The sequence below is a fragment of the Lepisma saccharinum genome, chromosome 16 (genome assembly GCF_977018435.1).
Source record: "Lepisma saccharinum chromosome 16, izLepSacc3.1, whole genome shotgun sequence".
Taxonomy (NCBI): domain Eukaryota; kingdom Metazoa; phylum Arthropoda; class Insecta; order Zygentoma; family Lepismatidae; genus Lepisma; species Lepisma saccharinum.
This window is the reverse complement of record NC_139244.1, coordinates 65,362,286-65,506,464: the sequence shown is the minus strand read 5'-3', so window position 1 is coordinate 65,506,464 and position 144,179 is coordinate 65,362,286. Positions and strand designations below refer to the sequence as shown.

Here is a 144,179-nt window from a genome sequence, read left to right as displayed (position 1 = left end):
AGAATTTACCATCTGTATGAGAATGGTGTTTCACCTTGATATTTGTGTCTGAAAATTCAGAATCACATACCGGGCATTTTTCTGCATTGTTGAAATCTTCAAACTGTTTCTCTGTTAAAGGCAACATGGGTTTTGATTTTAATAAGATATTAGATGCTATGTCATGGCACTCATTTTCTATTCTATGTGCAAATTTTTTGATGGCATCTGGTCCCAAGTATAAATATTCTTTACTAACAACCCTATCCTGTACAACAACATAATAAAAACTAGAAGGTTCATGTAACTGGTATGGTGTAATTGAAGATTCATCAGGGTCTGGGCTACAGAATGCAAGAGGTTTGAGATTTGATTCAAAATCACAGACTATATATGCTGGGTGTTCCAACAAGGCTTCAAACTTTTTGAATTTGATATTTTCACTTGGCATTGGCATCACCATATGAACAGGTTTATGGTTGCCACAGTATTTTAAATGTTCAATTAACTTGTTTTTAGCAATTTCTGCATTCACTTCCCGAACCCCATTCACCATTTTTTGACCATCAAATACAGTTAAACATCTTCGGCACAACTTGAATATTCTATTGGATTTGCCTTGTTGTTTTCTGACTAAAGCTTCAAGACTGTGTATCAGAGTGTAATGATATGCCATCCCCTTCAATTAAGAGCAGATCAATCGGAACAGCAGAATCATCATCAAGTGTACTGATTCTGAGAGGTGCTATCAAGCAATTGCCACGGCCAGTAGAACAAATAAATACATTAATAGATAATTGTTTACCATTGATATCCCTGGCCTTTTTTTCAAATTTATCAATATTCTGAACAGACATTGGATATTCTAAGCCCTTCATTGCTTCATCAAAATTGTGTTCATGCTGTTTATAATAACTTATTATCTCAGGATTATCTAAAACTGGAAACAAAGCAGCTAAAATACACCACAGAAAACATTTCTCATCATTATTTTTTATATTAACCACGGCTTTTTTGTTTTTAATATTAGCAGGTAATGGCAGATATGTAGAACCTTGTAATGGGCTGAATTCAGAAATATTAACATAGAGCTTGTGTGGAGATCCGCATCCTGACTCTTTTGCTGCAAATTCAGTGTGTTTAATATTCAATTGATCTATCAAACTGCTTATTATTTTGTCTGAATTTGCATTTGAATATACAGGTACAGTTTCTGTTATGTGGGGCTGTGTAAATTTTGTGCCATTTGGTTTCTTATATTGTGTAAACAATTTGAGAGACAGCTTATAAGAGCCATTTTGTGCATTTAGAATTGCCTGCACATCAGGATTTACACTGTTCAAAAAATTCTTAATACCACATTTTTGCTCTGATACAAAACAGTGATCCCTTAATTGGCCATTAAAACTGCTATGGATAGGTGGTGCATAGCGTGGCTGCTTTGCTGCTCTAGCATTAACAGGTGCTTCATGAATCCTTTTCAGACCAGATGTAGATGGTTGTGAGGGAAATATTGATGACTGTTCATAACAAGTACACTTATGCCTTTTGTAATATGCCTTGCTTAATATTTTATGGCATCTTGGACATATTTTTGTGGCTTTTCTGCATTTCTTAGAGTCACAAATATGCCGGTGCCTAGACCAATTAGAACTAGATATATTTTTATTACACTGATTGCAATATTTTTGATTTGGCATTTTTATTGTTTATTTATATAAAATTTCCTGGTCCAAAAAAACAGAACTATGCCAAAACAATTATAACAGCAGTTAGTGGCTGAGCTGGTGCTTTTATACCCAGACAACAGCAGTAACTAGGTTCTGGTGATCCCCAATGTAGAGTAGTTTTCCTCTATTATGCTGTTGTACAACACACTTTGCCAGGTTTCAAACCTCAACTGTATATCAGCTAGCAGTGAATATTCTCAAAATCTCACGTGTGGGGATATTATTTTGCCACATGTATTTCAATCTTACACATTTTATCAGGACTCAAACCCAGAAGCCTCTTGATTACAAGACAATAAAAGCCATGGGGCTATGCACCACACTCTACTGGGTCTCAGAACCCAGGAGCTATGAGCTCTATATCAACTAAATACAGTCAAAATTGGATTTTGAACTGTGCAATGAATATTCTGTAAGTCTCACTTGTGTTTATATTAACAGAACAAGACAAAACCAGAATTGGATTCAGGCTTGCATGACAGCATACAAGAGGGCAATGTTCTTTTACTAAGAATTTCCCCCCTGTTACACAGAAATAATAATAGAAGTTTTATGCCCTTTCATTGAATTCTGTGTAGATTATATCTCTTGCGTGCCAGCATATAAAGCCACTAGGCATGCAAGCAAAACTTCCCGACCAAAACTTTTTGATTGCTGAGCTAAATAATTGCTTACCCCGGGCAATAAAACTGATCAAAAGATTAGAAAGAACATGAAACAGCCTGCCCTTGTCCTATTGTATTGATCTGTAAGTTGTAGAGCAAGAATTGTAGAATTCAAGATTCTTGGGATTTTGACAGAAAAACACACTGTAAACAATAAAATCATATGGGAACTTGGCATAGTTTTAAGTGTAGGCAAATCGGGCTGTTCAATCAAATAACCTCTTCATTTGTACGCTATAAGTGAGCCAATAATATCATCAATCCCACTACTTGCAACTGATTAAAGAGAGCCTCCACGATGGCGCAAGGAAATCGTCGCCGCATTGTAATCAAGGAGTTCTTGGTTCGATGCCCGGTGGAGGCACATAGTGGTTCGGATTCTAGTTTAAACTGTAGATCTCGTCCCGGTTTGCCTATCTGTGCATAAAACTCAGACTCAGAATGATTAAGGACTTTTCGAAATATTCTGTCCGTATCGGAATGGTAACATTCTTCAGAACGAAAATCGTAAAGCAATAATGCCCACAGCACCTCTAATTACTCACTGCCATTCAACACGCTACTATTCGTCAATTCAGAATTATTATTTTAGGATTCAAATCCTGGCATCTGAAAAAGGGACACTTGGCCCCAAAGATTTCAGGTTTGTTAACATTTACTAATTGAGGATATTTTTGTTAAGCTCCTGGGATCTGAGGAACAAACATATAGATATTTTAAAATGATTTCTCAAATCAAATGTAGAAATTATGCAGCACACTAGCCCAGGGACGCTATAGCTTATTCATGGGATGGAAAAATTGTAATTTCCGCCCATCCCCCTCGACAAGCTGTATATTCGATTGATTCGAGTGTTAATGTTGGTTATGATTATTGGTAAGGTGATAAGGGGTTACGTGATTCATTGAAACTTACGTAACTATGCTATTGGTTATACAGTATAAACAACAATAATGACAATTATAGTGCCTAGCATTCTGATTACTCTACTGGGAAGATAATTTACACTTGTAGGTTTTCCGAAACAAATGCACGTTTCACTTCATATGACAAGAATATGTGATCAAATTTCGTAAGTAGCATTAGTTTACCTTAACTTTCGTTTTGGAATTGTTGGATCGTAATGTCGTGACCATCCCTGATATTTTCCTTGCATATCAACGATATATATATATTTTTTAAAATAGGGTTAGCAACCTCCCTTACCCTCCGAGATCGCAGTAGCCCTCACCCTCCACCGCCCTCACCCTCACAAGTCTTCCGGAGGATGAGGGTGAGGTCTGACCTCACGAGGGTGAACACCTCTGGTTGAAAGAATCACGACGATGAGGATGAGTCATGATATGATAAAAGCACACAAGAAAACAATAACGAGACCGGTATTTTTTTTAAAAAAAGGAATACACCTATTCAATAGTATCCCCCGTCATTCATACATTTCTCAAACTTTCACACATGACCAAGCGGGAGAGTGAACGAATTAGCGTGTAATGATGAACATCATCGTCAGCAATGAGAAGCAGATTGATTTCCACGGCTTCGTCATCAACAATATTAGTTATCCTAACGGGATGCACAAAATGCTTAACTGAAGTATACGAATATACATTTATAGCTAATCGTTTTCCTTCTCCATTTCGTACCCTGTTTTCAAACTTTGTTATGTCAGAAATAGCAACAGGGTATTCGATGCCTGTCATAGCATATTCAATCTCATCGATATATTTCTTATAGTGACTAACCCGTTCCGGATTATCTATCCAATGAACCGGGTGAAGCGCCGCTAAAATGCACCACACAAAACACTTATTGTCAGTGTTATGAATATTCAACATGGCTCTCTTATGCTGAATTTCTACCGGAAGCAGAAAAAGGTGTAAATTTGTTTACATAAGCGATTAATCTGTGAGGACTTCCACATATAGACCAACCTGATCCCTTAGCCTCGAATTCATCGTGTTTCCTAATCAATTCACTAGTAAGATTAGAATAAAAAACGTTCAAATTATTAATGTCTGCCAAATAAAGAACTTGGTTTTAGTTTTGTGAAAAAATATTTCATATACCATTGGTTTTCTCATATTTAAAGATTAGATCAACATATACTTTTATGGAGTTGTTTTCCAGTTTATTTTTAAAAAAAAATGTTAGATGGATGTTTTAATTTCACTCAAAAAACTAGAAATATCACAGCCTGGTTTCGAAGTAAAAAGAAAATCTAGGAGTAGGTTGTTGAATGCAGATCTAATCGGCTTTTGGTCATTAGACATCTTAATTTGTTTGGAAGTAGAAGCTTCAGCTTCAGGATGATCAATTTTTCTTTTCAATGTTCCATGTCCGGTTGATGCCTTGCAAATTTTCAGGTGTTTACTTAAATATGCAATGCTAATTAGTTTTGGAGATTAATTTCCCACAAATAACACATTTGATGAACTTGGTAGATGACATTTTTTTAATATGCTTTAAGTAAATAACAATAAGACGCACAATCAACTCAAAATTCAATAAGATTCTATTTACTAGAAAAAAAAACACTTTTAAACTTACGATAATTGATAGAATGTAACTTAAAAAAACAATAGTTATAATTATAATATTTTTTCAGCTCTGGTATTTATATATAAATTTTCTCGGGAAAAAATACAAAATTCAATACAAATACAAATTCTTACAAATTCAAACTGTGTGAAGAACAACTTGATGCACCTTCAAAATAAAATAATTGTAACTATTACGATAAAATTTTCAGCTATATTATTTATACAGAATTTCAGGAGACAACAAGTAACATCTGATCACATCAAAACTCAATCTGATCGAAATTACTAACAAAAAAATCACGTGATACACTTTTTAAACTTAAAATAATAAAATAGTATGTAGCCTTAAAATAAATTAAATACTTAACTTTTAACAAAACAATTATGAGGAGCACTGCAACAACACGTCCGTACTCTTCAAACACTCTCACGATACTGACTGATCTGTAATGCGAAAACCCTTTAAGTAACCTAAGCGCGGACCGCGTTGAAAACATCCGAAATAGTGAGCCAATCAGAAGACACCACATCATCTCATTACGTCATAGCCAACCAATCAGAAGACACCACATCATCGCATTACGTCATAACCAACCAATCAGGAAACACCACATCATCGCATTACGTCAAAACCAACCAATCAGAAAACAACACGTTAGATACGGGTCATCATAATATTGCGTAATAACTTGTTGCGCAACATGATGCAATAGAAGCAGACCGGAAGTAGACCGAAAGTAAATTTGCGTGGGTGTGCGTGGGTGTGCGTGGGTGGGTGTGGGTGGGTGTGCGTGGGTGTGCGTGGGTGTGCGTGGGTGTGCGTGTTACGTACTTTAACTCGAAAGAAATTATGACACTCGTACCATGTGTGAGGTGAAAAAAAAACATCATCAAAATAGGTTTTCCATTGTGATTAAATTAATAAAAATAATAGGCCTCGTACCAAGTGTGAATTTGAACACCTCCAATCCCTCTACTCTTGTATTTAAATAACACCTGAGCATTCTATCATATTTTATAACTATTTGTTTTTTTGAATTTTGACTTCATTGGGTGTTACGTGTTGACCTCGAGAAACAAAAAAAATGGAATTCACTCAAAATCGTTTGTTACCTTCTAAGCGTTGTATTCGATGCGGGAAGATGATTAGCGTTCCTAATTTAAGTAGACATCTGAAAATTTGCAAACCATCGGCCGCAACGAAAAGGAAAATCGATAATTCAGGAACGGAAGCTTCTACTTCCAAGCAAATGAAGTTATCCAATAAACATAAACCAATTAGATCTGCATTCAACGGCCAGCTTAAGGATTTCTCTTTTACTTCGAAACCAGGCTGTGACATTTCTAGTTTCTTGAGTGAAATGAAAACATCTATCGTAAATATTCTGAAAAATAAACTGAAAAACAATTCAATAAAAGTTTATGTTGATCTGTTCTCCGAATACGAGAAAGCCGATGGTACAACGAAAATGTTTTATCATAGAACGAAGAACCAAGTTCTTTATTTGGCAGATAATTTGAATGAGTTCTATTCTAATATTACCAATGAATTGATTAGGAAACAAGATGAATTCGAGGCTAATGGATCAGGTTGGTCTCTATGCGGAAGTCCTCACACGTTAATTGCTTATTTAAACAAATTTACGCCTTTTTCTGCTTCGAGCTACGTTCCACTTCCGGTAGAAATTCAGTATAAGAGAGCCGTGCTGAACATTCATAACACTGACAATAAGTCATTTATGTGGTGCGTTTTAGCGGCACTTCACGCAGTTCAATGGAAAGATCATCCGCAACGGGTTAGTCACTATAAGAAATATATCGACGAGATTGAATATACTATGACAGGCATCGAATACCCTGTTGCTATTTCCGACATAACAAAGTTTGAAAACAGGGCAGGAAAACGATTAGCTATAAATGTTTATTCATATACTTCAGTTAAGCATTTCGTACATCCCGTCAGGATAACTAATATTGTTGATGCAGTGGAAATCAATCTGCTTCTCATTGCTGACGATGACAAGTTTCATTACTGTCTCATTCGTTCAATGTCACGGTTGGTGAGAATTCAAACAACCAAGTATGCAAACAACATCGAGGTCTGTCCAAGGTGCTTGACCACGTTCGACGATCGAAAACAATTCGACTACATAAAATACACCGGACATGAAATTGCTGCTCAAAAACTTGCCAAACATAAAGTCTATTGCGGTGTAAACAGACCGGCTCGCATGCTGATGCCCAAAGCGAATTAAGTGGAAGAATTTAAAATGCACAAGGCCTTGTTGGAACATTCTTCCATCATCGTTGCAGATTTGGAGGCATTCCTCAAACCTCTTTCGTATTGTAATCCAGAATTTTCTTCCACAACACCGTACCAGCTTGATGAACCAAAGAGTTTCGGTTACGTTGTCGTAATGCAGGATAAAATTAATAAACCACACACATACCGAGGACCGGACGCAATCGAACGTTTCCTGGAAAAGATGGTCGAAGAGGTTGGGAGAATTGGTACAGTGTTGAATAAATCAAAATCGATGCTTCCGTTATCTGCTACCGAATTGCAAAATCACAATGCAACCGTTGTCTGTCCGGTCTGCAATTCAGGTTTCACGGTTGATAACAGAAAAGTATTTCATCATAATCATTTTAGCGGAAGCTACATCAGTGGAATCTGTAACAAATGCAACCTTAAAATCCAGAAGCCTAAATTCCTACCAATATTTTTTCACAATGGATCCAATTACGACTTCCATCCATTAATTCGGAATCTTGGATACAACACGCAAAAAATAGATATTCTTGCTCAAAACGATGAACGATATATCTAAGTAAGTAGGTAAGAAAGCTAAGATTCCAGGAACAAAAGAAACCGAAGAGATGAGATTTCTCGACTCGTGCAGATTTCCCTATGCAAGCTTGGACGCTCTAGCGAGTAAACTTTCAGACGAACAATTCAAAATAACTAGAGCTAGTTTTCCTAAGGTAGACATAGAACGTATTAGACGTATAGGGATTTACCCATACGAATATGTAACCGATGAATCTAAATTTAATGATCATACTCTCCCACCTCAAAAACAATTTTACAGTCAACTGAAAGAAATCGGAATCACGGACGAAGAATACGAACACGCGAAATTAATGTGGAACGAATTGAGATGCGATACTCTCGGGGATTATCATGACGCATATATAAAACTAGATGTAACAATACTCGCTGATGTTTTTCAAGCATTCAGGAAAACGTCGGTGAATATTTACAAGTTGGATCCAGCATATTTTTACAGCCTTCCTGGTTTGGCGTGGTCGGCCATGTTTCTCCAGACCAGGATCAAGTTGGAATTGATATCGGACGTGGACATGTTGCTTTTCATCGGGGAATGGTTCAATGCTCGTAGAGACACGCAAAGGCAAGCAACATTCACATGTCTGAGAATCAATACGATTCAATACGTCCATCGAATTACATATTTTACGGTGACGTAAATAATCTGTATGGATTCGCAATGATACAAAAACTTCCCTACGGAGGTTTCAGTTTGATATTAATCATTTCGACGATCGTGAATTTGCTCTGTTCATTGAGGTGGACATTGAATTTCCAAAAAATTTGCATGATACTTTTCCGATTTACCTCCGACTCCCGAAATCAAATGTCCACCTGATTCTAATCAAAGCAAGCTTTTGTTAACTCTGGAGAGAAAAGAGAGATACGTCGTCCACTACATGAATCTCCGATTTTTGATTGGGAAGGATGTTCAAGATAGTAAATGTGAGAAGAATTCTCAAGTTCAAACATTCTCCATAGTTAAGACCGTACATTGAAACAAGCACACTATATAGGACCATTGCCAAATAAGATTTGGAAAAAGATTTCTTCAAATTAATGAATAATGCGGTATACGGCAAGACCATGGAGAATGTTAGGAATCATATAGACATAAAATTGATTTCAGATAAGAATAAATGTAGAAAATTGGTTTCTGATCCTAGATTCAAGTAGAGAAACATTTACAACGAGAATTTGGCACTTTTTAATCTAGATATAAAATTGATAAAATTCAGAAAAACCTAGTTACGTTGGCGCAACGGTTCTCGACTTCACATGTTCGAATTTCATTATGACGTAATGAAACCATTCTCCAATAATAATATATCACTTTTGTACACAGACACAGATAGTTTTATTTATTCCATACAATCACCGAACTTATACGAAGAGCTGAAACATCCTGTCATGTTTGATTATTTCGATACATCTGCATATTCTCAACCGAACAGATTTGGAATTCCTTCCCTCAACAAGAAGGTTCTCGGCAAATTGAAAGATGAATGCAATGGTGATATTATTGTTGAGTTTGCTGGCCTGCGTTTGAAGATGAGAACAGAGAGCAGGGTCACGAAGAAAGCAAAAGGAGTGGGCAAAAATACTGTGAAAAACAAACTAGCGTTCCAAGATTACATTTGTTGCCTATATTCACAGTCGATGATACTTCGAGACGATATGAGAATACAAATCTTAGACCACTTGATTACAACAAATAAAATTTTAAAAAGTAGCCCTGGATCCACACGACGACAAAAGGTGCATCCTCGAGTGTGGGATCCACACTTTGCCTTGGGGCCACTATCGTTTAGAAATATGTAAAAAATGTATGAAATGTCTATGAACAATAATAATATAAAAAAAACACTTTGACTGTCATTTCAAAAAACTTTGACCGTTTTCTTAAATAACCATCATGCCAATGAATTATTTTGGTTTCAAAAAACAGATCATCATGGCATCCATATCAGATAATGATTTTTTTCCGTCCATGTTATCCAAACTCAACGGTCTGTTGATCATTCACATGAACAGCATTTGGACGAAATTCGACGACGACGTCGGCAAAACTTTCTACGTCTTCAACAACAATTTAAATTTCTACTAAATTCCGATCGACGGGAAACATCGGATCACCGTGAATCCGGAGAACGCAGGCGAAATCAAAATTTCTAGCTGCAAGAACATTTACCGAATCAAGCACAACAAGATGGATTCCGCGACTACGTACGATGTTTTTGCAGGAGATTATCTTTACGTTGAACTTTTGGGAGATAACGACAAACTCATTCCTCTCTTCGTGGAATTGAAAATCGCGTATGCGATAATAAATAAACAATAAAAAATGCCTAACGACATTTTCGGACACACGAAGCGAGTGGACCATGCAGACGAAATTCTCATGCTGGACGTTCGAGTTAAAAAGTTGAGAAGCGACCTGGTAGCTTTGCAAAATACACTCAACACCAGTCTGCAGTCGGAAATTGCCAGACTTCAGTCACAATGTTTGGATCCCATTCTCAAAATCGATTCCGAACTGAAATCTCTGTTGAAAAATTACGTCGACGTGCCTTCATTTGATAACGTTCAAAATATACAGTTCAGCGTGAATTCGCTTCAGAACGATTTAGCTAACTTGCAACAGTTTCAAACAAAAGATTTGGAAAAATTAAGACTTGAAATCGAAGAGCGAACTTCCAACATAGAAAAAAATTTGTCCGAACTTCAAAACTCGATCGATGCAGAACAGATACACGATGCCATCTCTAAATTACGCGAGGCCGCAATCGAAGAGGAAGAAATTCACAAGACGCTGGAAGAAATTAAAAATATATTGCCGATTTTGGAAGACACCATCACGAACTTACCCGAAGAATTGCAAGTGATCAGCAAGAGCGTAGCGAACATCAAGATTCATCACGTACTGGACAACATACAGCGTGATCTACCCACGTCGAAAGAAGCATTTCGCGCATACTGAAACGATTAGAAAGTTAAGTGACGAACACGGACATGGTGTCCACTTTGCCGACATCGCAGAGTGTGAACGATCTCCACGCTTAGTTTACCGACATGAGAAGCATCATAAACGATCCAAATTGCATCTACTGGAAAATCTTCAGCAGATTTTCATCGGCGTCAGAGAACAGGTTGGCGTTCTGGAAACCAATGCCGCCACTCAGGAATCGACGCTGGCCGCTTGCGGTGCCAAGTTGCAAGAACTGAACGAAATCTACAAACAGATGAATGTCGAAGTAAAAATTAAACCGTCGTTTTCTTCCTTAACGGATACCATCGTCGAACATTTGTTGCCCATACAAAATACACTACGACAGCTTCACAGTAACCTCGTTAGTGTCGATACTAAATTTGCTAAACTGCATTCTCTGGATGCTATTGAAACCAACAGCGTACCGAATCAGCAGATAATTTCCACGTTCGTTGAAGGTAACAAACTGTACATGTTACATCCTTATCATCCGTATTACAAGTTTATCATCGATGGCACTATTCAGATACACGAATTTTCGTATTGGTCTCACGGCAGAAAAGCTAGTATTCCCACCATAACCTTAATATCGAATCGTGGTGTCCAGAAAGCAGGACACATTCCTTTGGCAAATTAGAACGAAACACATAACATATATGAAATACACCAAGACGAAGATCTTACTGTGTTTGATGTGAGTGCAGGTGATAAACTTATCATTCAAAACACAAGTTAGGTACCACCCTCTTTGAATCCCAACACGTAAGTTATTCTCTTCAAGCGAAATCTTGCACTCAATGTCTAGGCAAGCAATCGTTGAAGAGTTGCACAAACCTGCACGTCGCAACTATGAACGTTTAACTGTAGTAACAAAGGGTATCGACGACCTATGGCAGGCGGACCTCGTCGAAATGAGCAGCGGTAATTTGAAAAATGTACATAAATTAAACAAGGGTCGAAAGTACCTCCTCACCGTCATAGACACGATTTCAAAATTCGCATGGGCTCTGCCGTTTAAAGCCAAAAGGGGAACATGCGTATACCGCGTTTGTTACAACCTGTCCCGGTTCCCGCGCTAGCTGGTCGCTCCCTTTTCTCCGTGCTGGGGAAAGTCAAAGCCAGGCAGCCAATTAAAATACGCAACGTCACAACAGCGTCTACGTAAGCGCCTCTCTTCTGGCTTCCATTCGCTCCTCGCTGCCCAGCAGACGATTTTTTCCTCGTTTCTCATTGGCACCGAAACTGTAGAGCGCTCCCTAGCGCGGGAAACGGGACAGGTTCTACCAAACGCGGTATAGTGGAAGCATTCAAAACCATTTTCGATGACAGACGTCCTCGATTTCTTCAAACGGACAACGGAAAAGAATTCTACAATTCGACGTTCAGCAGTCCATTCAAATATATGACATTCGACATTATTCGACCTTCAGTCACATCAAAGTAAAAGATAGTAGCGGTGAAATTTTGAACTAACTAACTAACTCTCTAGCCTTCTTAAATCAGAAGGTTACTGGCTGCAGCAAGACAGGCCTTCCATCTTTCCCTATCTTGAGCAAGTTCCTTAGGTCCATCTCAACGTTGCCCCTCCATCTTTGTCTTGGCCTTCCTACAAGTCTCTTACCATCAGGTTTCCCAACAAGAATCCTGTAAACTCCTCTTTCCTCTCCCATTCGTGCCACATGGCCTGCCCACCTAAGTCTTCTTGATTTAATCATTTTAATAATATCTGGACACGAATACAAATTATGTAGTTCTAAATTATGTAACCTTCTCCACTCACTGTCTCCTCATCCCTTTTAGGTCCAAAGATATTCCTAAGGATCTTATTTTCAAATACTCTCAATTTATGTTCCTCTTTCAATGTAAGGGACCAAGTTTCACACCATATAATACTACAGGCACAATTACTGTTTTGTATATTTTAACTTTTAGTTTCTTAGATATTAAACGAGAGGACAAAACCTTATGAAGAGAGAAGTAATATGCATTTCCTGAATTAAGCCTACTTTTTATTTCATCTTTAATATAATTTTCATTTGTTAATATTACTCCTAAGTATTTGAATTTGGAAACTGGTTCAAACAAGTTGTTATCAATAATTAGTTTCGGCTTGTAAGCATATATTTAGTATTCTCTTTGTTAACTTCCAAACTTATCTCTTTAGCCGTTTTGAAAAATATTTTAGCATTATTCTTAATTGTATTTATATCATCCCCTAATAAGTCTACATCATCTGCATATGCTAACAACTGAGTCACACCGTTTAATTTAAGTCCTTCATTAGTTTCTTTTATCGTCCTAACAGCATATTCTAAGGCAAAATTAAAGAGCAATGGAGATAGTGCATCTCCTTGTTTTAACCCATCATGAATTGTAAATTTGTCAGACATATTAATACCCACACAAATTGTACTTTCTGTTTCACTGGTGCATACTTTTATCATACTAACAAGCTTCATAGGTATATCCAAACTCGATAAATATATTATATAATATATTATATTATATAATCTCTTTTAACCGAATCATATGCTTTTTTGAAATCAATGAATAGCTGATGGACATTTTGATTATATTCCAACTTTTTTTCAAGTGTCTGTCTGATGTGAAAAAATTGATCTGTAGTTGATCTGTTACGTTTAAATCCACATTGATAATCACCTATAATTTCATTAGCATATGGGGTTAGTCTTGTTAAAATAATGTTAGATAATATTTTATATGTTGTTGAGAGTAGAGAAATTCCACGGTAATTATTGCAGTTCATTTTATCACCTTTCTTAAACACAGGAACAATGATGGATTCTTTCCACTGTTGAGGGATTTCTTCTTTATTCCATATTAAACAAATTAATTTATGAATTTGATGTATTGATGAATTTCCACCCTATTTAATTAACTCAGCTGGTATTAAATCAATGCCAGGTGCTTTGTTATTCTTTAGCCTTTTAATAGCATCTTTAACTTCAGTCAAGTTAGGTTCTGGAACTAAAGGTTCTGCTGTGTGGATTTCATTTACTTCTGATTTATCTCCTACATGGACATTTAAAAGGTCATTAAAGTAGTTCTTCCATCTATTTAGAATATTTCTTGGGTCAGCTAGAAAATCACCGTCTTTATCTTTTATCAATTTTAATTTAGGTTGCCACCCCTTTCTAAACTCATTTACACCTTTATATAAATCTCTGATATTTTTATTTTTGCTGTTTGTTTCAATTTCGTTCATTTTGCTTTTCAAGTAATCTCTTTTTTTTAACTTCTAAATGTGCGGTTAACTTCTCGCTTTATTCTATTATAATTGTTTAGATTTGTATCATCAGAGTTATTTAACCACCTAAGTCTAGCCTGATTTCTTATTTCTATTAGATGTTTAAAAGTGGTACTTTTCACAATTAAATTCTTTGAGGTTGCAAAAGTAATCAATCTTATACCATTATCATTACTTAATTCATGAAGACTTTCTTTACCAATCGTGGGTTTAAATGTCTCTTCTTTGCCAATCTGTGCATTACAGTCACCTAACAGAATTTTTATATCATACTGAGAAAATTTATCAAAGACCTGTTCTAACTCTGTATAAAAATCATCTTTAGTATTATCATCTTTATCTTCCGTTGGTGCATGTATGTTTATTAAAATAATTTTACACCACCTACCCTGTAAAACTGCATATGATATCCTATCATTAATAAATTCTACTGTTTTAAGAGCCGAGATAATTCTATTATTTATGAAAAAGCCTGTTCCAAAATTATGATTTTCAGTACCACCATAGAAAAAAGTATAATTTTTAGTTTCACAATTCCCTTCTCCTGGCCACCTAACTTCCTGGACAGCTACTACATCTAATTTATACTTAACTATCTCATTAACTGTACACTGAAATGCCCCAGGTCGGTAAAGGCTCAGAACATTCCAGGTGCCTAAGTTAATATGCTTATTCCTAATGAAGATCTTATCCTTAGTCCAGGGACCTCCCAAAGTAGTCCCCAGACGGAGATCCGAACGGGGGAATATTTTACCTCCGGAATATTTTACCTTGGGAACATCCATGGCCTTTTATTGCTGTTTCTTGACATTTATTTTTTACAGTGCAGAGTTGTCAGTTCTACGCCTAACCCCCAATATGAATGGAGGAACTACTACACAAGACAAACATAAACACATTAGACAGCACAATTACTACACAAGACGAATACAAACACATTAGACATGTGAAGCTTGTGAGATGATTATTTCATCCCTGTATAGTTTGCAAGTAGCAAATCCTATGTGAGATTACCTGCTGAAATAAATACCCTACCGTCAATACTGGAAAAAAATAAGGGTGAACCAATTCATTTGTATAAGATATAACGGATTTTTTTCTTGGCAAACTATTTTATTTCATGATCATCCTTTAAGTACTTAAAACTAGTTTTGAGAGAAAGTAAGTTTGAGGTTAATCCTCGGATTCAATAACATATCTTCTCGTTATACTTAATAAAAAATAATTATAAATTTATATGTTATTGGTATTCTATACACCGAGGTACGTACATATATTTTTATATAGCTTTTCTTCTAAAAATATTATATACATTTTAGACGTAAATTAATCAGAATATATATATATTTGGGAAATATTTATATATACTGCACTGCTAATAGCTCAAATCAGTATCTACATGTGCATTTTTTCCTTTAAAAATACACACATACATTTCAGACGTAAATTATCAGAATATACATTTGAGAAATAATTATATATACTGCACTGCAAATAACTCAAAATCACTATCAACACATCTATTTCTCTCAAAAAATATAATAATTGTAAATGTATGCTTAAAAATATACTGATTTAGGCTCGTGGGGTGAATTTTGGCCTATAGAATTAAGTAATTGATCTTTAATAAAAAAATAATTATTTTTTATCCTATAAAAATAGTAAAATTTGGATTTTTTGGATATTTTCCCATTGGAAAATTAGCTGAAATCGGGGCAAAATGAATAAATACAAAATAAATGTTTTCAAACATACATTTCTCCCTACTATTTGCTTTTGGTTGATAGATCTTTTCCACAGCTTTGTGTTCACGGGAAGAATATCATGAGGTTAATTCACAGCTTCAGGCGACCTTGAGTATTGCTGTAGATGGATTTCCTTCCTGTAACAGGAAATTCTTGCCATCAGCACTGGAAGTAGATCTTTCCGAAAGATCAGAATTTTGTCTCTAAGTAAACTGAGGGTGTGTAAAGTTCTAAGTTTCTAATTATTAAAGATTTGTTAATATTTTTATACATTTGCCACAAAGAAGTAAATTTTAATTTTCATTGATCCTGATATATGGAGTGGCCGTGGTGGCTCAGTCGGTAACGTGTCTGACTACCATGCTAAAGGTCCTGGGTTCGATCCCCGGCCGGTTTAAATTCTAACGATGAAAACGGCCCCGGCACCCACCCAGCGTCGAATAACATGGGTACCTGGGGAAACTCTGGGGGGTAAAGGCAGTCAGGGGTGTGATGCTGATCACATCACCCCCACTCACGACCGGATCAAGAAAGCGTGGGGCGTTACCCCCACACACCCTATACGCTTTCATGGCGTTGTGCTATGTACAGGGGAGCACTTTACTTTTTTACTGATATATGGAACAATGAAGTATTTCGGAGAATAAAGACACAGGTAACAGTACCCAGACATGAACATGTTCTGTATCTCAAAATGCATACCCTTCTCATAACATGCTATATGGAATTAATACATACCCTGATGATTGTGTTATTAACTCTGAGTTATTTCCAAAGATCGGATTAGAATCAACAAGTACAGAGCCACTTTCTTCAGACTGACTGGAATCACTGTCATCATTTGAAGTTTCACTCACCACTGTGACCTGTTCAGACTGCAAAGAACAAATCACTGCTTCCTGCTCTTCTTTGGAGCAAACAGAGAATGGTGCAGCCATGTGTACCCTGCAACAACAAGAAAGGAAAAATGAATAATGAAGGTCAAATATGCACAAAACCAATGACAAATGCACACACTGTTGGCATGCGGGAGCACAAAGCAGTATGGTCAACCTCAAGAAAATTACAGCAGAAATGTGGATAATTATTTTCTCAGCCTAATGTATTACAGAGTTTGTTGAATCATATCCAAAATGATCGATTATTTTTTGTAATTATTATTTATTCTTATAGTAAAAATGTTAAAATGTTTTGATTCAAAAGATTCTCATACTCAAATATGTTCATGTAAATTTTTCATAATGTGATATATTCTGTGAAGCAATTTTTTTTTACGTTTAGATTGTCCTGTGGCCTAGAAGAGGAGAGAAATAAAACTTCTTATTTCCAGTTTAGTTCGTTTGAATAATGGCTTAAAAGTTAACATGCAGTATCAGGTTTGAATTATGGCTTCTTAAAATTTAACAGGTTATGGGCCCAGCCCAGGTGTTCATGAACTGTGCTGCAATGTACTTTGGAGTCGCTTCATCACAGTGAAAAATTTTATCGTAAATTTTTGTGATGTACTCATGACTGATCACATGATATGATAATGTATGTAGTGCTTGTGAAGCTTTGAATCGAACTTTGTGCAATGTAATTTTTTTTTGTACGAAAATTACGGTGTCAAGAAAATTGAAACAAATTCGATACTACAATGACGACTCCAATCGTGATTAATAGTGGACAGCCAAACATTGAAAAACTGGAAGGTGTTAAGAATTACGCCACGTGGAAGTTCGTAATGAAATTAACTCTGATCGATAGTGGTTTATGGGACTGTATCGAAGCTGCTACTCCAGTGGATCCAGTTCGAGACCAGAAAGCGTATGCCAAGATTTGTTTGTGCGTGCATTCTTCTTGCTACCCACATGTTAGAAATGCTGAAAGTGCAAAGGCAGCATGGAAAAATTTGAAGGCAGCTTACGAAAATCAAGGTATAAGTAGGCGCTTAGCAATTAAAAGAAGACTGACCAGAGTGCGTTATGAAGATTTTCCTTCAATGGACTTGTACCTTGGTGAAATCATCTCATTACAACAAGAGTTGGCGGACGTGGGTTGCAGTGTCGATGATGAAGAAATCGCCGAAATTATGTTGATTGGATTGCCTGAAGAGTTGAATCCTTTGGTAATGGGTATTGAAGGAACACAGACGAAACTTACCAGCGAGTTTGTGAAGTCACGGCTCATGCAGGGTGATTTTCGACGAAGTGAAAATGTTTCCAAGGATTCTGCATATTTAGCTTCAGATAAGAAGAAGGGTCCATTTGTACCTATTTGCCATCATTGCAAGAAGGAAGGCCACATAAAGCCTAGATGTCCTCAACTACAGAAGTCTAAGAAGCGGATGAAGAAACCTACAGTTACGAAGCAAGGACCAAGTTCTTCGCAACACAATAATTCGTTTTTGTTGACTACCCACAGTGCTTATGCCAGTAAAATATTTAATGATGATGACTGGTTACTAGATTCAGGGTGTACTTCACACATGAGTAAACGTAAAGATTGGTTTGATAATTATTCAAATTCTAAATCATCTGAAATTACCATTGCAAATAATCAAAAGGTGATCAGTAATGGAATTGGTGATGTGAAAGTAAAACTCAAAAATAATGTGCAGAAGTTAATATCTGAAGTGATGTATGTTCCAGATATTACTGCTAATTTGTTGTCTGTTAACAAAGTTACTGAAAAAGGTTATGTTATGCTTGATGACAAACGGTGTAGTGGTTACAATGTATCTGATATTGAGATTAAGGCTACTCCAAAATTTACAGCAACAAAGGTAGGTGGCATTTATAAGTTAGACCAGGCTGAAAATTTGTCCATGATGAATTTAAACAATACTACTGTAAATTCTCTTGAAAATTGTGAAGAGACAGTAGCTATGTTGTCAGTTAATGCTTCACAAGATGTATGGCATAAACGTTTAGGTCACTTGAATCTAAAAGGAATGATATCTTTGAGAGATAATTTAGCTGATGGAGTATGTTTTCATGATGACACCCCAAAACAATGTATCCCTTGCATTGAGGGGAAGCAGAAAACTGCATCCTTTCCCAAGGGAGTGGCAAAAAGAGCTAAAGAAAAACTAGAGTTAATACATTCTGATATTTGTGGACCAATGTCCGAATCAAGTTGGGGTGGTGCACGATATTTTGTTACTTTTACTGATGATTATACTCGCAAGAGTTTTGTATATTTTCTTAAATTTAAGCATAAAGTATTTGAAAAATTTGTAGAGTTCAAAGCTTTTGTAGAAAATCAGTGTAATTTAAAAATTAAGAAACTTAGATCAGATAATGGTACAGAATACTGTAACAAGAAATTTTCTGCATTTCTCAGTGAACATGGTATAATCCATGAGACAAGTGTTCCACATACTCTGCAACAAAATGGAGTTGCCGAGAGACTAAACAGAACAGTTGTAGAAAAGGCTAGAACCATGCTTCATGATGCTAATCTCAGTAAGAGATATTGGGCTGAAGCAATTTCAACAGGTGTATACCTGAAGAATGTTTGTAATACAGTTGCATTAAAGATGCTACTCCAGAGGAAATGTGGACAGGACATAAAGTTAATCTAAGTCATCTTCGTGTATTTGGTTGTACAGCATATGTTTTGACACCAGACTATAAACGAAAAAAGATGGATAGTAAGTCGAAGCCATACATTATGGTAGGTTACTGTGAGTTTACAAAAGGTTATAGATTAGCTGATACTTCTAATTCTGGTAAGGTTATTAAAGCATGAAGTGTTATATTCCTGGAAAATGTTGCAGGGTCATGTGTCGATAAGACAGATGTCAACACTGACATGTCTTCTGATGTAATTTTACCTCTGACTGTACAGATACCATTTAGTGGATCACAAGTTAAAAACAATGACAGTCAAAATATTGTAGGTGCTAGACAGAAATCTGAAGAAAAGTCAAGTGACACTTTATGTGTTGATAGTAATGCCGGCGAATTATCAGAAGTAACAAATTCAGAAACTGCTGAATGTTCTAATGTAGGTAGTGATTTTTCTCAAAATGTAGAACAAGAAAATGGTAGACCTGTTAGAAATAAGCAATTACCAATTTGGATGGGTGATTATGATTTATCCGACACATCCTTTATGAGTTTTGAGGAACCTGTAAGTTTTGAAGATGCCACAACATGCAAAGAAAATTCCAAATGGAAGAGAGCGATGGATGATGAATATAAATCACTCTTGAAGAATGAAGTTTGGGAATTAGTAGATCGTCCAAAAGACTAGAGTGTAGTTAAATGTAAATGGGTATATAAAGTAAAACAAGATGTAAATGGGGATGTAGATAGATACAAAGCTAGATTAGTAGCACGGGGCTTTACGCAATGATACGGTATTGATTATGAAGAGACGTTTGCACCTGTTGTAAAACACTCTACTCTCAGACTTTTGTTTGCTATTGGTGTGGAATACAATATGGACATAGATCATATTGATATAAGTACTGCATTCCTGAATGGTGATTTAAATGAGACAATTTATATGGAACAACCACAAGGTTATCAGGTTGATAATAAAGTGTGTCTACTCAAAAAGAGTTTGTATGGTCTAAAACAAGCAAGTAGAGCTTGGAATCAGAAAATACATGATGTATTAATCAAAATGAAATATGATCAATCAAAATGTGAACCTTGTGTTTATACAAAATGTATAAAGGGTAAAAAGATGATTGTAGCATTCTATGTTGATGATATTTTTGTATTTAGTGAAGATGCATGTGAAAAACAAATGTTGATCCTAGTACTGAAAGAACATTTTGATGTTAAACTATTGGGACCAGTAAGACATTGTCTAGGAATGGAGGTTGACAGGAATAAGAAATTGAATACTCTAACTTTATCTCAAAAGCAGTATACTAAACAGTTACTTACACGTTTTGGTATGAATAATTGCAAAACTGTTTCAACTCCCATGGAGCTAAATGTAAAATTAGAAAAAGCTGAGAAATGTGAAACCAAATTTCCCTATCGGCAATTGGTAGGTAGTCTCATGTATCTATCAGTTTGTACGCGACAAGATATTGCTTTTGCTTGTAGTAAACTCAGTCAATTCAATAATTGTTATGATGTAAGACATTGGGTTGCAGCAAAAAGAGTCTTAAGATATTTGGCAGGTACACTGGATTATAAACTTAAATTTCAAAAAAGTGGAAATGAAGTAAAAGTGTACACAGATGCTGACTGGGCTAATGATTTGGTAGATCGTAAGTCATAGAGTGGTTTAGTTGTAAAATTTGGAGGCTCAATTGTAAATTGGGAATCAAGGAAGCAACGAACAGTTGCAAACTCAAGTACCGAGGCAGAGTATTATAGTTTGGGTGATGCTGCCAAAGAGGCACAATTCATGAAAAATTTGTTATCAGAGATAATTGATATTAAGGTGACAATTACAATTTTTAATGATAATTTAAGTGCTCATAAAATTGTTGAAAATTCTCAGCACCATAGGCGTACAAAGCACATTGATGTACGACATCATTATATTAGGGATTCTGTTCAACAAGGAGATTTTCATTTGGTTTATCAACCAACAAATGATATGATAACAGATTTGTTAACAAAACCTGTATCTAAAATTGTGCATGACAATTATGTATCACAGTTAGGTATAAAATAATTATGGTCACATGTATGTAAATATACATATTTGAGTAAGGGGAAGTGTTAAAATGTTTTGATTCAAAAGATTCTCATACTCAAATATGTTCATGTAAATTTTTCATAATGTGATATATTCTGTGAAGCAATTTTTTTTACGTTTAGATTGTCCTGTGGCCTAGAAGAGGAGAGAAATAAAACTTCTTATTTCCAGTTTAGTTCGTTTGAATAATGGCTTGAAAGTTAACATGCAGTATCAGGTTTGAAATATGGCTTCTTAAAATTTAACAAAAAATAAACAATTAACAAACAAAGGGAATGATTCAACAAGCTATGTAATATACAAGTGTATTTTGAAAGGAAGGTTTTTACAAGAGGAACTCTCTAAAACAAAACACGCCGACACGTACCTCATCGAGAAAGTATTGCGTAGGAAAGATAAGAAACTGTTTGTCAAATGGCTGGGACCTCCGGAAAAGAGTTGGATCGACGCGAACGAAGTGATCTTGTGAGTACGTGAAACATGATGAAGCGTCTACCCGAGTCGGAACGTCAAACAAAAAGGAACGGCGAGTTGCTTCCCGACAGCATCTGTTGTCTAATCGTAGGTCTTTCCGATTGTGGGAAACCAACGTTGCTGGTGGACAATTTTCTTCTCGCGCCGAATTGGTTAGATTGGAAGAACAGGCACCTGTACGAGTTCTCAAAAAATTTAGAGCAATCGAAATACCAGCAACTGATGAAACTGTATGACGGACTGGACATTGCAACATTCGCTTCGGAAATAAAACCACTCGGCGATTGTCACGAAAATTCTGTCGTGGTGTTCGACGACGTCATCCTGGAAAACCAGGATGCAATTCGCAATTTTTTCACTCAAGGTCGTCACAAAGGAATGGATTGCTTTTACCTAGCTCAAACATTTTCCAAAATTCCAAAACAGTTACTACGCGACAACGCTAATTTCATTTGTGTTTCGTCAAGATTACACCAACTTCAAGCACGCATACGATGACTACGTAGGCGGAGACATGAACTGCAATCAATTTTCGGAATGCTGCTCTTCTTGCTGGAACAGTGACGATTTCGGATTCGCGACGATCGACATGACGAGGAAACCCAATGACGAAAAATACAGAAACAAAATCAACGACTTTTTAAACGTATAAATAACGTGATGACGAAACGAAGAATCGAATACGGCTATCTTACGCTGCGCGATTACCTCGCGAAACGCTTCAAAGGTTGCAAATCCGAGAATCGCGGATTCGACGAAGAGAACAAGCACGAAGGTCAACCTACCATCGAATCCATCAGCGGTCTCGGCAAGGAAATTAAAAATGTCACGGAACAGAACAAGGATCTGATCACGGAACTCGTACCTCTTGCCGCTCGAAATTATGAAGATTTTCCTCCGACGCCTCTCTCCAGCATTCACACCCCTCTGGAACTTAGACAACCGCCAAGACGTCAAGCCATAGGCAGCACTTCTTCGGAGAAGATCGAGTTGGGTCCGTTGGCACAAAACTACCTGAGCACGGGGAAATTCGACAAGGACGAAGTGTTCGGATTGTACCCGAGCATGGAAACCAACGAAGGTGTCGTGTGGAAGATTGGAAAATCGAAAGTTACTTTCGAAGGCAACGACATTAAAGTTAATTTAGGTGAAAAAATAGTTGGTGCAGGTATCCAGGTACAGTGGGATTGTGGGAACTCGTTGCCAAAAAATATCCGAAAGATTACACCGACGAAGATTACCAGAGTTTCAGGGAAATTTTAATCATGACGGATGCCATGTATCAAAACAATGATGCCACACAGAATAGGGTAAAATCGAGCAGCGGTGAGAAGTACAGGAATCTCATCAAACCCATTTGGAACGCTATCAAAAGTGGAAGCGGTGTCAAACGCTACAACACCTTACCGAAAGAATTTGTTTGGGTGGACGATGTTAGGAAACTCGTGGATCGTTTACTCGTCATCGCAGGCGAAGGGAATGCAGGCAATCCTAATTTTTTCAACAAGAAAATAGGAATCATGGACATGATCAGCACGAAACTCTCCAACTTCATTGTGAACGACAGCAAAGGAATAGGTTACCTGATCAAAATGATCAACACGCTTCCGCCGAAATTTTGGTACGTGGCCGAGGGCAAGGGAACGACATCATCAATAAATTACCTTTCGAAATGCACATCCCAGGTTATCAGTACTGCGGACCGGGTACCAAACTCGAGCGACGTTTGGAAAAAGGAGACAGGGGAGTGAATCCGTTGGACGCAGCATGCAAAGATCACGAGATCGCTTACAACGTACAGACCAATCTAGATGCACGTCACGAAGCAGATAAAAAATTGGAACATGCAGCCTTCGGGAGATTCATCAGCAGGGATGCTTCTTTGGGAGAACGGGTTGCAGATTTGGGTACGACCATCGCAATGAACACGAAACGAAAATTGGGATGGGGTCTATAAAAAAAAATATTATCGTAAAAAATTTGCATCGTTAAAAAAATGATGTATCGTCAAAAAAATATTGTCGTAGACATCGTCAAAAAATGTTGTCGTGGACATCGTCAGAAAAAAGTTGCCTTATCGTAAAAAAATTGCATCGTTAAAAAAATGTATCGTCAAAAAAAAGTCATGGAAAAATTTGCATCGTCAAAAGAAAGTTGGAAAAATTTACATCGTCAGAAAAAGTTGCCTTATCGTATAAAATTTGCATCGTTAGAAAATGATGTATCGTCAAAAAAAAGTCGTGGAAAAATTTACATCGTCAGAAAAAGTTGCCTTATCGTAAAAAAATTGCATTGTTAAAAAATGATGTAAAAAGTAAAGTGCTCCCCTGTGCTTAGCACCACGCCATGAAGGGGTATAAGGGGTGTGGGGGTAACGGCCCACACTTTCTTGATCCGGTCGTGAGTGGGGGAGATGTGATCAGCATCATGCCCCTGACCGTCTTTACCCCCCAGGGTTTCCCCCACATACTCATGTCATTCGACGCTGGGTGGGCGCCGGAGCCGCTTCCAACGTTAGAAAAGTTCCCGGATTTGAACCGGCCGGGGATCGAACCCGGGACCTTGAGAATGGTAGTCAGACGCGTTACCGACTGAGCCACTGCAAAAATGATGTATCGTCAAAAAAAAGTCGCAAAAATTTGCATAAAAAAAATGTCAGAAAAATTTACACCGTCAAAAAAAATGTCAAGGAGAAATGTACGTGTCACAAACAAATGTACGTGTCAAAACATGTACGTGTCAAAAAAATTACGTCAAAAAAAATTTACGTGTCAAAAAAATGTACGTGTCAAAAAAAAATTACGAGACAAAGAAATCTTCGATATATAAATAACACGGTGAAAAATCTACGAGACAAAAACAATTCTCGATATATAAATAACACCGTGAAAAAATCTACGAGACAAGAAATATCGATATATAAATGACACAAAGTGAAAAAATCTACGACCCAAAGAAATCTACCAGACAAATAAAAATTTCTTCGATATATAAATAACATACCTGAAAAAAATCTACGAGACAAAAAAAATCTCGATATATAGATACCCTGAAAAAAATCTACGAGACAAATAAAAAATTTTCGATATATAAATAACACCGTGAAAAAAAATGGATGAAGCTCGAGTATTAAAACAAATGCTAAATTTGTCAGTTACACGATAACTTCCGGTGAAATTGCTACAACCCAGTATGGTCCCAAAGTACGTCTGTTGCTCGACGGTCAATAGAGCCTATTTTTACCAGATCGATACGTTAACATGTAATCTGACCAGAAGCTATTTATTTTAATCGAGAACAAAACTCGAATCGTGTACAAGGGGACAAAAGAACTTCCTGGTAACAAAATGAAGCACGTAATAAAATTTGTTTAACAGCTGCAGTAAAAAAATCATAGAATATATATATACCGTGAAAAAATCTACAAGACGAAAACAGAAAATCTCAGAACATATATATAAATACGAGGGTCACTATTTATATTTTGAGCCTAACAATGAAAAAACAGGAATTTGGCATTTAAAACTGCTTTATTGTTTTTCGAAGTATTCTCCTTTATGGTCAATACACTTTTGCAATCGTTCGAACCATTTGTCAAAGCAGTTTTTTCAATCTTCTTGAGACACCTCCACAATATGGTTTTTGAATGCATCAACGGCGTCTTCCGCCGACGAAAATCGTTGTCCACGCAATTTATTCTTGACATTCGGGAACAAGAAGAAGTCATTGGGTGCCAAATCAGGACTGTACGGCGGATGACCCATCAATTCGATTTTTTGACTGTTCATAAAGTCGGTTGTTAGACGAGATGTGTGACAGCTGGCATTGTCTTGATGAAGAATGATCCGACGGCGTTTGTTTGTTTTCCGTATTTGACCGAAGACCTCTGGCAAACAAATTGTTGTGTACCATTCAGTGTTGACCGTTCTACGTTCCTCTAAAGGCACAGTTGCCACATGACCAGTTTTCCCAAAGAAACAGGCAACCATTTGTTTCGATGTGCTTCGAGCGCGAACAACTTTTGTTGGATTGGGTTCATCTTGAAACACCCATACAGTCGACTGCTGTTTACGTTCCGGCTCATATGCATATATCCATGATTCGTCACCTGTTACAATCTTATATACGTCTTTTGAAGCACCACGATTGTATTTAATGAGCATTTGTTTGCACCAATTGACGCGACAGTCTTTTTGAGTTTTTGTCAAATTGTGTGGGATCCAACGAGAACATACCTTTCTCACAGCTAAATGATCATGTAATGTTTTATATATGCTGGTGGAACTAATGACTATGGTTGCCTCAATCTCACAGTATGTCACATGACGATCTTGCAGTATTAGGTTATGCACAGCATCAATGTTTTCTTGAACAACAACTGATTTTGGACGACCTTCGCGAATCTCGTCGGTGAGCGAATGGTGGCCACGATTAAATTCGTTATACCAGCGTTTCACAATGGCAAAGGATGGGGCTTGATCGCCAAATGTGGAAGTAAGTTGATCGATGCACTCTTGTCTTGATAATCCACGTTGAAAATCGGAAAAAATCATCGCACGAAAATGTTCACGAGTTAATTCCATTTTATTGTTGTCGCGCAATCTCCAAGGCAACATAAACAACACAAATGAAGCTATTGACAAAACATTTGAAGTACGTTATGGTCAATAATGCCAGACGATTCCGTGCAAACGTCAAATCGCGCCTAACTTCAATCAGTGTTGCCAAGGCTCAAAATATAAATAGTGACCCTCGTAACATACCGTGAAAAAAATCTACGAGATAATTTTTTTTATCCCCAGGATGAAGCCCAAGGGTGTCGTGTACCAAGTACCGTACTCGAATCTAAAAAATCTGGGTGCCCTCGATGGTTTACTCACCAAAAAACAACGCGAGAAGAAACGTTCTGGCTTGACGAAAGGTCACGGAATGAAATTGCTGCTCAACACTCCACAATTGAAAAGATTGCAACAAAAAATCACACCACGTTGGTGGTTTCATATTCAGCATTCCGGCAATTTTAGCGGCTTTGGGTGCAGTGGGAAGTTTTTTCGGGTGGAAGTGCAGCCATCTCGAAAACCGTCATCCACTCGAAAAAGAACAAGGCGGAATTGGAAGAACAGAAACGTCACAACCTGGTTATGGAGAAAAAAGGGAAGGGCATCACGAACAAGTTTTAAAAATAGAAGAAGCGCTCAGTAACCGCGACATCGAATCTTTAATCAAACCATTACAAATCAAACACTTCAGAGGCGTTTTCATGTCAGATTCTTTACCCTCCACCGTAACGAAAAAAGAGTTTGGAGTCGTCAACTTGGACAATTACGAAAATCCAGGCACGCACTGGATATGCTACCTCAAAAATGCAAACGCTTTCGTTTTCGATTCATTCGGAGGCGTTCCACCGTCGACTTTAGTAAAATATCTCAAAGCTTCCAACCTCTTCTGCAACGACGAGAGAATTCAAGGTTTCGACGAAGTGAACTGCGGTCATCTCTGTCTCTCAATGCTCACGTTTCTCTCTAAAATAAATAACCCTAAGATCGAAGATTTCCAGAAAGCACTGTGGAACCTGAAACACGATGGGCGTGTTCCATCTCACGAGCGAGACTTCGGTCTTGAAACTCACTTTGCACGACGACATCGTCTATCCTAAATCCATAGCTTCACGTTCATTCTACAGGATGTACCTCATACCTAACGTTACAGAGCACAATAACAAAATTATCATCGAGAGTGAAAATATCATCATCACACCAGGTCAATACAATCTTTCTACTTTGCAAGCTCAATTACCTAGAGGCACATTCCTTTCTCAAAATTCCGTCACGCACAGAGTTGAAATTGTGTCCGCGACGGAGACGGTGGATCTGGGCAAGATAGGAGAACTATTAGGTTTCGAGAACAACACCAAACTCGGAGCTGGCATCAAGCACACAAAAGCAAACATTCCTAAATTTCTTGTCATCGAGACGTTAAACATTCACTGCAACGTCGCTGAAGGCATGATCACGAAATCTGAAGGGTTAGGAAGTCACAAGCAGACGGGAATCATCGCTACGTTCAAACCCAGTTCCGAGTTCATGGAAACAATCATCTACACACCCTCTTCGCCGATTTATTTTCCAGTATGTCGCAACAGGATAGATCAGTTAGAGTTAGTGTTCACGAACGAGAAAGGGGACGTGGTGGATTTTGCAGGTGCCTCAACTACGGTTATCGTCGAGATCAACATATAATAAATAACCATACATCATGGAACACATTGAAAGTTACGAGTTGCAATCTTTCCCTCCGAACCGTCACACGTTCGCCAATCTCAACGAAGCGAACCGGGAAATCGAGTACGTCGTGGACGTAGGCGACGGATTCATTCATCCTCACAGAGCGGACCTTTACGTTCAATTCGACGTGGTGAAAAAAGATAGCGGAGATGCATTCCCAGCCGCAGCAAATCTAAAACTCGTAGACAACTTCGATCCTCACCTGTTCTCGCTAAAATTGCGAATATCTCGAAAATGGAAAGAGACAGCGAAAAAATAAATCGAAAAATCTCCCCCGTTGATACCCTTGTCGATTTTGGGGATGTAGAGTACGTGTTCCGAGTTTGGTGCTCCAGGGTGGGTTCAATTGCCAATTTTTTTTTCGATAGGATCATCGTAGAGCATCGGCTCCTAACAAAAATGAACATAGGTTATCATGGTTGACCCCTCTGTCGAAAATTTTCCAAGTCCAGCGTTAAAAATTGCAAATATCTCGAAAACGGTGAGAGATAGAGCGAAAATAAATCGAAAAATCTCCCCCGTTGACCCCATTGTCGATTTTGGGGATGTAGAGTATGTATGCCAAGTTTGGTGGTCCTGAGTTCAAGGGTGAGCCAATTCGTTCGTAACTTCGAAGGTTGCATTGGCGTGTTCGTGTCCTCCCTGATTGGAAATAAAAATAAATAAAGTAGGCCCTGAAAAAATTTTTCAAGTCCAGAGCTAAAATTGCGAATATCTCAAAAGTGGTAAGAGATAGCGTGAAAATAAATCGAAAAATCTCCCCCGTTGACACCCTTGTCGATTTTGGGGATGTGGAGTACGTGTACCAAGTTTGGTGGTCCAGGGTGGGCCAATTGCCGAATTTTCTTTTCGATAGGATCATCGTAGAGACATGCGTTATCATCGGGTCCTAACAAAATGAATGTAGGTTATCATGGTTGAACCCCTCTGTCGAAAATTTTCCATGTCCAGCATTAAATTGCAAATATCTAGAAAACGGTGAGAGATAGAGAAAAAATAAATCTAAAAATCTCCCCAAACACCACCCCTTGTCAATTTTGGGGATGTAGAGTATGTATGACAAGTTTTGGTGGTCCTGAGTTCAAGGGCAATGTGGTGTGTGCCATGCGCGCCGACTACGTAGGTGCTCCGGGGCTCGAGCACCCACATAAATAATCTTGTGGGTGCGCCGGACTCACAAGATTTTTATTTTGATAAAAACAAAATAAAGTAAATATTTCTCACTTGCCATTATCAAAAAATAATAAGCAATTAAAACATTGAGATGGAAGTTAAAATTTCTAACCTCTAAAACATAATTGTTTCAAATGTGTTTGTGCAAAGGCAACCAAGCAACATATTCCCCCCTTCCTTGCCTGTCTCTGGCCAAGTCAAAGGCAGTCCCCACAATATCAATGGAAGTATATTGACATTACCAAAATTGAAAACAAATTCATAAGTGCAAATGACGTAAGAAGGAATGTGTTTTATATTGAAAGTTAACATGTCATGATTATCTTTATTATTATTTGGTACATAAAGTTAGTCATTTTGTAGTTTCTGTTCACAACAAAATCCTTGCATAGTTCTTTCTGCAATACAATTAAAATGATTTGCATTTATGAAGATTTTTTCATTTTAATTTGTATGAATGTGGTATTTTCTTTTAGTAACGTGTTGATAATATCATTGCCTCTTGCAATCATTGTGCATGTAAGTTGTTTAAAGTATACAATACTTGATAATTATAGATCTAACCGCCATTGATATGCACCCACAGAAATTTTGCAAAGTCGGCGCCCTTGGTGTGTGCACACCCTCCAAAACTTCGATCACTCGTAACTTCCGAACATGTAGTCGTAGAGAGGTCGGGTTTAGTGTGTTGGTCGAGTCTCGATGTCCTCTGTCCTCCCATACCAAAATTAGTATAGGTCATCATAGAACCAATTTTCATCAATGGAAAAATTTTATAAGTCCTGCCTCTCTGTCAACAGGTGGTGGGCCAAAAAAATAAAAGGTTTGGGGGGTACCTCTCTTTTGCACCATATGACTCGGTAACACTTAGGTTAATTTAAACCGAAAATAAAATAATCAGTGAATAGGTTAAGTTATATCACTTAAAATCGTGAGGTACGAAAATTTAGTTGCACGAAAAAAAAATTGTCATGAAAGGCTACGAGGCTAAGTCGTTAAAAAAATGTGCACACAGGGCTCATCCTTTTGTGAAAATTTAGTTGCCATGAAAATTGCACTAAAATGCCGTTGAACGCTATAAAATCCACAAAAAAATCGTCATGAAAGGCTATAACTGAGGTTCAATTGTAAAAAAAAGGGCTCATTCCTTTTGTGGCGTTGAAACAATCAACATTCACTACTTCTGATACAGTGCTTGAAGTGGAAATTCCTAGCTGTGAGAATGCTTGCTCGAGTTTTGGGATAGAAGGATGAATCCTTGTGTGGTTCAGCAAGGATGGAATGAAATGAGCTGGGTATGCCTAATACCTTTGAAGACTCTAATATTCGGTCTTATATCACCAAGTTTAACAGGTTCGAGAATATAACATAAGTACACATTACGCTCATGGTAGACTGATCGAAATTGGAATTGCAGTTTAAATTTCGAACTGAACCACTGTGCAATATGCCTGAAAAGAGGATCGAACCCGAGATCCCTGGAGGGATTAAATTTTTGTCTCTGTTTATGCACTTTACTCGTCGTCTTATCGTTCAGTTTACCGTGGCAATGACAATGAGGGACATTATGACAACGGCATACAATAACAATCTATTTCAGCCCTGGTCCCCTATCTTTGCAAAACAATACGCTAATCTCTAGAAGATGGAAGTCAGCTTGGATCCTGTTAACAGTACTATATCTTGTTTACATAATACAGTGCAGGTGTAGGTTACAATTGATTTTCGGTGAGGTGAGGTAACTTGGATCCGCCACTGGAAGCGACCCCTAGATATTTTCTTTGGGGGATCACCACGTGAATATAGATGCCACCATTCAACTCTGTACATGAGGTTCCCTGTTCGACGACGTCACGAAAACATCTCTATCATAAATCCTGTTTGATTTATTAGTTTGATGCGAAGTTACAGATTTACCCTGCATATAGATATATATATACATTATGCTTACTTTTTGACATTCTCTACTTGCCCCGACATGTTTTTCTCTGCGATCTATTTCCATAAAAAAAAAAAAAAGATCAGCGCTTGGTAGAGGGGGCTCCAAAGCACAATCCTGCCTAGGGCGCCAAAGTATCTAGTTACGGGGCTCGTATGTACGTGATATTGTCGATAATTTATTTTCACAAAGGGGGAAACAACATTTTACATGAGGAGACAAACTGCGCTACGCCACTGAATTATTCCCACTAGTCATAAACTTGCATTTTTCTCGTCTTCATCTGTTCTCAAGATTTGTAACATTTTCTTAGCAGACGTTTTACGTGGCAGGAGCAAATTTGACGCTTATTCTTAGTGCTGACACGCGCGTGGCTGCAGATTCAGCCAATTTTTTCCCCCGATCTCGGTCATCCCGCACACCCCTACGGGAGCATGTCTCAGACGTTGTACTGGCAGCGCTGCCTGTAACACGGCCACAGAAAAACAGATTCTCGACGACAGATGAAGAAAAGAAGAGGAAATATTGTATGTATATTTAATCTGTGTGTGCCTGTGCATTATTACAGAGAACGATAATTTGCTCTTGCTAGAGTGAAGTTCAAAGCAATTTTGTGTGCTTTACAGACAATCGATATTACTCTAACTTCCTTGAGACAATCACAATAAACTAGTTGAAAATGTCAGAGGATCAAGTGGAGAAGAAATCTTTTGCCGGAATTCCGGAAGCTGTATTTGTAGTAAGCACACCATTTACAATATATATTTTATGTTTACTTTGAAATAAAGCGAGGAGGGTTTTAAATATGCAGATGCGCAGAACTAATGCTATAGTTGATAACATTTTGAAATTCTAAAGTCGCAGTATTAGGGAAGTCTGAATACAACGTTAGAATTAGATAAATATCATTACGAAGCGTGGTGGAGGAAGTGATATCTTGACGCCTACCAGGATTCGTAAGAAAAATGAGATTGATGGACAAATTCCTTTATTTTATTACAACCACACCTTTGAGGATTGTATGATATTTTATGTACAACTTGATTAATATAGTAAAACCAATTTTTCGTAATCTTTTACAACGAAGTTTATTATTGTTATTTTTAAATCGAAACTGCAAATCAATAGCTTCATTAAGAACTACCATTTTACCAGTGGCGTAGCGTTATAGTACGTCCGTACGCCCGGCGTTCCCAAATTTAAAATGTTAAATGCTGTGATTATATAGTAAAACGTGACTAATTTCATATATGTTTGACCTTAATGGCATTATAATAGCTATTTTTCGCGATCCGCTTGCAACGCTCCATTCTCAACACTTGTTCTAGCATCTCTTTTCAATGCCTTTCCCGGCCGGACGCCGAGCAGGTTCGGCGTACAGGACTCCTATATTCCTTGCTGACTTTCTGGAGGGAAAGCTTCGATTTCTACAGCACGCCCGTAAATGCTCTCTCTTACACCATCGTACGGAGCAGAGAGGTCTACCGTGATTGGTTCGTGTGACCCTTCCTGCCTTCTGAAGCAGAAGACAGTGGTAGAATTCCTACCCGGTTCTTCGCTCTTCGCGCTCATGCAACTCGTGCTATGTGATGCTACAATACACAATATAGACTGACGTAACTTTACCAATCTCAAATATACTGCTTCTTAATGGCCACTGCATTGTATAATTTATCGCACGAACAGCGATGTGCATTAGAAACTAAAAGATCAACACAGTTTTTGTCCAATAAGCTGGTGAAGTAGAAATTCAGCCTGTGGCTGCTATACCACTTAACAAGCAAAACTATTATTTTTTTTATTGTATTTTTTCGTTATTATCTAACTACTTAATATTGTGTCAATGGAAATGTTTAGCATTCAGTTGAAAACTCTTAACATCAAATGGTCTCTGGACAAAATTATTTTAAAATGTTTATCAGCATTCTCAAGATGTAATAAACGTTCGCTGCGGGACGGCGTAGGTTCGAATCCGGCTCTGGTCGGAATTTATTCGGCCTACGTATAGGGCCGGTGGCAACCCACCATCGTGAGGAAATTGGGGAGCTTCGAATGAGTAAGTGTAATCCGGCCCCCCGACTATTCCAATCCTGGTTGAAGATCTCCACGCTTAGAGGTGACGAAGGAAAGCGTGGGAGGGAGACCGGCAGTCGGTAGGTACGCCAAGGCCCTTCATGGGCTGTTGCGCAAAGGATTATTATTATTAATAAACAGTGGTCTGAATTACTAATCGGCACTGTTACGTCAGTAGAGTGTATGATATTTGGATCATCCACTCTGCTTTGCACAGTGCGCCAAGACGACAGGGGTCCCTGATTCGAATCTCGGCGTGAGCATGGGTATTCTTTGTCAGTGTCCCTTCATCAATATCATCACTCATATTCATATTCGCAATTGACCAAAAGTGGTAGAAAAGCGAAATAAAATAAACCAAATCAATCAGTAGTTGGATCATCCACAACAATGATGTCTACTGTTGTGCAGAGGCGCTTGTGATTCAGGTATGTTTTTAATGACTTGCGTCATGCAGAAAGGTATAAAAAAAGGTATAAAACACCAGAGTTCAAAACAATTGTGGCATAGTGAGGCATCTAATTTTCTAGCTAAAACATGCATGGATGATGTTGTATTGAAAACCCAGCGACTTCAGGCAAATAAACAATACCTGTGGCGACTAATACCATAAGTAAATTATTAAGCAAGAAAGGGCCGACCCTTCCTTCGGACTTGGCGTTCCCACCTGAAATGTTCATGCTACGCCACTGCATTTTACACAGTTGTAGACAATTCCAACAAGTGCAGTAATAACTGAGTTATGACCATTTGAAGTTGACAAGATGCTTCTCCCTCCATACTACCAAAACTTAAAGCAATTCAAGCAAGGTGGTTTGATTTAAATCTGGTGATTTTTTTATTTTTTTTTGGTAAAAATTTACTATCCTTCGGACACCCCTAATTTTTTCGTTTCCTCAATTTTTGACATTCGTACTTACGTATCTCCTTCGCGGAACATTCCTGAATGTGTATCAACGTTGTTTTGTTGAAAGTAAGAGCAATATTTTCACATTACCAGTACGTCTTTCTCGTACGCCTTTTCGCTTGCCTGAGACACAATATGGCGAGTACACCTTCCCACACAATCGCGTGTCGTGCTTGACTTTTGTCAAATTTTTGACATTCGTACTTACGTATCTGCTTCGTGGAACATTCCTGAAGGTGTATTGACGTTGTTTTGATCAAAGTAAGAGCAATTTTTCACATTACCAGTACTTCTTTCTCCTATCCTTTCCACTTGCCTCACACACAATATGGTGCACACACCTTCCTAAATAATGACGCGTCGGGCTTGTCTTTTCTCGATTTTCAATTGTTATGTAGTGTTTCAACCTTCAGAACCCAAGAAATGCCAGTGAACAAACTTCATCTTTTTTTCGCGTTCTTTTACGAAGAAAATTATAATCTTTCGTCGCGCTATCTGTGAATCGTTTTTGCGGCTATCCGTCCTGGAATAAGTGGGAAACATCTAGAAATTACAAAATAAGCGAAAATAAGGCGTTAGTTTTCGGAATTGAAACTGTCGATTTTTGCGAATTTTTTTGTTTCACAACCAAATATATATATATTCCTGATACTACCACGACACCAAATTTTAACTATGTTTCCTAACCTAACTGAACTAACCTAACCACGCACCAATGGTTCGTAGGGCTAGCGTCAATGGTTTGCAATTATTTTCAATTTCTAGATCCTGATATTAACACGACACCAAATTTTAACTATGTATCCTAACCTAACTGAACTAACCTAACCACATGCCAATGGTTCGTGGGGCTAGCGTCAATGGTTCCCAATTATTTCCAATTTCTAGATCCTGATACTAACACGACATTCCTTTCCTTTCTTCACGACCCCGTGTTCAATTAGAAAACCCACTGGATCTTCCACACCCGGTACAAACTTCACCACGCATCCAGGACACGTCATGCTTCTAACTCTCGTTGCAAATGCAGACTGTTCGAAACACTGGATACCCAATGAACATGAACAAAACACAATCACGACGCATCATGATAGTCACGAAGGTGTACGTGCCAAACGCTATTCTCCGTCGGAGAATTAATTTTCGACGAACAATATGAATTTCAGCTATGAAACATTCCCACATCACACAAAACACCTTCCCGATGTTCGACAATCCTACAGGAACTTATTACGGTAAGTAGTTTCTTCCGTAAAAATAAATAAATGTGTCCGAAGGATAGTAAACAAGTACCGTATCTTGGGTTAACATGTGGGGGTGACGTGTTGATATTGTTATTTGACGCGCAGAAGTTGTATAATAATAAAAGAATGGAAACCATGTTTGTTAAAATCTTCCGGTAAATAATGAGTAATCGTGCATTGTCGGTTGCAATCACAGGCCACACACACACCATTCACTCATAGTCCCAAAAACCATTCACAGTAAGGTTAGGTTAGGCAAACATAGTTAAAATTTGGGGTTGTAATTTCGTTTCTTAGGTATAGGAAACACAAATCTTCCGGTAAATAATGAGCAATCATGAGTCGGTTGCGATCACGTACCCCCTTTTTTTTTTTTCGAATTTCTACATGTGACCCCCGAATATTAACTGCAGATTCGTGATTATGAACCCAAAATCATTAAGTATGCAAAATATGAACGAATTCAGGGAATGGTCCAGTATTGTAAAAAAAGTGTAATAACTTTTCACCTGAGATTTCAACCTGTGTATATAACCAGTGGCCACCCACCATCATGAGGAAATTGGATAACTATGAATGAGTATCATGACCCGGTCATGAAAATCTACAACAGCGACTGGGGGTTCGTTGTGCTGACCACACATCATCCTGTAACTGGTTGGATGATTGCCCACCTCTTCAAGTGAGGGTGAGGCTGGGAGTTTGTAGGTAGACCCTGACCCTCAAGGGGCTGTCGATCGATGGATTATTATTATTATTGTACTTAAGGAATTTGTAGATATCAGAATCATTTTTGGTGAAAGAACATTAATCTCATAATCGTTGAATGATGTTTATTAGGCACTAAGAAAGGAAACAAAATAGATGTTCTGATGCGGTGAAGCTTGTACACAAGGGAATGTGATATGTAAACTGGAATAATAATAATAATAATAAATAAAATATAACCCGACAGCTCTTGAAGGGCCTAGGCCGATCTCCCTAGTGCCAGTCTCCCTCCCACAATCTTCAACTGGTAATGGGGTGACGTGGGGTCAGCACATCAAACTCCTAGCTGTTATAGGAGATTTCCGAGACTGGATTACGATACTCACTCGCAGTTCCCCAATTTCGTCGCGATGGTGGGTTGCCACTGGTCCTATACACAGGCCGAGAACCCAGAAACTAAATCCAGGCTGACTTGAACACATTCCGTCCCGCAGTCTGAGTCCAAAGCACAGCACCTTAGACCGCACAGCCACAGAGGAGGACATGTAAACTGTAAACACACTTAAATTTCTCTTGATTTAAGATTCAATAATTTTTATTGATATGGCAACAGTGTCACCATTTATATAAAATGCCTTCATGGCTACAGCACGTTTTACTCTGCTCAAGTGATCCATGTCTGGCATACATTGCTGTTGCAGATAACAATCAATAAGTGTTACCAACACCATTACAGATACTCTCACAATGAAAGCAAAATGACCCATTTTTATGCCACACCCTGTGAATGTAAGCACAGTTCTTATGATCAGTGGTATACCCAAGGATGTCATAATCCCACCCCCTTTGGTCCAGTATTCCTAAAAGAGAATGTCAAAGAGAGGAAAAGATGGCAAAATGAAGGATGTACCCCCCTTTCGAAAATCCTGTACATCCCAGTGCATAAGATGTGAGTTAGCAGTGTTGTTGCTTCTGGAAGAACCTGGGAAGGCTATGTTGTGCAATCTGTAGAAGTAAATGACATTAATTAAAGAAATCAGCAAGCCATCATTTGTGTGCTCAGTCTTTGCCCGTTGCCCAATAATTTAACCGAAAGTAAGAAATATTGAGATAATTATGAAGAATATGTTTTATATTATAATTTGAAGAACAGCGTACTATAGTAAAAAGTTTTGTGTATTTGAATTTATGTGCATGACTTTCCATTCAGCTGAATGGTTGGCACTCTTACCTAGGAGTTTATCCACAATGTTTCATCGGGGGTGGAATTCATATATAGGGGTTGTAAAGGTAAATATAGAGTGAAAATGACCATAGATTGTGCATTTGTGAAAAAATTTAGGAGGGTGATAGAGGTGTGTGGATAAGTCACTGCTCTTTCCTTTGGTGCAAGCAGCCCTGGGTTTGATCCCAATGGAGTCTCTAAAATTGCTGTGTCCACCTGGCATTATGGAATCAATTGGTGAGCTACTTGAAAGCTATATTAACAGACTCTGTGGTGCAAAGTGAAAAATACATCAGCTATAGGACTAGATGAGCTGACCACATGGTTGGCTTGGCCCTCGAAGACTCTTGTCTCCCTGAGTTTATATAAGCCTGTCTAAAAAGTGTCTGACTTTATGCTGGGAAAAGACAGTCACTTGCCTGGTTTGGTTCACATCCTAATCCCCTTCAAAGTACGCCCCTTGGGTTTCCCAACAAGCCTGTCTTTGCTGGAAGCACTCCTGGAATGTCTCTCAAGTATGCCGTTGCGTTGCACTATGGTTGAAAATGATTTAATCATGAAAAAAATCATGATTTTTTTAATTTTGAATTTCTTATAACATTTTTTTGTCAGAAATTGGAATTTTTAATGTTATTAGTGTACATTACCCAACATGTTAAGTATTAAAAAATATACCAATACAGCATGTAGTCTTAGTTTCAATATTTTGAAATGTGGAGGGTCTGTAACATTTATGCAACTAAACATATTGACGAAAAACTGGAAAAACTTATTTGGGTACCTTACATTATATTTCCAGCATTCCAAATTATTGTTTAAAATAGTAGGTTTTTCAACACAAATACTGAGTTTATGGCATTTGTAAATTACTTTCATAATGATTATCCAAGCACCACACATTCCTGATGTGATCAGCAGCACTGTGCTCTGGCTGCCTTTACCCCCCAGAGAAGTACCCATTGATGAGAGGCTGTGTGATGCCCAAAGCCATTTATGCAGGGAGATCTCTTGAAAAATTCCAACCTGAAATAGCCCATGCCAGGAATCGAACCTGGGTCTCCTGCCTGGAATCCAATTTAATAACAACTAGAATTTAATACTGTGACTGGAGTCACCCAACTAACAAATTATCTCTTAATTTTCTTTCTCTACATTACATCCACTTCATAAGAAATCAATTCTTTTTAATGCCAAAAGATAGATCTTTGTTTATTGACTAAACCATAAAATCAGAAGTTATGGATGCACACATTAAGCGTTGTACTGAAGAAATGTTACACAACCTGAAGATTATAGCTGTAGCTTTGAACGAATTGCAAAATGACTCTTACAATATTGGATATTCTACTGAAATTCTGAAAAATTGTAACGGAAACTGGTGGAAGAAGTTTTGGAAAAGAAGCAATGGCAAAATTCAGTAAACGTATGTCACTTCCTGAGAAACATTATGAATCTTATGTACTTCAGGAATATTTTAACAGATGACAAAGTTGATTAGTCTGGGCATGACATGGACAAATGAGAAATTCCCATCTTAATCCAATCCCTTTTCTAGATATAAGTTTTCTGAGAGTGCTTGTGTGGTGAAAATAAAGTGGCCAATTAGAAAAGCTGGAGGAGAAAAAGTTTTCTCAACTTGGCATGATTTACTCAAAATTGCATAACTGTTTGGGGTGGGGGGAAAGGCAGCAAAACTTGTGTTCATATATAAAACAATGAATAAATTTTGACTTCCTGTGAAAGGAAATGACTGAAGACAGCAATAGATACCATCTGGTGTTCATCACATGACCTGGATTAGATCCATCGTATTGGCTGCTCAGAAGTCCTTCATTGTAAGACTGTTAGTTAATAGTTACGTTTGTTATAATATTTTGGAATTCAGCTTTTAAGGGAGTATATGTTTAAAAGTTGTGAAAGTATTTAATTACTTCAATGATTTAATGCTCGCTGAACAATACATTAATTAACCTTAAATTGATAAAAACAGCTTTTAAGTATATACTGCACTTTTTCAAAACTTCTTATTTCAATAATAAGGGATTATAGAACAGAAAATAAAATACAGATGCTTGTGCTTCACTAATTAATTTGCAGTTCAGAACTTGTAAAAGAGCATTTTCTTCAAGCTGTGACATTTCTGAATATGTACACATGATAATATGTCAATGTCATACAATCAAGTTTATTTTGTAACAGTAATATAGAAACATTTACGTATAACTGAACAGTTAGAAACAGATTTCATATTAAACTTCTTTTTGTAGTTGTTACCTTTTACTGATGTCCGTTCATTGAACTTTGTTTTAACTTTCTTTTAAAATATGGCAGTGTATGACAGATTTCTTGAAAAGTGTTTGAATTTATTTAAATATCATATAAATCACGTAGTACATAACAAATTTGAAATTTTATCTAAACATCTATATTGAAAATGTGATAAATATAATGGAGAAAGTAGTTTTGGTAAAAAAAAAATCAAATCAATAAAAAAATTGTGATTTAATCTTTACCACGAAATTCTTTATCAGGTGCGACTAATCAGCAGCTGCCATTGTCTTGAGGTCGACAGGGCCTGTCTTGCGACGAAGTTCATCACAGACATGACAGAAGACGTCTTGATAGTACTCCTTAGTTACGTACTGTTTGAGTTTCTGATGCAAACTCATGATACATGGCAGTTGAAGAAAATAACTGTCATCAGCACCTCTATTTTGCTCCGCATCTTCCATGCCTTTTGGGCCATGTTAAGGATGATGCTTCCACTGTGACGACTGGACCTTGGCTTCCAGGTTGTACCTGTATACCCACGTTTCATCTTCAGTTATCATGGTATTGAGTTACTCTGCCTCCCTGTTGACAGTCTCCAGATTTGTGGGTGCCCCTTCAGCAATTTCATCACTCATCATCATCTTCGTGATCAGCCAAAAGGGGCAGAAAAGCAAAGTAAAATCAATTAAATCAATGTTGGTTCTCGCTGATCCTGCGAAAACAGCTTTGGCAGAAGTTTTGCTCCTACCCTGTGCATGCCTAAATCATCAGCAATTTCCCTGACTGTCAAATGACAATCTTCCGTTATCAGGGACCTCAACGTTTTCTACATTCCGGCTTGTTGATGCTGATGTGCAGCCATTCTTGAAGCAGTTGTACCAGTCCTTTATTTAGGTGACCTCCATGGCATCATCACCAAATGCCTGTTGAATCTTGGGGATTGTTTCTGTTTGCGTATCCCAAAGCTTCTGGCAAAATTTGATGCAATATCTCTGCTCCACACATTCCGTCATCCCAGTGAACAAGAAAATGTGACGTTACACAGATATATTACCTCACTTGCCAGCTGACTCTCATCCGATTACGGGTCTGACACGTCCAGCAACATGCTTGCACAGTGTAGCGAACCTGCCATAGCTATTTTTTTGCAGGAAAAGAAAAAGTCTGATACTTTTTACACAGGTCACGTACACACATCTGCTTTTTCCACACACATATATATCTGAGCCTCCCCAATGATGCAAAGGTAGCCTTGTAATTATTATTATTTTATTATTATTTATTTGTTCTGCACAGGATACATTTCGATACCCGGTGGTGGCACATAGTGGGTCGGATCCCACTTTAAACTGTAGGTCCAGTTCCAATTAGCCTTACTGTGCATAAAGTGGACTTAAAACACCAGTTCAATAAAATCACACATATTTATCAATAATGGAAAACAAAAGTCTTATTTTTCCATCAAGAATAAAATCAAAGTTTTTTTAAAGCTTGACTGTCTAGATACTGATGTGATGTTATGTGTGGAAGACTATCCTAGTGTATAAGGCATACATTCGCTTTGAATTAATGTTGAGAATCATATTTTTGTTTCTTCCAGGATGATGTCGATCAGTTCATGGCCTTATCTGAAAATAGCAATAATGTTGAATTGGTATTGAGGAGACTAGATGAACAACACAGCAAGTATAAATTCATGGAATTAAATTTGCTGGCCAAAAAGAGAAGGTGAGTAATTACTAATGATATGTACAGGGATTTTTTTTAGTGCCTGTTATTCATCCCTTCAAATGGCCAAAAAATGTCACCTGCTGAAATCTGCTGAGCTTTATTTTGAACTAGAACAGAAATGAAGAACTGAAGCCACCAACATTTTGGGAATATGGAAGAATTACAACCTCTGCTCTGAAGATTTGTGACAGTAATTGCCCATGTAAAAATATCAGTATATAAAAGACACATTCAATTGATTTAAAGGAACATAAATACCAATCATACAAATATTAGGAAATTATTAACCATGGATTTTTATGAACTTCAATTTGTTTATGGATAGAATATTTTCCATTAATCTCCCTGCAAAAGAAGCTCTGGGGCAAGGTAGGTTGATATAAATCAGGTGATTTTTAAAAAAATCACTGATTTAAATCACTATATGAAGATAATTTAGATAATAATGTACATAAGGATTTTGTATACATCAGAATCACTTTTGGTGAGAGTACATTTAATCATTTAATGGTGTTTATTAGGCTCTAAGAAAGGAAACAAAATATTGATGGGGTGAAACTCATGTATGGTGCCAAAATCCATACAAGCAATTTTAAGCATGTTTTTTTTTCCAAATAAAAGAAAAATCTTTTTTTTTTCAATAAAAATCATAATTTTTATCCACCCTGCCCAATATCATCAGTATAAGATTAATACTACAAGTGTCCTGTAAGTTTTTCTTTTCTGAAAAAGGTTTAGTGGACATATAACTTTGTAATCCTTTTTAAATTCAAATCATTTTACTGAATGACAACATTATCACAAGAGTTGTTATTATTTTATGTATCCACAAGATCTATTGGTGGATATTATTCAGTTACATTAGGATTTCACAAGACAATATGTCATGGGTTTCTAACCCAGTTAATTAAAATTCAAAGGGTTGTACATCATATTAGGATGCAATGTTTGCTGGAAATATTTTGTACAGTGGTTCTGTTCTCTTGGACTAATTGTGATGACAGAATAATAATCATTGGGTGAAATTTGCAAAGGGACACCTAAACATTAACACAATTGTGTGTGTGTGTTTGTGTTCATTACAATAGCGAAGTGAAGACGTGAAATGTATTCATAATCAGAAAGTCACAGATATCTCTAGTGGAGTAGTTAAAATGCCAAGTTACTATCTTTTGAGGAGGCAGATTCAAGTCCTGAGTAAGACAAATCATAGAACTCGTTTTTTCATCATTCATTCTTATCTCAATAGCTCAAGAGCTGGTCATTGAATGCTGGACTTTAAATCTCACAACCAACTGGGAGGAGCAGTCAGTTTCCACCCCCTAGGTTGGTTGCTTTCTCTACAGCTTCAGAGCACATCCTGCCCTTTGTTTTGCTTCGAAGCTTTCCTTCTCTTTGCTCTTGGGGATCCCCCTACAAACTCACAATAAGCTTATCTGAGCATAAAGTGTACTTGAAATCTCTGTCATTCATTCTCATACACACACATATATTTCTCTGCCACTCTATTTCTTACTCTTTCTGGAGATTCTGTCCCTTACCACCTTTCCTTCCCTCTGTTATCAGCATCTCTCTGCTATTTTTCCTTTCTTGCATTGTGGTTAGCACAGCATGCTACGGAGCTAGGGGTCCCGGGTTCAAATCCTGGCCTGGGCATGGGTGTTCTTTGTGAGTGTCCCTTCATCACATCACTCATCTTTATGAGTAGCCAAAAGTGACAAGAAAGTGAAGTAAAATTAACCTTTGCCTTGTGAATTTACTGTGCTTTCTTTTCCCTCTAAATTATCTTCTCTATTCTTTCAGAGTTCTCTCTCTTCGCTGCTCTCCCAGTCTCAATTTTTCTCTTATCCCACTCGCTCCAAATTTCTTTCTGTCATACCTGTTTACCGGTTTATTTTCTTCCTGTTTACTATGTTTCCTATGCTTCTTGCATATGCATCTTCCATGACATTCTACATGCACTCTCTCTCCTTGTCAATCTGTGTCTTTGATTTTCTCTAATTTTATTTCCTTGAGAATTCTCTCTTCTGATTTCTTCCTTTTCGTTGCTTCTTACTGCATCTCTCAATTTATATTTTGCTACCCACACATTCAAATTTAGTGACTTGTGTGATATTTAAAATGAATGGAAAATTGCACGCTATAGATTTTCCACAGTAATAGCAATAGTGTTGCAGTCCTTGGCGTTCGGAAAGGGACATAATTTGAAAGATGTTATTTTCAAGAAATAATTGTGTGCACATTGTTCATGTATACATTTTATGTAATCCAAAGGTGCAATGTTTGTACTAGAAATAAAAAGTAAATGTAATCAGCAAATCATCTGTCTTAGTTATAAAATAGGTAGTCGAAAATGCTCCACCCTGTACATTCTTATTAATATTTTCCCCAAGAAGCATCAGCCTATTTTGAACACAACTTTGCATGGTTGTAGGAATGTACCACAATACAGTACAGGGTAAATTAAGAATTGATGAAGATAATTACAGGTAAACTAAACAAATGTTTATACTAAAGTATAAAAATGTGAATGTGTGACATGCGCAGTGGCATGGTGTGAAGTACTTATGTATTGCAGCCTGATTCTCATTTGCCAGTTTTTAGCCTTATCTAGAGGTCTGGGGGTGTGCACGTCACATGTTCGTGTTTTTAATACTTGTTTATTTTGCCTATAATTATAGTCATCAATTCTTAATTTACCCTGTACTGTATGGTATTGCTATGCCATGCACATGCAATTTTCAGGACCAAACATGTGAAATTTTGGCTACCAATGAGTTTTGTACCAGTGTACATCCTAAACAGTGCTTTGATACGTTGAAAATTCAACCACTTTAAATTGAAACTCACCTATTTCCAACAAATTTCCCCTCTTTCCATTTTTTGGTATGTTCACTAATAACAGAGTTACCTATGAGACCGGACTTTTGAATCACCTCTAAACATTAGATTCATGTACGTTAATTCAAACAATATTGTATTTCATTTCTGTTAGACTTTTGCTTTTGAATATTAGGAATTTGTCTATCAAAATATGTTATCATGCATTACCATACCTAACCTACCCTACCCTAAATCTGTCATAACTCCGGATCCCATTGGTGTCCCATTTTGAAATTTTTTACAGTTATTGAGTAATAGTATATGTATGACATATAACCATTTTTGAGAAAATGGCCCCCACCTTCAATTGTTTTTTTGCCCTGACATAGGCATGCAATATCTCGTGTGAAAGAGCCCTTCAAGACCTTTCCAATGCCGACTGAATCACTTTTATATGTCATGATTACAGAAATATTACAATTTAAAGTTAACAAGTTTTTGGACCAAATGGACAAAATCGCACAGTTGGCAACACTGTAATTTCGGAAATACAAAAGATATGGATCTACAACTTTGCATATTTTCCTACCTCATGTGACCCTTTCAGTATGCCAAATTTCAAATGCATCAGAATATGTGAGGTTGAAAAGTGCCTCTTCATTGGTTGATTTCACATGGAATGACCCACAACATTTACTGTTCGGAACAGGCTTTCCACTAAGTTATGGTATATTGCTGGTGGATTTTTTTTCCATTCGTCCTGTATACTCGTGAATAGTTAGTTCATGGATGTTTTTCGATGGAGTTGGTCTGGCACTCAACCAACACTCCAGTTAATCCCAAAGATGTTCTAGGGGTTCAGGTGGGGGCATTGAGCAATCCAGCTAAGCAAATCCACCTGATTCTCCTCAAACCAGGATGCAATGGACCCACCTTTATGGGCAGGGGCATTATCATGCTGATAGAGAAAAGGGCCCATTCCAAACTGTTGCCACAGTGTGGGCAGCATGCAATTGTGTAAAATGTCCTCATAAACACCACTGTTCATGTTGCCATTGACCAAAACTATTGGCCCCGAGCCCAAACCATGAAAAACAGCCCCAGACCATGACCTGCTGCCACGTTCACTTGGGTGTCCAGTGACTTTTGGCTATTAGTGTACATGAAAGTTCTAAATCACTATTACAGAAAATAGTTATATGCTTTCCATTATCTGGCAGTGTGTGTATGTTTCTTTAAATTCAAAAACAGAATTGCCATATAATACGAGGGGATATCAAAAAGTAATTGAGTAAATTTTTTACAGCCAAACTTAAAATTATTCACAAAAACTGAAACATACATTTGGAAGTACATGTGTTTCGCCACCTTTCCATGAGATGGCAGGTGTGTGCACCTTGCACGCGCCGAGAGGCAGTTGTTTCAAAATGGTAGCTACGCTTGATTGTGATTTGGTTTCTGTGGTCAAAGGAACAGAAACCACCTGAAATCTATTGTGAGTTGTGTGCAGTGTATGGTGACACGTGCATGACATTCACAAATGTCTGTAACTGGTGTGCAAAGTTCAACGCTGGGCATGTAGATATCTTCTGTGAACCCCATCCTGGATGGACTTCCACATCCAACACGCAGAGAAATGTTGAAGCTGTGGAGGCATTGATTCAGGAGAACCGGCAGTCAGTAATCCAAACAACAGCAGATGCAGTGGGCATTTCATATAACAGTGCGTACACCATCATCCATGAAGAACTTGTGTATCACAAAGTGTCAGTGAGATGGTTCCCCAGACAGCTCACACCATAGCATATGGAGGACCATATAGGATACAGTCTTGAGCATTTCCTCTGGTACCATAGGGCTGGAAATGCATTCCTCGACTGCATTGTTACCGGGGATGAATCGTGTTTTTTTTTTTCATTACACCCCTTTGTGTGTTTCCATACCATACTCCTGAACGAAAGCGACAAGAGTATGGTATGGAAACATACAAACTCGTCCTCACCCAAAAAATTCAGGAGAACCTCTTCTGCAGGAAAGATTTTCTGGGACAGCCAGGGTGTCATTCTTGCTGATTTTGGGGCAAAAGGAGCAACTGTAAATGCTGCTGCATATTATGCCACACTGGATCATCTACGAACTGCTCTACACCGTAAATGTCCAACAAAATCTTTGGACGAGGTCATCATTCTCTATGACAATGCTCACCCCACGTGGCTGCATCAGTGACTCAAAAAGTCAATTCCTGGCAATAGGAAATTCTCAAGCATCCAGCATATAGTCCAGACCTGGCTGCATCAGACTTTCACCTGTTTGGCCCACTGAAGGAACACCTTGCCGGCAAACACTTCAGCTGCGACACAGAAGTTGTGACAGCCGGGCGTCGTTGGTTACACGTCCAGCCGAACGATTTCCACCGCATGGATGGGCATCGAAAAATTGGTGTCACGGTGATACAAATGTATAAATGTGTATGAGATTGTTTTGTGGAAAAGTAGAGTAATGTTCAACCTTCAAAATGTATATTTCAGTTTTTGTTAATACTTTTCCATGTGCCTGTAAAAATTTACTCAATTACCTTTTGACATCCTCTCCTACATATTACTTAACTCTACATTAGGCACTTCATTTTCTGTAACATGCATAGATGCGTGGGATACACCTGTCCCCCAACACTTTAACTATCTTTAAGGTATGAAATACTTTGTAAATTATACTGAATGTTCTTGCTGAATGTTTTTTCTTTGTCTTCCTTCTGAGATCTGTTTCGATTTTCTGCTGCACTCTGTAAATTTCTTAATATTATAAAGTTAACATGACTTGAATGCTTGGGAGACAGTCATGCCTAAATATGTTGTAACCAAAGCAGTGCCATGTTCACTTTGTCACGTGGTCACTTTCATGTTGACCTTTCTAACTGACACATACCTACGTGTCCTCCCCTTCCTCACTAACGTGCTTCTTCTGCATAACATATGAATCTGCTGTGTGCTCAGTCTTTCTCATTTTGATATTTTCTTGTTACATAATTAGTCCCCCAAGCATGCAACTGATGTTAACTTTATAATATTACGTGGCTTAGAAGTGCAACAGAACAACCCAGCTGAGCTTAGAATGAAGGTATAGAAAGAATGTTCAGCTACACACAAGCCCATGTGCAGTAAAGTTCACAGTTTTGCAACTTCACAATGAATATCTCTGGGGGACAGCTATACCCCGATGCTCCTAACAGAGGGTTAACATACCCAGTGCTCGAAAAATCTTCTTCAGGGCTAGGCGCCAGCTCTGAAATTCAGGCACCAGGAGACCACCTACTGGCAATTGTGCATACTGAAAGAAGTTGAGCATCACCGTATTCAAAACATCGCTAAATCATGTGAGAAAGCAGAAAATTAGGGGTTGGGGGACAAGGAGTAAGGAATAGATACTGATTCTATGCAATGTTCACAACGTTGATAAAAAAACATTTGCTAACTTACGCCGTACTGCAATTTGAACTTAGAATCTTCAAAATTTTGTACATGCAAACTTAAAAAAACTGCAATATTACAGCAAAAGATCACAGTTGCCAGGCTGAAATTTTTAGTCGCCATGGCGACCTAGCGACTGGGATTTTTCGAGCCCTGAACATACGTATAGGTTATTTGTTGCAGTGTTCATCTTACAATATTATTATGTTTTGATTTACATTATACAAGAAAAATTGAGGCATTAGTATTTTTTGTTGTAAAATAAATCATTTACCTAATCAATTAATAATAAATCATTCTCCTTAAATTATACAGGGTGATCCATTTGGGTATGGATAAAATAAAATTGATGTGAATTTTTTTTGGTCAAATGTAATTTCCTGAAATATTGTATACAAAAGACTGAAAGATGGGAGTTTTTATTTTTATACACTACTAACAGTTTGGTACAGTTTTCAGTTTTCTACATGGCCTACATTGCAAACTCTGCACAACTCATAATGATTCAATTCATTCCACGTCTGGTGTAACATCTCTGGGGTGATTCTGTCGAAAGCCTGTGTCATTTTGAATTTCAAATCATGAATGTCTGTGAGTTTCTGTGAATAAACAGTGTCTTTAACGACACACCAGATGAAGAAGTCCTACTATCACATTTACGTTTCTATTAATGTTTTATTTTATCCATACCCAAGTGGATAACCCGGTATTTCCATAACGAAGTACCAAAAAGCAAATGTTAGAAGATGTACTGTACTCCTTAATTCCGATTGATAAATGGGTCCAATGAAGATTAATTTCTTTTTCATATTAATTTGAGATGTAATTTTGGTGAGAAGAAAGTTTCTTACTGAATTGAGGGTAAAATAATTCCTCACACAATCTTGGAACAGTGATCCTTAACTAAGATCATGTTAATTAAGGTTGTAGAAGATCCATAAGATGAATTTGAGTTGAATGTGAGACAGGTATAATGTTTTTCTAGAAAACGCAAATGCATTTGTAATGATGAACTCTCTCAAGTGATTTTATATTTTTCAGGTTGAAAACACAAATACCTGATTTAGAGCATTCATTGGAAATGATTAAGCTGCTGAAAAAACACCAACAATCACCAAGCGACATTGAAACGCAGTTTCTTCTGTCGGAGCAAGTTTTTATGAAAGCTCTTGTTCCTCCAACAGAAAAAGTTTGTCTGTGGCTTGGGGTAAGTTAACGTACATTGATAGTTGTTACATATTAAAGTATAACTTACGCCTTCTGCCAACTTACGTTCTGGTAAAAAATAATATAATTTTCACTTTGTTTTCTTTATTTTTCTGGCACATCTGGCATTTTCAATGTATATGCGGGTTGTATATCGTGTACCACACAGTGGTTCCATCACCTTGGGGATGAGGTCACAAATCTGGTGAATACGCTGGATGGTCCAACTCTTCCCATCCCCATCGGCGCAGTAGGTCCCGTACACAAGCTACCTTATGTGGCCTTGCATTATCGTGGAGTATGATTGCATTATGCAGTACGAGTAGATCTGGATGCTTCTCCCTAATGACACGTCGTAGATCACAAAAACTTTAGGCTTGGTGAAGAGGATGGTCCTGCCGATGGTATTTGACGTCTTCCACTTCGATGGCTGTGGACAATGTGGGAGATTATTTCAAAGGTTTGTCATAATCAGACAAGGTTTTGTAACATGTGCACATGTGTATGTCACAGGGTCAGACAGGTTTTGTAACTTGTACATTAATACATGTGTATGTCACAGGGTTGCTTGGGTTTTCTTTCATGATTTCTACCAACAAAAGATCCATAATGGATACTCTTTCAGTTGTATATAACATTTTTTTAATACATCCTTCGATTGTCGAATTATTACTCGGTTGCCATGACTTACTCCACAACCTTCGTATACACAACTTGGATGGCTCAATAGTAAGTATGAGCAGCAAGTGATGCCATTTGGAACAGTTGTCAGTTATCAGTTGTACACTATCAAGACATTTTTTTCAAAAATAACAATTCTGTAAGAGGGACCCATTGAAAGTTTAGTTGAAGGTTTCAACCTCTCAATCATCCATCCTGGCAGTTTGTGAATATTTCCTCTTGTGATAGCTGAAACATGGAAGTCTGTGCAACGTGGCCATCAGACTCTGACACATTGAATCATGGGTTTAGGGATGAAATTAATGTCATACCTGCCCTTGTCCATATCATGGTACATCCATTGTGATAGGTCTCATTTGACAGATTATTTTTATCCCTTAGACGACGGAGCATGTTTTGCCAGTAAACTCGCCAACGGTGGAGGTGTTTTCAGCATGAATTTTAAACTTTCGCATGTTTTTAAATAACATTTTATATCTCTGGAACTAAGAACGCTAGAGTTACAAATTACACCTCGTTTTGTTCAGTACACATGGGGCTGTAAGGCTATGCTATAAAAACAAAATTTTCCGTTATCGGGTAGAAGAAGAAGAAAAAATGTTGTTTTTTTTTTACAAAATTTGAAATTCGTCGGACCCCCATGCTAGCAATTCCAGGACGAAAAGTGCAAAATGGTACCTACATATTGTCTGATACGTTTTTCATTATTGTGGAAAAAATTGCGTACATATTGCAGATACTTTCCGAAAAAAAAAAAATCAAATGTAAAGCAAGAAAAAATCGAACGTGATTTCCCAAATATAACAAAAATGAAATTAATTTAACCTTAGTAATTGCTAATTACATATCTCAAGACTCATGCAGAACTCAAAACATGTCCGAGAGACAGTATGTCCAAAAAATCACATACTATGAGAAAAAGCTTTTTGTGACAATATGTCACAACCCGGCATTTAAGGGTTAAGAAGTGATATTTTGTTAATTGTGACATGTATTGTTTTTCATTAATCTGAATAACATTCATTTATACTGAAAAGCAAAATGATGTAGATTGATTTGGTTTATTTACTTTGTTGTTCTGCCAGTTTTGACTAATAGCGAGGATGAGGATGGGTGATGGATGATATGGTGAAATTGATGGAGGGACACTGACAAGGAACACCCATTCCCAGGCTAGGATTCGGACCTCTGACGCCTCTGCATGCTGTGCTAACCACTTTGCCACAGAGACCAGCTAATTGCCATTGTATTAATTTTTATTTGCATATTAGCTCATTTCTAGCACTTGGATGTCTATTACAACCTTAGTGACAATGAAGTTCGACCAGTCACAAATATAGGAGTGCGTTGTAAAAGAAGGAGAACACATGCATATGCTGAACATATTTTATTCAGCAGGCTACATGGAACAAAGGAAAACATAAATTTCCGCTGCAAGGCAGCAATGTATGGTGTCCACACAAAATAAAACATTTTCGTCCATCTACACATGACATTGAAGTTCGACCACTGTTAGAGGGGATCCTGTTTACCATGGTGTGACGCCGCCCCGTCGGCGAATAACTGTGGCAATGCATCGGGGCATGCTGCGGACGAGTCGTTCAAGGTATTCCACATCGATGCTGTGCCATTCCTCCTGCAGGTAGGCGATAAGAGCAGCCACTGTCGTGGGTCCCCTCTGTTGCACACGTCGCTTAAGAACACGCCACACATTCTCAATGGGCGAGAGGTCGGGACTCGATGATGGCCATGGCAGAGTTCACACGTGATGGCGAGTCAACCATTCTCTTGTCAGCCACGCTGTATGAGGCCTGGCATTGTCGTGTTGAAAGATGAGACGCCGCCTGTGGAACAGGTGCCTTCGCACTGTGGAAAGATGCCGCTCCAGTATGCGTGTATAGGTGTGTGCATTCACAATGCCCTCACAGACGTGTAGTGGGCCAACCCCAGATGCCGTCATGCATCCCCATACCATCACTGACGCAGGTTTCTGTACCCGACGTGCATACCATTTTGCTTCATTCTGTTCCTCCTTCCGACAAATGACTGTTTTCCGTATTTTCCCGTACACAACATTGAAAATGGATTCGTCCGTCCACAAAACCCTGTTCCACTGCCGAAATGTCCATCCCCGGTACATTCGTGCCCACCGTAGTCGATTGCCTTTGTTCAACATGGAAAGGAAGGGTTTACGTTTCACCTTGTACACTCGGTAACCGCATCGCTGTAGGTAACGGCGAATGGTTCTGGTTGACACTTCAATGTGAAAGCGTTCTCAAGTCCACAGTCGTAATTCGGCCACAGAAACATGATTATTGGTCTGGATATAGCGCCTAAATATCCGTAGGTCACGCACGCTCAGCAGGCATTTTCGACCGGGGGCCTTACCTGGCTCTGTAGTACCCGTATTTTGGTGGTGTTTGATGATGCAGTGGACGGTTGACTTGGGTAAGTTCAGTTGGCGCCCTATTTCCCCTTCACTGAGTCCATCCCGTTGCAACTCCACCACTCTTCTCCTCACGGTGTTGTCAATAGGTTTGCCCCTGGCCATGGTGATGATGCACTGCGGTTCCTCGGTGCACAGCACACGTTTATATACGGCGGACTCTTTTATCGTGTCCGTGACGTCATTCTTCCGTCGAATGCGCCACTATCTGGAATTTTCCGTATGGGCCTGGTGCCTGGTCGAAGTTCAATGTCACGTGTATAGTTCCCCGTTTTCGTTCTTTACGTGACCTTCGGTGCAACATGCTGGGATCACGATTCTTGCCTGCTCACACGCCTCCTCTTACACACATGCGTCACTTCTGCGGGTCACCCATTCCACCGCCTATGCCTCTGTGCATTTAATCACGTATTCCTTTCTGGTCGAACTTCATTGTCACCAAGGTTGTATTTTCAATGGTGCCATTTTTCTTCCCCTTTTAATGAACTCTTAACAAGTAACTGAAAAGAAATTTGCTCTGTGCTGCAAATCTGACAGAAATCTTGTTAGGCACTTGGCCATGATACTGTCTCTTCATTTGCAAGTTCATCCATTCCAATTCCAAATTACTTGTGAAAGTAACTAGCTTATTTCTTTTTATCCCTCAGGCAAATGTAATGTTGGAGTATACTCTTGATGATGCCGTTTCACTTCTCTCCAAAAACATAGAGACTGCCAAAAAGAATCTCTGCCTTGTAGATCATGATCTGGATTTTCTTAGGTATGTATTATGTATATGTATATGTATATATTTTGCATTAATATAGGTAAAATACAGTTTTTACTTCCATGTGGCTTATAAGGTTCTTTCTAAAACCAGCATTTTGGGTCCGTTGCTGGATCCTTCTTCTGGGTACATTAAAATCACATTAACTCTTTCCCTCGTGGCAAGATTACGAACTTTCTGTCTCAATCCTAGCGAGAAATTTAAACAGAATTAACCTAAAAGATCTATTTATTCTCTTTGGATCAATGAAAGCATATATTTATAATGTAATAGTTTTAGCATTTTAGCAATTTTAGTAGTTAGTAATTTGTCCATGCAATGTGTGTATTATGCACTGGGGTTAAGATCACAATATCTTCACTATCACTTTCGTCTGATCTATTGGAAGATATTTACATCTTGAATTTCATCAAGTTTGGGAATGTAGATTTCATTTTCACTTTCTTCATCAGCACAAATTTCATTCACTACTCTACTCTTTCAAAATCCTGCAACTTGATCGCCTGATTTCCCTTTCGAGACGCCATTCTTCTTTCCTTTGGTCTGCCGCAAACACATGGTTCTCTGGAACACAATAACAACAATGGGGATAAAAATAGACTTGCACCTCACAAAACAATGACTCAAGAGCGATCTTCCCTCAACACTTGCAAAAGATTTTGCAAGCACGTGTTCAGCTGCTAGGCGGCAGGATAGCTCGTGTGTCTGGGCATGAAAACACACTCACGCCAGAGAACGGTTGGCCAGGGAAAGTGTTAAAGAGATAATCAAGTTAAATTAAATAAGTTAAGAGGATAAAGGTCACTTGTTGTACTGAGTGCTGCAGCCAGTGGGCAGGTGATGCATGTTGTTAATGCAAGGCAGCTGATGACTATGAAGAAGAAGGTAAAGTGTTCCCCTGTGCATAGCACCACGCCATGAAGGCGTATAGGGGGTGTGGGGGTAACGCCCCACACTTTCTTGATCCGGTCGTGAGTGGGGGTGATGTGATCAGCATCACGCCCCTGACCGCCTTTACCCCCCAGGGTTTCCCCCAGGTACCCATGTTATTCGACGCTGGGTAGGCGCCGGGGCCGCTTCCACCGTTAGAAAAGTTCCCGGATTTGAACCGGCCGGGGATCGAACCCGGGACCTTGAGCATGGTAGTCAGACGCGTTACCGACTGAGCCACCGCGGCCACTTGATGACTATGAAGCAGTTTGCTTTTTAATGAAGTGGCTTTTATTCTTTTTCTTTTCCACTTTTTACTTGATTACCTTTTTAATCTGGTTTTATTGAAGCAGGAGGATCCAGTGACAGACCAAACATCAGTTTTGGAAACATACAAGCCACAAGTAAGTAAAAAGGGTATTTCATCTCTAACAACACTGTTCTACACACATTTTGTTACAGAAATGAAAGTACCCATTCTTTACTAATCTGAGGATGCTGAACACAGAAATGACATTAAAATAGTTCGATTGGCTCTCGTTTTTGGCATAATAGAGGGAGATGGGGAGAGGAGCACATTCAAGCTACCCAGCTCAACTCTAGTATATGTGGCAACACTACTGATGGTCTGGTATGTCACATTCCAGTATACCACACCATCCCTTGCTGTTTCAGATCCCCTCAACATTGGCCAGTTTGCATTCAGTTGGACAGTGTTTCCAGAGTAGTGTTAGATTTCGTATATGGCAACACTGGTGGCTGTTTGGCAATGTAGCATCCCAACAACATTATATTCAGGGAAGTATATCACCACCTTTGGCTGCTAGCGAACCCCACAAGATAACTAACTAACTCTCTAGCCTTCTTAAACCCGAAGGTTTATGGCTGCAGCAACACAGGCCTTCTATCTATACTTATCCTGGGCATGATCTATCCACTCTTTTCCATCCTTTACCTATTTCCTTTAGGTCCATCTCAATGTTATATCTCCATCTTTGTCTTGGCCTTCCTACAGGTCCCTTACCATCAGGTTTTTCAACAAGAATCTTGTATACCACAATATAACACAGACCAAATTAAATGACCTTATCAGGGACTTCGAACTTCCTAAAAATAATGCCAAATTGTTGGCCTTACGGCTACAATAATGGAATCACCTGGCAGATGATGTGAAGGTACTACTCCGTACAGGCAAATAATTTCTTCATTGCCACCCTGGCCTTCTTTTGCGGGCACTCTTAATATGTTTATCAAGTTATGCCCACATTGCTTATGATTAATTGCTATGTAACGTGAATTATGCTCATCTTGAAAATAAGCACCAATGCATTGCTTATGGATAACATGAATCATGCTGTAACTTCAAATTAAAAGCTAATCTTGGAAAATGAAGTGCATATTCGTGTTCAGGAGGTCAGTTTCAGTAAGAAACAGCTACTTTCCTTTCCGTAACAGAAAAAAAAGTGAAAATTTGTAGAACAGTCTAATTAGCACCTGTGTTTATGCAAACATTTAAGAAATTACTTGAACTTGATTCAGAAACATATACAGGGTGACCCAAAAGTCCCACACCTTAGGATGGATTACAATATTTGTTCAATGTGTTGGCTACCATTGTCAAAACACAACTGTAGGCAGTCAGTCACCCATCGCTCACAGGATATGGGTCACCAAGTCCAGCAAAATAGCATGCCACTCAGAAGCAAATCGCTCTCAAAGATGCTGTTTGTCCCTCATTTTCACACTGTACACCTATGCTTTTATGTAACCTGTGACGTCGCTGTGCGAGTAGTCTTCGCGTCCACACGCAAGCATTTCACATACTCCTATAGTGCAGGACTTTTGGACCACCCTGTATTTTGCATGTAATGTACATAGTAAAATTATTTTACCAGTTTGTATTCGTAAGTGACTAATGATATTGAAACAAGGGTGAATAATTGTTAACTTATTATAGCTAACATATATGTTCAATATTCCAATGATTGCTAAAGTTGTTAATGTGTCTGTAATTCAGTTTCAGTTCTTTACTAATCTAAAGTTTCAGCAAATTCTCCCTCTTAACCCTTAAACGCATGAATTATTTTTTGTCAATTTTTTTCTTGTTATTAGTCTAATATCTGTTATGTACTAATAAGTGATTTTGAATCATTTTTTGAAAATTTTCATTTGAAATTTTCGAATTATGCCCCGTTACCATATGGTAACGCTATGCGTTCACCCCTACAAATTGATTTATTTTTGAAAACTTTGAAATTTCTCAATTAACCTTAAAATTGCTTTCAACATTTGATTTTTTTATATATAATACAAATATTATAGATCCATTGTACATTAATCTCTCATTTTCTGAGCTAAAGCCATCCAGATAACTATTTAGTACATAATGATTACTCTATATTCACATATTGTATATCACCCTTGAATATTCAATTGTCATAGAAACTTTGAATTGATTTGAATTGAACTTTTAAGTCCACTTTATGCACAGAATAGCTTATCGGAAATGGACCTAGAGTTTGAAGTGTCATCGGAACCACTGTGCCATGTACCTCCACTGTGTATCGAACCCGGGACCCCTTGATTACAAGGCAACGAAGTTACTACTACACCATTGGGGAGCCCCTTGTCATAGAAACGTATGAAACATGGAACGCGAAGTCCAACAACATATTTGACATGTCCAATGTGAACACTACTGGTAGACCACCAGCATAACACACATCTTTCAAAACCTTCCTTGCGTGTTGTAATGGGCCGCCACGCCCCCTTAGGTGCAACACAAAATGATGCCACATAGTTTTGAGCAATTTCCATCCAAATCCAAGCTGGGAGAATTTTTTTCCTCTGAAATTCTTGTAGAATATGCATAAGAGAGGCTGCAGGCTTTCTAAATTTGTTTTCAATGTCAGTGGAATCTTCTTATACTCTTGCCTTGAGAGATGCCAAAATAAGTGAGGCATCCACGGAAGATTTTCAAGCACTAGACAGGCTTTGTAACCAAATCTTATAGGTTTACCTCTAATAAAAAGCTTGTGCGAATGTTTTCCATAATACGGGATCACAGACTTAACAAAGTTTAGCCAAACAGGTACAAAATGTTCCATGAAATGGTCATCAGTTATTACTTTTATTTTTATTATATTTATTATTGTTATTATTAATAATAATAATATTCAAATAACATATAAATTATAAGCAATAGAAAAAATAAACCATACAAAAGACGAAAGAGGCTATAAAACTTAAATTTCTCATTTTACATGCGATAATAATAGAATAAATGAAGTATAGTAACGCCACCGTTATGAGCAAAAATTGAACAAGTGATTCATATTCTTGAACAGAAAACATAATTAGTTTTAAATTACATGTGTTTACTAAATGCTGAAAACATTCACAACTCCATAATGAAAGACAATCAGATAAAAGCACCATATTTAGTTTCCAGCATATGACATTTTGAATAAAAAAATCGAAGGTCAAAATAAATACATTCTCTCACAACAATGCTGTTACCTTGACTGAAACTAATTGTCTCAAACACAAGCTGTATGCATCCTCGAACAACTTCTGGCACTAGATTTGCCTACACACTCAATTTAGACAAGCTTCTAGTACGAAAGTGTGTGAATGTTGAGCCTTACCATATGGTAATGCTATGTGTTTAAGGGTTAAGGAATGCTTAGTCCAGTATGTGTGTCCTTTTCCCACTTTGGAAATCCTTTATTTGGCCTCTTTCAGGCTCTGCTAATCAGGTGCCCACCTAGTTTGTTTGTAAAATGCTGCGGCTGTCTCAAAATATTTCTTTCAAATTGCTTTTGAAAGCTTGTGCTTCCAGTTTATCTTTTAAAACAAGTACGCTTGACTCTGTACACCCTCGAGAAAGTAAAATATGGTTTGTGAAGATTTTGTTGTTTATGAACATTTGCAGTTATTTTAACTTGCGGGTATGTGTTATTGTGGAGTGTTGTGTGTGTTCCCGTGAAGCAGAACAACCCAAAGGCTTCACACCAGTGAATATAGCACCCAACATCCACAACAGCAGCTATAATTTTACATCGTTAGGTTAGGATTGGGACTGGTACAGTGAGGATGCACTTACATCTGGCACGGAGACTGCCTTGATGGAAGTGACCCTCTGTTGCCGCATCTACTACGAAGGAACTCTCAGTCTAACAGCCAATTAGACCTACCGCTGCCCCCTGTTTGGGCAACAAGCGGCAACCTTTGAAACTCTCATTCCAGAAACAGCCAACAGGGAAACAGGATTTTGTCAAGATAACCCGCTCTGCACTGTGACTCCACACTGGTTCCTGGCTTGACTCTACTGTAGTTATTTTCATTGTGTTGTTTCGCTATTTTAGTAAGACAGTTTTCACTAATAATAAGCAGAGAAAGTGCTTCGAAATGGTAGGTATTTACTTATGCAGGCCATACTTTGGGATCAAATATCTATGTTATTTGTGTTTGCCATGTTCTGGAACCAACTTTACATTACATAAAACATCAAAATCTGTTGATTAAGAAAAAAAATTCAACATAATTCTTGAGGGGCTACAGTATTTGTTTCCTTCCCTTGGTTATATTTTACTCCTGGCAGCCAACTAGTACAGCTCAAAATGCTTGAGCTTCAGATTTAAGTACCCTACATTGGCCACTGTATAGGATTTTAATCAGGCAACCAAGAATCTACACTTGTAATTTTATATACTGTGATGAAACTATCACTATTAAATGTAGAAACTTTGAACTAATGGGAGTTCAAAAGAGGAAACTTGGGATTACCTAATGTTAACAAATTGTCTTTTTCTAAGTAATTTGAGGGGCCTCCCCGATGGTGCAGTGGTAGCGTCATCGCCTTGTAATCAAGGGGTCCCGGATTCGATACCCTGGGGAGGCACATAGTGGTTTGGATCCCACTTTAAACTGTAGGTCCTGTCCTGATTAGCCTTTCTGTGAATAAAGTGGACTTAAAACAACAAATCAATCAATCAATCTAAGTAATTTGTTACATGAAAGTAGAAACCTTACATTCGAAATAGATTTTTTAAGTAGAAACCTTACATTCGAAATAGATTTTTTAAACTTTGGTACCATACAAGGTCCATTCAAAAAGTATAAAACAAATGAAGCATGTGTTGAGGAGGTGGTAAACACATTCATGTGACAGAAAGAGTTGAGCAATGGTATTACATCAAATTTTACCAAATGCTTGATGATAAGCCAAGTGGAAACCATCGAGAAAATGGCTTTTGGTGACAATGCCATGAGATCATCCAAATTAAGTACAATCACTTTGAAGTTGGCTGCACTTTCGTGGAGAGCGAACCATGTTATGGCAGGCCATCAACAAGCCGAAACGACGACATGATTGACCCAAGTGCCAGAACTGGCATGTCACTATCCAAGAACTTATAGACAAGGTGAAGCTAAGCTTTGGTTCGACATAATCCATTTTGTGAGGGGAATTGTTAGCAGCTCAGCATTAATTTTGTGGACACTCTCCACTCAGCCAAATTCAGGACCCAACATTGGTTTGACCAGCTCCCTACTCTCCCGACATGGCTTCTTCTGATTTTTAGCTGTTCCAAGGCATTATGACACGACATGTGACAGCTCAGCCATATTCCATTTCCCAGTGGTTCTCAATCTTCTTGAGCCTGTGGCCTGGTAAATTCATTTTTTTAACAGTCTATCCAAACAATTTTACTCGTAAATAGCTTTTTACGGCCGTGCCCCATGTATCTTTTCCCCATAAGGATAACATGCCTAGAATATATCCTGGCCAAATCTGTTCTATGACTCTCAAGGGCTCTGATCACTTTTAATTATTTTTTTTTAAAACTTGACCTCAAAGGTATGCAATATGCAGTTGACACACACAACTATGGTTCGCACTGGGCCTAACCTGTTTCTATCATTACCAATTGTACCCAGCATAACTCATTTACATTTTATAGGAGACGTTAACCTTTAGCATCCAGATGGTCGATCTGGGAACCATGCCTGTATTTCCAGGACGGACGGTCGATATATCAACCAGCAGTGCACGGCAGCAATTAACATGCTGTTTGTTGAATACTACACACCATATTTCAGTTGTCTTTTTTTATCCATAGTATACTTATGAAGGTATGACATACTCGAATTACAAAACAATATATCCATTGTTACTATTTTTAACAAGCGCCATTTGAAAAAGCCTTTTTTTACCCTTTTGTTGGTATGGGATAAATTGAAGGTAAACTTATTTTTTGAAAAATTCAAATATTAACCTATTGGTGCCCAAGTATCTCATCGAGATACTTTCCTGTAACCCCCGGGTGCCCAAGTTTCTCGATTGAGATACCTTGTTATGCTCTTAGTTTTTACGTTATTATGTCGCTATTTTTGGCTGGAATTGCGATTTTCTTCTGTCATATTATTGTTAACACATATGTTAAAGAATAATGACTCTTGCACGTCTTGGTGTTGAACAAAAAAGGCAGGAAAATGGCAGCTTATTTTTGTGTGGCTTCCTCTCAAAGAAAAAAGAATTTTGACAAACAAAGGTGGGATTTGTTGTTTTAAAGCAATGCATTTCTTCCACCACTGAAAACTCAATGGGTGAAAAGTTTGCTTGTTGGTACCCGAGGTCACAAGGAACTTTCCCCGTGTCAGCACAAGGGCAGAGGGAGAGGGGTTGAGGAAAATGCATTGTAACAAAGCAAAAATTTAGGCACGCCCGAAAACAGATCTTCGTTGTCGAGCACAAGTCTTTCTCAAGTGGCTGCAACGTGACTTGCATTGTCTAAAAAAAAGACTGGTGATGCACATGCAAGAAAGAGCAATATTTGGCTTGCTTTAGTCACTCAGAGCGGTCACATCCATCAGCGAGGCTCGCAAAGTGTGCGCGTGGCTGAAGTTATTTTTTGTGGTGTGGTGGTTTTTATACATCACAAACTGACAAGTGTGCATGTGACTTGTGCCATGTGAAAGTGTCATTTGTGCCTACAGTGTCATGGATACAGACTCTGAGTGGGATGAAGAAGAACTTGACATTCCCTCTGGCATGTCATCAGAATATGATTCTGATGATATGTCACAAAGACGAGACACATGTTCCCCTTCCCCTCCTCCTGTATCTCCTGTTGACTGGCACCTCCCCCCCCAAACCGGTAGGACTGCTCCCAACCTGCAACTTTTCCTAGGACAGACTGGACTGAAGGCTGGACACATGGACAATCAATCCTCACCCTTGGACTTTTTTTACACTGACTTTTTCTGCAGAAACCTTCCAGCATCTGGTGACTGAGACCAACAGGTATTACCACCAACATATTGCAAATCACCCAACGACAAAGCCCGAACGTGACATGACCCTTGACGAAATGAAGACTTTCATTGGATTGACATTACTGATGGGACATGACCGAAGATCAAGTTAGAGAGACTACTGGTCTAGGAAACCCTACCTCCACACACTTTTTTACGGACAGAAGATTTCACAAAACAGATTTATGCACTTGATCAGATTCCTACACTTTGAGGACAATACCAAGGACCCCTCCCACCAAAATCCAAATTATGACAGGCTGTGGAAGATGAGGTTTGTCTTTGACAAGATCAATGAGCTTAGCTCTAAATGCTACTATCCTACAGAGCATTTAGCAGTTGATGAAGTTATGGTTTTGTACAAAGGCAAAGTCATTTTCAAACAGTATATTCCAAAAAAAACACAAGAGGTTTCGGATCAAGATCTATAAACTCTGTGATTCTTTGTAATATACGTATGACATGACGGTGTATCTGGGCAAGGACAATGAACGCGATGCACGCTTTAGTTGTAGCGATGACGAGGAAGGTGCAAGGAGTTGGTCATAAGTTATTTATGGACAACTACTTCTCTTCTCCAGAGCTATTTGACGATATTGCAGCAATCCCCGATGAAAAGGCCTCCCACCCCACTTTTCAAAGGCAGACTTGAAACTGAAGAGAGGAGACATACGTGTTCGGGTGAAAAATGACTTGACTGTGATATGTTGGAAAGACAAAAGGGAGGTGTACGTCTTGACCAACATGCATCAGCCACCAGCTGAGGGAAATTTCTGCGATGGCAATGGCAACGTACTCAAGCCGGCTATTATATGCTAGTACAATACCCACATGGGTTACGTTGACAAGGCCGACTGCATGACCAACTCCTATGGCATCCAACGTAAGACTATGAAGTGGACTGTCAAGTTGTTCTTCCACCTACTCGACCAATGTGTCCTGAACGCCTACCTGCTCTTCAAGACATTTCATCACAACGAGAGGCACTTGGTGTTCCGTGAGAAGTTGGCTCTCTAAGTCTTTTGGAGACAAGTGGCAGGCCAGGCACTCGCTCTCCAGCTCCCCAAGCAGCAGCACAGCCCGGTCCATCTTATTGCAGAAAAGCTAAGCGGTACGAGGTTCATGGTTTCCGTCACTTCCCAAAGATGGCCCAAGAACAACTGAGATGTGCATCGTGCAGGTCATGAACCAAATGCTGAAGCAGGTGCCGCTGCATCACGTGTAATGTGCTGCTGTGTCTGAAGCCATGTTTTATGGAGTACCACAAGTAACGTGTCATGGCTCCAGACCAAGCCTGGCTGCTGCTGCAGCAAAGGTAAGAACAGAAGACATCATCTTTGTACTCCTGTTCCAATGGATTTTTTGACAAATGTGACTTTCGTAAATTTCTAAACGAGTCAGTGGCACGCAGACCACTTGTTTTGGGGGTATAAGTCATGTTCTATTGTTCATATGATGCTCTGCATTTTGCTCAAAATTGTCCTGGGCACCCGGAGCTTACGTGGCGAAAGAAGGTCGGGTTCCAAAAGGTTAATTGTAAGAATGAATAAAAAGCATATTTTTTAAGTAACATCTGACAATTAGGGGTCCAGGGGGGAAGTAGTGGCAAAGTTCCAAAGTTTGAAATTTTACATAATTATACAACATTTCTCAATGCCCTTTTTTTTGTCATCTCTATGACAATTAATTCTCGAGCTACGATTATTTTTGAAGATTAGGCACACACAGGAAATGTACTGTGTAGAAACTTTCAGCGAAAAATGCAGGCTTGACCAGGACTTGAACCCGGGTCTATTGCTCCACCACTGAGCTACCGAGCTGGCCTGACCTTCCTGAGACCCAGGTTCAAGTCCTGCTTGAGCCTGCATTTTTCGCTGAAAGTTTCTACGATTATTTTTGTATTTTGCGGCAAGTTTGAAAAACATGTGCTTCAAAAGGCACCGGTTTCAATGGGAATGCAGGCACATGAGGCTTCGGGAGATTAAGTTTAAGGGACTTTAGACTCACCCTGTACATAGAATACTACCTTTATGAGTATGATGTTAAGTACTTGCCTCGGGTTCGATCCCCGGCCGGTTCAAATCTGGGAACTTTTCTAACGATGGAAGCGGCCCCGGCGCCCACCCAGCGTCGAATAACATGGGTACCTGGGGGAAACCCTGGGGGCGTGATGCTGATCACATCACCCCCATTCACGACCGGATCAAGAAAGTGTGGGGCGTTACCCCCACACCCCCTATACGCCTTCATGGCGTGGTGCTATGCACAGGGGAACACTTTACTTTTTTACTAACATTTGTTAGGCCAGTGCTTAAGTTGTGGCTTTCACTATATTCTTAACATAATCTTGTTATAATGTTACATATAAATTTCCAACATATTGTTCCTTCAAGGGGTATATAATCTGTGACCTACTCTTCCATGAACTTCTGCATACCTTTGAGCTCAAGTTTAAAAAAAAATATTAAAGTGATCTGGCCCTTTGATCATAAAGAAGATTTGGTGGGAATGCCTACATTCTACGCATTATCCTTATGAGAAAAACAAAATCGCGTGGGGCGTGGCCCGGAAAATGTCACTCGGATCCAAAATTTTACGTGGAGTGTTTTTAGGTCCATTAGCCTCAACTTGCTAAATTCTCACATTTTGGGAATTTTGGACCAGGCTAGCAAGTCTCACATGAGCTGGATTATGATCCTCATGAACTCTGATCATAATATTATGACTGTATTCTGGATCGTAGCCTCCATTGTGTGTTACGGTCACATCGCAACACTGGTCTATCGCCATCATCTACCATAGAGCTCAGTTCTTTCTGGATCACCTTGACACACTACACCTTAGCACACTTGCATGTGAATTTCATTTCCGCAACCTAAACATGCTAACTAAATTCTTTCTTGCCATCTGATGACATTATATTGGGTTGATGCATAAGTTTGTAGCATTTGTGTTTGGTATGGCAACACTGCAGTGTTAGAAGTTTGCTTATCATTTAACGTTCATCAATTGGAGCATTGAATTATGCTGATTTTAAGGAAGACAATGTTATTTGTGGGCTAAAGAACAATAAGTGCCAAGTGGGAAAAAATGAACACTTCCGGCATATTCTTATGTCTGAGTTTAACAGAGCAGCAAAGGAAGTGGAGGTGGCCAATGGGGAAAGTAGGGCATGAAAATCATTTTGTCATTTTAAAGACTGCAATTTTGACTTGAGTTCAGGAAGATTCATTGAATGAAGACAGTTTAAACACTTTAATCCACAACAGTCGACCCGAGAATTAGGATATGTGATGAACTGTAACCATTCAACCATCATGCTACATTTGCATTCCAAGTGAAAAGTGAAAACAACACAAATCATCGAGTAGGCCATGAAGACTGCATCAAGTGCTGCTGCAACACGATAATGCACGCTCACACTCCGCTAACATGACAAAAGCTGCTATCCAGGAGTTTGGTTGGGAGGTTATTCAACATCCTCCTTACCCCCCGATCTTGCACCCTTGATTTCCATCTTTTCAGCTCTTAAACCACCAATCTTCAAAAAAACTCCTTTGGGAACGAAAATTCTCTTCAAACTTGGCTTGACGACTTCTTTAACCCCAAATCAGATTATTTCCTCAATCAAAAAACTGCCCCAGCATTGGTAGACAGTCATAGACAATGAAGTACGAGGCACATGTCAAAAAAAAGGGATGGCAACACTGATGAAGCTGCAACAGAGGTATATTTCTCAGTGTGGAGGTCCGTACGTGCGAGTAGCAGGAAGTTGAAATGGCTGCTGTAATAGAAAATCCCGCCAAATGCAAGGTGAGGTTGGTGATTAGATTTCTCAACACAAAAGGACTGAGTGCAGCTGACATTCGGGGTGTAAGGGGTGCTCCTTCCATGTAGTGCATCCAATAGTCAACCTCACTTCCACATAGTACACCCTGGACTGCAGACTAATGAGGCTCTGGCGACTGGCCCCATGGCCAGTATAATTCTGTGTCGTCCTGTGTTTTGTCCTTGTTTGTGCTGAGCGCCATTTTTAGCCTCAGCTTTTAACCAAGGTAAAGAAATTTTAGTTTTCAGACACGCTTTTATTTTTGTTATGATAAGTGGCTGGACCCCGTATAGTGTGACGGGTGCAAAATAGCCTCAGTGCTAATGCACACAAAAAAATTTAATTCAAATTCAAAAAATACAGCTGACATTCATCGGGAATTGTGTGCCATTTACGGACCTACAGTAATGAGTGAAGGAAAGGTAAGACAATGGTGCCATGCTTTTCGGGAAGGACGACGTTCAAATGTTCATGATGATGGGCAGAGCAGCAGGCCTAGTGTTCTGACAGTTGACATTGTTCAACATGTTGATGAGAAATTACGATCCAATCGCAGTTTCCTGAAGTGTCTGATAAAATATTGCACCAAATTGTAATGGACAATCTGGGTTATCACAAACTGTGTGTTAGGTGGGTGCCAAAAATGTTGACAAACACAAAGATGAAAGAATGATATCAGCACCGGGGAGAAGGATGAGGATGACTTGTTTTCTCACATAGTGACTGGGGACGAAACCTGGATATCATGTGTCACTGGTGAATCGAAGCAGCAATCCATGCAATGGTGTCACTCCGGTCCACCGACACCGAAGAAATTCAAGCAAACACCATCACTTCGCAAAATCATGGCAACCATGTTTTGGGACCAAAAAGGTGTAATCCTCCTGGAATTCCTGAAACCGGGACGAACCATTACAGCAGATGTGTATTGCCAAACACTGTCTAATCTGCGACGTGCCATCCAAAACCGGCGAAGAGGAATGTTACGGTCTGGAATTCTGCTTATTCATGACAATGCCCGCCCACACACAGCTGACCGTACTGTTGCGACAATTCAAAAATTCCGATGGGAACGTTTTAATCTCCCACCATATAGTCCCGATCATGCTCCAAGTGATTACTTTCTGTTCCTTCATCTCAAAAAGTGACTTGCTTCGCAACGTTTTGATGATGAAGTTCTCAAGACATCAGTTCTCGACTGGCTGAGATCCCAGGTGACAGATTTCTATGCAGAGGGTCTGCAGAAACTTGTTCCACGGTACCAAAAATGCTTGGAGCGTCATGGTGAGTATGTAGAAAAATAGCCAGGGTATGCACTTATATAGCATCGAAATGAAAATTTTCTCGCTTGATTTTATTCTCTGTAATAACCAATCGGCCCTTTTTTTTTACATGCCCCTCGTAAAATATATTACTGATTAATTTCTGTCATTTGTCTATCTCAAATGAGTACTAATCAAAAAAATAAATAATAAACTTTTGTGACGCTGAAAAAATGCTACAAACTTATGCTTTTTTTTTTTTTTTTTTTTTTTTTTGTGGTGGTGGTGGTGGTTGGGGAGCTCGTCTTTAATCAGCAGCTGCCATCTAAATGCCAAAAAGGGGGCAGGGTAGAAGCCATGAAGATGAATTTCTCAATAGGTTTCAATTGTATTATACAAGATTAATTCTGCTAAGGAAGTAAAATTAATTACAACTATACACAATTTCCACGAAACATTTGTCGAATTTCAGAGGGGACTTCAGCCCCCAGAGCCCACTCCCTGGCTACATCCAAACTTCTTGACGTGTCTCTTCACAGAATCAAACTTAATAAAACCACTTGTTTAGAGCTATTTAAAAATGAATTTTCTCTCATACCCAGTATAAATTAAAAATTTCATTTTATTTCAGAGACCAGTTCACAACAACAGAAGTAAATATGGCACGTGTATATAATTGGGATGTGAAAAGACGTCAAGCAGCAAAGTCATCCTGAACAATAATTATAGGTGATTTAAAGAAATAACCTGTGGAACTATTTTTCTCATGTCCAGAGCAATTTATGCTTACTAATTTTTTAATGCTTTTGAAACATTTCTTTCTCAAGAGTGATGCAAGATTTCCACACACCGTGGGCTCATTAATCTGCATCTTGGGAATTTATTTTGCAGGATGGAGATATGTAATATGGTCAATGTAACCACACAATCTGATGAATTTTTCTCATGACATAATTTTACAAAATTACAGTTAAACTCATACTCTATTGAAATAAAATATGGCGTTACACCTGCAGATGTTCATTGATAATACATATGGAAGCAATGAAAGAGAAGTTACATTACATGTTATCTAATGTAAACATTGTCTCACATGTGTTGTTAATGTCAGTATATATAAAATTAATGTAATTGTAAAAGTTTTATTTTTATTGCACTTTGTGATGTAGTAATAATTTTTCAGTTTACTTTAAATCTTAAATAAAATATATACTTGAATTGTTCATTAAGTTTTCCATACATTTGCATTTTTAATGAAGTTGTTATCCTGATGTCCAAAGGTTTTTATGAGTTGTGTTGAATTAACATAATAAGAATAAGAAGTTGTAATAATTAGAACTGTGCAGTGTTCATGTAGGCACAGCAGTGGTGAGAATTATCTCATGATAAATTGGTCATTGAGTCTGTAAAATCCAAGACATATTGCTGGCTACTAGCAAACATTTACAGATGATTTTTTTTTTGTTTGTCCATCATCCTGAGGATAAATAGTGCCTTTCACAGCTGAGGAGTGGAGGCTAGCGTGCCAGAAAGTAAGATCGTGTCTGTCAGCAAACTGGATGCAACATCCGCGTAACTGTAACTGCTAGCTATGGAATGAAATAAGCTCGTACAATTCCATTGACAGTTACAATTAAAATGTGGGATGTTGGAAATGATGTCATGCATTGAAAAATTTACGGCATATTGTTATAAAATTTTCACTAACACGTATCAGTTCCTCTTCCCAAATTGCTTCAATTTCCATCCTGATATTTTTTTTTCAATTCTTCTTCAGGTTTAAAAGCTTGGTAGCTCGCCACGCAGATGTCATGAAAATATGTTTCTTGTGCAAGATGCTGGAGGAATTTTTGAGGTGTACATAAAAATTCGTTGTTTTAAATTGTACATATGGTGCAGCATTATTAGACTGCAGAAAATCACCAGTAATACGTAAACTAAAACAAAACAATCTCAAAGGGAGAAAGAAAACACCGTGACACTTCACAAACTGGACACCAGCTATCTGGATACTGAAGCACTGTGTCCAGTGCCAAGGTCAACGAACAGCTGTGGGTCTAAATCCTGGCAGATGCACTTTCACTGGCCGGTGCATTAGCCAGCACTCCATGGCCACCTCGTCCTGGAAATCACTGTATTTCCAATTGCCAGAAAGACAAGATGATCATGGAAATTTAAGATAATTTTCTGAACTTGGCAACCATATTCCAGATAATCCCTACAAACAGTACAACGAACAGTCACCTAACATCCAGTTTGAATTTTGCACATTATTTTTAATACTGAGTTTTCATCATGCTCACTTCATTCCCCATCACAGGTCAAAATTTTTGTACTTAGTTTATTTTTGATTGCAGTAAATCAACAATAGTTTTCAACATTTGTAAATTTTTATCCTCTGCCTTGCACAACTTTCTTGTGTCTTTTATCAAAGCCTTTGCAGTGGGACCTTGTTTTAAATTTTTCAGGATGCCAAGATAAAAACTTACAATCCAGAAAATTTGTATAAACATTTTTGCATCATTGGCACCATGAAGAGTGGGAAGTATAAAGGACAAAAATGTAAAACCACTGTTCTACTGTATTCGTTTCTTAATTATTTTTTGCATAAAAGGAAAGTAATAAAGCTGAAGTGACAGGTGCCATGTGCCACGTGAACTAGCCAATCAACAGCAACGGAGCAGCATGACAGGCCCCACAAGCCTGCATTCGATTGATGAAATCCTCAAGCGATACGTGTCGCCTGTCGGTTCAGTGTGAATTCTCTTCATGTGACTGAAGTGTTTTCAATTTTAACTTGTTTTGAAAACCAGAATGGTAGATGACTCTGTTTCAATGTAAGCAAGATCAATCTTTTATGGTCTCAAATGCTTTATATGCACCTTGTCACACAGATGTTCATAGAAAAATACTTGAAGGAAAAAAAATTACTGTTTATAGTACTTCCTAAATTAGAATACTAACAATAATAGTAGATCAGCTTCCCAATGGCATAGTGGTAATGTAGCCGCCTTGTAATGTGGAGGCACATAGTGGTTCGGATTCCACTTTAAACTGTAAGTCCAGTCCCAATTAGCCTATCTGTGCATAAAATGGACTTAAAACAAAAACTCATAATAGTAGATCATTGCCACCAATAAACCACAAGATTTAGAACTATTAGAATTAGAGTTTAAAATTTAGTAGTTAGATTAGAAAACCATGCTAGTTGTGAAATAGAACTGATTTCTGTCCATGCATGGAGAGAAAGACCCCTTGATACAGTTCTATAATTGGAGCTGTGTAAATTATGGAACTTGACAAAGATTCCCAATGGGTGATGTGAAACAGTTTCCTGTCTTTGTCATTGAGAGATATGTTGCAAGAAGTGTGTTCAGTTAATTATGATGTACTGAATAAGGAACAGAACTTTAGATCAATGTAAGTTTCCATGTAACAGACTTAATGGAAATGGAGAAAGGTCCAGCGTGTACTACACTTGAGATGGTTTACGTTGGGACTTCCACGTACAGCTTTACTCCCCTGAATAAAAATCTGTATAAAATCGGTTTTGCAACGTGAATTGACAATGATAATACATTTTAAAAACAGATGCAAAGAGCTTCAAAACTAAACCAATATTGTACCCAATACTAAGAAAAAGTTGTTTTGAAAAATTGAAAAGTTCTGTTTTTTGACAAATTTTAAAAAACTGAAAATTAAGAATTGTGTTTAAAATCTTTCTGCCTGAACCCTACTAAAATTTCATAATGATGGGACAACAAGTTTTTGATTTAAAGAATTTCAAAGAGCGATCATTTGCAAAACTAAAAAAAAAACCAGCTCTTTTTTTGTTCTCGCAGCAATAAAAAATACAAGGCGCACTCGAAAAAATTCTGGTTAGCATAGATTAATGCAGAATTGAATAAGCTAAATTTTGATGTAACTCATTTTTATGTAGGTCTACTGGTTAATTTTTAATTGGAGTCCAAACTCTAGTATCTATAATTTTTAATTCGATAGTAGGCTCACTTTCTGTGGAATGACCCTAGTGCAATGCACTAGCAATCATACATTCCTGCAATAGCGGAAGCAAGTGACGTCAGCATTCCACAAAACACTACCGGGTACATGGACGTCAACAAGCGATGAACCCGGAAGGCTGAGTCGGCATCTGTGCAGCACCCTGTGGTAGGTTAAAAGGGGTAACTTCCAGAATTCGGGAGCCAGTCAGTAAGAGAGACAGTCATTTATTCACTCATTCATCTGCCAGTTAATAATGAGTAGCCAACACCGAGCGACAATAAGCAGTAGTCCGAGAGTAGCTCTAGGCTCTCAAGTCGCTATCTCACTGAGGGCGACCTCTATGTTACTAAACATATCGGCCGTGTGTGCCTCCAGTCAACTTGACTAGTACTGCTCACTGACTCAGTCATGTCAACCAAATGCAGCCCAGAGTGGTAACCAATAGCTACAACCCATGCATCATCGATCTTCCACAGAAACTGAAGACTGTGGGCCAGCGAACCCCGGAGACCGAGATCTGTCACCTGATGTTTGCCTAGCCGAGAGGTAAGATGCATCATCGACATCCCTTGATTCCTTCCACACTCTGCTTGGGCCAAGTTGGGAGATTGTAGGGGGAACATAAAATGTACCTTTGCTCTATAATCAGGCCCCTTCAGCATTCACGAGTTTGATCCCCGCATAGAATGCTCATGATACCAGTGAACGCAACAATACATATGTATATAACGCTTTACTTTTCTGACATCTCAAACAGATCACCCATATGTTCATATTCTTTACCTTTAAAAACATTAAGTATTAATAAATTATGGCATAATCAAGACTTCCATTATGTCTAAGCTTCTGGACTTGGTCGTATATAAGGGGAGGATATAACAGGTCCAAACCCTTCTCATTGGCTTAGAATACATTTTGCACTAATTGTATAATCAAATAACCAACATTTCAAAATATGTCGAGATGCTATATAGATTGAAATGTATGTTAATATCAAGCAGCTGTTTTAATAATGAGAGCTTAAATATAACTAACTAAATCTACTACAAAAATATTGTTAAAGTTAATACAATTAACATATATTAAGGCAATATTTACATACAAATTGTTTAATAAAATGTTAGTTTATAATTTAGATGTGATTATTAAAACTACTAAAATTGTACTATCCTTACGCTAATGTAAGTTGAAGCCCACCCATTACTTTTGAATACATGTAGCCAGGCCATGCTTGTTGGCAAATATAAAAAGTTCTTAATGAATATTGCTGTGCAAACAGAATGACAAATTTGAGAAGAACCTCTCACAGCTGCCATTTCAGGGAACAGAATGACAGATTTGCCTGAAGTAAATGTTCAAGCATAGTTCTCAAGAAAGCTATTCCATCATGCTTTGAGATCACCAACCTATGGGCTGTGAAGCCACATGTTCTAGATTTGAAGGTCACAGGCATAACATGCAGCTATTTTTTTTTTTTTTTAACCTTTAGTTGGTCGTGCATGGTGTCTAGTTCCAGATGAGTGGTTTTAACGTCACCATTTGTTAACGATTGTTTTGTGAACACTCCCTCTGTCTAGCTGAGTTTCTGACCTTCCTCTTTTACACCATGACTTTGTTTTCAGTGTTAGTCAGATCATTGAGCCACTAGGGAGGAGGGGGGGTCGTTAAAAAAAAAAACCTGGTCTCTGAGACCGTGCGCAACTACGAAGTGTTAAAATCTCAAATAGAAAAAGACCTACCTGGTATTGCCTTGTAAAGAAAGGCTCCTAGAGTTTAACTGCCACCGAGGACACTATGGAGTGGTTCAAATTCCACTCTAAACTGTATGTCCAGTCCCAATTAATCCATCTGAGTATAAAAGTGGACTTATAACAAAACATTGAAAAAAACATCTACTTAACCACAATGAATTTTCAGTTATTGCAACTTGTGAAGCAAGGAAGAGAAGAAGGAAAGAATGCAAAATTTAAAAAAAAGAAATAATAATGGTTACTAGATCAGGCCATTTTTAAATAGCATCTGATGCAACGGATAATCTGTTTATCCAAATATCTAGATAACATGGAAAATCCGAATATCTGGACATTTGGATAATCCAAATATTCAAAAATTCATATATGTGGATTGCTACTTATTTCTTCAAGTTCATTAAGTTATTCTGGTAAGAATATTTTTCATTAAAAACATAATTTTGTAATGAAACATTGTTAATTACTACTGAAATTATATTTTGTTTGAAAAATTACTATCAACATGTTTCAATGACCAATTACAGCCTGTGACACACATGTAATGCTAGGCAAATAAATATTTATGGACATTATTACAATACACAGATAAATACATATTTTATACAATTGTAAGGACAACATTCTGTAAAAATCGCTGTTCCTGCATACCCTTAATATAGCAGACATAAATAAATTTTTCAATTAAAATCTAAATGGCAGGGATTTTATTTTTCATTATTTTGGACCAAGAGTAAGTACAGAATGTTCGTGTTGGTCAAATTTGTGTTCCTCTAAAAGAAATAAAGGGAGCCGCAGTGGTCTAGTTCGTAGGGCATCTGACTGCCATCCACTAAACCCAGGGTGAGCAATCTAAGGTCTGATTTTTTTCTGGCCTTTTCCCCACTTAAAGCAGCTCTGGGGTCACCCAGCCTCAAATCAATGGGTACCTTGGGACAACCCTGGGAGGTAAAGGCATGGTGCTGATCACATCACCTCCAAAATGGCCGAGATCGAGAATGTATGGGGGGCCCTAGCCCCACATCCCCTAAACGTGCCTTCATGACACGGTGCTATATGCTTGGGGAACTTCTTACCTAAAAGAAATAAAAGTACAGGTAAATTTTCTCAGGTGAAGACAGGAGATACTGAAATCTATTTATATCCACAGGTGTAGAAATATCTATAAGTGGCTCTGTGTATGGGTTTGTGTCCAGCTGTTCAATGTTTGACTTCAAACTCAAAATAGCACATTTTATATGTTTGATTACACTAGGGAAGAGCCACTTTTTATCCTATTAGCGAATATGTGTTCTTAACTAATTTCGGCATGATTATTTCTGATTTGCCACATTTTTCTGCATCACATACCATTTTTGAAATATGTGTAGGGTTGCCAGATGGGATTGTCCCCTTTTTTTAAAGAAATGTCCCGGTATCACGGAAAATGTTCTTGGGACACCCATTTGTCCCGTATTTAGCTAAATAAATAAGTGAATGAGAATAAGTCATGTTCTACATTTTATAGTAATGCACTTAGGAAACAATTTCCTCTTAAAGGATGCCAAGATTTCACTCAAATATTAATATAATTTGTCAAAATATTAAAAATTAGGGATGAACAATGCTTTAAACAAAAAAAAAAGAGAAAGGGTGCTGTAACGGGATTTTGGTATCTTCGTAAACAGTGACAAGTGACTGCCACAAGAAAAATTCAAGCACATGATAAAGACGGGGGGGGGGGGGGGGGATATTTACGTGAATAAATGTTTTACAGTGATGTATACATGTACCTTCACGTAGTATTCACGATCGTTTATGGTTAGGACTATTCCATTTTCACCGGCTAGTGGGTGTATGTTTATATTGCACGTTTAAATTTACAAACTGTACTGCAGAATGTGCACAGTAAACGTCTGTCAAAGTATATATTTAATAACATACTATATATTTCTCGCATTTTACATATGCAGTTTGAGTCTATTACTTCCCATTTTACATTTATTTAGTTTTGAAATTCTGAAGAGATACATTACCGGTTGCGGACGGCAGCAATTACTCTGCTGCACGTGGGTTTACTCTGCTTTCACTCGCCGATCTCTGAGGGTAAAGTTGACCCTGCTTTTACTCCCAGCTTACCCGGCATTTCTGTTGGTGCAACAGCAGCCGATTCGTGGGTTAACTCTGATTTTAGTCTTACTAGCAAGTAAATCGACGTTGGTGCAAACGGGCATGAATTCTGCTTCTCTTGTAACACCACAAACTGTTTACATGCCAAATCATTATGCATACCTTCAGCCATCTCTTATGGGTTGTTGGTATGTGACGTTTATTGTAATCCTGTTTGCTACAATAAAGGATATTACTATGTATCATAATGAATAAACATGCAGTTTACAGGGTTTGATTTGTGCAGTGACACAGTGGACTGTGCTGTGATAAACTATGTTGACTGAAAGAACCCCTTAGCTGTGTATATCACCCTAACACATTCTGTTACATTTCTGACTTTTACACTCGAAAATTGCAATGCAAAAACATCACAGATTGTGTCACAGGATTTTTTTTCGGGAGAGGCTGGAATTGTAACTGTGGGGGTGCTTTCTGAGGGAAGGGGATTGCATACACAATTACCTCTCAAAATGGCAAGGGGGTTATTTCAAGGAGGCTTTGCATTTGCCACTCTGCCCCCTCCCCCCCCCCCAAGTTCTTCACAGCTTTTATTTGAAATGTTAATTTTCTCAAAATTTTGGAGGGTTCCCCCCTCCCCATCTCTGTGTATGCCAGTGGTACCGACTGAACTTTGGTTGTTGCTGGGAAGTCATAACTGCCCATGGCCCTCACATGGTACATGTCATAGTTGTGCTGTTAACACTAAGAGAATGATTGAATGGTATTCATTCAATGCCTTTTGATGTATCTACGATATGTCTTGAACCAAGGCACCACGTGACAGATTGTTATTTTTGTCACACCGTAATGTGTGGCTATTCCTCGAAGAATAAGAGCAAATGCATATGCCGATGTGCCTTCCGCATTGAATTCAATACCACATAGTGAGGGATTCCCAATTCGTTCTTTCAAATACAAAAGATAGCAAATACGGAGAAACTAGTAGTACTCACTTTATCCGTAAAACTGTTTTTTCTTCTTCGTTCTATTAAATTCAGTGGCCACTGCCACCATCCTCGTTGGAACTTGCTGTACTGTTGCTTGGCGTGTGTCTTTTGTTTGTAGTTCTCCAGCTGCTGCTACGTGCGCTGTTGTTAACTGTGCGTCTGGGTCCGTGTCAAGCTAAACATCGATAGCAGACAGGCGCACCACACTTGGATTCCCCTGCTACAACAGTTATTGCCCTGAAATAGCAGATGACATTCAGATGCACAGTTGACAACAGCGTACCTAGCAGCAGCCAAAGAACTACAAACAAAAGACACATGCCAACCAACAGTACAGCAAATTCCAACGAGGATGGTGGCAGTGGCTACTGAAATTAATAGAACGAAGAAGAAAAAACACTTTCACGGATAAAGTGAGTACGTGTTTCTCCGTATTTATATACTACCACGTCTCTCTTTTCCCAATTATGAATCAAAATATAGTGTTAGAAATTGCAAGCGACTCCATATCTGTCTTTTATCCATGTTTTTCTTTACTTTGTACAATATTTTTTTTTTTTTTACACCTTACAAGCTTTTGTTCCATACTGAACGTTTATGCAGAGAATTATTTTAGAGTTTAATGTTTAAAAAATATCCATATAGATAAAGTTAAAAACTAATACAAGGTTAATGTCTATCTTTTTTTTGTACAAAAGTTAAGAATGTTCAGTCTCTCAGTTGTGAGACTTTTGGGACACCCTGTATATCTTGGAAATGTGATGCGATACACAAATTTTGAGACTTCCTTGCACAGAAATTAGTAAAGAACACGATATTTCATCCAGGATACAGAAAAAAAGTTGAAATTTCCCTGACACCCTCCTGTTGAAAAAGACAAAGTCCTGGACTTCCAAGATATTTATAATTGTATGAAATGTGAAAATAGGAATCTCTGCTCCACATTTTCTTCAATTTTAATACTATGCATATTTATTTCCATTATCATGCTTATACTAGAGATGCATAAATAGAAGCAAAGATTTTAAATCACAGAATAAGTGAACGAAGGTAACCTGCCTTTTTGTTTCAGATCACTCATAAACTGACGTAATTTGCATAAACTATAATAATTGTTGACGATTCACTTCTTTGAATTACAAGACCATGTGTTGTGTTTTGAAAGGAGACACTGAAAGAATGTAGTTCCCTGTTTGAAGGTCATTGTCTGGACAAAATACAACCATATGGCAAAGCAAGATAATGTTACAAGTTGCCATGTGACCCAACCACTCGGAGCAGCACATGGTCGCAGATTTGAAAAATTTCATAAGAGTTTTGTGTGTTGAGAAAGCAGCCACAGTGAGATAACTGGATGATCCTCGAAATTTCAGAATTCGTGGAAACAAGACTTCCGGCAAATTCTCCTCTTTTTTGCAGTAAAATTATTTTTTTAAAAAAAATACTGGGATAAAAATTGGAATTATCTACATAAATTCACGACACTGAGATCCACAGTAGTGAATCTTTATATATAATGTTTTAAAATTCTTCGAACACCCTCTTCAGAGCTGTTTTTCACTTCCACTTAATGCAATTTTCAATATATTTTTGTACGCCAAACCAGAAAGCCACATTGATTTTTTTTAAAAGTTACATGTATTTGTGTGTCCTAGCAGCACCTTGCAGATTTTTCGAGGAACTGGAAGCAGTTTTCAGCTGTTGAAAGGTCCAGCCAAGTCTTAAGGTCCTGAATAGTTCAGGGTTTTGTTTCTGCTCTGCACAGCATCTAGAGAGAGCATCACAGGCATGCACTTGGGATTCAGGTCTGGTGAAACCTGAGGTCAGGACTCATTGCCTATATCGTAAATCCAGAACCACCTTGCCTGTTTGGAATGATCATGTGTTCCCTGTTCTTTCCATACCAGTTCATATGCTGAAGCGGAATTCATCCGAGAATATGGTTTCACCAATTCATTCCTCCTGCGACAAAGTGGTTATTGGACTATTTCCCAAATTTCGCTTTTCTCCTTGCACTATTTTGTGCACTCTACTCCCACGTCTTATCAGTTATGCCTTATACACATCATTATACTCGTGACCGCCGGCATACTAGGAAAAACAAAGTGCAAGCAAGCCACATGTTTCGGTGATGAGTGGTGTGACAAAGAATATGTTAACTGGCTTCTGAGTATATAACCTACACCATGCAGTAGTCATGAAATGGTTCTGAGGGATACGTGGATGCATGAAGTACTTGCAAAATCTGCAGCAATTTGCACATAGGAGAATATCCCCCACAATTGGGCTATGTAGCAATCCTCTTTGTATTCCCCAACCTCTACCATGCACACATCCTTTCTGAACATAGTGGCTTTCTTCAATTGAGATATCACACTTTCTGATATTTCACATATGCAACCTCCGTAACATCTCAAACCTACCCATTGCCCTTCCATTATCATTATCACTCAGATGAAGCCTTTCATCCATTTTCCAACAGAAATTTCATTTTACATGATTGTATTTCACTGAAATTAATCACTACTATGTTCGAAACTACTGAAGCTAAGGCAGATTTAACCTGGTTGGTAACCCGAGAATACCTGTTTGAATCATGTCACCAGGAAAGCTACAATTCCTAGTAATTCAACTGTTCCGTAGCTGTTAAGCAGTGTAAGAATATAGTACTGCAATAAAACTTGACAAGTGAAGAAATACACCACAAGACAAAAAATATTGTGAAAAAAATACAGTGCAACCTCAATTGTATATTCTGTCAAAAAAGTATGGGGAATTGTTAAATAAAATTCATTTATTCATCAATATTTATTTTGTCTCCTTCAAAGTAGGCCCCATTTGATGCAACACACATATGTCAGCGTTTTTTCCAGTCTTTGAAACACTTTTTATAGGCACTTTCAGATATGGCCTTCAGCTCCTTCCACGAATTTTGCTTTATGGCTTCAATCGAGTCAAAACTGGTAACCCCAGAGTGGCAATTTTAGTTTTGGAAATATAAAGAAGTCACACGGGGCCAGATCTGGTGAATAAGGTGGTTGTTCGATGGTATTTATTGTGTTTTTGGCCTTAAATTCAGTCACAACTGTCGCTCTATGCGATGGCGCATTATCGTCGTGTAAAATCCACGAATTGTTCTTCCACAAATCTGGCCGTTTCTGACTGATTTTCTCACGCAAACTCTTCAATACGGCCAAATAGTATTCTTTATTGACTGTCTGTCCCTCTGGAACGAATTCATGATGCACCAAACTACGAATATCGAAGAAAACAATGAGCATCACCTTGACTTTTGAGAGACTTTGAAGTGGTTTCTTCGGTTTCGGCTCGTCTTTTGTCCTCCATTCTGATGACTGTTGTTGACTTGTTTGCATGTAACTCTTAGACCCATGTCTCGTCACCAGTTATGATGCATTCCATGAATGTGGGATCAGAATTGGCACGATCCAGCATGTCTAATGATACCTGCTCACGGTACTGTTTTTGAAGAAAATTCAGCTCTTTTGGAACAAGCCGTGTGGTGACTCATTTCATGCCCAAATTATCCACCAAAATCGAACGAACAGACTCGTGAGAGACGTTAAGGTCAGTAGCTCTCTCTCTTAAGCTGGAATGGCGATTACCGAGCACAATTTCCTTCATTTTTTCCATGTTTTCATTGGTTGAAGAGGTCGAAGGTCGTCCAGAACAAGGCATGAGCTCCTTGAACACTTTGTACCACTCGTAAGCCCGTGTTCTTGATAAAACTGATTCACCATAAGTCTTTTCTAACATTCTTAGCAAGTCAGTACACGAAATTCAGTTCGCAACACAAAATTTAAGGCAAACTCTTTGTTCAATAATTTTGTTCATTGTAAAAATTGTGATGCACTACTGAAGTGGACGGATTCAACCTGCGGCTGTCAACAAACTGGTTGACAGATCGCGCTCATGTGTGGCATAGTAATTAAGTACAGAGCTACCAACTTACGAAAAAAAATATTTTTAAAAAATCATTTGCGCGGGCCTTTTAAATTACAAATTCCCGGTACTTTCTTGACAGAAGGTATGTTTTTCAGGGGTCGAAGCTGGAAAAACTTAAAATGTAGGAAAATGTAAAGTAGAGGAAACTTTTTTAACATTTTGCTGTGCTGGGACATGAACGCTGAATGCATAATGCAGAAAAATGTACAATCAGGGTTTCACTGTACCTGTAGTGAAAAACATGGAAGTTTAGGTAAACCCAGCTAGTAGTATTGTGTAAACAAGATGGCAACACTGAAGCAGAAGACATTTTGTGTTAAAATTTCCACAAACAGGGACTGTTGTAACAGTGCAGGGAAACTTTCAAAAGCAATTTTGGTAAATGTGCACTGCATACAAATTGCATTGCATGCTGGGTAAAGCATGCTACGATTTTTTGATTATGAAATTCCCAGACATGTTTATAATCATGATTTTTACATTTGAACCTGGTGTTTTTCAATTAGATATACAATCCGTTAATTATTATGAATATTCAGTTTCACAACTTTTTTTTTAGCAAAGTTCATTCTACACACACAAGAACACGTGAAAATTCGAAGAGTAAAATTTGAAATTACAATCTGCATCAAATGTTTTGGGTGCTACAATCACGTGCATCTAGTCTTCAGGCTAAGGTAACAGAGATACATTATTTCACCATAACAGATTTCCACAATAAAAAAACAGCAGAAAAAGTTCATAAACCATAGAAAATATTTAATTTTGTGGCAGATTTATAGTGTCGTACAAAATGCTGCTTTCTTGCTTAAGTACACAGCATCTGGAGAAATGTTTTGTTGCATATACGAATTCTATAGGAAATGCCAACAAGACCAACATCTATAAAATAATAGATGATAACCTCATCTTCACCAACCTTTCCGATAATGATCATATTGTCAATGTACTTTAGTTATCAATCAGATACCTGCACTGCATGTTTTTCTTTGATATTCTTTCTAACAGCTAGTATTATAAAAGCGAAAATTTATTATAGAAATTCGAAGGAACCATAATTTTGCACAAGACTGAAATCATAAGAACGAAAGAAACAAGTTTCTAAACAATCTTTTTTGGGAGTGGAATCACAAGAACTGAATCCAGAAGTGGAAGTGAACTGCTTGTTCATTTTGCAACATTTTCTCTTGCAGAGACTTAAAATGCATGTAAATTCCAGACAATCTGCAAAATTCTCTGGCATTTCCATGCTTTTTCCCTGTTTTCCAGATGCATAGTAACCCTGGTTTCTCAACAGGACCTTGCTCCACCATATTTCCACTTGGATGTTTGCCAACACTTGAATGCTGCTGGGACATTAGATCACATGTGCTGGAAACAATCCACCAATGCTGGTCTGGATGCCATGAACCCCACATTTAAACTTGTTTTTTTCGTAAAGGCGTTTGCACTGTATCTGATCCCCACGACACAGCAGTTATTTTAGCGGAAACTTGTTCATATCAGATATGCTGGGACATGTCTGGGTAGAATGTGACTACCATCTTGACATTGTAATGTGCAGGCAAAACTTGGAAATTTAATGTGTCTTTTCATGTAATTACACTTGTGTTAGGTGTGGTCAAGTATGAATAAACTGGCTTTACTTTTGCACCATTCTTTTTGAACCATTAAAAAGTAGAATATTTGAAATAATGTTTTTATTATTCCCTTATGTCATATACAGAAATATGTTTTACAATTAAGCCTCATGATATATTTTCCCACTGTATTACTCTTAAACAATTGAGCCTTACATGTAACCGGTTCTCTCAGTTGGCAAATATGAAAAACTGAACTTGAGAATAGGCTAACAGTGAATAAATGTGATTAACAAAGGCAAAATAACAGGTTAAGACAAGGAATGCTTTGATCCGCACATGGCAACAGCTTTACAAACCCCACTAATGCATTTTCATCAACCAGCAGATCATGCCTGGGCAATCCCAATCACACCGCATGCAAGCCTTGCTCCAGCATTGCCAGTTGTCTTGCTCAACTCGTGGCCACCTTTGCCAAGATCATCTGGGTCAGCATGAACCTGGAAAGAAAAACAAAGTACGTAAAGGAGATAAAGTCAGCAGTAATCATGAAATCTATTAGAAGGTGAGCTTTTCAAATATGCAGTCCATGTATCAGTTTTTTTCAATGCTTTATTGGGTAGTGAAATTTTGACATCCTGCCTCAGAGTAAAGCCAAAAAAGATATATTCACAGAGTGGTCTTTTTGTCATGCTTCCGAAGAAACTTTGCATGGTTGTAGGAATGTACAACATCTACATACTACAATTTTTTTCATTCAGTTCGGTCTAATGGGGGCATTTTTTCTTTAATTGCAATTTTCCTTCTTCCTTAACACAAATTATTGGGTGGCACAATGTATACATTTTACCTCCGCTAAAAGCTCTCTTTAAGAAAGAAAACACAACCAATTTCATCTCTCCATGCAAATTTGCTCTCGAGCTATGATTATTATCTTGTACTTTGTGGCATGTTTGAAAAGTGCATGCTATAAAAGTTAATGCATTTTTCTGAAAGAGAAAATATGTACAAGCATTCATTCATAACATTTTACAAAATATATATATATATATATATATATATATATAATTAACCACTGCATTTCTCATAATTTTCTAGCCTGATTTGATACATCATATCACCTTTCCATTGAAAATCTAGGAGTTGAATTCAGTATGGCAGACCTTGGCTTGGCACACAACTATGGCTCCCCCTGGGCCTAACTTGTTTCTATCATGATCAATTGCACCCAGCCAAACTCCTATACATTCTACATTTTATAGGGGGCATTAAGAGACTTTTGACTCACCCTGTACAACATGCCCTCATGCTGCAGTGTACTCAGTGGAGGAGTGGATACCCCTGTAAGCAGCTTAATAATGTCCAAACACCTTTGAACGAGGCCTCCTTCATTGGAAAAATAAAATTGAACCAGCATGCCTTCTTGCTTGATTGGATGATCCAACGAACAAGAGCATGCAACAGTGACTGTCAAAGCAACTGCAAGTGCAATTCCATCCTTTAATTGCTGCACTGATCATTGCAGACCACCAAAGGACTGGCCGATGGTTTGCAGGTCCACTGGAATGGGGTGGGGTATCAAAGCATATGCAGTATGAAAGAGGCAATATATAAAGTGATTTAGGGCATCAAGGAAAAATAAATATTCAAAATCTACATGGCAAGGAAAATTATTTGCATCTGTACAGCATGAATGTACATATAACTGAGCAAAATCCTATTATGTTTTCTAGGTGAAAAGGAACATTTTTCAACACAACTTTTCATGATTGTAAATGCACGGCAGTGCAGTATCTTAAATTTTTTATAATCACTCTGGCTTATTGCGGGTGCCACAGTGATTCAACGAAGAAGAAAACTGCAGTTTGCTTTTTCTTCTAACTGCATTTCTATAGTGCGACCACAAACAAAAGAACCTTCGTGCACCTTCTCCTTCATCCATGCAGTTTGGGCTATAAAGAAGCATGCTAAACTCTATCCCTCCCTCCACATGGGAGTACGATGCACAGGAGTTGCAGGTCTGCTCAGGTTCTTTTGCGTGTGGTTACACTATAGAAAGGGGATTTCATTTTTCATTTGCAAGGTGTTCATTTTGTGTAAATACAATCACTTACCACGATAGTCCTTCCAAGGATGCTGTGAGGGCCACTGAGAGAAATAACTTTATCCGTTATATTCACTTTAGCAACACCTTCAGCATCAGCCTCTACATTTCCCAAATCGCCAACGTGCCTACTGTCATCAGTTGGACCAGCATGATCTTTCTTGTGGGGGTTGAAATGAGGACCAGCACTCGTGCAACCTGGAAAAAATATACTGACTTACTTTACATGGAATGAGGTTACAGTGGAACATTAAATATACTTCAACAGTAAAATATTCAAACACTAAACAAAATTATATTCAAGGAACAGTAATATAAGCAGCAATCAGTATACATGCCTAGATAGTTCAGAAAAAGTGCATGAAAAGTAAGTAAAATATAATGCATAGTAATTTCGTAAATCAGTTTATCCAATATGACAAATGTAACACAGTTGAGACTGCTTTATAAGTAACTCAGTTCTACATAATTCTGTTTTATACGTAAATTACTGTAGGTCCCAGCAAAATATAATTTAAAAACATGTTCATTAAACCCTATTTGTACGTAATCCATTTATACGTAACCAAGCTACAACAATGTCACAGAAGTGACTGTAGCTACTGGTCGGCAATGGAGAACAGTAAAAGGAAAAGTTACACGCTTGGACAGATATGAAAATTTATGCAGGAAGTGGACGCTAATCCACATAGCTTACACCACACACTGCACTGTCATTAGTAAAAGAATGCTATTTTAGACAAATTTTTAAAATTGGGTAGTAAAACTATAGTGTCTACTGTAGTATTTCAGTATCAAAGAGCTCACTGATAAGGTGGCAAATGTTATGTATTTAAGAATCAAACTTTTAGATGAGTTATTTATTACTTTATGACAGAAATAACTTGTATTATGTATATATTCTTCCTCAAAATAGATACAATTATAGTATTTCAATAATTACATGACATCTAAATCTGATTTGTAAGTAATAATCACTTATACATATTATATTCTCTTCACCTTGAGACACTTATAACTCAGGTTCAACTGTATATAATATTTTGCGTTACAAATTTTAAAAAATGTGAATGCAAGAGAAAAATTGTGCATACTCCATAAATTATATTTTTCTGCAGTTTACTGAACGGCAGCATGAAATGGCAAAATGACAGACTTAACGTAATGTGACTACCAAAACAAATCACCAAAGCTAAAGGTGCAAATGAAAGTGTATAATATATTATGATTGTGAATAATACACCATGACTCAAAAAGGATGGTGCAGAAAGAAAGTTATAAAGTAAGTGATAAAATGGCAACCAGTTATTCAGTGAAGAATATGAACATGAAACGTTACAAGTTATTCTCTGTGCATGGCAGTTTAGGTAAACCCTGCTGGTGACTGATGGAAACACAGAAGGCATTTTGTGTTAAAATTTGCAAAAACAAGGCCTGTTGTGACATTACAGTGGAACGTTCGAACCAAATTTGTTAAATGTGCACAGCTGCCAACATTGAACATTTGGAATGTACAGATACAACTTATTAATTCAGTGTCCCTTTGTCTAATTACAGTTGTGCTAGGTTCAGCCAATACAAATAAATTGGCTTTATGTTTGCACATCCTTTGCTAACCACCCTGTATTTTGTTAACAATATATTTATGGGAATCTTCACTTAAAAAAACATAAAATCATTATACTAGTTGCAAAGATACCAAGCATTAAAAAAATCAATGCAAAAATCTTGGAATTGGCATTGAATTTGTATTCAGCAACAATGTTAATCTGCACTAAAGATGCTGGTCTTGGCCATGTATTCATACTTTCAGCAATCTGCAAATTGAATTTTCTTTTTAGGGAAAGCGGGGAAATAAACTCCCTTCAAATTCCTGGGCACACCAATGGCTTCCAATGCAGGTTCAGAAATAGTGTTGTAGTCTGTAGCAAATTTCAAGAGAGATGCTGTAAATGGTTGGAAAAGTATGTCATATCCTCTACATATTGAATTCTCATTACTTTTGGAATACATCTCGCATTTTATAAACACACACACACACACATATATATATACAAAGGCTGTCGCAGAGAAGGTGAGACTAATTCCTGTATAGGAAAACAGCAACCTCCATTGGCTAGCAAATGTACTAGGGTGACAAATTTGGTTCATTAGCTGCAGATTGAGACCAAAATCAGCACGAAAGGTCAAAAAGTCGTGACTGCGTAGCAGTTAAAAGACAAGCATGAATCATTAAAATGAAACACAAAATTACAAACCACAAAATTTTTGTTCAGAATCAGCCATATCGAGTAGACGTACATCATTTTCAAAATACGCACCATTGACAGCTAAGCAAGCATCCATACACTTCTGCCACTTTGTGAATGTCTGAAAATTAGTAGTCACGTAGCGAACTGAAGAAAACTTGCGCTGCGGTGATCACTTCTTTGTTCGTCATGAAATGACGACCACGTAAAGTGGCCTTTAAAAGTGGAAATAACCAAAAGTAGCAGGGTGCAAGGTCCAGGCTGTATGCTGGATGCAGGAAAATTTCTATTTTTCTCTTAGTCGTGTAATCCCGAAAAGTCCGCGCAACAGTATTCACTAGTGTCTCGTTAATCACGGATGGTCTTTGTCCAGGATGCAGAAGCAAAGTGCCTGATTCGGGCACATCTTCGAACAACTTGTGCCATCGGTACACTGTGGCTCTACTCAGTCTGTCTTTATCCGCATATGCCTGTTGAAACATTGCATATGTTTCCGCAGCACTTTTCCCTAAACGCAAACAAAATTTTATGGCATGTCGCTGTTCATCTTGAATACTCATCGCGAAAAGAAATGTTATACACAAAAACCTGGAGAGGTAAACGAAACCCGTTCCACATAAATCAACACAGCTGCTCACTAACGTGGTTTCGCAACATGTGACAACTTGCTACGGAAACAGAATGAGTTATTCTACATGACGCGACTAGTGCCGAAACCATTGGCAGTGTTGCCAAGCCAGGACAAAATCTGTCTCACCTTTTCTGCAATAGTCTTTGTATATATATTTCAAAAAGAAATATGACTGATAACAAAAACTTACCATTTGTGTTATCCCCAAACTCATGAACATGAAACCCATGTAGACCTTTGCCAAGACCTGTCACTTGCCCTGAAATGCTAACAGGCGAACTTGGATCCTAAAAAGAAGGAAAACCTACATTAAATCATGTACAAAAGCATGAAGAATTCAGGAAATCTAAGTAACTAGTGCATTCCTAATTCCAAAGGTTTATCTGGTAACGTTTCTGAATGTTTAATGATTTTTCCAAAGTCTCATAGCAGAAAGACAAAGTATAGCAGACTTGTAGAAATGATTGTCACAGTAAACTTGAACCTTGGTGAAAGTAACCTCCACTGTTTGAGTTCTGAAAAGTGCAATTTTTCGGTGAAAAAAAAAATGTATTAAGTACCTTATGCAAGCATCTGTGCTTAACATTGACAAGGCATTTTTTGTTCAGAAAAAAGAGAAAGTATCACAAAATAGTGCAAATGATGGTGAAAGTAAATTTGATTTGTTCCAAAAGTAATCAGTAATACTGTTTGTAGTTTTGAAAAGTCCTATTTATGAAAAGACTATATAAAAGGTACTTTATGCAAATATCTCCACTTCTCATGGACGATGCATACCACAGGATACTGCTGACAAGGCTCTAAGGGGTGTTGTGCTTGGACCATCACAGACACAATATGTTAAACCGTTGTGTTATCCCCAAACTCATGAACATGATTGGAGATTATTGGAATACTAAGAGCCCTAAACCTGACTTGCCTAACCTAACTATGAAACCCCTCTGCATCAAACACTTGACCTATATGGCAGAAGCAGTCCATAACCAAGACAACAGTAAATGGATGGCTCATCGCAAGAGAAGAATCATACAGGAGTATATGGAAGTGACAAGACATTTTCAAGAAAATGCACAGTAAGTAATCACTAAAACTTGGAAGTATGTGTTAACAGACAAATAGAAATAGAACCCTGAAAAAGTGCCGGTGTGCCATGGTGAAATCAGAACTTGGACAGTTTATTGTTCCATTGACCAAAGCCTCCCATATGCACTATCCTGGGCAAGATCTTGAACATCCTTAACATCCGTCCATTCTATCTTCAACATTCCATTCTCATCTTTACTTTTCTACAGGTCTTTGTTTTTTAGCCCACTTCATGTTCAGATAGGCTAATTAGAACCAGACTCACAGTTCAAAGTATGATCAGAATTATGAGCTTCACATCTTAGGACTTTTGAATCTCCCAGTATTTCTAGGTAGTGGGAATGTAAATATAAGCTTAATGTATAATAATTCAAACAATATTGTGTATATTTATTTTTCATTTCTGTTATACTTTTACTTTTGAATTACAGTAATTTGTCTATCAAAATATGTTATCATGCACCACCTAACCTACCTTAACTCAAGATTACATTGGCTCCCAATTTTTAAATTATTGGCAACAGTTCGATCTCGGACGAATGCATTTTCTCATTTTTACAGAAGAAACTACTTACGGAAATGAGTTTCTGTAGAGTTTTGAAAGTTTGTGGGGGTATTTTCTTTCATGGTGGAATCTATTTGACCGGGAATTCATGTATTTTTCAAGAAAAATATCTCCCCGATGCACAATTGCCACTGCTTTTATTTGCTTCATCTACGTGAACCAGATGTTGCATACGTTTCATGACGTAACCCCCCGTCAGTTTTTCCAACCACGCCGTTGGATCACGTGTCCAGGATGAGTCGTCAAGTTGTTGCCAGGTGTGGAAGATCCAGTCGATTTTTCAATTCAACACGGAATCGTGAAGAAAGAAATGGAATGTCCAAAATGTGGCAGTGCATGGAAGCATGTGCATGATTTGTGATTTTGAATTTAAGTACAAACCCTTTTTTCAACTATGTTAACGTAACGTAACCTAACCCGTGCATGGAACCCTTCTTTTTAACCATGTTAACCTAACCTAAATATGTTAACGTAACTTAACCTAACCTGTGTATGGATCGCAAGGATTAGCATAATTTCGAACCTGGGAAAAAATACAAAATCAGTAACACGAAAGTAGGTATTTTTCGGTTAAGAAGGTTGGAAATACTGCATACCCACTGATGATCACAATGCTACTCAAGCTGTGCCCGCATATTGTGTGTTACACAAGCGAAAAAAGGAAGAACAATAATAACTGTTAACGTGAAAAATTGAAATTATTTTCGTGAGAAAAGCAAAATCCCACCTTAAAGAATCTTTCGCAATGCAGAATAGGTAAGTACGAATGTTAAAAATTACTAAATAAATGCGTGAGAGGTGTTCGGCCGAGATCGAAAAGCTAATATTTTTTATTAGTTATTGCATAATAATGTATATATGGACATATTTTTGAAATAATTAAAAGACCCATTTTAGAGAAAATTGCTACAAAAAATTTGGCCCAAGCTCCTTTTGTTTTATTGCGATTTCATCATGCTACAAATGCAATTTTAACATTGCTCGATTTCTATTTACTTCTGTTAACACATACTGCAGAGTTTTAGCAATTACTTAAGATTTTGTTGATATATGCTTTCGTAGTTAGGGTAGGCAGGCCAGGTTTGGTTCTCTTAGCATTAAAATAAAGTCCCTAAATGCATTCTAATAAGGTTCTGATTTACTTCTACATTAATTCCCACTAGTCTACGATAATTACAGTCGTTTGTCAACGGAAAATACATTGTCCATGGGAAGCATGCATGCTTGTGTAAGGTAATTTTTAACTTGTTTTTTCAACATAAATAACTTTTTTTCGAAATCCAAACAGTGCACATTATCTTGAGGAAGGTTCAAATTTTGTGTGACAATGATTGCCAAAAAATCTACGATAATTAGTCTTCCTGCAAGGGGAATTTGAAAAGAAAAACAAACTGAACCATTACCCTTCCTGTAGCATAGTCTAACATCTGGAAGGTGTTTTGTGTGATGTGGGAATGTTTCATAGCGGAAGTTCATGGTCTTTGTTGAAAATTAATTCTCCAACGGACAATAGCCTTTGGTGCGTACACCTTCGTACATCACGTGTCGTGATTGGGTTTTGTTCATGTTCATTGGGTATCCAGTATTTCTAACTGTCTGTGTTTGAAACGGAAGTTAGAAACATGACGTGTCGAGGATGGGTGGTGAAATTCATACCGGGTGTGGAAGATCCAGTGGATTTTTTAATTTAATTGAACACTGGATCGTGAAGAAATGAAAGGAATGTCGAAAATGTGGCAGTGAATGTAAGCTACTCGTTAGAAGGAATGGGCTGTGGGTATATGCCTAATATGACGTGTCGTGGATGCATGGTAAAATTCAGGTAAGCTTTCCGTATCCTGGAAACTGATGTCTTCAAATTTAAAAGTTTGGGGCTCATTTGGGGGGGACAGGTGACTCCGGCTAATTTCTAACATGCCTTTAACTGGGACTCTATAGAGAAAGCCAGGTAGCCGGAGCGGAACGGAGGTGGGGCCACGGTAGGTCAAATACACCAGGGGCGGAGCCCGGAATCTGTGGGAAATTTGGAAGAAGGTTCGAAACACTGCATACCCCCCACCGGTAGTCAACCTGGGCCCTCCATATTGTGTGTTAGGGAAGCGAAAAGAGGAATAACAAAAACTACTCTATGTGAAAAATTGTGGTATGGTATAGGGAAAACACATTTCTTCAAATTTACAGGAGAAACTACTAACTTACGGAACTGAGTTTCTGTAGACTGTAACTGTTCGGATTGCTTTATGATTTCTCCTAGCACAAAGACTAATTGTCGTAGAATTTTGGAAATCATTGTCACACGAAATTTGAACCTTAAAGTATTGAGCACTGTTTGGACTCTGGGAAAAAAAAAAGGTAAGACTTGAGATAACCGGACCCCCTCTCCGATTTTCTTCATATTTGACAGTCACTAATTGAGGCCTCCTAATCACGAATCTGAAGTTAAAATTTGTAGGAAACGTCTACAAATTGCGAACCATTGGTGTTAGCCCCACGAACCATTGGAGCGTGGTTAGGTTAGGCAAACAGTTAAAATTTCGTGTCGTGGTAGTGTCAGGATCTACAAATTGCAAATAATTACGAACCATTGACGCTAGCCCCACGAACCATTGGCGCGTGGTTAGGTTAGGCAAACAGTTAAAATTTGGTGTCGTGGTAGTATCAGGAATATCTTATATTTGCTTGTGAAACAAAAAATTTCGCGAAAATAGACAGTTTCCATTCCGAAAACTAATGCCTTATTTTTGCTTATTTTGCAATTTCTAGACGTTTCCGACAAATTTTAACTTCAGATTCATGATTAGGAGGCCTCAGTTAGTGAGTATGCCAAATATGAAGAAAATCTGAGAGGGGTCCGGTCATCTCAAGTCGTTCCAAAAATATATTTATGTTGAAAAAAACAACGACAAGTGACAGTAAATATCGTAGAAGCGTGGGAATGAATGTAGAAGTAAATTGGAACCTTAGTAGAATGCATTTAGGGACTTTATTTTAATGCCAAGGGTTACAAACATAACCTAACCACGAAAGCATATATTGAACAAAACCTTAAGTATTTGCTAAAACTCTGCAGTATGTGTTAACAGATTTACATCGAAATCGAACCATGTAAAAAATTGCATTCATAGCATGATGAAATTGAAATAAAACAAAAGGAACTTGGGCCCCACTATGACGTACCCCTGGTCAGTGTTTCCAAACTCACCATTGTTTTGCCAGAACATGACAATTTTTACTATGTTTGCCAAACCTAACAGAACCTAAACTTGCGTGAATTGTTTGTGGGGCTATCCGTGCATGGTTTGTGGGGCTATTAGAATGGTTTGTGGGACTATTTATGAATGGGTAACAGTATGGTATAGTGAAAACACATTTCTTCAAATTTACAGGAGAAACTACTTACGGAACCGATTTTCTGTAGACTTTTGGAAGCTCGTTTGTGATTTCTCCCTTCGTTTTACTTATTCGGCTGGTAAATCATGTATTTTTCGACTAATGTATCTCCGATGCACGATAGCTCTTGCCACCATTACCGTCGACTACGTGAATCAAATGTTCCATGCCTTTGATTATGTAACCCCGTTAGTGTAGCAACCACGCGGTAGTTTTACAAAAATGAAACAGCGGGGTTCAAGATTTGCCCGCCATATTGTGTGTAACTAAAGCGAATTAGCAACGAACAATAAATACTGAATGGTGTGTGGGGCTATTTATGATTGGTATGTGGGGCTATCCAAGCATGGTTCGTGGAGCTATCCGTCAATGGTGTGTGGGGCTTCACGTGCATGGTTCGTGGGGTTTTCGAACCCGGGAAAAAATACAAAATGAGTAACACGAAAGTAGGTATGGCTAGAGTCTAGTTTACGTCCTTCTTGCGCACTCCTTCATGCCAGTTTACAAAACTGTGCTAGCAGACAGCCGGCGCTCCGGCATCCGTAGGGTAAGTAAGTTTTTCTTTTTACACTTTCTGTCACTAACCATTCACGGGAACGTTGGGATTTGTTAAATATATGAAATATTGATTTTTATTATAGGAGATATTAATAATCGTACCTTTTGTATCAGGGAGGATTAAATTTTAATTGAACATTGTTTTCTCGAAAGGTGAGGATCTAGTAGGGTTAATTTTAAGGTAAAAGTGTTATATTTTTCTGTTAAAATTATTATTGTATGCTTACAAGGTTAGGTTAGGTTCCATTAGCACTCATTTCACCCCTAAATATGTGCTTCATGATCGAAAAATGTCCTCAGTACGTTCAATCACGCATATCTGGCCAACATCGGATTTTCTCGATTTTCTGTTCCAGGAAATTTTTCCTCGCCTTGGGATTTAGTTCGTTGAATTCCTTATACAATAACCTTTCCAACGATATATGACACTAATTCCTTATGAAAAGGACGTAAACTAGACTCATACAGTAGGTATTTTTCGGTGAAAAAGGTTGCAGCACTGCAAACCCACTGATCATCGACAACGCTAGTCAATTTTTCACCGCCATATTGTGTGTGAAAGGAACGAACAATACTCGATATGTGGAAAATTCAAGCTATTTTCGTGAAAAAAGCGAAATCCCACTTTAAACAATGTTTCACAATGCATAATAGGTATTTCGAAATGAACGAGTGAAATGTGTTTTCCGTATACCATACTGTTACCAGCACCTTTAAGTATTTTTCGCAATACACAATTGGTAAGTACGAACCATGCGAAACACAAAATATCCGATTTTAACGTGTCTCCGATATATGAAACTGGTACCGTTACTATTATACTGCTTCCACATTTAATGTCATCCCCTCCCATTACAAACTTTATGTTGAAAGTATACATTCATCCCCATTTCGTCTCGTGAGATCATAAGGTTTATATGTTAATGGATGATATTAATTTCGACGTTATTTTTGTACCTTCAATCACTGCCACAAACACTACGTGAAATGCTTATTAAATGTGTTTACAACAAGACGCTCCCAGACGCTTGCCGGAATCATGGCAGCGGGCGTGATTTCGCGCGATGGTCTATGGGGAAGTTATTCGCCGAATATAATCCATTTACAAGAGATTTTAGTACCTAATCGATTTTGTCATGCCGGTGATAAACTCAAATTGCAGGAGTGAACTTGACATTTCTGTTTGAGGTGAAGATTTTGAAAGAAAGGAAAGAATCTTTAAGAAGCAAGTCAATGAACATTACCAAAATAAAAAATACAACGGCAATGTCGAGATATCTAATTGACCGACAGTAGATTATTACACTTAAAAAAGTATGTTACGTGGCGATTGTTAAAATTGATGCATGTAGAAGGACGCAATTAAACAGTTCTTCCTTGTGAAACAATAGCTTTTTCTTAGAGTTATAACCTGCGCCAAAGAGAATGAAACAACTCGTCTACACTGAGTTCTGGTGTACTCATTCAAGGACAATTCAATTCCCGCAGAGTGTCTTCTTAGCAAAACTTCTTTTTATGAACAAAATTAACAGCTATTTTTACCTTACTACAATAATCCGAGAGATAAATTTATACGTTCTACTTAAAAGCATAATGTATCTAGTATACAGGTTATTTGGATATTTTTCACTACTGTGCCTTAAATATTAATTATCATGCTTACCTGTTGTGTAAAATGTACAGTTCCCTTTACATTCTCTCCAACCAAAACACACACGGCTTTCACGCTCATATTTGCAGCAGCTATAATTTAACTAACGAAAGGGATAAGAATTTCTTACGCAGGCCGCAAGCAAAAGAAATCTTGACGTGTTGCTTTCAGTGATACGGTAGAGTACGGTGTGGTGGAGTGAGTGAATGGAAAGGAGGTGACTTTGCAGAAACCGGCTCCTACTGCCACTCTGCAGTGTTGTCAACAACGAAATGAAATCGATTATAGCAATTTCCCCTAGAATAGAGACCAGAAGAGCGGGTAGCGGCAGATGGGTGCGAAGAGATGCCTACGCCCCCTTAATTTTCTTCCGCACCTTTTTTTCAAAACCAATATTGAACCGAAAATACTATTCGTGTCACATTACGTTACAGTGACGACGCCAGAGGGGACAGACACTTAGCCCCCAACTGAAGTTAATGAAATATCGAATAATAAGAGAGTTCATTTCCGAGAGTATGACGATTTTCACCTTTTCTACGTGGTGTATTCTGCATGATATCACTTTTCCTGCTAATAATACCAACTTTAACAAATATTAATTTGTTTTAGTACGTATATATGTGTGTATGTGACTTTCGTTCAAGATTCGAGCGCCGATCTGGGCATAGGCGAGTTCTCATTCATTTATGTCTTGTAATTGCCGCGATTAACCTAAGTTTTAACCAGTTTTAATAACTGGAAAAAAGCGTTAAATGTGGATGGTTTTAAAACATGACGAAGATTCTGAGGACCGCAAAACATCATTTGTAGTACGAACAAAGTACAGCGTGTCCATAAATATACTGTCATACTTTAAAGTGGTATTACGTCGCTTTGGATAATCGTATTTAAATGAAATTGGTGACATTTGAAAGAAAAACTCAAATATTTTATTTTACAACTTATAGACATTGAATGTGGCCCCCACGAGTGCCCCTGCAGACATCAAGGCGATATTCCCATTCATGCCACACACGCCCTAACATATCCACAGGGATGGGCTGGATTGCAGAAGTGATGCGAATTTTCAGTTCTTGCAGGTTTTGAGGCAATGGGGGTACAATAGACACAATCTTATATGTAACCCCATAAAAAAAGAAGTCACAGACCGACAAGTCAGGTGACCTCGGCGGCCAATTGTAGAAGACATTATCATCATTTCTGGCACGTCCAGTGCATCTTCCTGGAAACCGCTCATTCTGATGTTTCCGAACATGTAAATGCCAGTGAGGAGGTGCTCCATCTTGTTGAAAAATAAATTTATGGCCTTCATTTTCTTCCAATTGTGGAAATAACCATTCAGTGAGCATGTCAAGATAAGCTGGACCTTTCACAGTGGCCTCTCGAAAAAAAAAATGGGCCATAGACTTGACGTTTCGATACGGCACAAAACACATTCACTTTAGGGGAGTCTCTCTCAACTTCCAAAATTGCATGTGGATTCTCACTCCCCCAAATCCTTACATTATGTCTGTTCACTTTTCCACCAACGTGGAATGTTGCCTCATCACTGAAAATTATTTTTCCTGACAGATTTACGTTATCCTCCATTAGTAACATAAAATGTTCAGAAAAATCTAACCGTTTTACAAGGTCATCAGGTTTCAACTTTCACACTAATTGCAGTTTGTAGGGGTGATACTTCAGTCGCGTACGCAGGATCTGATACGGTGGATTGGTTCGATACCTGGTGGAGGCACATAGTGGTTCGGATCCCACTTTAAACTATCATTTGATTGACTTGTTATTGATTTTAGTTTTGGTTATTATGTATAGGTTTTCTACCTACATGTGGGTGATCGCGGCGATAGGGTTGAAATAAAACATTATCTCTTATGTCTTTAGAATCGGTTTGGATGGAAGGGGGAATATATATATATATATATATATATATATATATATATATATATATATGTATATATTTTTTTCAATATTTGTTCCTTAGTCTGAAGTACAGGCGTTGTCCTACAAAAACATAATGTAAACACTATTACATGTTCATTTCGTTTTCATTCTGATGTATGTCGTTGCCTTATAACCAAGGGGTCCCGAGTTTGATACCAGGTAGAGGCAAATGGCATAGTGATTAGGATCCCACCACTTTAAACTGTAGGTCCAGTCTCGATTAGCCTATCTGGCATAAAGTGAACTTAAAACAACAAATCGATCACTCAATCAATCTCATGTACCCCTAGTACATATTTAATTGCAAAACCGGGAAAGCTCAATATCATATTGTTACTTTAACTAAAAAAGTAGCAATATTATTCATATCCAATCACATAATTGTTTTCTTTACTCTTCATTGAATTCTGACACTAGTGAATTTGCATTGTTTCCATAAAATAATACTTTCATATATTTAATTCTATAAGTAAACAAACAATATATGTTATGTATTTTTGATACAAACATTTGGAACACTATCTTTATGTAGCAGCTACTTTGTTTATGATTTTAGTAATTTTGTATATGTTTAAGTATATCAAAATAACATACGAATGCAGGCAATATCAGATTAATTACTTAATTGGAAACACCAGCATCCTATAAACTCGTAAAAAACTCACATAAACTATTATTTTTATCTAGCGCGGTGTCCCCTGGAGGCCGGGGCTTCGGGTGAGCGCCCGAGTTGCCACACACTGGGGCTGGCTCTTGCTGTCATGTTCCACTTTCCGTACTTAGTGCGTTTTCTGGCAGAAAAAATACATATCAACAACAAGAGTAAATTTACAATACATGGCTGCGAACACACAGGATAACATATTTTTTATTTTCTAGGGCATGTATCGCTAAAACAAGGTCTCAATCAGCAGTCATTAAGAAAATCTGGTTGCCAAATTTTAAATTTTATTACTGCTAAAAGGCGATACTGCGAACGGTAATAACCAGGTTGGCGCTAGAGAAGAATTTTACGAGAAACGGTTGTTATCGATATTTTAACATTATATAACACAAAGGCCTCGCGGATATAGTTCGCACAGGGTCTCGCGTTCCCTAATGGCGGCATAGGCGTGCGCACAGCCCCCCTTCAATCATGGACGTCCGCAGATTTTTTTTTTCCATGGAGACAAGCAGGGTAATTTTCCATGGGGGCATATTACCCCTATAATAGTGTTGCCCCCTCAAAAGACACTACTTGAATTTGAAGCTATCGCATTAATGTATGTAAATTACTGTGACTGAAATCAAATTATACGTGTGAAATATATACTTTTTATGTTGATATTCCATTTCTAAGGGGAAGGTGTGGCCATCCTTGCCCCCCCATCCAGACATCCATGTTTCTACATTATTATACTTTCACCTAGAAATTTGCAATTTCCCACAGCCGTACAAAATCCGCAGAAATGGCTCCCCTGCGAAGAATGTGTAGCTTGCATAATGAATGGTTAGAGAGGGGAGTACTCTTGGACATATTTGCTAAGTTTTCTGAGTATAAACGCTATTTACTGGACAACACTCTTACTTAATTTTATATTTTCTGTTTTCTTTCTTTACCAGCTTTATGTGTGCATATATGCACACATACATATACTGGGTGAGTCTTTTAAAAGAGGCCCCGTGGAAAATGCTCTCCTTGCATGTAGGCAACCTTGGTACACCGAAGATAAGAGCGGGTTAGAGAACAGTCCAGGATATCGGTGCCAAGCATATTCGACAACATGACATGACATGACCTATCCTGGACTGTTCTCTGTCCCGCTCTTCTCTTCGGTGTACCAGGGTTGCCTACAAGCAAGGAGCACATTTTCCACGGGGCCTCTTTTAAAAGACTCGCCCAGTATAAATGTAATTGTGTAAGATTTGATTCATTTTTTGTCCACGGTAATGTATAAGAATGATATATATAATCTCTATATGTATTTTTTATATCTGAAAATGTGTATAAATATTATTTTAAGTGTATAAATCCTCAAATGTACTGTGCACTGTAAAAGGGCAGATGCCTGTTGTGTGCAGGATAATAATAAATAAATAAATAGTGTAGAGGAATCTTATCGCCTTTATTAAACGATATTATAATCTTAAAGAAAATGAAGTATTTTCAAGCCGATTAAAGTTTAAAGCAACAACGGGGGGAAGGGGTGCAATGGCGCAACTTCAAGGGGGCAATGGGCCCCTCCCCAACCTTGGATGGAAATCAATTCTAGAGGGACAAGGGGAGGGGGCAAACATTGAGGTAAAAGTAAGCAAGACTAGTAGAATCTAAGAGTAGCAGAACAAAAGAATACTCAAGATGGAATTAGTTGTCACGTTTTTCTTGCATTATTTCTTCCAGACCGCTAAGAGCACCTGCAGAGGGCAATTGTCCCTCTCGATATCAAATGTTATACAAATAAAAATAGATTTCGTAAAATTTTCTTGCTCGTTTCGCTCGCATTTTTTTCTTTTTTTGCAGTTTTGTCAAGTTCAGAGTCGTAGCTAGGGGGCGGCGGGAGTTGGCCTTGGGCGACGAACGATCGAAATGAAAAAAAATGAAAAAAGAATGCCATGGCGCCCCATGATATTTGTTGTGCCATGTTAAATCAATATTGTTTTCAGTTTGCAAAAATTTGGATCTAAATTTCTTTTTGCTCGCTTTGCTAGCAATTTTATTGTTTTCTATAATGCATTGTAAATTACCAAAGAGGGACGTTTACCTCAGACTCTTGCTACTAAACAGTTTTGTGTTAAATGCATGAAAACAATTGTTTGGAGCAAAATGAGCGCGGCACATTTCAGGGACAATTTATTTATTCGTTACGGTGCGCCTATGTTGCTGCATATATATATATATCGATGCAATGCAACTAATAACAGTGAGATAAAGTGATGTTTTTTTTCCGACTGAACTTTTATCAAGGCTTTTGGCCCCCCTAATCAGAGGGTCTGCACACGCCTATGGTGTGTGTGTATTTTAAAATAGAAGACAATTACAAAACGGTTTTGATAAATTGGTGTTATTTTACTTCGATTTTCTGCCACTTCGAGCTAAGCGCGATGATGCTGACGGTGCTCCACAGGAGGGCATTGCCCCAACCTTAGACGGAAGTCAATTAATGGGGAGGTCAAACACTGACTTCCAATGGCACCTGCAGAGGAGCAATCGCCCCTTTGATCTCAAATCTTATGCAAGTAAAAATACATCTCGTAAAATTTTCTTGTTTGATTCGTTCGCAATACCTGCTTTTCTTGATCTGATAAAGTTCAGACTGTAGTTAGGATGGCGACGGGAGTCGGCTCTTGACGGTGAACGATCTAAATGAAAAAAATGTAAAAAAGAGAACGCCATGGTGTCCCGTGAAATTATTTGCGCTCTATTAATTCAGTATTGTTTAATGTTTACTAAAAATTGGATCTAAAAATTTCTTTGCTCGCTTCGCTCGCAGTGTCATTGTTTTCTGTAATTCATTTTAAGTTACCAGAGAGAGAAGCAAGATTTATCTTCATTGATTTTCTCTTAAATGCATGAATAATTATTTTGAGGAAAAGGAGCGTGCGCATTTCAGAGACAATTTGTATAATTTTTGGGTGGATGAAATGATTATGTGATGTGTTTTAAATAATATATGTTGAATATATATGTATTAAAGAAACGTTGAATACGTACACGTAGTGTTAGCGGATATTTTTCTAATTTTACGTAGTTTTATGTTGCATATGTGTAAAACATATGTTGTACATGAAAGTTATGCATGTTACTAGGCCCGTACCCTGGGAAGGGGACCCCTCGAGTCATGAAATTTTAAAATGTGAACCAATAAAATGCTACGAAAATAACATCGACGATTTTTTCAAACTTGTAAAAATTTCAATTTTATCCTTCCATAAAAGTAGTGTAATTGGTGATAGGATAAGGACAACAAATGAAGAGGTCATTTGATTAACAGACCCGATTTGGCTACACTTAAAACTAAGGCAAGATGCCCATATGGCTCAATTGCCCAAGTGTCCTATGCTGTTTATCCCAAGAATTCTGAATCCTAGTGTACAAATGAAGAACCCTCAACAGACAGATTTGGCTACACTTAAAACTATGTCAAGTACCTATATGATCTTATTGCTTACAGTGTGCTACTCTGTCAAAATCTCAAGAATCCTGAACTCTAGTGTACAAATGAAGAACCCTCAACAGATTGATTTGGCCATGTGTGCAAAAGCTGAATCTGTGAGATTGTTGTCCATAAGCTTGTCAAAAATATGCCCCTCTTGATATTGTTTTGGCTACACTTAAAACTAAGCCAAAAATGCTCATGAGAGCTTTTGCTTACACAGTAGTATAATGTAATATATGCTTAAATACTTGTTGCTGTTATGTTAATATGTTACCTGGAATATGCTCAATATTTTAATTGGACACCAGGCTCAACTTGTATATCTAGTACTAAAACAATGCATTTTGCAGAGGCCTTCTAAAATTGTTCTGTGACTCTCTCATTTCTTACATCATAAACATATGATTTTTCACCTATAAGAATAACACTACATATGGTGTCATCAGGGAGTGTATCATGGAATTCACAGATAATTTTAATGTTTGTCCCGTCATTAACTACAACTTGTTTCCTTTTTGAGGTGTTGATGACAAACATGGGTCGCTGTGCTTTGAATTCATCTGGTGTGTAATACATGTCAGTATTGCCAGTAGTGACCCTTTTGTATGCTGTAAATGCCTCGTATAATTTGAGGAAATCATTCTTTGACATGTCTAAATTATAATTTTCTCTAGGGAACACCTCATTTCTGCCATTTTTAAGATATATGTTCTTGATGTTGCAGTTATTAAATTTACTTGAATTTTTTTCTTGATTATTGTGTCTTCCAGTTTGAAACAGTACCACCACAAAATCTGGCATGTCATATTGTATACTGGAGAATGAATTTGTAGCATCAAACTCATAATAGGTACCAGTGGCAGGCTTCTGCACACATTGATATGTATAAAATTGTAAAGGTACCTGTGGATTTTTTAGGATATCTGCTTTGTATTTAAGAGCATAACTGGCTTCATATTCAACAACTGGAATTCTTAGCTCCATAGTCTGAATAAGGCACTTGCCTTCATCAAGTAGGGTATTAGGCAGAGCTTCCCCGGTAGAATTTAATGTACTGTACCTCATCAAAGCATTATTATCATTGGCAGCTCTTCTAAATGTAATTCTTAAACCACCCTTCCACATAATATCTTTGTAATCTGAGAAGAATCCTGGCAACAGGCGCATGGGGAACAGCACTGTGTGGCTTTTAGATATAATTTTATCACCAGCCTCAAATCCACCTATTTTGTAGTAAGAAGCCTCGGTTTTGGATAATTTTAGTGTGGCCAAAGCTGTAGAGGTAATGCCGGGGTAATCCACTCTGTTTATAACAACACCATGTTTTCTGATCTCAATTTCAGAGAACAGATGTGGCACAAAATTGTCTACCAATCTTATATTTGAATTTGCCGGATAATCTGTACCATCGAGCTTTACAACATCAAATTTGATGTATAGATCTGCTCTGTGAGGGTGTATAAAGCCATCCCCTACATCAAGATCAACCTCAATCTCTGTGTTGGGTTGATTTAAATTTACAAAGGTCCTCCTGTTTGGGGGGAATGATTGTAACTCATAACTCTCAATATTTTCCATTTTTTTTATGTATTTTTATTTAAATATTAATCTCTATGATAGCAGTTGTTGTGGCTCCAGCAAAATCAACTAATTCTTCTTTTTCATTAGTGACCATCAACTCAATGTAATCTATTCTATTATGGCACACAGGAAAATATAATGTTGGTGATGGAGTGTAGATGATCGGTTCCATAAATTCAGAGTTAGGTTTGAATGTTGCAATGATGCCAGTTTGTTTGTGAGTGCCTATGCCATTTGATTTGGTGATCATACCCTCGGCCACATTACAGTGAATATTCAGAGTCTCTATGGCTAAGAATTTAGGTATATTAATAGCAGTGTGTTTGATGGCTGGTTCAGTTTTGTGTTGTTCTCAAAGCCTAACAGCTCTCCTATAGTACCCAGATCCACTGTCTCTGTAGCAGACACAATCTCTACTCTGTGAGTGACAGAATTTTGAGTTAACACTATACCTCTAGGTAACTTAGCATTTAGAGTGGACAGATTATACTGCCCTGGAGTGATGACAATTTTTTGATCCCCAACTGTGATTGTGTTGTTGTGGTGTGTAATATTGGGGATAAAGTACATGCCATAAAATGCTCTGAGAGCTATTGTTTTGGGATACACTATATCATCATGTAATCTAAGTTTCAATATTGAATTTTGGCTGGTGAGATGGAATACCCCCATGATGTTTTAAATACCACAGGGCTTTTTGAAAATTTTCAATTGATGGTTTATTTATTTGAGACAGATATCTAAGAACAGATAAACACAGATGTCCACAATTAACATCTTTGAAATTTTGAACATGGGCATTATTGTAATAAAGATTAGTTGATTTTAGATATTTTACTAAATTTTCAGGTGGAATACCTCCAAATGAATCAAACACAAATGCCTCATTTTTTAAATATTTAAGATAACAGATCCAGTGAGTGCCCTGATTTTTGTACTTTTCCAAATTAACTATGCCACACTCTTTGTTGAGTGGTTGTTCTGGTAAAGAATCAGACATGTACACACCTCTAAAATTTTTGATGCCCAGTGGCTTGATTAAAGCTTCAATATCTTGGTTTGTAAGCGACTCTTGTTTTTTTTTTAAAAAAACTTATTCATGGCTCTCTTAACACCTTTGCCTTGTTTTTCCATAGCCAGATTATGGCGCTTCAATTCATCTAATTCTGCCTTATTCTTCTTAGCATCTATTACTGTTTTTGCTATAGCAGCTGATCCCCCAGCCAAGCTCCCAACAGCCCCCAAAGCTGCTGAGATGGCCGGGATAGTAAATATGAAGCCACCCACATGTGATTTTTTTCTAGATTGCTGTATTTTTTTTAATTGGGGGGGGGGTACTAAGTAACAATTTCATACCATGGCCCTTGGCAAGACAAGAATTTTTTTTCTTGCGCTGCTTTTTGGTTAAAAGACTATCAATAGTTTTAAGAGATTTAAGGCCTGCATAAGGTATCTGATACATAACACCCTTGGCCTTCATTGTAGGTTTATTATATATATATATTCTGGGTTTACATAGCTTAATTAAGTGTCTTAAATTTATTTAATTTATCACAACCCCCACCCCAGTTTTTGTTTGGTGCTCATAGCTATGGTGGTCCCCAATGCTGCTATTCTCTCACTTAAAGAAGCATCTTTGCTTACAAATCTACCAAATGCAGCCTCTTCTAATTTCTTGTCTGCAACATGTCGCCTATCAAGATCAGAATGTGTGTTGTATGCTATGTCATGGTCTCTACAAGCAGCATCTAGGGGATTAACACCAGGATCCCCTCTGTTTAATCTATGGTCCAATTTTGTGCCTGGACCACAATACTGATAGCCTGGAATGTGTAGTTCAAATGGTAGCTTGTTTATGATGTCATTAACCAGCCCCCGACCCTCAGAGATATTCCAAAATTTAGGTGGTAGAGTATTAATAATTTTTATAAGATATCCAATCCCCTTAGTGTCATTCACTATAAAATTAGACAATTTGGTGCTTATCATGTCCATAATTCCAACCTTTTCATTGTAAAAATTGTGGTTGCCAGCATTTTCTTCCCCAGCTATCACCAGCAACCTATCTACAAGTTTCCTGACATCATCAACCCAGACAAATTCTTTAGGCAGGGTGTTGTATTGTTTGATTCCACTACCAGTCTTGATCTGTGACCATATGGGCTTGATTAAGTTGTTGTATTTTGCTCCACTGCTAGACTTGACTCTTTTTTGTGTGGGATCATTGTTCTGGTACAGAGCATCTGATTTTATTAATATTTCTTTGTAATGCTCATAATCTTGATCTGTATAGCTGCCAGGTCTCTTCCTAGTCATCAGTTCCCACAATCCAGGTGTTCCAGGATATTTAACAAAACCACCTTTTTCTCCAAGATGAGATTCTGAATATACAATTATATCATCTCCCATAAATGTTACTCTGAAATTGCCAATTCTATGTATGATGCTACCATCACGCTCTGTGTCAGCATATAAGCCAAAGACCTCATCTTTGTTGTCTTTAGGTGTGCTTAAATATTTTTGAGCAAGAAGACCCAATTCAATAGGATCCTGAGTAGCTTCAATTCTTCGAGGAGCAACAGGACTAGGTGTATGAATACTAGAAAGTGGGGTGATTGGATAATCTAATATGTTCCTAGCAGCTACAGGTACAAGCTCTGTGATCAAATTTTGATTTTGCTCTGTAACAGTTTTGATTTTTTTACCTAATTCACTAATAGCACCAATAATAGGTTGTTCTGTTTGCTTGTGTTGTTCATAGATTCCTCGGTTCTCTGATTTCCATCCCTTAAATCTTTTTACAAGATAGTCTCTTAATTTAAGATCATCAATGATTGGCCTTTTCATGGTAATTTTATATGTTTCAATGTCTAGAAAATTGTTGATTTTATTTCTGTATTTGCCACTATTGGGTTTCCTTGTCATACCAATTGTGACAAACCCATAGCTGTCCTGGTTCCAGCACCTACTGCAAAACTTAGAAAAATCATTGTAGCTCAAGTCCTCACCTACATATTCATCATGTATGTGTTTGAGGTTGGTATGATCTTGATGAAACACACATATAAAATTGCTGTTGTCTCGGATCAGCTGCTTCGGTATTTTAGAAAAAGTCTGTGCCAGGTAGAAGCAATCTATGTTTTTGTGCCGCCCCTGTGTAAAAAAATGTCTAACCTTGTTTTGATTATCCAGTATAATATCATCAAACACAACAACAGTGTTATCAAGACATTCATGGAGTGGCTTAACATCTGATTCAAAAGTGGCTATATCCAGTCCATCATATAGCTTCATCAACTGCTGATATTTTAATTGTTCTAAGCTCTTAGAGAAGACATACAAGTGCCTGTTTTTCCAGTCTAACCAGTTGGGTGCCAACAAAAAAATATCAATCATTAGTGTAGTTTTACCACAAGCCGATGGCCCAACAATAAGACATCTAATATTATCAGGCAACAGCTTGCCATTTCTCTTAATCTGCTGTTCAGGCTCTGGCAGCCTCTTTATAACATCCCAGGTGTTCATAGTATCACTTTGTCTGCCTCGATCCAGCTGTGTTCTGGGAGTCCTAGCCATTTGACAAGTATCTTGTTGCCTTTTCCGGGGATGATTTTTCCTATGAGATATGTGTCAGGCTGCTTAGTTTTGCTGAGTTCTTCCTCATAGAACCTGCCTTTGAGAATTTCTCCTCGGTGGTCTTTTATTATATATGTGTATCGGGTCCCAGGTTTAACTTGAACCACTGTAAATAATTCAGTGCTCCAGTTTCTGGTAAAGCCTCTTTTGAATAAGTGCTTATATTTGCTGATTCTTACTTGATCACCTACCTTGTATTTGGCTTTTCTTGTTGTTGGCTGGTATCTAGGATAATAAACAGTACTGATCAATTTTTGCTCATCAGATGAAGTTACCTGAGAGGGTTTCATGTTGATTGTGGAATGGACCGAGTTGTTATATTTATGTAGAAGTTCTGGTAGAATACTGAGCCATTTATAATTACCTTGGAGGGTAAATTGTTTATACATATGATTTTTTAGGGTTTTGTTGAATCTTTCAACAATAGAGGCCTTGAGATCACTGTAACTCGAGTAATGTTGTATTGACTGGCTTTTAATAAATTGTTGGAACACCGAATTATAGAATTCTTTGCCATTATCTGTTTGCAAATAGCACGGTGATCTTCCACTCTGATTGATGATTGTCCTGAAGGCTTCTGTAACACATTTTCCAGTCTTGGATTTGAGTGGCACAGCCCAGGCAAATTTTGAAAATGTGTCTATGACAGTGAGTAGATACTTGTAGCCCTTGTTGATCTTGTCTAAGTTTTTCAGCTGTCCACTTGCCATCTCAACCAAGTCACACTGCCATAAATCATCTATGCCTTTTGTAACCACCGGCAGTCTCTTATAATTATGTCTGGCTTGCCTGTGTAATTCATCAACAATAATTTGTCTAGACATAGTATGTAAACAAGAATATTGCAACTATAGGGTGTTCAGCAGCTGATACTACAGGATTTTCTAAATACAGTTTGTCTCCTATTTGTATATTAAATTCCAGAGAGCCATCATCTTCAGCATAAGATGGTTCTAATGTATTGGGGTCTGTAAAATCCTCTAACTCTACACTGGTGATTTTTTGTTTGTTGTCTGCATTAGTTATTGATAAGGTAGGGTAGTGGCGTGCCTGTGGTTGTAGCCAATATTTGATCTTGATTGGTCTAAGTGTGCCCCGAACAAAAAACTGGTAATAAAATTGTGCAGGGGACAGCATATATATTTTGCCACCTGGTGTAAACGGTGAATCATATTCTTTGTTGGGGATACTGTACAATTCAAGAATTACTGTATGTTTAGGATTCTCGATTATGCCAGTTATTTATTTTTCTGCTGTAAGCAATCTACTTGTTACAGATTCAAGGTGCTCATTGATAGTCCTAACAACATCATCATGGCCCGGCTTGATTTTTATGTCCACAACAAGTTTTTTGTATTGTTGCTCAATCTCTTGAAGCTGGGTGGCAAAAACAGACAGAGCATTTGCTTGGTTGGATTGCATGCTTCCTAGCTGTTGCTTGATATTAGCTACAATTTGCTGTAAATTTTCAACAACTGCCAATTTTGAATTTTGAGCAGTAAGATCATGGACTTGTCTTCTGATATCCTCAAACAGGGCATGCAGTTCATTAATATGTTCATTAGTTGGTAGAGTGGCCACTGTCTGAGTAAGTTGTTTGATCTCTGTTTGGATATTCTTGATATCTTCTGATTTCAATATGCGATTCACAGCTCTCTTAATATTTTTAAGTTCCTGTGATGTAGGCAGATTTGATACAGTATTCTGCAAAGAATCAAGTGCCAATTTTACATTATTTAATTCAGAAGCATCAGCCACACTTTGCATAGCATCTTGGAGCAGGGTTATGTCTGCCTGAGTAGGTGTTGATTGTTGTAAAATGTTAAGCTTTGTTTGGATATCATCGATCAAGTGATGAAAATGAGATAGCTCAGATTCAGTGTTGAGGTTTTCAAGTTTTGTGATCTGTTGCTGGACACTGACAAGGGTGTCCACAATACCAGGCAAGCGGGATTCTACAGTTTCTTGTACATTTGTCAGATCACTTTGCACTGCTGCTATGGTACCTTCAAGATGGGTTATGGTACTCTGAATTTTTCCAAAATCTTCATATGTTTCAAGTTGCAGCTTAATGTTGGCAACACTCCGAGTTATAGCACTCAGAGCATCAGAAGATGGCAAGTTGTTCATAAAATTTTCAAGTGTCTCAATTTTTTCTTTAACCTCGGCTATGGCATTGTTCAGAGGGTCCAGATTAGGAATCTGTAGTAATTGAATCTGTTCCTTTAGAGTGGAAATCACTAGATCAAAATCTTCTTGTGACTTTATGCTTTTGACAATTGTTTGGAGCTGTGTCTGGACATTATTTATCTGCTCTTCCAATTGTTGTTTCAATTGCTCAGAGTTGGTGGCCTGGGTCTTAAATTTGGCTTGAAGAGCTGCTACAGCCTCCTCTAAACTTTGAAAATTATCCAATGTGGCCAAGTCAGTATATTTTTGAAGCAATAATTTACGTTCTGAGTCAATTTTAAGAAGAGGGTCCATGCATTGTGATTGTAAATTTGTAATTTCTAGTTGAAGACTAGCATTGAGTGTGGTTTGTAAAGCTTGTAAATCACTTCTTAATTTTTTGACTCTGACATCAAGCATCAGAATCTCATCACTGTGATCTTCATGTCTTGTATGGCCAAATATATCATTAGGCATTTTGATTTAGTGGTTATTTATTATTGAATATCTAATTCTTAATTCTATATAAAAAGGTATAAGCTTGTCATAGGATCCCGGGACCTCAGTATATAAGCAGTCACCAGCAGAAACAGTATATACAGTACCAGAAATCATGTTTGATTGCTTAATTCTATAAATATTTCTCCCTATTGAAATCTTGACATTACCCTCGGGGGTTGTAATAAATTGTAATTGACCACCTACAGGTAATTGGTAATAATTTAAATTATTGTTAAATATGTACAATGTTTTACCTGTTTCATCATCAACATCTGTAAGTATGCTGTTCAGATGAATAATTAACAAACCACTTAGTTTAGATATTACAGATTGTATATCAGAAGAGGGTGCTGGTGTTGGCAGGTCCATAACAGCCTGTTTTTTGAACCCAAATAAGTTCATAGGCATGTTTATTTATTTCAAATCATGCTTTGTGTTTGGGCATTGATTACCACTTTTCAAATCACAATGACCCCATGGTAGAGTATGTATGCCACATGATAAAATGCATCTCTTATCATCATGTAGGTCCAGAGCCACTTTTCTTACAACATTTGTAGTCAACAAGTGATCCACACTCTGAATTCTGCATTCTGATGTTCTGATTAAACTCTGGGTTTTGAGACAATTTTTGTAATCTTTAAATTGGAGCTCTTTGTCCACAGTTACTCTGCCAATGCCCTTGGCCTTTTTGGCAACAGCACCAATACATGTTTCAAAACTGTACATCTTGGCCCTTAACCCAGCAAATGCCACAATAACATCACCAAGTGTCTCATCTTTTAACTTGCCAGGCACCTTTTTGTTGTGGGGTTGAATCTTTGTATGTTCACTGGTATCAAAATATTCAAGCAATGCAGGCTGTGATATATCTTGATAAACATCTTCTGTCTGAATATCAAGAATAAAGCTATCTGTGTCCATGTACATCAGTTTTACACGATCATCATAAAAAGGCTTCAATACCATAATAGAGCTTTAACATGTGTAATTTGGCCAATTCCAATATTACAGCCCCTACATAAATAGGTTTATCAAACTTAATCTTTGTTTTTTTCATATTAAAAAGTGCCATATTTTCATCATAAATTCTTCTATAATTGAAATTAGGCTTTGCAATCAATTTTTTGCTCCGGCTGGGGTCAGTAATTAATTTAACATCAGTATGTTTTCTGACATTTTCTATGGTTTTGCCATACACTGAATTTACCATCAATTTAAACAAGGTCTTATCAAATTGGCTCATTGCAGATGTTCGAAGCTCTGTGTTTGTATCAATATATGGCTTCAACCATCTTGAGTGCCTGAACCTCAAAACTTTGCCAACTTTGATCACTTGAACACCATGATGCATCAGGAACTGGAGGTTTTTGTAATATATGACATAATCCTGTTTTGGCTCTAGAGTCATCATGAGCTTCTTCTGTTTAGAGCCAGGTGAACACTTAACCTCAGGAATTGGGGGCAGATCAGAAAATTTGTTGTGTAAATCATCAGGAATTGTCAGATCAACCTCTAAGAACAGGCCATAGTTACTGTCATCAAAATCCTGAAGATCTTCAATATTGAAATCTTCAACCCACTCAAGTCCTGCATATGGCAGTTTATCCATCATAGCATAACCATACAGGCTGTTGGCATCCACATAAAGTATATAATTTGATTGCGGTGCTGGATCATAATTGAGAACATACTTGTTATTTGCTCTGGCATATCTCTGAGAACATTGCACCATGCCTCCTCTTATACATTGCTCCATAAACAGATACATATCTTGATCTTGGATCAGATCCAATTACATTTTTGCGTTTAAAAACATTGCAGACCATGCTAGGCCTGGTGCACTGTAAAAATACATTGGATCCAGCTTATAATTTTCCATGGAAGATTTTCTAAATGCCTGAAGTATATCAGCTAAGAGAGTGACATCAAGTTTTAAATATGCCTTGTGATAATCACCAAATGTCTGGCATTTTAAATTGTTCCACATCAACTGGGCATGGTGATAATCATCATCAGTAATTCCAGATGCCCTGAGTTTACTGTAGAACTCTTGTTGTGGTGGTAGAGAACACTTATTAAATTTAGAAAAATCTGTAACCTAGTCATATGGATATACACCCTTCCGCCTAATTAATTTCAGGTCCTGATTTGGAAACAAAGCACATGTGATTTTGAATTGATCATCAGATAATTGACTGGCCAGTGTAGCCAGGCTAGCAGACAGAATTCTGTAGGAATCAAGAAATCTTAAGTGAATGGGAACACCATTAACTTTAATTATCTTGCTAATAGCTATATATTTCTCATTATTTTCTGCTAAAATATTTAAATTCTGCTTGTCAAACCCCTCGTACCTGATCAAATGATGAAAATCATAATTGGATGCACCATGGCAAAATATAGGGACAAATTTTCGTCTCTGGATCTTAATATTACAGCTATTACACAGGGCCATTTTGAATTTACCATCTGTATGAGAATGGTGTTTCACCTTGATATTTGTATCTGAAAATTCAGAATCACATACCGGGCATTTTTCTGCATTGTTGAAATCTTCAATCTGATCCTCTGTTAAAGGCAACATAGGTTTTGATTTTAATAAGACATTAGATGCTATGTCATGGCACTCATTTTCTATTCTATGTGCAAATTTTTTGATGGCATCTGATCCCATGTATAAATATTCTTTACTAACAACCCCATCCTGTACAACCACATAATAAAAACTAGAAGGTTCATGTAACTGGTATGATGTAATTGAAGATTCATCAGGATCTGGGCTGCAGAATGCAAGGGGTTTGAGGTTCGATTCAAAATCACAGACTATATATGCTGGGTGTTCCAACAAGGCTTCAAATTTTTTGAATTTGGCATTTTCATTTGGGTTAGGCATAAGTATATGAACAGGTTTATGGTTGCCACAGTATTTTAAATGTTCAATTAACTTGTTTTTAGCAATTTCTGCATTTTGTTCCTGAACCCCATTTATTATTTTTCTACCATCAAATACAGTCAAACATCTTCTGCACAACTTGAATATTGTATTGGATTTGTCTAGTTGTTTTCTGACTAAAGCTTCAAGACTGTGTATCAGAGTGTAATGGTATGTGTCATCCCCTTCAATTAAGAGCAGATCAATCGGGACAGTAGAATCATCATCAAGTGTACTGATTCTGAGAGGATCTATCAAGCAATTGCCACGGCCAGTAGAACAAATAAAAACATTAATAGATAATTGTTTACCATTGATATCCCTGGCCTTTTTTTCAAATTTATCAATATTCTGAACAGACATTGGATATTCTAAGCCCTCCATAGCATCATCAAAATCATGTTCATGTTGTTTATAGTAAGTTATTCTCTCAGGGTGCCTTAAAACTGGATACAAAGCAGGTAAAATACACCACAGAAAACATTTCTCATCATTATTTTCTATGTTAACCACGGCTCTTTTGTTTTTAATATTGGCAGGTAATAGCAGATATGTGGAACCTTGTAATGGGCTGAATTCAGAAATATTAATATATAACTTGTGTGGAGATCCACATAGGCTCCAACCCGATTCTTTTGCTGCAAATTCAGAGTGTTTAATATTCAATTGCTCTATCAAACTGCTTATTATTTTGTCTAAATTTGCATTTGAATATACAGCTATAGTTTCTGTTATGTGGAGCTGTGTAAATTTTGTGCCATTTGATTTCTTATATTGTGTAAACAATTTGAGGGACAGCTTATAAGAGCCATTTTGTGCATTTAGAATTGCCTGCACATCAGGATTTATACTGTTCAAAAAATTCTTAATGTCACATCTTGGCTCTGATTCAAAACAGTGATCCCTAAGTTGGCCATTAAAACTGCTATGGATAGGTAGTGCATTGCGTGGCTGCTTTGCTGCTCTAGCATTAACAGGTGTTTCATGCTTTCTTTTCAGACCAGATGTAGATGGCTGTGAGGGCAATGTTGATGACTGTACATAACAAGTACACTTATGTCTATTGTAATATGCTTTACTTAATATTTTATGGCATCTTGGACATATTTTTGTAGCCTTTCTGCATTTCTTAGGATCACAATTATGCCGGTGCCTAGCCCAATTAGAACTAGATATATTTTTATTGCATTGATTGCAATATTTCAAGTTTGGCATTTTTATTGTTTGTTTATATAAAATTTCTTGGTCCAAAAAAACAGAACTATGGAAAATATGCCAAAACAATTATAACAGCAGTTAGTGGCTGAGCTGGTGCTTTTATACCCAGACAACAGCAGTAACTAGGCTCTGGTGATCCCCAATATAAAATAGTTTTGCTCTATTATGCTGTTGTATAACACACTTTACCAGGTATCAAACCTGGGAGCTATCAGCTGGATATCAGCTAGCAGTGAATATTCTCAAAGTCTCACGTGTGGGGATATTATTCTGCCACATGTATTTCAATCTCACACATTTTACCAGGTCTCAAACCCGGGAGCCTCTTGATTACAAGGCAATAATACCAACACTTTGCCATCAGGGAGGCCTACACACTTTACCTGGTATCAAACCCGGAGCCCTTGATTACAAGGCAGCAAGACTAGCACTTCACCATGGGGAGGCCTCAAACCCAGGAGCCTTTGATTACAAGGCATATAAGCTATGGGGCTATGCCACGCTCTACTGAGTATCAGAGCCCAGGAACCTCTTGATTACAAGGCATATAAGCTATGGGGCTATGCCCACACTCTCTACCAGGTTTCAGACCTGGGAGCTATGAGCTGGATATCAGCTAATACAGTCAAAATTGGATTTTAACTGTGCAGTGAATATTCTCAAAGTCTTACTTGTGTATATATTATTTCAGAGCAAAGCCTTTTGGATTGGAGTCAGGCCTGCATGCTGTCATGCAAGGGGGTAATGTTCTTTTACTAAGAATTTTCCCCCTATTACACAGAAATATTAATTGAAGTTTCATGCTCTTCCAGTGAATTGGAGTCAATGGCATGAAGGCCCATACATGCTATCATGCAAAGGGAATTTTCCCTAGAATTATACAGAAATATCAATAATGCCCCCTTTCAGCTTATATGCATGCCAGCATATGAAAGTCCCCATGCGTGCCAACAATAATGGAATATGAAAGCCCCTAAGCGTGCATAATTTATTGCCCGGGGCAAGCAATGCATCAATTTTCCCGATCGAAACTGTCTGACAGACTAATGCATTTCTGAGCTAAGTAATTACTGCCCCGGGCAATAAACTGATCAAAAATTAGGAAGAAAACAGGTAACAGTTCAATTTGCAGCCTGCCTTTGTCCAAGGTAATCCTGAATTGTATTGATCTGTAAGTTGTAGAGCATGAGGATATGAGCATTTTTGGCTTAGTTTTAAGTGTGGCCAAAACAATATCAAGAGGGGCATATTTTTGACAAGCTTATGGACAACAATCTCACAGATTCAGCTTTTGCACACATGGCCGAATCAATCTGTTGAGGGTTCTTCATTTGTACACTAGAATTCAGGATTCTTGGGATTTTGACAGAGTAGCACACTGTAAGCAATAAGATCATATGGGTACTTGACATAGTTTTAAGTGTAGCCAAATCTGTCTGTTGAGGGTTCTTCATTTGTACACTAGGATTCAGAATTCTTGGGATAAACAGCATAGGACACTTGGGCAATTGAGCCATATGGGCATCTTGCCTTAGTTTTAAGTGTAGCCAAATCGGGTCTGTTAATCAAATGACCTCTTCATTTGTTGTCCTTATCCTATCACCAATTACACTACTCATAAATGAATGTGTTTGTTGCGTAGAGAGGCAGTCTCCAGAAGTCTGCAATCATTGATGCAAGGCTACCAGCAGTGGCGGCGATTGAATGGGCAGTGCCCCCTCCACACACACACAGTGGCGCAACCATAGGGGGGCAGGGGGCATTGCCCCCAACCTTGGACGGAAATGAGTTCTAGGGGGGCAAACATCGATGTTCAAGTGTACCTGCAGGGGGCAATTACCACCCACAACTTCTAAAATTGATTGATTGATTTACGCACAGAAAGGCTAATCGAGCAAGAAAATTTTTGGATCCAGGCTGAAATCAATATTGAATTAATAGGGCGCCAATAATTTCACGGGACGCCAATACATTCTCTCTTTTACAACATTTGTGCCTCCCCGATGGTGTAGTGGTACCATCGTCGACTTGTGATCAAGGGGTCTCGAGTTCGATACCCGGTAAAGGAAAATTGCTCAGTGGTTCGGATCCCACTTTAAACTGTAGGTCCAGTCCCAATTAGTCTATCTGTCATAAAAGTGGACCTAGAACAAAAGCTCAAACTTGTCTACTAAGAGAACGTAAATTGTCCTTGCTCCCTAGTTTTGGCACCCAATCACAGCTACTGGCTACTGGCTAAAATGTTTTTATTTTTTATTTTTAACCTCACTACGATTCTTTGTAGCGAGGTTAAGCAATTGTAATAAAAATTGCTAATGCGTATGATTTAATTAACTTGGCTAATCAATGGTTCTGGTTTAAGAAAATAAAGGAAATTTGAAAACATTTTTAATTTGTGGAACTCTGAATTATCTGAATAATTCTGATCAGTAGGTATCGGCGATTAGGTGCCAAAACTGGGGAAGGGGAGGGGGACAAGGACAGTTATTTCATGGTGGCAAAAGAGAAGGGGCAACTGCCTCCAGGTGCCTAGAAGGGACTCTTTTGTCACATTGCCTTGATGGGAATATACAGGGTGATTCAAAAGTCCCAGGACACCCTTTTTCTTCTGAAACGGATGCGGTAATGGCAAATCTAACTTCACCTGGGTACATCAGGGTAAGGGACCCATGTGTGAGGATGCTTCTGGGACATGGCCGCTATCTTGAAGTTGGCCATATTGGATCGAGGTCATTTTTTTTCAAATGGCAAGGGGAGCATGTTGAGAATTAAAATACATTAGAATTTTCCAAGGAATGCAATGCTGTAATTAGTTTTGTGATAACTGTAAAGGTACAAGAGTTATTGATACTGAAAGCTAGCAACCACGTGCTGCGGTACCCATCGGTATGTTCTAGAGGATGTGCTCAATGTGGTTTTCATTGTGCCGAACAAAATCTTTGAGGCGTGAGATCCACTCTGCATGGACGCACATGAGCATGTGTGGAGGTATTTGATAACAGGCCCGCATAATAAGGTAGTGAAGGTGGTGTGCATCACGGATTTTCTTGGCATACTTAAGCCATTTCAAAGTAACCCCATACAAAAAAGTCCAGGGGTGTGTGTGTGTTCGTCACAATGGAAACCACATTGAGCACATCCTCTTGAACATACCGGTGGGTATCGCAGCACTCGGTTGCAATTTTACAGTGTCAATAACTTCTGTACCATTACGGCTATCACAAAACTAATTACAGCATTGCATTCCTTGGAAAATGCTAATGTGTTTTGATAATCCACAAGGCCATGCCATTTGAAAAATTTGACGTCGATCCAATATGGCGGTCGTCCCAATAGCACCCTCACACATGGGTCCCTTACCCCAATGTACCCAGGTGAAGTTGAATTTGCCATTACTGCATCCGTTTGAGAGAAAAATTGGTGTCCTGGGACTTAAGATGTGCACATTATACTCCCAGTGTTATGCCTGCCCCTCCCGGAAAAAAAAATATCTACATCCACCTGTGCACAATGGTACCTAGTACCCTACCACTTTTCCCACTTGTTTCCAAATTCAATATTGCAGACTGAAAACATATTTTATAAATAAATACTTTGCAGTTTCTTAATATTTAATATTCTCTTCTTTACCAGAAACACATATAATTAAATTTGACTGGTTACACATTAAATCACCCAGAAAAAAATTCAAAATGCTACAACCGATTCAGATTTTCATGAAACTTTGTGCATTTTTTAATACTACCAAGGCAAACTTTTTCTTCTCTACACCTCATAGTTACTGAGAAACAGGAGGCTAAAGTTTCAGAATTTTGCACAGATCGATCATTGCCCTGCAGTGCTTAACAGAAAGAGTTAATCTGAGAGAGAAATCGATATATTACTTCGTTTTTTATTCTAAATTTCATAGATATATGTATCTACCATAAAACTTGTCACCAAGATTCCCTTGAACTGAGAGTCAGAAAAAGTTTTGTATTGTAAATAAAGTTGATTTTTTTGTATCAACATCTGGCGTTATTAAAATTGAATTGTCACGAACAGGCACTCCAGTAATCATGCCAACTATTTTTTTTTTTCAAATTGAAGCTTCAAGTATGTTCTAAAAGGCTATAAAATAAAATTAGTGGCTTTTTTTACTCCTTATATTAATAAATCTTCATTAAAACAAATTTTATGTACATTCATATGGGTTATTCCATGCCAAATTATCACACACAAAAATGAATTAAGAATTACTGTATTAATGTACCCTGAATTTCATTTGGCAGACTAGAGGCTCTGACATCTGAACTCGCAGCCAGTATAACTATATGTGGAGCTCGTGTTGTCATTCTCATCTTTTTGCGCAAGAAAAATAAGTACACCAGGGTTCCCATGTGAACTTGAAATGTATTTTTCAGGAGTTTTCCAGAATCTTCAATTCATTTCCAGAGTAGTCAATACACAGTGTACTATTATTTTCTTTTTTACAATAGCCTCCATTTCCCCTTATAGCCATATCATCACCACCTTGTTATTATTATTATTATTATTATTAGAGATGAGTTGGACTAGCTGATTCATTGATTTAAAATTTTTGGGTGCATCGGCCTTTGTGGCCATTTTGCACCCTTCTAAATATACGGGGAAAGTCCCTTTATCTAAAAACCATAAACTTAAAATATTTTTAAAAAGGGTGTAATGAAACCTTGGAGAAAGGTTAAAAATGCAAGTTGTGAAGGGACTTCCACAGGAGAAACACAAACTTTAAAAATGGCAAGGATAGTCTCAAAACTTCCTCCGAAACAGTGTAAAAGGCCCGCTCTTCCCAAAAAAGATAAAAACATTTAGTAAAACACTGTCATCATCTCTCAACATGGATGGATGATAAATCGTTGAAACTTTGTCTGAGGATATTAAAATCAGCACATGCGAGAAGAATGTGCCGAACACTTAATACAACATTACAGGTACGGCACAGCAGAGGGTCCAGCCCTTACAGTAATGGCAATGTGTGAGACGGCTGTGTCAGATTCGAAGCAGAGTTTAGATGACTTTTTCTCGGCAAGAGAGAGAACGAGAATGAGGTGGCAAATATTTTCACACTTTTGAGAAACAGAAATTTACAAATGGACACAATATAAATTAATCTGTAATGGAAAATAAATATATGTTACAAGCCTATGTCTTCAAGCAGCTTGTGTGAAGAAAATCAACAGGTAGGAGCATATTCTAACCCTTCAGATGTACTTCAATGTGACTCATTAATCAATTAAGTGATTTTCCCCGAGATTTCCAGGTTTTCCAGGTGTGTGGGAACCCTGTATTCGCCTGCCTGTACTCGCTTTGGTTGATATCCCCATCCAAAAATCAAGAATAAAGTAGGAACTAATGATCCTTTAAAAAACAAATAAAATATTGTATAAATTGAAAATATTGAATAAATACTAGTATCTATTCAAAATAATAAACAATATTGAGTGTTTGTACACATCATACATTTGTTACTTTACAGGTTATGTACCTGTTATACCTTCTTCCATCCTGTACAGATGCCCCCTTTCGGTGTGTTCAGTTTTAAAGAAAGAAACCTTTGTGTGTGCAAGGAAACAAGTGTGCCATGTGTACAAAAACAAACAAGTTAGTGGCAGTTAGGTTCATTTTCCACTGTACCAATCTAAAAGGCATTGAAGCCCATGCGAGTCACCAAGCCCGAGATTTATTCTAGGATAGCAGCTAGCCTCAAAGCAAGTGAGTGCCTAAATGTCACACAGATGGAAGCACGTAATTCGTTACCTGTTTCGAGAAGATGTAGTTCCACTTGTGGTGTGGCTGAATGACAGAAAAAAAGAGAAAGGATGGAAGTAACAGGACTTTGTTTGGTATTTCCGTAAACAGTGGCATTAATATATAATCCCCCTATTAGTGACCATAATATCTAAACAAACCCTAACATAGCACAATGGCGCCTTTGTTGTATGCAGGGGCAGTATAAGGCCTTCATGGCACAGTGCTATATACACAGGACAGGGTGCTATATACCTTTACCTATTATGAAACCCTATACTATTATTATTAAATCAGTCATTGTGATAGGAAAAAATTCTTGACCACAAGCATAATTTCTTGACTTTTTATTGACTTTCTTGAATGGTAAGTTAATGTCTGGGCCCTTTCCCCTTCTTTATTAGTTCTAGGTCCTTTATAGAAAACTTAAAACTATAAAATAAGTTAATACTTGACAGTTTTTAGGTTTAGGACCTTTACATAACATTGAAAACATAAAGTAAGTTGATAATTAGTAGTTGTTGATAGCTTCCTGATTACATGGCTTTTGTTACCTACTGAGAAAAAAAAAGGTCATGATGAATAGTTGATAATCTTCTCTTCTGCAGAAACAGCCTCCTCTTCCTATATCATGTGTAGTTATTGGAGACTCACAGGTGAAGTATGTGTCCCAGGTGTTGGTTTCCTGGATACAAGTTACGAGATTTGGAAGAAGTATTTGTGGAGATAACTCCATTATTTTATGTTGTTGTCTCCACATGGGACCAACAACATACCCTGCTGTTCCTTGAGGAGAATTCTGGATATGTACAGGCAGTTGGTGGCAGCTGTCCTGATGTTTCCATTGTCGTCTCAGGGATTTAACCCCACCACAGCAATTTGTTTACTGCAGAAGGTGACTGGCACATAACTGTTCTCAATGAGACAGCATACATTTTCAATAAAGGTCTTTCACCGTTTGCCCAGGAGCTCTCTTGTCAATGGAAAATATTTCTGAGTTGCAGAAAGATTTCCCAGGATGGACTCAATCCTTCTTTTTCTAGATATAAGCTTCTGACAGATGCAGTTATGCATTCTGTTCAGAAGATAGATTCATCAGATAGATTTCGTGTGTCAGACCTACAACAGTGGAACCTCAGCAAAGTATGCTGAACACCGCTGCTCATCACATCATCACTACAGATAGGTCTAGGTATACACACAGCCATCAATCATATAATAGAAAACAGAACACACATGCATTATCAGTTAGTTTGTAGGCCAGATGTTTGTATTGTGAGGATGACACTGTAGCGGTATTTCAAAGTGGGTTACCTTGCTATACCGCTGCTTTGACTCACGTAGCTGCCACGAATGGTGACATGTCTGGCAAGAATAGTATTATACCGTGTTTGTTACAACCTGTCCCGGTTCCCACGCTAGGCGATCGCTGGCTTCTCTCCGTGCTGGGGAAAGTCAAAGCCAGGCAGCCAATTAAAATGCGCAACGTCGGAACAGCACCTACGTAAGCGCCTCTCTTCTGGCTTCCATTCGCTCCTCGCTGACCAGCAGACGATTTTTGCCTCGTTTCTCATTGGCACCGAAACTGTCGAGCGCTCCCTAGCGCGGGAAACGGGACAGGTTCTACCAAACGCGGTATAAGTACAGCTTCTGTCATTCTTCAAGAAGGATGCATAAAAATAACCAAAAAATACCAAGGAACATGTCAACGGATTGCCAGTCTTGATATATAAACCAAAATTTTCAACAAAAATAAATCTTCCAGGTCAGTAAAAAAATGCAAAAAAGAATTGCAACTCTCATCATAAGAAAATAAACCCAAAGTCAGAAGCAACTTCCATAATTTGCCAGTCCTTCAAGTTGCCCCTCCCTGTTCACTTAACAGTAATAAGTAATAATTACATAAAGTTACGACATTGCAGTTTCGATTTCTACTTTTTTCTTTCAAATAGCAACGAAGTAAGTAGAAATCGAAACTACAATGTCATAACTTTATGTAATTATTACTGTTTATGGTATACACATTTCATTTTTTTCAATTTTGAACTGTAATTTGATTTTAGAGCACATTACGGTTTTGAAAATTTTGCCTCGAGGTCCCATCAGAATTTTAAGTAAAAAAAAAAGTGGCATCCTTCTTTCACCACTTATATTTATTGTTAAGACAAATAACCATTGTTTCGCGAATGATTAAAAATGTCCAAATGTGATCCACCATGTGACTGCATGAATACAGGAATACTATGGAAGTTCATTGGGAAGAAATTTTACAGCAGTGAAGAAAAGTATTCCACAGAGTCATTTTACCTTCTGTAATGTGACTTCAGCTTTTCACAGGTACAGCTGACAATAAAATCACTCCCTTCAGGCTCAACTTTCATTATTATTTTGGTTTCAGAAGTTCAGATTTGTTTTCTTTGCCCAAGTATGTGCAAAGGAAGTGTTCCATAACGATTTTATTAATTGCGTGAATGGCTCTTGTAAATGGAAGACAGACAGGGGAGTGAACAGAAAGAGGAAAGAGAAGGAGCTCCCTCCATCACACACACTCACAATTCTCAAATTTTAGTGAATCTTACAATGTGGAGACAAAAATAATTATTTTTTCAAACTATCACACTTGGTGTTGCATAATGCCTTTGACGGCTCCATATGAATTTCACAGAATATCAGAGAAAAATTTTCCCTGCTACCCTGTCCAAAGTTACAGAATATACACATGTAACAAGATCTAAATCTTCATTAGGAATTATTTTATATGTGTATTAGGGACCATACCAATCAATAGCCAAGAGAAATTAACAACTCCAATATTGAATGACGGATTCCACTAGGAATTAGGTGGCCTCAGTGGCTCAGTCGGTAACGCATCTGACTACCATGCTCAAGGTCCCGGGTTCGATCCCCGGCCGGTTCAAATCCGGGAACTTTTCTAACGTTGGAAGCGGTCCCGGCGCCAACCCAGCGTCAAATAACATGAGTACCTGAGGGGTAAAGGCGGTCAGGGGCATGATGCTGATCACATCACCCCCACTCATGACCGGATCAAGTAAGTGTTACCCCCACACCCCCTATACACCTTCATGGCATGGTGCTAAGCACAGGGGAGCACTTTACCTCTTTTTTTTTTACCACTAGGAATTAGCATTTTAGTCATATTTATTTTAATTGGTATAATATAAGAGTTTATTACTAGTTTAAGTATATTTCAATTGATAATGGCATTTTTTAAATCATGAGTGGCAAAATATTATTCTTGAGTGTTGTACCAAAAAGATTGGATCAAAATAATCCTTTCCCGGAAAAATTTTCCTCTCTTAAATCTACGCTAATATTACCTTAAACCTGTCTCAAATTCGAAATTTATCAGCTGTCGGCCAGAGAACAGCCAGTGTCAGCCGCAAGGGAAACGATTCGGCATTCCCAAACCCGAGAGGAAAATGTCGAAACAGGAACCACTAGAATTTACAAGTCCAGCAGTAAAATTTTTTACAAACAACGACATGTTCCAGAGGGTAAACTACATGATTCCTCCACTAAAGTGTCATGCTACATTCCTAATATACATATTACTTGACACACTTCCATGTCATGTACAACTGTACGAACTTACATCTATTCTTCTTCACAAAACCTCAAAAGAAGAATCGCCCAACGAAGTGTTAGCAGTACAAGAAGTTTTCACACCAAATGTTCCAGTTTTTTCATCAAAGGGCTAAAATGATTGATCCACCTCACGAAGTTCGTCTCAAAAACAAGCCGTACACATAGAGATTATTCCTCCAGGAACATAGTTCTCCCATTCCGAGGACACATACGACCACACATTCCATTGGTCGTTACATGATACACTCAGCAGCAAAAGTGTATTTATCAATATTCCAGTGCAGAACAATTCTCATTGCCAGAAGAAATCACTTTTCTACCCTTAAGTTGGAACTTTCCCAAATTGTCCCTTCCCAAAGTGCAAGTACGAGAAATGCAGACAGCAGAACTCTACAGGGAAGATGTTCATTCAGTGTGCATACAGTGACAGACAGAAGGAAATGTACAATCCGGGTTGTCTGACTTTCATCAGTACATTCCACACAAGTACAGTGTGGCAGACACGTAGTGGTACTGTACTCTCAGGTACAGTAAAATTCTACGAAGTATAGTCAATCAGAGCTGAACATCGTGTCTGGACTAAAGGATGTTTATCCTAAATGGACAATGTTACGATTCATTTGTTCATCGTACTTTGGGTGAACGACATCGAGGTCAACAATGTTGGACATTTCACTCTCACCATGTGTTCAATGCATGTTTATGGAATTATCAACGAACAATTTTAATAGAAGATAAAGACAACATTGATATGCATGGACAAAAGGTGTAACAATTGCGATGCTTAAATATTATTTCTACGTGAATTATTAATTCATATGTTATATATTTCATATCAAAGGATGGACTTGAATAAGTAAATATATATTGTTAATATAAAAATAAAGACGGTGATTCATCGATAATAATACAGGAAAACTATATACATACGTGCTACGATTACATTTATGTTCGATAAACTCAGTTCGCAATATTCGGCATACGTGTTGGCCCTAGTAACCAAAAATTACTAGCAACACAGGTGCAACGAATTATGTATTTATACAAGTGCTTCAATTTATTTCTTATTCAGTGCTCCACATTATTTACGGTGAAGGAAGGATATTAGTTATCTATCATTCAATGTTAACACAAATTTATTATGTAATTTTGAGTCTCTTACCTTCAAACGGTGCAATGACTGTCTCATGTAGACAAACACATTTTGTGTCACAAGAGGCTGGTCACGCTCTGAAATGACAAATTAAATGTGTGTGTTTTGACGGCCGACGCCATGTAACGTCAGGTCTCTACATCAACAAATGCATGTGTTATGTTATGTCACGCTGATCCACTCACTTATTCAGCAGATATAATGCGTTGTGTTATATGTTCTTGTGTGTTAGTGGGTTTATAGGATATTCACTTTGGATGGGTTCATGGTTTTTACTTTATTATTTTCATGTTTTGGGTATTTTATTTTTATTTTGGTTTCTTATTTTATAATTAATGGTACCCCTATAAGATTGGATCAGACATAAAGACGAATTCAAAAGGGAATTCTTTTCCAGAGAGGGACATCGTAACAATCCGTAGTATCTTTTAATTATTATGGACAACGAACTCCAACTTCCAGTCATTCAACCATCGTTTTCCAATCAGGAAATATTCAGAAACATCACAGGTATGCAGTGTCAGACAGCACTGAAGCTCTTCCTGGTCATCAGCGGTATAAACATGTAAACGGACGAAATCCAGGAAGAGGCTACAGTCCTGACTGTGCATTTGTTTAGTAAATTGAATTGCAATAAATGTCTGGGAGGCAGAGTGTTTGGGGTCAGTTCTAATTCAGTTATTGAGGAACAAGTTACGATTGAATAGAGAGAGGAGGTTCTAGGGAGTGTGTGTTAACGCGAGTCGCAAGTCAGACTCTACGTACAGTCACAAGCATAACCTCTCCCAGCAGATCTTCAGTTGGAGTACAGAGACAGGTATACCCTTACATTACCCATGCTGATCCAGTCTTTAGGGGCGTTAAACTCAAATGTCATGTGTTGCCATTTAAGTGTGTAAATTTAGTACCTCTAGCACCTTACCACCAAGCTCACCACGAGCAGAGAGTGCTTTATCATCAAGGATGAATGATGATTAGTAAGCTACATTCCTAAAAGATCCCCCATACCTAAGGGTATGATACGACATCTATCTCGTTGCACATGCAGGGGTGTAAGGGGTGATCTTTTCTTAAGACACCAAATGTCAACCTCACTTCCACATAGTACAGCCTGGACTGCATTGCTGCAGACTAACGAGGCTCTGGCCTCTGAACCTATGGTCAGTATAATCCTCTGTGGAACTTGTTTTTGTGATTGTCCCTTCATCCATCTCATTTTATCACCAGTGGTGTTGCAACATATCGCGAGGCCCTGGACGAGATTAGAATCCAAGGCTCCCATCCTTTTTGTTAAATTTGAAATCTCAATGAGGAACAAGTTACGATGCATGCATGCATAATTATATATCAGCAGATTATCATATTTAAATAATAATAAAAAAAATACTGACAAAATTAATATTTACAGTTGACAGAGTAGTACACTTTTAAAGATATTTTCAGGCACTACGACATAGCAGAAATATCCTTAAATATGCTAAACTTTAAAAAAAATTAGAAACGCAAACTATGAATATTTAAATATAACCTATATTATTGTTAATGAGATATTCTTCATTTCCTCATTTTAAAATTTGAAGGGTGTAAATATCACAAACCATGGCATAAGAAGAAAATATTCAAGCACGCACATAAAATGTCAGTGCTTGGTAGACAGGGGGAAGGGGGGAGAGGTAAACCACAATCCTGCCTAGAGTGCAAAAATATCTAGCTATGACGGTGCTTCTTCCACACAATTGGTTTCAATATCAACAAATCTTAAAATGGTAGTCATTTGCTCCATTTGGTGCAGCTAGTTTGACTTTCTTATTTTATAAATGAAGTCATTTTTACTTTGTTGCACATTAATTGTACCAGTTAATTTTAAATTTCAGGACATATATACAGTGTGTCCGAGAAAAAATATACCAATAAAGAATTTAAATAACTCAACAATCGTTAACGATAGAAATGTCAAATAACGTTTATTTGGAAGAGGGAAGAAAGGATTTTTTTTTACCACCAGAAGGGAAAAAATCGTAACATAATTAAGCGCATGTGCTGCTTTGTTCATGAGTAGGCTGTACAATGGCACCATTTACTGTTTTGTCAGAAAGTTGAGTGCTGCTTTTGGTTTGCAGAATTGAAGTCTCCTGTAATGGTACAAAGAAGATTCCGGCAACAGGAAACACCAGAATGTCATTACATTGTTAAATGGTATAAACAATTGCTGGAAACAGGGTCTTTGTTGAGGAAGAAAGGTAGTGGTCGGAAGCGTGTGAGCGAGGATAAAGTGGTTGCAGTTCAGGAAGCTTTCCAGAGAAGCCCGCGTAAATCTGTGAGACGTGCTAGTTCTCAACTTCAAATTCCACGTTCTATTGTGCATAATATCGTACATAAAAGGTTAAGGCTTAGAGCCTACAAATTACAGCTTGTTCAGAAACTAAAGTGCAGTGATAAACCCACTAGGTTTGATTATCCTAGTGAAGTCATTGATGATGACATTGAATTCCTGACACGTGTAACATTTTCAGATGAGGCTACCTTCCACATTTCCGGAAAAGTCCATAGGCTTAACTGTAGAATATGGGGTGAGCAGAATCCGCATGCAGTTGTTGAACATGAACGCGACAGCCCCAAGTTGAGTGTGTGGTGTGGTTTGACACGAGATTCCGTAATTGGGCCCTTTTTCTTTGAGGAAGCTACAGTTACAGGTGCAAGTTACCTGCAAATGTTGCAACAGTATGCTGTACCTCGTATACCTCATGGGTACATGTTTCAGCAGGATGCCCCCCCCCCCCACATTATGCCCGTTGTGTTACTAACTTCCTTAATAACAATTTCGCTGGTAATTGGATTGGGAGGGGTGGACCCATTAAATAGCCACCACGGTCACCAGACTTGAATCCTTTGGACTTTTTCCTTTGGGGTTATGTGAAGACTATGGTTTACCAAACACCTGTGGTAAATGATCTCAATGATCAATGAAAGAATTATTCATGCATGTGGCTCCATCACTCATCAAATGTTGAAGAACACTTGGATGAAGGTTGAGTACCGCCTTGATGTTTGTCGCGCCACCAAAGGAGCACACATTGAGATCTACTAAAGTAAAATTTTTTCTTGTTCTTTGGTTAAAAAAAATTCTATGATTTTCTCTTCAAAATAAACGTTATTTGACAATTCTGTCGTTAACGATTGTTGAGTTATTTAAATTCTTTATTGGTATATTTTTTCTCGGACACAATGTATATATATTGTAGAGATATGGAGATTACGAATACGAGAAATCCTCATCATGGTAATATTTACGCTTGTTTATTTCCTGGAATTGTCCGACCAGCGGGCGATCCCAAGAATGCGCTAACTTTGTAACTTCCGTGAAAACAATGACTGAAAGGCAAACGTGTGGATCTAAACAAGCTCTAGCGTGTTCGAAAGGTTTAACAACCTTTCGAAGCCTAAGATTATAAAAGGGAGCTCACTCCCCGAACTCGCTCTCATTTGGATTACTTTTATCATCGAACGCTCATTTGACTCTCACTCGACGCTCATTTTGGAACATTAGTCTCTGATTACACTTGGACACACTACAACACATTACAACTACAGAACTACGACGACGGAACACGAAGTTACGGCTGCCTAGCATGTAGCGAGTCACGCGGGATTGCTCGGATTTGTGAGCCAAGGGTCGCAGGATAGAACCTTGGCATCAGTCACCATTCGGTCTGCAAGAAGCATCTGGACAAGAACATCACTCACCTACCAGGTATGAACAAGCGTAAATAACCTTTAAATTCAACCTTCCATATCTCTTCCCTCTTAATCGGAGCAGGTTCAGCTAACAGATACAATTAAGCTCTACCTAAAATGTATAATTGAAACATCCCTGTGACCTCAGATCCCAGGTAAAACGGGATTACAACATGGTGGAAGTGCTTCAGGCCCTTTTTGCGATTGAGTACCCTTCTGTACAAATTGCTTTAAATTAAATTCGTCTTCCCCCCTCCCACTTTGGGAGCATTTTTGAAAGTAAATTTTTAGTAGTTACAATTTCATACTCCCACAGTACGCTTAAGATGCGTCAGACCCAGTGACAATTTTGTATATTACCCTATGGAATACAACCCTTCTTTTCTTTTTGTTCCGAGTCCCCCCCATAAAATCTAGTTCTTCTGCATAATTTTCATTCAGTACGTATTTAAGCATCATTCACACAGGAATGAGAACAATTGCTTATATTTATTTGACAGACGATATATTAATGGAATAAATAACTGCATACCCATACTTTCATTTGTTCTTTGGTCAGCACGACGAACTTTAGTCTATGAATACGTCACAGATAGCATTGCACGAACACCTAGATTCCTCCCTCGACCAAATCATAGAGTTAGCTACTGCAATTACGGCGGAACCAGTAAATTCACAAACTTTATCCCCAGTCCCCTCCCCTCCACTAACACGGTTAAGATCTGCTAACAGAAACTACCCTCAATTTGTACTAGGACTAGAAACACCCAGCAAAATCCGACACCAACCCTTAGCAAGCACTCCAGCTAACGTCCCTACTACCTCTAACAATACTAATAACCCTGATAACGTTACTGTAGAAATTTCCACCACTAACATGGCCACCCCAATCCCAACTGCGTTATATCCAGCGCCTTTTAGCGGGAACGACCCCAAGCACGTTGACCCCTTTTTCCTCAAGTTTCAAAATGTAGCACATGCCGCGGGATGGTCGGAAGCTAAGCGTAAAGAGATTTTGCCTTCATTTTTGACAGGCACCGCTTTGACTTATTTTCATGATATACAGAAACGACCTAACTTTGCAGACCTGACATATACACACATCAAAAATGAACTAAGTACTTTGTTTAGAGGCTCGTATTTATCAGCGGAGCCCGTGCAAATAGTCTTAGCCAGAAAACAAATAGTTACAGAGCCAATTCACACCTATGTTATTGCTAAGAAGGCATTAGTCCAGCAATACTTCCCGAACGCCACTGAAGAACAAACTCTATCCTATATAATCACGGGACTGCGAGCCAAATACATTGGCTGTTTATCTAATAAGCACTTTGCCAAAACAGAGGAATTAATAGCCCACCTACAAAATTTCGAACGCCAACAATTATTGATTAATTCCCGTATGATGGAGGAGAAGTTTGAAATTGACCAAGCAATAGCGCAAGCAAGCTTGCATCAGACATTGACCCAGATGCCACTTCACAACTGTTCTCATGCACAGGTCTACTCCCCACTCCCAAGTAATCCGCAGAACCCGAATCAGCAGTTTGTAGCATATAACCAGAGTCCATCCTTTCTCCCACCACCACCCGCTCATCAAGTCCAAAGTCTGCAATCAACTCCCGCTCCCATCATTCCCTCCCACACAATGTATCAAGGACACAATTTCCCTTCTCAGTTTTCCGCTTCAGAGCCTGTCCTGGTTTCTCGACCAAGTTCTGAAATTCCTCGCAGCATGGCGCCACCAGCTGTGTCCAACGTGGAACACGCTCCCAATACTGCCTCTGGTGACGATGTAAATAAGCTTTCGTCCCAACTTGGAACCTCTGCTTACATTCACACGAACAAATGAACACAGCCTCCCTTTTTAATTTCTGCTCAAATGTTCTGGAATTCGCGAAAAATGCTAATCAGAGCACACATGATAGAGGGAATAGAGTTCACAACAAGGGGAATAATAACTCCCCTTCCTACAGGGGTAATTATAAGGCTAATCCAAGAGGAAAAATTAGATCGAACTCTCGAGGCCAATTTAGGGGTAATAATAATAATTGGTTTCAATGTCGAGATCAGACTCGAAATATGGGTAATCGCGACGATGCAAATACATCGGCCTGTACGTTCTGTGGTCGCTATAATCACGTGAGCGACAACTGCTTTTACAAACCACAAAGAGATAATAGTTTAAACTAAAATCATCTTCGACTTGCAGGAACGAAATCGAAGATAATAGTAGACTAGATAAAGTTCATTGAGAGAAATGGCTTATATTATATCAATAGTAGCAATACAAGGGAAACAAGTAGATTTACTTATTGACGTGGGTTCCCAAATATCAATTTACCCCTCCCACCTCCTTCCTTCTGAAAGAAAAACCTACAAGGTAAAGTCCACAATCCAAGGTGTGTCCGGATCAAAACTGAGTGTGTCTGAAATTCTAGTTCTTCCTATCATAATTGGAAAGCATAAATATTCGCACCCGTTTAGAATTATAGATTCAACAAATGTCCCTCCCCTTTTAGGAAATGACTTTTTGCGAACACAGAGGTGCGAGATGTCGTTAAAAGACAATACAATAACTCTTCATCATTTAGGACGTACTCCAAATTACAGTATTTTGAGGTCAAAGTACAAAATTCACCAGGTGTCGCATGACATATTCAACCAAATTGAAAATGCAAATGTGTATACGGGGAAAGCTACCCTTTCAAACACAATTCAGTTAAGTCCACGATCAAAAACTTATATCAATTTGAAACTTACCACTACCACACCTAACACCCCTAAGCCTGTACTTTTTTACCCCATCTGCTTCCCTTATGGCTCAGCATGCAGTAGTCCTTCCCAATGCTACAGTAAACCCTCAGTTACCTGTCATTCCCATACACAACCCTATTGAAAAGACTAATCCTGCCAAGAAAAATGATGATGATGCCCTGTTCTTTCATCAAGTATTTCATGCACAAGCAGAAGATTTTGATATTAGCTCAGAACAACGTAAATACCCCTATTTAAGAGACATTATTGACGTTTTAGAAAACAAAGATCAAGCTAGTAATCCTAAGCTAGAAAATCTTTCCTATTCTTGTACTCAAAAATGGCGTCTTATACAGGACTAATAAAATCAAAACTGGTTATCGGGATAGACTTTGTATCCCCCATGCATTAAGAAATCAAGTTTTCGATCTTATTCATGCACATAAAATGAATGGAAGTCACCAAGGCGCACAAAAGTCATATAATTTAATGCTTATGCGCTACTTTTTCCCTAATATGAAGAAATTTGTATACGATAAGGTTCGACATTGCATCCCTTGCCAGATCTCAAAGAAACCACAAGGTTCTAAACCACATACCTTACAAACATTTCAACCAGCCCAAATTCCTTTCCAGCGAATTCATATTGACGTTTGTGGACCTTTAGTCTCTTCTAAAACGCACAAATACAAATATTTTCTATCAGTAGTTGATAGTTGTACTAGATACGTCATTACAGCTCCTTTGGCTAATCATGATGCACAAAACATAGCAACAGCTTTAGTTGAGAAAGTCTTTCTAGTCCATGGCCTCCCGGAAACGATTTATTTAGATCGCTCAACACCCAATTCAAGTTTAATTTTACGGGAGTTAGCTAATATTACAGGCATACAACTAAAATATGTAGACACTTGTGCACATTTCACGAATGGGCTAGTTGAGAGTTCATTTAGCTATTTAAAGAAAGTCATGAGAGTTTTTGTGTTGGAGAAGAAGGTTTCGTGGTGTGACTATTTAGCTAGTGCGACGTTCAGCCACAACATTACAATCCATTCTGGATCACTCCAGAGCCCGTATTTTACTTTGTTTGGCTACAACCCAAGGATCCTAGCAGACGCAGTCCTTCCTTCGAACCCTGACAATATCTCCCAGACGAACGCACAGAGACTTGAACTCCTGACATCCATACGTAAGACCGCTCACGACAACTTACACAAACGTTTCGAACAACAGAAACAGTACACAGACCGCACTTCTAGGCAAATACAGTACTCATCAGGCCAACATGTGTGGATTCTAGATTCCTGGCGTGTCAAAAGCTTTTGCGTCCTCCTATAAGTACAAAGGAACTATTCTTCGAAAAGTTAACGAGAATTCCTATGAAGTTACTTTCATCGACGGAAGAAGCAAACAAAAAACCGACACAATTACGGTTTCTAGGCTCAAAGCCCGCTACGACTAGTGCCATAAAAACCCCACTAACATTCATTAACATTCCACTCCGTTATCACTCACTTTAGCCTCCTCGCTACGTACATTGCACATGCTAACATCCCATGATCCAGCATTTTCCCACGCTTACCCCCCCCTTCTTCACTTCCCGTGCTCGAACTGCACTTCAGCATCAGAACGAACTCCTTTTTATTTTTAACAAGACCAGGATTACAGAATGCTATCTCAATCGTCGGAACATTTATAATAAATCTCTTGCCTAATAATTAATTTCTACTGATATTTTAATGTTATTTTATAATTTGCGATTATACGCATAGTAATAGTCAGAACATATCACTTAGCTGATTTGACTAATAAGTACTTAGCGCGTTTATGCTTCTAACTAGCAAATATTTTTTTTCCCATTTGCTGGTACATATACGCTCAAATGGAAAAAAAAAGAGTACAAAGAAATAAAGAAAGGAGGACCTAAGATAGAACAAGATGAACGATTTAAAGAACAAATGAACTGCGTAGAACTTGCTGAACTTTTGGCTTTTGGCCATAGCAATTTTTTTATTTACGCTCAGGTGTAACGCGAACTGCTTCTTTGAAAGCTGCAATGCACTAAATATGTTAACAAAACATATAATAAATATAGGCAAATGTTCCCACTCTCTCCTTTAATTTTATAGTTCAATTATTGATAGCATACAACATGGTATAGCTCATATCCCATGAAATTAAAACCTACTCTCTTTTTCCATGAACTTTCATATAAATCTATTACTTATTCTTTTTTCACTTATTTTTCAATTTTTTTTTTGGTTAGCAGCGAATCGAAGGCGCTTAATCCTTTGCCCACAATACACGTAAAATTCTTGCAATTATTTTTATATACGACATTTACACATATTACAGACGGAAATGTCTCGTAATCACTTAGATCATTCTATTATCGCTGAACTCCCCTTTCTTTTCTCATTTCAGACTCCTACCACAAGATGTCTCCCGCTCATTATGCTATTATCGCATCCATCGTGATAGCTCTTCTCGGCATACTTATTTTATTGGTATTATTAATTATATCTTGCAGTTGTTCCCCCAAATCACGTGTCACAACACCCCAAAAACGATTAAAGAAACCTTCTATCAGTGCCCCGATTGCTTTACAATCAATTTCGCATGCCCCGGAGACAACAGTTATTCCCCCACCACCCCCTCTTCTCCCGGCCCCTTTCTCCTCTGGTACGAAACAAATAAATACTCCAAATCAATGTACCACCACTTTTCCGAAAGGACGTCGACTTCCGGCACCTCAAGTGAAGCCACCGCCGCCCCCGGCCCCTATTCCGGCTATTCCACCTATTCCCCCCCATTGCCCCCCGGCGAACTTTCTTTATGTAAACCTGTCATTCATAAACAGGTCCTCTTAAAAACTCTGCGTCATATAAGTATATATATCGCCGTCACTGCGATCAGATACTACCTCCCCCCCCTCAACATTATTCCCCAGTTTCATCTGAAAGTCCTTTTTCTGTCGACTTTATCACCCGCCATCATTTATTATAACTCTGCTCCACTACCTTTTACATTTTCCTAATTTTTCCTTTTTTGCGCTTGTTTCATTCTCATCGCCACGATTGCTGCCGGATCACTCATCATGACGACCTCCTGCCTGTGCTTCCGAGAGAGAGATCTTGGCTCATCGAAGTGAACGGATGACGATCTTGTGGACTTCCAGCACCGAAGGACCCACTTCTGTCTGGACCGATTGGCTGATTTTCCCATCTTCCCGACCGCGCTGCAGAACTGGAGCGTTTTCCTCAGGAAGTCTCCTGCTGCAACGACGTCGTAAGCTTGAGTTCCAGACTGCCATTCAAATGACGTCACGGCGACCTACATCGGCAAAGCCCCTCCCACTCAGTGCGTGATGACATTGTTTACCTGCCATCACGTGGCATGATTCCTTTCTTCGGCCGCAAGTGTGCTCCAAAGTTCGGCCTCCATCAAATAACGTCAGGCTCACATATATAGTAAACAAATATGTCGTATACAGCGCCAGGGTTGTGACCACGGGTGCTGACACATATTTTAGTGGATTTACATTTTCACGCCCTGTGTGAGATAAGAGTCTTTGTTTTGTGTTTTATCGTCTGCTACAGAATACACTCCGCCTATGGCGACGTGCAGTCTACGGTGTTGCCATGGTGATGTTAGCTCCATGCTCCGCCCAACCTTGTGTGTGTTATTCAGTGTGTACTTTGAACTCCGCAAACAGTCAACAAACCCACGTGTGTTGTGCGACGTTCTTTCACTGTGTGCTGACCTGTGTTTTTCCAGCTGTTATCGTGTTGTCATGTTTAATTCAAAACTAGTTAAGTGTAAAACCTATACGATTATTTTTTTTATATGCCTCAAGACTTCGTTTATTGTTGCTCCTACTCTTTGAGTACACAAGAGGCTGTGACCTACAGTTTTAATTGTTTTTCTACGTGTTTTTATTTTTTTTTCAACGGTGTTTGGTGCTATGACTCTTCTGATGATATCCATATTTTTTTTTTGGTGAATTGTTTTGTGTATTGGTATTCTACAGTTTTGGAATTTTTAATAAATGAAAATTTTTAAATATAACAGGGTCGATTAACTTAACAATGGGAATGTAGAGATATGGAGATTACAAATACGAGAAATCCTCGTCATGGTAATATTTACGCTTGTTTATTTCCTGGAATTGTCCGACCAGAGGGCGATCCCAAGAATGCGCTAACTTTGTAACTTCCGTGAAAACAATGACTGAAAGGCAAACGTGTGGATCTAAACAAGCTCTAGCGTGTTCGAAAGGTTTAACAACCTTTCGAAGCCTAAGATTATAAAAGGGAGCTCACTCCCCGAACTCGCTCTCATTTGGATTACTTTTATCATCGAACGCTCATTTGACTCTCACTCGACGCTCATTTTGGAACATTAGTCTCTGATTACACTTGGACACACTACAACACATTACAACTACAGAACTACGACGACGGAACACGAAGTTACGGCTGCCTAGCATGTAGCGTGTCGCGCGGGATTGCTCGGATTTGTGAGCCAAGGGTCGCAGGATAGAACCTTGGCATCAGTCACCATTCGGTCTGCAAGAAGCATCTGGACAAGAACATCACTCACCTACCAGGTATGAACAAGCGTAAATAACCTTTAAATTCAACCTTCCATATCTCTTCCCTCTTAATCGGAGCAGGTTCAGCTAACAGATACAATTAAGCTCTACCTAAAATGTATAATTGAAACATCCCTGTGACCTCAGATCCCAGGTAAGACGGGATTACAACATTATATATAATGTATGTGTGTGTAATTCTTGATCTCATGTTGCCAAAGTGACCTATAAGGGCCGAGAGGGCGATCCAAAAGTCCCACAACATCCCTTATAAATAGTAAAGGGGTTACGCTGGGTACTATTGGTCATAATAAAATCAGGTTAGGATTAGGGGGAACCACATTGGTGTGTTCCAAGCGGACGTCCGCCATATTGAATTCAACTCAAAATTTTTAATTGGAAAGGGGGTGATGTGATATATATATATATGACATTGCTTTCTCACACCTGGAAAACGACAAATTTGTTACAGTCATGCAGTCGGAACCTTTTCCTGATTAAAGATAGGTTGAAGAAACCTTCACCTCTGCATTTCTCGTGAAATTCTAGCTTCATTCTACTGTCGGATTAAAAATTATAGATACTCGAGTTTGGACCCTAATTAAAAATTAAGCATTAGACCTATTTAAAAACGAGTTACATCAAAATTTAGCTCTTACAATTCTGTATTAATCTATGCTAATCATTTTTTTTTCGAGTATGCCGCTTGTTTCAAGTTGTGCAAACGATCACTCTCTTTGCAACTAATTAAATATAAAACGGTTGGTCCGATCGTGATGAAATTTTAGTATGGTGCAAACAGAAAGGTTTTAAACACAATACTTAATTTTCAGATTTTTAAAATTTGTTAAAAACCCGTTATTTTCAATTTTGCGAAACAACGTTTTCTTGGTATTGGGTAGTCCTACAAATACAATATTGGTCTTTTTTTTAAACTCTTCGCATCGGTTTTTAAAATACATTATAATTGCCAATTCATGTTGCGAAACCGATTTTATACAGATTTTTATTCAACGGAGTAAAGCTCTATGTGGAACACAGCAACATGGCACAAAGCGATGCCCATTGAACGGTGGAAACTGCGGACTACCCCAGTGAGACAATGCATGTATATTGTATTAGTTTCTGTAACTAAGTTTATCTTTTACATACACATATACAAACCCTCTACTATGTTAATAGCTGAGGGCCCCCTAAAGGCTTAATTGTCTCCGCACTGCGGGGTTTTGCAGCTTGTAGATCCGGCACTGACTTTACCTTTACCTGTATATATTTTATTTGTTTCTGTACCCCTGAGTAACTAAGTTAATTTCTTACATATTCACATACGAACCCTCTACTATGTCAATGGCTGAGGGCAACCCAAAGGCTTACTTGTCTCTGGGTCTCCCCACACTGCGGGGTTTTGCAGCTTGTAGATCTGGCACTGCTTACATTAATAATTATACAAATCGAAACTCTATCTGTGAATTTAGATTATAACTTTTCTTTCTTTGACATTTGCATATTCAAAAGAAAATACAAATACTTACTCATCACCTCTAAACATAAAAATGATTTCTGGGCTGCGAATGACACTTTTACTTGACAACATCATTAGATCTTGCTCTTTAATGTTCAGCAGTGAGAATATGAATATGCTAAATTTGCCCTGAATCAAACTACTCAACACTAGCTTCCACTTCCAGTTCATCGTAAGTTTCAATTTTAAAAAAGATTGTCCTTCTGTTGTGACTGTTATTGGAAGAGTAACAAACGGAAGGTGACACAGGGTACAGAGAACACTAGAAACTACTGTAGAGTTGTCAAAGCACTTGTGGATGTTGTTGAGGTGATTTCAGATACCACTCTGATATATTTATAAACAGCCTGTAATTTAGTGCAAAATCCCACCATTTTGTTATTTGCATAAATAAAAATATATAGATCATATGCCATGGTTTTGTTAAGCATTTGTTTAAATGAAAAAAGGTAAAGTTCCCCATGTATATAGCACCATGTCATGAAGGCATCTGGATGTGGATATTCTCGATCTCGGCCATTTTAGAGATACCCCTCAGGTACCCATTGATTTGAGGTTGGGTGAGCCACTTTATGCAGAGACAAGGCCATAGCGACTAGACCACCACGACTCCCATAGTTGTTTTTTAAAGTTGCCTTTGAATAATAAAAAAAATAAAAATAATCCATTGCAATCCTTTACGTACATTAAGAAGGTGAATGAACCAATCACATTCTTCAGGGAATATTTGTAACTTTATAGTGGATCCCTTGTATTATTATTACTTTTGGATACCAGTAACAAAACTAATTCAATAATAAAATGGCACGCACCTCTGTACATATATTTAAGGACAACTAATAACCCGTGGCATAACAGCCTGCAAGGGCCAGTGCATACCTACCGACAGACAGCCTCACTCCCACCAGAGGTGGGAGATCATTCAACCAGTTACGGGGGACGAGTGGTCAGCACGGTGAACCACCAGTCGTTGTTGTAGGTTGTAGCTCCCCAATTTCCTCACAATGGTGGATGGTCACCGGTCCCATACATAGGCCTAAATATAAAGAGGAAAGATGATACGCTTCCCCCAGGAGACTCGAACCTGCGTGCATCTCGTAGCCGGAGACCAAAGCATGACACCCTAGACAGCAAGGGACAATTAAGGAGAGAGGTTTTCTATAACATATTTCAAACTGCGTTATAGTGCGTGAAAATAACATTTCAAACACATCAATTTATAGAACATCTACATAATTCCCTTCTTTTGACAAGCACAAGTTTTCAAATGCGCACAATATCAATCAGCAATGCAAATTAAATACATATCTAAGACTACATCTTCAAAGTAGAGCAAGTTACTGAAGTTGTAATTATTAGTACTCAAATACTGGGCTTATTACGATGGGTGTGAAGTTTATTCCATTGAAAGCATACTGTGACTTGTATTCTTATTTATCCTTATACACAAGCATCAAGCTTATTATTTTGTGTTTATTTCATGTTAAAATTCAATTTGTATGACAATTTTTTAGTGACCACTTGTCACTTACTATTGACCGAAATCAGTTCCATCAGTTTCGCAATACATATAAGGAGCAGCATGAATTATTTCTAGAGAGAGGCTCAGAATGTAAATGCCTAACCTGCTCTCATGTGCAACTTTTGCTTGTTAGGTTAGACATTCTGTAGTTTACATTGTCTACTTAGCCTGTAAATTTAAGCCCATGTAATCTATGAGTAGGTAACATTTTTATTATTCTTAATCTAAAAAATAAACCCACATCATCTAAGAATAAGTTTCCCAATTGCAACCTGGTTTAATATTAGGTACTAGGGACCACATACAAACATTAGGAGGTGGGCCAAAAGGGTGCACAGGATGGAGGTCCCGCTTACTGTTTACTGTTTATGAGTAGGTAACATATGCAGACGTATGTTAAGGCACGTCGGTGAACCAATTTCATTTGCAAAGTGGTGCTCGTGTTATTTATTTAGCATCTTTTATATCTATATGGAGCAAATTTGTGCCCTAAAACTGTGATAAGTATAATGTTAATACTTATTTATAATGTGGTAATATTTCAAAATGTATGAGGGCATGCTGAAAATAATGCTTCCTATTATTTTGTTACGGTGTAAAAGTATTTTGGATTTTGAGCAACCATGCATTCTGCTCATCAGGCTTTCCCGCTTCTCCACAGCAGGTTTCAAACTTCTATCGCCAGGGGGTGTTGAACTATAGCAAGGAAAATGGCAGTATGCAAATATACTATGTCAGTGCATCTGAAGCAGCATGTGGTGATAAGAGTATCTAACTGCAGAAAATGTGACCCCAATTGACATTCATTGAAGAATGAAGGCTTTTTATGGGGATGAATGTGTAGACATCAGCACTGTATGGCATTGGGTTTTTCCTGCTTGTAATGAAAATCACAGCCAAGGAACTCTCAATGTGTGTGACAAAGAATGGGGGTGGAAGGCCGTGTACTGTAACTGATTTATTTATTTATTTCACCTATAACAGATGAAGGTCATCCGAATCATATCAATGAAATAATTACAAGAGAACCATCGCATGACCCAGGCAGAGCTTGCATTCACTTTGTACAGTTCATCCACACATGGAGCAATCTCTCCTTCAGAACAAAAATGCTCGACCTCACACCCAGAGCAATCACAACTGAAGTGATTCAGTATGTGCATCTTGGTTTCAGTTACAAATCATCCACCATAAAGTCCCGATCTGGCTCTGTCAGATTATCATCTGTTTCCAAAGCTTAAGGAACACTTGAGAGGAAATTAACTCTGATAAACTTAATATTCAATTTTCTGCTTAAGTTTTTTCAGCGATCGATTTCCCCACTCATCTGGTGGCTTCGTCAGGCATGAACTGTCTTTCTGTGGCTGGCTTGGTTCCTTCTTCTTCCGCTTGCACTTGTGGCGGTGCTAGTTGATGCAACCCTTTCACTTTTTGTTGTTCTCGTGCGGGTGTAGAGCTTCCTTCTGTTGCAGCGCTTCGAGATTTTGGCGCTGCACAAGGCAGTTCCAGATTTTGTCGTCTGCTTTCACTGAACGGTGTTTGTTCGCGTGCGCATGCGGGCATTTTTGTGAAAGTTTGGGGTCTGTGCTTGGTTTCTTGTCACAGGTGAGGAACAGGTTGTGTGGGTGCTTGTTGCAGGGGAGGGGTAGGTTGGGTGGGTGCTTGTTACTGGAGAAGAGCAGGTTGGGTGGGGATTTTGCTTGCATGATTATTTTTGAAGAGCCTATGCTGTGGTTTTCATCTATGAGGTGGCAAGAAAGGCCTGTTCTTCTCCTCCCAAGTCTGTGGTCAGCATCATGCTCCTTGAGCCTTTCATCAAGCCGACGCTTTGTCATCCCTACATACTTGCCTCCACATGCGCAGGTGACCATATAGACACCACTTCTTGCATTGGGGTCGGTGTAATAACGTTTGAAATGGGTTAGGTGGGAGGCTATGGAAGGAGGGGGCTGGTCTGCTATCTTGAAACTGTGTCTGGAAAGGACTTTTTGGATTTTTTTGGTTAGGTCAGGATGTCGGGGGAGGCCGATCCATTTTCCTTCCATCTTTTCTTGCTGGAAGTGTGGTTGGTTCATTTTTCTTCTTTTGTTAGTGTCCAGGAGTTCGAGGAGTTCCTGTCGGCTGTACCCATTGCTGATGCCAATGGAGATGATATGCTCAAATTCAGTTTGTAGGTCTTCGGGTTCCGAGGTGAGGTTGATGGCCCATTGGAAGAAGTTGAGCCAGATGTTTTTTTGCCATGCAGAGTGACTAGAAAGTTTGTGGATGTATTGCATTCCGGAGTTGGGTTTTCTGAATTTATTGGTCTTGAATTTGCCATTTTTCCTGCTTATGGAGAGATCTAGGTAGTTTAGTGTGTTGTCTTTTTCTTCCTCTGGTATGAAGTGAATGCTTGGGTGAGCCAAATTAAGCAATCGTACAGCTTCTTGTAATTGCTCAGGGTTTTTGTAAAGGAGGATGGAGTCGTCAGCATACTGTCTGTAGCCAATTCCGGAGAGGATGGGTGAGGACAAGATATTGGATTCTATTGCATTCATAACTATGTTGGAGAGGATAGCGGATAGATGGTTTCCCATGACTAGGCCTTCCTCTTGATAGAATAATTGGCCTTCGAACTGAAGGGCAGAGGTTTCCAGGCAAACTTCCAGGAGGGAAATGATTAGTTCAGTTTCATACGGGGTTTTTGTGTTAGATAATAGCCACTTCCTGGTTTCACTTACGGCAAGGCTTCTTGTTATGGACGGGTACATTTCCTGGACGTCTATGATGGCCATTTATATGCTGTCTGATCCCATGTATCCATTGGTCATTTCCTTTATTTCCTGGCTGTTTCAGACACAGTACTTCAGATGGTGGCTGTGTTCACTGATCTTCCGTTGTAGCCATTTTGTGAGTCGGTTTCCTGGATGTTTGAAGGTGGCGACTATTATACGGAGGGGGGTTCGATGTTTGTGGGTTTTTGGGATGCCATAGACTGCAGGGATATCTGGGTCATGAACTTTTAGGTTCTTCCTCTCCTCCTCTGTGAAAAGGAGGGGATGAGTCAAGAGCTAATTTTGATTCTAATGATGAAGTGCAAACAGAAGTAAGGCTGTGGCTCCATTGTCATGATCAACAATTCTACAGTGACGACATGAAGAAACTGGTCTCTTGATGGCAAATGTGTGTTGATCGCCAGGCCGATTATGTGGAAAAGTAATTGTGTATATATAGTTGACCCTGAGTTAACCCATCCGCATACCATTTAAATGCCTTTTTTTTTTTTCCATGAAATACCATTTAAATTTGGCTATCTCCCGTGAAGGTTGCACAGCAAGACAAGATGTCAAATATTGTGAAAACTATCCAAGCAATTTACGTGAAAATTTTATATATTGAAGTGGAAGTATAGTAATAAGTACGCACATATGCAGTTTACTTGAAAGATAATTAGAAACTCACCTAATAAATTTGATCACACACATCTTTGCATTTCATTTCCATTTCTCAAACTTTTATATTTTTCCTGCCACAGCCACCTCTTCCTCACTTTCACTACACTCTTCAATTTCACTAAAACAAAATGAACCCCCGTGTTCATCTCCACTTCCAAAATCCACATTTTCCTCTTCATCGCTATTGAAAAGCAACTTTTCAATCACAGAATCTTCTACAACATTCTTACGCAACATGTTTGAAAGACATAACAAATGAAGGTTTGTTTACATGAGAAATTACTGAACAAAACACGCTGGAAATGGTATGAAAAACTTAGCAGCACAAACATACACATCATAGATTTGAAAGATCATACAACCTCTGCCATCTATTGAATGAAAAAGAAACTACGTGATGAAAATCGGGAACCCGTCGATTCGACGACTAGGTACAGGAAGCGAACGTCCAATCAGGCCGTCGATTTGATGACTAGGTAAGCAGATGGGTTAAACATATGTCAAGGTGAAGAGAAAATAGTATGTATATCTGAGAATTAGTTACAAAATCAGATTTAGATACCATGTCATATCATTATTAAAATACTGTGATTGTATCTATTTTGAGGAATACAGGGTGATTCAAAAGTCCCGATCCATTTTCATGATACTGAAGTTGATTTTTTTTTTTTTACAGGTAATATAAGCCATGCTCACCAAAGAAGAGAGAATAGTCATAGTGTGTGGACGGATGAAAGGGTTAACCTATGCTGAGGTGCAGGCAATGTTTCAGCAGAAATTTTACAAACCTGCTCCATCCAGGGCAAATATCAGGAACAAATTTCAGAGAACAGGATCTGTACTGGATCAACATCGGCAGAAAATGTGTACAGGATACATGATGCAATTGAACGTAGTCCTCAAGCCTCAACATGCAGACTCAACAGAGATATTGGTGTATCCCCAACATCCGTATGGAGAATCCTACACTTTAAGCTCACAAGTGTCCCTATCCAGGTGATGCATGTGCTTGAGGATGAAGACCATGCATCTTGTGAGTCCATGAGTTACGATCTCCTTGCGACTGTGGAACATGAGGACTTGATGAACAACATCATGTTTACTGATGAGGCGACCTTCCACATGTGTGGATTGGTATACCACCACAAAAGCAGGATATGGGGTAATGAACAGCCTCACAAAGCTTTTCAGTGGGAAAGAAACACACCTAAAATTAATGTGGGGTTGGTCTCGCTACGACAAAAGTGTATGAGCCTTACATGTTCACTGAACCCACAAATCACTGGTTCAACGTACCTGGATATGCTTGAACAGTTCTTAGAGCCACAGCTAATTCATTATCAGGTTTATGACAAAGTTGTTTTCCAACAGTATGGGACACCGCCCCACTTTTCCAACATTGTCCGTGACCACTTGAATGCAGTCTTTCCTCACAGGTGAAAAGTTCACCTGATCTGATCCCTCTTAATTTCTTTGACTGGGGCTACATCAAATCAAAGGTTTACCCGGTGAAGATATCCTGGAATTGAAAAATCGAATTTGAGCTGATGTGGACACCATTACACCAGAAACTTTGAAACGAGTGCTCCGATCAACTGTGGAGCGGTGGGGATTGTGCCTAGACATGGGGGAAGATCATGTTGAATTACATTGATTCCACATCCTAGGGAGGCATTGTATTGATTTGTGTTGCTTTCCCATCAATAAATCTGTTTTTTGTAGAAAATGGATTGGGAATTTTGAATCACCCTGTATATGTAATACAGGTTATTTCTGTCAAAGTGGTAAATTAAAGAATCAGAAAGTTTGATTTTTAAATACACCACATTTGTCACTTTATTAGTGAACACTTTGATACTGAAATACTACAGTAGACACTGTTGTTTTAATTTTTTACTACCTTCGCAGTGGCTCATAAGTGACTGCACTTGGACCTCAGACTTTTCCGCTAAAGGTGTACAGGCACTAACTCAAAGTTGAAAATATATGTAGACTAGCAGCAATAGCTCTGCTAAAATGCAGCAAACTTGTGCAACTCTACATACAGAAATCTACTACATAAGAAAAAAACCAATTAAGGTTTTTACTTGACTCTCTCTTGTATATTACATTTGGCGTGTGTATGCAGTGTAGTCACTGTTGGTGTGTTATAAGGAAAGGAGAAATTCTGAAATACTTGAACTGTCTAAAATGTTTTATTGCAGTCAAAATGAGCATGCAATTACAGTAATCCTTACAAAGCAGCATAGAAAAATATTTTTTTGTACAAAGAAAGTTCTAAAAGCAAGACATTGTAAAAAAGGACAATATACAATGTAGTATTCGAAGACCAGAATGTACACAAATGTTTCATTGATTGGATATAATTTATAAAGAAATAGAAGTTTTCATTTTAATGTTCTTTTTGTCTACAATACAAAGTCATATTTTGTGGCATGTTTATTAATTACCCTTTAAATTTAGAGGATTCCATAAATCTCTTATTAACATTTAAAATACCTTCAAGAATATAACAGATGTTAAGCTTTCAATAAAATAATAAATCAAAATGAACTTTAGTCAGTGGAACAACAGAGCATATAATCTATTTGACTAGATCTAAAGAATATATTTTATTGTAAAACTAATATCTTAAACTACTAAACTAAATCTGGAAGTTTGCTGTAACCTAACCCTAACTTGCCACCCATGAGAATTAGGAACACAATATGATGATAATAATTACTTTTTTTATTTGTAATTCTGGCACCTTTTGGGGGATTATGCACAGTATTACTTGAAACAGATTCAGTCTCTATAAGATCAGTAATGACAAGCAACTACCACCTGTCTCCAAGGTGACACTAAGTTCACAATGACGTAATGGCAGCAAAGTAAGTATCACTGTAACATGAAAATGCCAGTGTTGCAAAATGCATATATTAAACACCCAAACAAGAATGATCTCTAGGTAAGAATGTCTAAGTACCACATATGGATATGGGAAAGTTACTAGCTCCATTAAATAGCTTTAAAGTCACAAATTATGGACAAGTAATATGTCCTGTGCATGTAAGGTCGCCACACATCATACTTGGCTTGTCAGTTGAACTTTCAATGCCAAAACTGCTGTGTGGGGTCCTGCCTGGAATAACAAGCTAAAACTCCAGGTTCGATACCCGGTGGAGGCTCGGAACCCACTTTAAACTGTAGATCCAGTTTCTATTAGCCTTTCTGTGCATAACGTGGACATAAAAACACTATGTTGCCAATCCCTCCTTACTTTGGCTTGCGCAGAGGTATGTGATATCATCATAGGTAAGAGATGCATGATGTTAATACATAACAGTGGGTTGCAGGACCCTAAAATGTAAGGACCAGAATCGCTAAAATATTTCCAAACCTGATCCTAACTTCATGGAAGAAACTTGGTTTTGGGGATCTGAAAATATCTGGACTTGGGTGAAATTTAAGAATGGTGATTCACATTATTAATGTGTCCACATCATAAATCCAAAGAAAATTCCTTTGGAAATGCAAGATACATAATACATCTTGTCTTAGTGATGTAACTGCTATTGCTACAGCACACACACACACACGCATTTTAACTTTGCACTGAGACAACAGATTAGTTTTGTCAAATAGAATTATTCAAAACTGTTCACAAACCAACAACAGTTGTTTAGATGGTACCAGATGTTACCATAGTATTCACTATGCAATATAAAAAGTCAGGTAGCTTTTATAATTTAAGCTGACAATGAATGGATCATAACTTGATGTTCTTGATTATTTTATTAAAATATTCTCAATATTTTTAACAATTTGATTCAACACACGGAAATTTATTTAAAGTGTATAAAAAATAAGACTCTTACTCTTAAAATGTCATTCCTTTTAAAATCTTATTAGAACTGATCATGCAATTATTTTCCAATATAATTAATTCACTGAAATTGCAGTGATATTTTTCTAATTTATTGCAGTAAATATTACATTAACATTTAAAAAATATATAAAAATATATTACTAAGTAGTAATTAATTCACTTTCAAAATGTGCTGGTATTTGTAAAATTTAATGTAACAATAATATACTATAACAATTAGTAATATTACCTCAAACAACTATGAACTACATGTGGAATTTACATGCCAATTTTCACTGAAGTATTCTTGAAAAGTAATATTATAGTATTACGTAAGAGCAACTATAATTAAAGAAACAATAATATTCTTAAAAAAATGTATAAGTGCAATTTAGAAGAAAATGTTTTTACAGTTTGACCTTATGACCTTCAAGTTACATGGCAAAAATGGACTCTAAACTGCCCTAATCATAGACAACCATTAAGATCAAATATACTACATTGTTTAAAAATCCTAACTAGAAATGAAGATACAATTATTTAATTCAGGTTTTTGCTTTGCAACTATGCAAGTCCATTTCAAACAATAATTAGTGATGTCACTACGTAATAGTGGAACAAAATATGTCAAGTTGCTTACTTAAACACTGGTTTATAATTTAGCTGTATTTCATGGTATGTATAAATATCCATCAGTATTTTCAATTTATATGAATTCAGATTCTATGAGTTTATTGGTTAAGAAGAAGAAAGCATGTGATAGCAGGAAATGCACACTTGTGTAACACAGTTCATGTTTTCAGTTGTCTGAATTGTTTTTCCTATTTGTATAGTGCAACACTGGTGCATAGATTTTGTATTTATTTCATGGATAAATTCACTCTTTCACTATTTATTTATTATTAGAAGACCTAATTTCTATATTTCTGGTGGCTGTCCACAAGCTGGGTATAATCTTTCTTCTGTTTCTTGTATTCCACTGTGAAACAGTTGCAACATTATGTAAAGACCAGATTGTACTAGATATACCAATAAAACAAAATAAATGCAAAATATGATTATCATAACCATATGCTATGCAAAAATCAACTTTATATGCTATCACATATTTCATATGCTGTGCCATAACAAACATAACAGAACGACAGTGAGCTAGAAGGTCTAAGATAAAATAAAAATAAAGGAAATGGGAAATACACACAAAACAAAACGAAGTGTTATCATTTCACAGTCTGGCCATAATGTCACCAGCGATTGAAATCTGATCCATTGATGATGTAGCCAGGCTGTGAAGTATTTCATTTTGTTCAGTTGAATGTATCCTGTTTTCTTCTT

The 144,179-nt window shown here is 38.0% G+C and overlaps 3 protein-coding genes across 3 annotated transcripts; 1 reads left to right on the top strand and 2 right to left on the bottom strand.

The window, feature by feature from the left end:
- The first annotated feature begins 31,781 nt into the window (after nucleotides 1-31,781).
- Nucleotides 31,782-67,393, top strand: mgr (prefoldin subunit mgr). The gene is made up of 5 exons (XM_083137469.1): nucleotides 31,782-32,007; nucleotides 41,297-41,424; nucleotides 48,759-48,924; nucleotides 52,698-52,810; nucleotides 66,786-67,393. The coding sequence occupies exons 1-5, from the start codon at nucleotides 31,948-31,950 to the stop codon at nucleotides 66,868-66,870; spliced, it is 552 nt and encodes a 183-aa protein (XP_082993595.1). The 5' UTR covers nucleotides 31,782-31,947; the 3' UTR covers nucleotides 66,871-67,393.
- A 13,260-nt stretch (nucleotides 67,394-80,653) lies between these two features.
- Sod1 (Superoxide dismutase 1) lies at nucleotides 80,654-93,021 on the bottom strand. The gene is made up of 4 exons (XM_083138266.1): nucleotides 92,792-93,021; nucleotides 85,723-85,819; nucleotides 82,663-82,850; nucleotides 80,654-81,048 (listed from the first exon to the last, which is right to left on the bottom strand). Exons 1-4 carry the CDS (start codon nucleotides 92,858-92,860, stop codon nucleotides 80,938-80,940), a joined length of 465 nt encoding a protein of 154 aa, XP_082994392.1. The 5' UTR covers nucleotides 92,861-93,021; the 3' UTR covers nucleotides 80,654-80,937.
- A 43,963-nt stretch (nucleotides 93,022-136,984) lies between these two features.
- On the bottom strand, nucleotides 136,985-138,334 carry LOC146000612 (uncharacterized). Its single transcript, XM_083138368.1, has one exon. The coding sequence runs from the start codon at nucleotides 138,332-138,334 to the stop codon at nucleotides 136,985-136,987; it is 1,350 nt and encodes a 449-aa protein (XP_082994494.1).
- Nucleotides 138,335-144,179: the final 5,845 nt, after the last annotated feature.

What these genes read in the sequence shown, in the direction of transcription:
- mgr (XM_083137469.1), top strand. Translation starts at nt 31,948, where the DNA reads ATGTCAGAGGATCAAGTGGAGAAGAAATCTTTTGCCGGAATTCCGGAA. An exon ending in TTCCGGAAGCTGTATTTGTA is followed by an intron (nt 32,008 to 41,296) that starts GTAAGCACACCA and finishes TGTTTCTTCCAG; the next exon opens with GATGATGTCGATCAGTTCAT. An exon ending in AAGTTTGTCTGTGGCTTGGG is followed by an intron (nt 48,925 to 52,697) that starts GTAAGTTAACGT and finishes TTTATCCCTCAG; the next exon opens with GCAAATGTAATGTTGGAGTA.
- Sod1 (XM_083138266.1), bottom strand. Translation starts at nt 92,860, where the DNA reads ATGAGCGTGAAAGCCGTGTGTGTTTTGGTTGGAGAGAATGTAAAGGGA. An exon ending in CTGTACATTTTACACAACAG is followed by an intron (nt 85,820 to 92,791) that starts GTAAGCATGATA and finishes CCTTCTTTTTAG; the next exon opens with GATCCAAGTTCGCCTGTTAG. An exon ending in GTTTGGGGATAACACAAATG is followed by an intron (nt 82,851 to 85,722) that starts GTAAGTTTTTGT and finishes TATTTTTTCCAG; the next exon opens with GTTGCACGAGTGCTGGTCCT.
- LOC146000612 (XM_083138368.1), bottom strand. Translation starts at nt 138,334, where the DNA reads ATGGCCATCATAGACGTCCAGGAAATGTACCCGTCCATAACAAGAAGC.